The sequence below is a fragment of the Acinonyx jubatus genome, chromosome A2, assembly GCF_027475565.1.
Source record: "Acinonyx jubatus isolate Ajub_Pintada_27869175 chromosome A2, VMU_Ajub_asm_v1.0, whole genome shotgun sequence".
In the NCBI taxonomy this organism is placed as follows: domain Eukaryota; kingdom Metazoa; phylum Chordata; class Mammalia; order Carnivora; family Felidae; genus Acinonyx; species Acinonyx jubatus.
Window position 1 is genome coordinate 154,873,558 of NC_069383.1, and position 144,179 is coordinate 155,017,736.

The 144,179-nt window shown below is 41.3% G+C and overlaps 7 protein-coding genes and 6 pseudogenes across 8 annotated transcripts; 8 read left to right on the plus strand and 5 right to left on the minus strand.

Annotated features, from left to right (window-relative positions):
• Nucleotides 1-2,527: 2,527 nt before the first annotated feature.
• On the minus strand, nt 2,528-8,416 carry LOC106982914 (olfactory receptor 7A17-like). The gene is made up of 2 exons (XM_053220304.1): nt 8,407-8,416; nt 2,528-3,378 (listed from the first exon to the last, which is right to left on the minus strand). The coding sequence occupies exons 1-2, from the start codon at nt 8,414-8,416 to the stop codon at nt 2,585-2,587; spliced, it is 804 nt and encodes a 267-aa protein (XP_053076279.1). The 3' UTR covers nt 2,528-2,584.
• A 2,472-nt stretch (nt 8,417-10,888) lies between these two features.
• On the plus strand, nt 10,889-14,142 carry LOC106982915 (olfactory receptor 7C1-like). Of its 2 annotated transcripts, XM_053217769.1 has the most exons (2): nt 10,889-13,022; nt 13,275-14,142. In XM_053217769.1, exons 1-2 carry the CDS (start codon nt 12,054-12,056, stop codon nt 13,332-13,334), a joined length of 1,029 nt encoding a protein of 342 aa, XP_053073744.1. In that variant the 5' UTR covers nt 10,889-12,053; the 3' UTR covers nt 13,335-14,142. The 2 variants fall into 2 exon arrangements, with proteins under 2 accessions (XP_053073744.1, XP_014936572.3); XM_015081086.3 differs by lacking the exon at nt 13,275-14,142 and having other exon boundaries at nt 10,889-13,253.
• Nucleotides 14,143-23,594: 9,452 nt separating this feature from the next.
• LOC106982916 (olfactory receptor 7A17-like) lies at nt 23,595-24,630 on the plus strand (annotated as a pseudogene).
• A 9,965-nt stretch (nt 24,631-34,595) lies between these two features.
• Nucleotides 34,596-36,817, plus strand: LOC106982917 (olfactory receptor 7A17-like). Its single transcript, XM_027050238.2, has one exon. It carries the CDS (start codon nt 34,611-34,613, stop codon nt 35,541-35,543), a length of 933 nt encoding a protein of 310 aa, XP_026906039.2. The 5' UTR covers nt 34,596-34,610; the 3' UTR covers nt 35,544-36,817.
• An 8,682-nt stretch (nt 36,818-45,499) lies between these two features.
• On the plus strand, nt 45,500-52,615 carry LOC128314930 (olfactory receptor-like protein OLF4; annotated as a pseudogene).
• Nucleotides 52,616-56,601: 3,986 nt separating this feature from the next.
• Nucleotides 56,602-57,382, minus strand: LOC106982919 (olfactory receptor-like protein OLF4; annotated as a pseudogene).
• Nucleotides 57,383-67,830: 10,448 nt separating this feature from the next.
• On the plus strand, nt 67,831-68,303 carry LOC106982927 (NADH dehydrogenase [ubiquinone] 1 subunit C1, mitochondrial-like; annotated as a pseudogene).
• A 1,014-nt stretch (nt 68,304-69,317) lies between these two features.
• LOC106982921 (olfactory receptor-like protein OLF4) lies at nt 69,318-70,193 on the minus strand (annotated as a pseudogene).
• Nucleotides 70,194-85,649: 15,456 nt separating this feature from the next.
• Nucleotides 85,650-88,009, plus strand: LOC128314931 (olfactory receptor 7A17-like; annotated as a pseudogene).
• An 18,252-nt stretch (nt 88,010-106,261) lies between these two features.
• LOC106982923 (olfactory receptor-like protein OLF4) lies at nt 106,262-107,422 on the plus strand. The gene has a single exon (XM_027050328.2). The coding sequence runs from the start codon at nt 106,262-106,264 to the stop codon at nt 107,255-107,257; it is 996 nt and encodes a 331-aa protein (XP_026906129.2). The 3' UTR covers nt 107,258-107,422.
• Nucleotides 107,423-118,062: 10,640 nt separating this feature from the next.
• Nucleotides 118,063-119,094, minus strand: LOC128314651 (putative olfactory receptor 7A2). Its single transcript, XM_053217770.1, has one exon. The coding sequence runs from the start codon at nt 119,092-119,094 to the stop codon at nt 118,063-118,065; it is 1,032 nt and encodes a 343-aa protein (XP_053073745.1).
• An 8,874-nt stretch (nt 119,095-127,968) lies between these two features.
• Nucleotides 127,969-128,966, minus strand: LOC128314932 (olfactory receptor-like protein OLF4). The gene has a single exon (XM_053219725.1). The coding sequence runs from the start codon at nt 128,943-128,945 to the stop codon at nt 127,977-127,979; it is 969 nt and encodes a 322-aa protein (XP_053075700.1). The 5' UTR covers nt 128,946-128,966; the 3' UTR covers nt 127,969-127,976.
• Nucleotides 128,967-140,243: 11,277 nt separating this feature from the next.
• Nucleotides 140,244-141,598, plus strand: LOC113597374 (olfactory receptor 7A17-like). The gene has a single exon (XM_053219726.1). It carries the CDS (start codon nt 140,253-140,255, stop codon nt 141,177-141,179), a length of 927 nt encoding a protein of 308 aa, XP_053075701.1. The 5' UTR covers nt 140,244-140,252; the 3' UTR covers nt 141,180-141,598.
• The last annotated feature ends 2,581 nt before the right edge of the window (nt 141,599-144,179 follow it).

Sequence of the window (144,179 nt, forward strand, 5' to 3'; positions counted from 1 at the left end):
ATGTATGCGTGCGCACACACTCATGTACATACACAACCTCTTCACTCTTAAATGTTTTCTTTGGAGTTGACCTGATGTATCCAACACTTTATTTAGTCCCACAACATTCATTTCGAGTTCCACGTTACCTTCAGAAATTGACCTTCAGATGAATTGCATTTTTATTAATAACATAAAAATGCAGATGAAGCTTACTGTGCATCTTCTCAAGTTCTTACAAATTGACCCATGCAATATGCACTCTTAATTCAAGTATGGCTCCTTTAACTTAGCAAATTGTACATTTAAAATATGTGTAGTTTAGGGCCACCTGGATGGCTCAGTTGGTTGGGCCTCTGACTTGATTTCTGCTTGGGTCATGATCCCAGGATTGTGGGATCAAGCCCCATGCTGGGCTTTATGCTGAATGTGGAGCCTGCTTAAAATTCTCTCTGTCTCTCTCCCTCTCTCTCTCTCTCTGTCCCCTCCGCCCTTTGCTCCCTGCTTGCATTCTCTTTCCTTTTAAAACAATAAACATTAAAAAAATTAAAATATGTGTAGTTTATGGTATGTAATTATATTCCAATAAATTAGTTAGGATTTAAAATTCTAATGGTATGTGACACACATTGGATCAAGAGTACATGTAGCTGAGTCCCACCTGACAGGTGGGACAAATGTCTTATAACTGGGAAGAAGGCAGAGTATCATATATGGATATAGAAGTAGCAAAATTAAATTAAGGCAATTTACATTTGATAAACAATTTTTTCCATAAACGATAAGATTAACCTACATATACAAATGGAGTAAATATCATGTATTAGTTGAAGAAGGAAGTGAACTACAGCTCCACACACCTTTGTGGATGATCTTTAGAAATACAATGTAGAGGGGCTCCTGGGTGGCTCAGTTGGTTGAGCATCTGATCTTGATTTCTGTTCAGGTTGTGATCCCAGGGTCATGGGATCAAGCCCCACATTGGGCTTCATGCTAATCATGGAGTTTGCTTGGAATTCTCTCTCTCTCTCCCTCTGCCCCTCTCCCCTGCTTGCATGGTTTCTCTCTCTCTAAAATAAAAAGAAATTTCTTTTTATAAAAAAAAGAGAAAGAAATGCAATGTAGAAACTGTTAAGCAGTTCAGAATAGATCAGAACAACTCCCCACAAGACAATCCCATATTATTGCCAATTATAAAGGCATTATAGTAAAACACGTGTTTTCAAGAATGGCTTGTTTCACAATGGCTCGATACAATTGCTTGTATCCTAGCAAACAGGTATATAATTATAAAAGCCACCAGAACTGAGAGAAATTATAATAATCTACATCTTCCCATTCTAGGCATTTGTGCTGATATTTGGGGACAGAATTCATTAGCACTCTGCTATTAAAATTTCTTTCAATGACCTGATTAAAAAGAGACTTTATTAGGGTTCCATCCAGGTAACCAAGAGAGGTTGGAAGGCATACCTCTTTGCACCAAAGTTGTGACCTGAATCATATGGCTGGACAGGAATTCAATCTCTTTAATGAGTCATCTTTTGATCATGAGGATATATATGTCTGATGTATAATGGATGATATCGATTATCGGTCAACCAGAAGCCCATTTCATGGTTATGGCAAAATTTAGAAAAGAGGAGATATTTCATTCAGAGCAGTGGAAAGAGTCCTATTTGTATGTAGCAGAAAGAGGAAGGTGATTCAGTAAAAACACCATAAATATGCCAACCAATTATTCACTCCAGTGGAAAAAACCCAAGTCTTGTACAAGGACACCAAACTCCATACTTCAATAGGTAGACGGGCTGTATGAAATGAAATATTTTGCTAGTAATACAAAGTATAATTTCAATTTTTCTTCATTATATGTAAGATCTTCCCTGGATCAAAGACCATATGAAGTTTATTTATTGAAATATATGTTTCTGTGTAGATGCCACAGGGAGACGTGTATTTGGTAATATTTGTCAATCACTGTGGTAGCATACACCTGCATAGGACCACATGATCATAATAAGGAGAATGGAACCCAATGGCTTACTATAAGATGAACTATAAGTTAGTCTACGTTGTCAGAATGACAAGTCAAGACAGTGATGTACAAAATATTGATGTGCACAAGTGAAAAACTGCAGTCTCATACTTTCCTGTATTATAAAATTATACAAATAGCCTTGGTTATCAAAAGTAGTTTTTTTCTCTATGAATAATATAACTCATGACTATCCTTTTCGTAAAACAGGAGAAAAATTACTTGGGATGGTATATGTTGTTTGAGTAGAAATTATTCTTCAGAAATCCATGTTACCCCATGACATAAATGGGAATTTACAAATATTTTTGGTCAAGGCTAGAAAAAACTTTGAAAAAGTAGGGATTGGACAAAGAGGAAACTGCATGTCAGACAGAGCAGAAGCTTAATAAAATGGGTTATTTAAATTGTATGGAGAAGCTGAATTCAAATATATGGAAATGCCAGGAAATAAACAGGAGGAGCACATTCTACTTCCACAATCTTATCAAGGGATAACAATTCCTGGCTCTGAGGCTTTGAGCCCTGCAATCATGGGCACATCTTTAGCCCCAGGAAGATTGGTCCTTACATCACTGGAATCCCAACGATTCTTTTCAGAGCCCTCTTTATGTCTCTGTTCCTCAGGCTGTAGATGAAGGGGTTCAGCATGGGCGTGACCACCGTGTACATCACCGAGGCTGTTGTACTTGAGTGGGAACTCTGGGTAGCAACAGAGCTAAGGTACACTCCGAGGCCTGTACAACAAAATAAGGAGACAACTGAGAGGTGAGATGCACAGCCCTGAGCTGATGAGATCCCACATATGGAGGAGACTATCTTAGAGTAAGAGTAAAGGATCCCAGCCAAGGGAGCACCACCAAGGAGCACAGTTGCAAAATACATCACCGTGTCATTAAGAAAGGTCTCAGAACAGGCAAGCCTGAGGACCTGATTGAGTTCACAAAAAAAATGGGGGATTTCCATTCCTGTGCAGAAGGACAGTGGCAGCACCATTAAGGTTTGTAACAGTGAGTTCAGAACACTGATGATCCAGGATACTAGAACAAGCAATCCACAGAGCTGGGGGCTCATGATGATGGTGTATTGCAGGGGGTGACAGATGGCCACAAATCGGTCATAGGCCATTGCAGACAGGATAAGGTCATCCAACTCTGCACAGAGTATGAAAAAATACATCTGGCTGATGCAGCCTGCATAGGTTATGACCTTGCTCTGAGTCTGGATGTTCAGAAGCATCTTCGGGATGGTGGTGGAGGTGAAACAGAAGTCTACAAAGGACAGGTTGGCCAGGAAGAAGTACATGGGGGTGTGGAGGTGGTACCAACATTTCCAGTCAGCTGGCCTAAGATAAACTTGTTCTGATTATCCAGGTGGGCTCAATAGATCACAAAGGGCCTCCAAATGTGGAAAATGGAGGCAGAAGAGTTGGAATCAGAGAGATTTTGAGATGCTATGTTGCTGGCTTTGAAGATAAAGGGAGGGACTGTGAGCCAGGGAATACAGGTGGCTTTAGGTCTCCCAGACCTCCTTCTCTGCAGACAGAGTGCTTTTTAGCCCAGAAAGATTTATTTCAGACTTCTGACTTCCAGAACTATCAAAACATAAATTTAATTGTTTTAAGCCAGCAGCATGGTAATTTTTCACAACCACAAAAATGTCTATTTATATATAAGTGCATATGTACTATCTACATTTAATAGGCACAGTTTAATGTATATAAGTATATTCCAATGATATAGTTAAAAGGAAAAAAGTCTAGTAGAGCATGGCGGAGGGTAGGATCTAGAGTATTGGTAGCTGATTCACATCAAACGGGGAGGAGGGGAGAGATCTCTCTTCTAACTAAAAAGAAGGCAAAGTGTCTATATGGATACAGGACCAGTGAAATTAAGTTAAGGCAATTCACATTTGATATGCCTGCTCTAAGTCACTATCAGGTACTGATTTTACATTCAATGTACTCATTCCTAAAGAAAAAAAAGCCCAACATGAGTAGAATAAAGGAAATAATAAAGATCACAGCAGAAATAAATGACACAGAGACTAAAAAAAATCAGTGGAACAAAGTCAGTGAAACAAGAGCTGGTTCTTTGAAAAAAATAAACAAAATTGACAAACTCTAGGCAAATTAATCAAGAAAAAAGAGAAAGGACCCAAATAAATAAAATCAGAAATGAGAGAGGAGAAGTAACAACTGACACCAGAGAAATACAGAGAATTGTAAGAAAACTATGAAAAATTATATGCCAACAAAGTGGACAACTTAGCAGAAATGAATGAAGTCCTAAAAAACATACAATTTTCCAAAAGGGAACAGGGAAGACATAGAAAATCTGAACAGACCAATTAACAGTAAGAAAATTGAAATGGTAATCAAAAAGCTACCAAAAACTAAAAGTTTAGGATTAGGTGGATTCACAGGTGAATTCTACCAGACATTTAAAGAATAGTTAATATCTATTCTCCTCAAACTCTTCCAAAGAATAGAAGAGGAAGGAAAGCTTCTAAATACATTCTGTGAGGCCAGCATTATCCAGAACCAGACAAAGACACCACAAACAAAGAAAACTACAGGCCAATATCCTTGATGAATATAGATGCAAAAATCCTCAAGAAAATATCAGCAAACTACCTACAACAATATATTAAAAAGATCATTCACCATGATCACATATGATTTATTTCAGGCATACAAGGATGTTTCAATATTTGCAAATCAATCAATGTCATACACCACATCAACAAAATGAAGGATAAAAATCATATGATCATCTCGATAGATGCAGAAAAAGCATTTGACAAAATTCAATATTTGTTCATGATAAAAACTCTCAATGAAGTGGGGTTAGTGGGAATGTACCTCAACATAATAAAGGACATATATGAAAAATCCACAGCTAACAAACATCATACTTAATGGTGAAAGCTGAGAGGTTTCTCCCTAGTGTCAGGAACAAGACAAAGATGTCCACTCTCACATAGTATGGTATTCAACATAGTACTGGAAGTCCTAGACTTAGCAATCAGACAAGAAAAGAAATAAAAGGCATCCATATTGGTAAAGAAGTTAAACTGTCACTATTTGCAGACAACATAATTCTATACACAGAAAATTCAGGAGCGCCTGGGTGGCTCAGTTGGTTGAGTGTCTGACTTCCACTTAGGTCATGATCTCATGATTCATGAGTTCGAGCCTGGCATGGAGCTCTGTGATGACAGCTCAGAGTCTGAAGCCTGCTTTGGATTCTATGTCTGCCTCTCTCTCTCTGTCCATTCCCTGCTCACACTCTGTCTGTCTCTCTCAAAAATAAATAAACATTAAAGAATAGAAAATTCAAAAAACTCTACCAAATAATTACTAGAAGTAATAAATGAGTTCAGTATAGTGCAAGATACAAAACCAATACCCAGTAATCAGTAACATTTCTATACACTAAGAATGAAAGAAAAAAATATAAAACACAATTGCACCAAAAAGAATAAAATACTTAGGAATAAACTTAACCAAAGAAGTGAAAGACCTATACTCCAAAAACTATAAAACACTGATAAAAGAAATTGAAGATAGCATAAAGAAATGGTAAGGTACTCCATGCTCATGGTTGAAAGAATTAATATTGTGAAAATGTCCATATTACCCAAAGCAACCTACAGACTCAGTGCAATCTCTATCAAAATACAACAGTAGTTTTCACAAAACTAGACCAAATGATCTTAAATTTGTATGGAATTATGGAAGGCCCTGAGTAGCCAAAGTAATCCTGAGAATGAAGAACAGAGCTGGAGGTATCACAATAGCAGATTTCAAGATATACTCCAAAGCTATAGTTATCAATGCAGTATGGTATTGGTACAAAAATAGACACATAGGTCAATGGAACAGAATAGAGACTCCAGAAATAAACCCATGATTATATGGTCAATTAATCTATGACAAAAGAGGTGAGAATATGGGGAAAAGACAAGGTTTTTCAATAAATGGTGCTGGGAAAACTGGACAGCTATGTGTAAAACAATGAAATGGGACCACTTTCTTACACCATACACAAAAAGAAGCTAAAAATGGATTAAAGGCCTAAATGTGAGACCTGAAACTATAAAAATCCTAGAAAAGAACACAGTTATTAATTTCTCTGACATCAGCTATAGCAACATTTTCCAGGTAAGTCTCCTAAGACCAGGGAAACAAAAGTAAAAATAAACTGTTAGGACTAAATCAAAACTAGAAGCTTTTACATAGCAAAGGAAACAATAAAACAAAAAAAGGCAACCTAGTGAATGGGAGAAAATATTTCAAATAATATATCTGATAAGGGGTTAATATCTAAAATACATAAAGAACTCCTACAACTCATCACCAAAAAACCCAAACACTCCAATTAAAAAATGGACAGAGGATATGAATAGACATTTCTCTAAAGAAGACATTCAGATAGCCAACAGACACATGAAAAGATGCTCAGCATCACTCATCATCAGGGAAACACAAATCAAAACCACAATGAGATATCACCTCACACGTGTCAGAATGGCTAAAATAAAAAAACACAAGAAACAACATTTGGTGAGAATGTGGAGAAAAGGCACCCTCAGGCACTATTGGTGGGAATATGAACTTGTGCAGCCATTCTGGAAAACAGAATGGAGTTTCCTCAAAAAATAGAACTACCTTATGACACAGCAATTGCATTACTATGTATTTATCCAAATGATACAAAAATGCTGATTCAAAGGAGCACATGTACTCCAATATTTATAGCAGCACTATCAACAATAGCCAAATTATGGAAAAAGCCCAAATGTTTGTCAACTGATTAATGGTTAAAGACGTGGTATACATACAGAATGGAATACTACTCAGTGATGATAAAGAATGAAATCTTGCCATTTTCAGTGATGTGGATGGAACTAGAGGGTATTATGCTAAGTGAAATAAGTCAGCCAGAGAAAGACAGGTATCATATGATTTCACTGCTATGTGGAATTTGAGAAACACAACAGATGAACATAGGGGAAGGAAAGGAAAAATAAGATAAAAACAGAGAGGGAGGCAAACTAGAAGAGATTCTTAAATGCAGAGAAGAAGCTGAGGGTTGCTTAAGGGGAGGTGGGTGGGAGAATGAGTTAAATGGATGATGAGCATTAAGGAAGGTGCTTTTTGGGATGAGCACTGGGTGTCATATGTAAGCAATGAATCACTGAGTTCTACTCCTGAAGCCAAGACTATACTGTATGTTAACTAGAATTTAACTAATAATAATAAAAAAAATAGAAGTTAGGATGAAGTTTCAGGGAGGATCTTATTTGGGATGGGTGTGGTCAGGCAACATAGCCATATCTCTGAATTGGACAATCCAGTCCAATCTCTGAATTGGAGATTCAGTCACTCACAGCAGCTCAGAGGTTCACGGGGTGGTGTATTTGATGTGCCCGCATAAGAGGTTACATGCACGGGAGAGATGTCCACTCCAGGGGAGATGGATCCATTGGTGGAAAGGGAATATGCACCTGACTCCCAAGGTGGACACATGGGGACTGAAATGGCAGAACAGTTTCCTTTATTTATGGTCCCTTGGCTTCTGATAAGCTAAATTGCTTAGAGAATTGAGCCCCACTAAGGGAATACAGGCAATATGGGGCTCTGAGAATTCAGCCTCTGAATCGCCTCTGCAGAGCTCACCTGCCGCTCATCAGCCATAGGCTGAAAGCATCCTCACCATGACCTTCCTAGATGTCCAACTAATCCAAAGAACCAGCTCCTGACCATCCATTTCTTGCCCTTTCTACATCAATTGTCCCTGGAAGGAAGGACCAGTAGAGCAAATCCATTGAGTGATGCATCTGGGAAAGCCAGAGTAGTCCAGTAAGTACTCTAGAAAAAGTGGTGTGGAAGGCAGGAAGGCTTTTCTTAACCATGCCTTTCTTAACCAATGATTCCAAATCCTTCTCATTTCAGTCTGAAGAAGACTCTTCATACCTTCTCAGATCCATTCTTCTCACTTCTCTTCCCCGAGCATCATTCCAGGGCCTCTCTCTTTCTGAAGCAGGAACTGTCCCTCCCTTATGTCTGTTCACCTGTCTCAGGTTCTGCTTTATTCCCAAGTTAGCCTTTCCTCTTGTTTGTGAAGCACTGAATGCGTGAGGCAGCCCCGCAGAGGGAGAAGGGCCTTGAGTTGGAGTCAGGCAGATGTGAGTTGGAATTTCCCCTTTCCATCCAGTGCCTGATAGACCTTGGAAATGTTTCTTCTATTCTGTGTATCCTTTTTCATCAGCACAAGAGGGAGTAGAAGGAGGTGTCACAGTATGCTTATGGGAGGACCGATATGACGGATCGAGTGTCCAGGACATGGTGCCATCTGAAAAACACCATTTCTTTATTCACTTACTCATTCGCATGACACATTCCAAAAGAATTTTGGGGAAATTACACAATACTTAGGACAAAATGCCTTAAGTGTATATGACAAGAGAAATAACGTGGCCGAAGGAAAGGAGACCCAAACCCAGAGGAATAATTACATGAGTAAGTGAAATATCTACCATGAAATGTTACCATGGGTGCCAAAATTCGGCCCCTGATATGACTCTGAGAATTCCATTGAAGACAAACGACTCTTTTTGTGCTGTTAGGATTAAATTTGGCTGTATAAATGGAAAGACTAAGAAGAAAAAGGGTTCATATTCAATTAGGGGTATTTGCCTCCCCCTCTTCAAGGAAGTGGCACGACGACTTTATGCTAACATGAGGAACAAGGGTTCATTCCATCTCTGCTTCCACATCCGTGGTGTGTGGTTTTCCACGATATGTCAGCTGTGGGGTCATGTGTGAATTCTAGGCAAGGAAGAGATAGAAAAGAGAAAGTCTTCTAAAGAGCACTCCAATATTCCCACTCAATAACTTCTCATACTTTCCACCAACTATCCATGATTGAATGAGAAGGTGGGAAATATATCATCTTAGCTGAGCGTATGACCGCCTCCAAATAGAGTCAGGTTCCAACAACAGGAAAGAAGAGAATAGATGTGTTACATAGGCAATCTCTGGCACAATGATTAATTACAAGATTCATATTATCCATAACATTAAAATAAAATTGTTGCTAGAACCTGACCCTTCTTGATACTAAGGCAAAAAGACAGTGATCTCCCCAATTCTCATGAAAGTCACATTGTGTGATGGAAAGAGCAATGTCTCCAGCCAATTCAGGTTCTTGAATTGTTTCTGAATATAGGCTAGAAGCATCACACGTGGTAATAGCCACACCGTAGGATAGGTGAGGCAGGAACATTGTTATCATGGCTCAAGTATTTCGTCCCTCACACTTGAAATGATTTCCAGTTTTTGGGTCCTCCCTCAGTGGATCAACAGAAGAGACATGGCGATGCTCTTGGGGTTGTCTTAGGTGATGTAGGGCACAGTCAGGGGGATATCCCCATATCTCTGAAGGAAGGTAGCAGAATTTCAATGGGCCTCAAAACAATGGATATCTCATTCCTTCTGAGTGTGGAGAATCTCCAACTCAGGGACTCTGGGATTATTTCTTTGGCCATCTTTCAGAGTGGAGGCCAAAGCTGAAGAAAGAAGTGCTCTTTCTAAGATAAAGAACCCCTGTGCTTATGGATTCACCTAAATAGTGAGGGAATTTAATGAGTAACCAACTAAACCATCAACTACTTTTTAAAATTCCTGGTAAAGTTGATGCTGACAATATTCCTCAGTATTTTCAGTGCTTTTGTGAAGTGTTGGGCCTATGGAGTTCTCTGCTCCATCATTTTCCCTGACATCAATTATTTTGTAAGCTCTTTTTAAAGATTTTATTTATTTATCTATGTATGTATGTATGTATGTATGTATTTATTTAGAGAGACTGTGATTGGGGAAGGGGCAGAGGGAGAGAGACAGAATCCTAAGCAGGCTCAACACCCAGGGTAGAACCCAATATGGGGCTCGAAATCAGGAACTGTGAGATCATACCTAAGCCGGAATCAAGAGTTAGATGGTTGGGGCTCCTGGGTGGCTCAATCAGTTAAGCATCCGACTTCAGCTCAGGTCATTATCTCATGGCTTGTGGGTTCGAGCCCCACGTTGGGCTCTGTGCTGACAGCTTGGAGCCTGGAGCCTGCCTCAGATTCTGTGTCTCCTTTTCTCTCTCTGCCCCTCCCCTGTTCATATTCTGTCTCTCTCTCTCTCTCTCTCTCTCAAGAATAAATAAACATTAAAAAAATTTTAAAAAGAGGGGCACCTGGGTGGCTCAGTCAGTTAAGCGTCTGACTTCAGCTCAGGTCATGATCTGGCGGTTCATGGGTTCGAGCCCCGCGTCGGGCTCTGTGTTGACAGCTCCGAGCCTGGAGCCTGTTTCAGATTCTGCGTCTCCCTCTCTCTCTCTGCCCCTCCCCTGTTCACACTCTCTGTCTCAAAAATAAACATTAAAAAAATTTAAGAAAGAGTAAGATGCTTAACTGACTGAGCCACCCAAACACCCCATTGTTTCAAATATTTTAATTAATTAATTTGTTTGCTTATTTATCTGGAGAGATAATTTTGTAGGTTCTCTTTAAAGTGCGTGTGCATATATGTATGCGGGGAATAAGCTTAGGAATTCCCTGGGCTTGCACGGATGGGTTAACAAGGCATCAAGAATTAGAAAGCCACAGGATGCTCACAACCAAGTTTAGGTAAACAAGATTAGATACATAGGTATAGAGAGGGCTGGGCAGAGACCCCAGTATAGAGAGGGCGGGGACAAAGTCCCCAATACAGAACAAAGGTATGAGGTAAACAAGATTAGGTATTCAGGGAGGAAGCGCACCCCCCCCCCCCCCCCCCCCCCCCCCCCCCGCAACTTAGTACAATAGCAGAAAGCTGCTTTCCCAGGAAGGAAGGACCAAATTAGGTAAACAGGTAAATAGGGCTATAGACCTCTGCAGGGTGAAGTTGCCCAGAGCAGAGCTAATTAACAAAAGAAAGGTGCCTTGTTGACCCTGAGGTAGCCTGTTCTGTCTTTCTTGTCCTCTAGGCCAATTTTGGTAAACAGAAGTGGTGCCTCATGTCTGTTGTAAACAACCTTCCACCCAGCCTCCTGGGGCCAGGGTTTTGTTTTGTATTAACCCAAGCCCCTAACCCCACATATCTTCAAAACCCCCTTTCCCTCCTGTCCATGAGTTAATGTTCACAGTTTCATTGTCTCTTTGTGCACGTCCATCACCATGTCTGTAAGCCTTCTGATCCTAGTAAAAACAGAGCAAGGACCCTTAATCAGGGCTCTTGTCTTCTCCCAGACATTAGCCATCTCTCGCATTTTAATCCTGCATCCCGCTTTCTTGCGAGACAACAAAGAACTTTAGACCCACAGTCTACAACATATGTATGTGTATAAAAGCTCTGAATCTTAATCTTAAAAACACAAAATACCCAAATGTAACATCAGCCTAATATGCGGTGCTTGTATACCTTTTATAGATATTTGCATTGAAAAACTAAATTCAGGCTTCATAAGCAGTATTTGGAATAGTTAAGGCCAATGAATGAAACTATGAACTCCACACGGATGGCAGAAAAAAGCTCTATTAATTGGGCTCCAATTTTTGCCTACATATTAAGTAAGGAGGCTTGACCCAAGATGTAGAAGAAAATAAAAGTGGGGAGATAAAAGTTGAAGGACCTGATGCCACAGAGGTTCTAGACCAACACTACGCAGTCATGAATGAACAGGTGAGACTCTGCGACCTTGTTGCAGTGTAGCTTCTGATTCGGCAAGAGTGAATGTGGCCTGGGACTCGGCATTCACATAAGCTCTTGGGCAATGTTGATCCTGCTGATCCACGGACCACACTCTGAGTAGCCAGGCGATGAAGGGGGACAGCTGCTTTGGAACGAGGATTACATTTCCAGCGAGTAGCGGTACAAAGGAAGGATGAAAGCATTTAAAACTCCCCAACTGAGGCAATGATATAAGGGGCAGTACTTTATTAATCCGTTCACCTGAAATCGAAGGCAACCACATTTCTGTGCCATCAAAGTGATGGTAATTGAATGTTGATTTTATTTTCCCCTCTCTTTCCTGGTAGTGGTTTCATCCACATGGAATCAGGAAATCAAACACGTGCTTCGGAATTTCTCCTCTTGGGATTTTCAGCAAAGTCAGATATTCAATTTGTGCTCTTTGGGCTGTTCCTGTTCATGTACTTGGTCACGGTCACTGGGAATCTGCTCATTATCCTGGTCATCTGCTCTGACTCCCTCCTCCACACCCCCATGTACTTCTTCCTTTCCAACCTGTCCTTGGCTGACATCTGTTTTACCTCCACTACTGTCCCGAAGATGCTCTGGAACATCCAGACTCAGAGCACAATCATAACATATGAAGGCTGCCTCAGCCAGATATTTTTTTTCATTGTGTTTGGATGCCTGGACAACTTACTCCTGACCGCGATGGCCTATGACCGCTTTGTGGCCATCTGTCACCCCCTGCACTACTCAATCATCATGAACGGCCAGTTTTGTGGGCTGTTGGCATTGGGATCCTGGTGCCTCAGTATCATGGGTTCCCTGCTCGAGACCTTGACCCTTTTGAGGTTGTCCTTCTGCACAAACATGGAAATCCCACACTTCTTTTGTGATCTTCCCGAAGTCCTGAAGCTTGCCTGTTCTGACACCTTCATCAATAACATGGTGGTGTATTCTGCAACTGGCCTTCTGGCTGTGATTCCTTTCAACGGAATACTTTTGTCCTACTTTCAAATTGTTTCCTCCATACTCAACATTTCCTCAGCTACTGGCAAGTACAAAGCCTTTTCCACGTGTGGGTCTCACCTCTCGGTGGTCTCCTTGTTCTATGGCACAGGTCTTGGGGTCTACCTCAGTTCCGCAGCGACTTCATCCTCTAGGACAAGTCTGGTGGCCTCAGTGATGTACACGATTGTCACGCCCATGCTGAACCCCTTCATCTACAGTCTAAGGAATAGGGACATGAAGGGGGCTCTAAGGAGACTCCTCAGCAGGGTGGTGCCTCTCAGTAGTGGGGTCTCTGGAGGAGTCTTATGGTAACTGGGTGCACAATATGGAGGCCCAGAAATCTGGCTTGCTTCATCCAATATCTTTATTTTTTCCCCAGTTGTACCCGTTTTAAAGCAGTACTTTCCTGGGGTCTTCCCTGCCCTCTTGATTTTTCTTCAGGCTATATCTTGAGTTCCCTTTTTCACCTTATAACCACTCATTTTAACTTGGTGTGAACTGAACCTGATATTTTCTCAGTTATATTTGGTAATGGTTTGGATTTCTTTAAAAAAAATGAATCAAATCTCATGTATTTAATATCTATCCTCAGAGGGATGGGATGTGTGCCTATTTTGGAAATGTCCTGAAAACTCATTTACAGAGATGTTTTCTCAGGTCACATGAATAAAATGAACCCAAAGATTTGATCCCCTCCACGTTTTTTTCCTGATCTACTTTCCTTCCAGTCCCATCAACGTTATTAAATTTCTCAACTTGTCCACTCTACAGATTTCTTGAGTTTCAGAACTGTCTCTTACCTATCTTTACAGTGCCTGGTATAGCTCTAATGATGGAGTTTTAAATCCAAACCCTACACTGAGGTTTATTAAGTTTTCCTTGATATTATAATTTCACTTCATTTGATTGTTACAAAGTTTAGCACATTTTCAAGTTTGTATATTTACTTGCATGTTTTCTTCCTATATTTTTGGTTTGCATCTTTAGACCATTTCTCAGGTATTTTTATTCTAATTGGGTTAAAATAATTTTTTATATGTCTACACTTTATGCTTTGTAATATCCAACGTGTTCTAAATATTTTCCCTAGTTTTACACTTGTTTGTAAATTTTCTTTATTGTTGGACCTACAGATTTCAAGGCACTGGAATCCATTGATTATGTTCTCAGTTCTTTGCTTTTTCTTCCATCTGGTTTATGCTCAGAGGATTAACCTAATCTTTCTTCTAGATGTCCACTGCTATGTTTTTTCTACAAGTTCACTTTATTCATTTTGCTTTTCTACATGTTCACTCTCTTTATGCCAACAAGCGGTTGTCATTAAGATAGAAATTTAATGTTATTTTGCTTCTAACTAATAACAAATTGTCCAAACACCTCTTATTTCAAAAGCCTTGCTTCCCTCATTGTTTTTTTTTTTTATTCCACTTTTATAATATGCCAGATTTTATGGGTCGCCTGGGTGGCTCAGTAGGCTAAGCATCTGGCTTTGGCTCAGGTCATGATCTCGCGGTTCATGGGTTCGAGCCCCACATCGGGCTCTGTGCTGACAGCTCAGAGCCTGGAGCCTCCTTCAGATTCTGTATCTCCCCCTCTCTCTTCCCCTTCCCCAGCTCACACTCTGTCTCTCTCTCAAAAATAAATAAACATTAAAAAATTATAATATGACATATTTTATTTTATAGGATTTGTGTTTTCTTATTCTCCCGTCAATTTCACAGTTTGGTGAAATGGAAGTTTATTACAGGTTCTAATCAAGAACAGAGGCTATGTTGCCTTTCCAATATTGATTCTCCCCTTCTTCCTAGGAGCAGGATATTGATGGGGGTGGCAATATACTCAAAACATTAATAAAGGGGTCATCATGTGCTTTGGCTTACTGTTGCTGTTGTAACCAGCGATGGCAGACTTGGTGGCTTAAAAAGAACACAAAGGTATTAGCTTACAGTTCTGGAGATCAGAAGTCCAAAATGGGTCTCCCTGGGATAGAAATCAAGATGTCTTCACAGCTGCATTCCTTTCTAGAGATTCCAGGAGGATAACCCCCTTTCTTGCCTTCTCTAGCTTCTAGGGAACATCCTCGTCCCTTGTCCTATGGCTCCATCCTGTGTCTTCAATGCCCGAAGTGGCTGACTGAGTCTTTCTCTTCTCTCATTTCCTGGACCCTTAAGCTGCCTCCTTTTTCTCTTCATGGACCCTTGGGATTACAAGGGCTTCATCCAGTTAGCCCCAGATAACCTCTATCTTAAGATCAAGTGATGAGCAAACTTAATTCCTTCTATAACTTTAATCCCTTTTCCCTTGTAACCTAACATTTTCACAGCTTCTGAGGATTGGGAAGCAGACATTTTTGGAAGGCCATCTATCTGCTGACCACACCATATGACACAAGTGTGCCCAAACATATGTGAGCTGAAATCTGTTAGTGGAGCTTCTAGAAAACATGTATTTTCCCAATTAAAAAAACAGATCATCAAAACGGTGAAATTGGAGTTTTCTCACATCTTTTCCCTAAGAAAAGACAGTAACTCATTGCTGAGAGTATCTTCATGGAAGTCCAGGGGCCTGATGAAGAAACTCAAGCCCAAAGTTGGAGCAAAAAACACTCAATATTGAACGCATTGAGGAGAGTAAGAGGAACAATTATACTTTACCCACATAAGCTCTATCCCAAGGCAGCATGCTTAGTGCCCCAGGAGATCTCAGCCGGGGACTTCACCCAGGGATGAATGTAAGAGTGTGCCAGTGAGTGCCACAGCCCCCAGTTGTGTCGGATGCTGCCATCTACACCCACTGCCTTCCCAACCCACCCAAAAAACTGCCCCTGAATCAGAATAATCCTGGACTCACTTCCTGTCCCAAGAGACTCTTTTGGAGGGGCGTGTCATCATCAACTTAGTCAATGTGGAACTTAGAAGGTCACAGTAGCCCCTGTGGATTGAGCACCTTCTCTGTGCCAGGTAATTCCCTGTGAGATCTAAAAAATTACTAACTTCTCAGGGTGCCTGCATGGCTCAGATGGTTAAGCGTCCGACTTTGGCTCAGGTTATGATCTCACGGTTTGTGGGTTCAAGCCCTGCATCAAGCTCTGTGGTGACAGCTCAGAGCCTAGAGCCTGCTTTGGATTCTGTGTCTCCCTCTGCCCTCCTCTACTCATGCTCTCTCTCTCTCTCTCTCTCAAAAATAAATAACATTAAATTTTTTAAAAAGATATTACTAACCAAAAGGATTCTCACACCAAATGCTTAGATGGAATTTCTCTAGTTTACAGATAAAGGAACAAAGGCATGGAAGGTTCATTTCCTGTCACGAGGAAAAAGAGGCACCTGCAAACTTGTGTATAAAGAAGCTGAACCACTGAGTTCCACATTTGACTGCCTAAGGTCAGACCTGAGGTAGGTAGGGGGATTCTTCTAGAAGAAAACCCCAAAATACTCACACTTGATTCTACCACTGGACCACAGTCTTAATATGCAAAGGTTGTCTACAGACCAAGATTGTCAAAGTGACAACAGGGAGCTAGTTACAAGGCAGAATTTCTGGGCCACCCTGGGCATGTCAAATTAGCAGGAGCACTTCCTAAGCTATGGCAAACAAAACCTTCTCCAGGTATTTTCAAGTGTCCTTTGGAGGCAAAATCATCCCTGGCTGAGATCCACTGGTCTAGAGCAAGAGAACTCAGCATTCCAATAGAAGCACATCAGTTCATAATGGTCCAGTCCATAATTCTGGGGTGACCACTCAACACTTCCAAGTCACATCTCTGCAAATGTGGAATGAGGCTCCTAACATTATGGCCCTCATAGAATGGCTTTTGAAAAAAATAAATGAGACAATACATATACAATTTCAAGCTCAGCCCATGGTGCCTGAAAAGATCTTTTTGTAAATGTTTCAAGCTTTTTTTTAAAAAATGTTTATTTATTTTTGAGAGAGAGAGAGAGAGAGAGAGAGCGAGCACAAGTAGGGAAGGGGAAGAGAGAGAGGAAGACCCAGAATGTGAAGCAGGCTCCAGGCTCTGAGCTGTCAGCACAGAGCCCGACATGGGGCTTGAACTCAGAAACGGTGAGCTCATGACCCGAGCTGACGTCAAATGCTCAACTGACTGAGCCACCCAGGCACCCCTCAAGTTTTTATTTAAATTCTTGTTAGTTAACATGCAGTGTAATATTTGTTTTAGGAGTAGAATTTAATGACTCATCACTTACCTACAACACCCATTGCTCATCACAACAAGTGTGCTCCTTAATCCCCATCTCCCATTTAACCCCTCCCCTGCCCACCTCCTCCCCAGCAACCCCTGGTTTGTACTCTATAGCTAAGAGTCTTTTATGGTTTACCTCCCTCTCTCTCTTTCCTTCCTTCCCCTATGTTCATCTGTTTCATTTCTTAAATTCCACGTGTGAATGAAATCATATGGTATTTGTCTTTCTCTGGCTTATTTTGCTTAGCATCATGCACTCATTGCAAATGGAAAGATTTCAGTCTTTTTTATGCCTGAGTAATAGTCTGTTGTATACGTAAACCACATCTTCTTTATCCATTCATCACTCAATTGGCATTTGGGCTCTGTCCATTATTTGGCTCTTGTAGATAATGCTGCTATAAACATTGGAGTGCATGTGCCCCGTTGAGCCATTACTTTTCTATCCTTTGGGTAAATATCTAGTAGTACATTTGCTGGATTATAGGATAGTCCTATTTTTAATTTTTTGAGGAACCCCCATACTGTTTTCCAGAATGGCTGCACCAGTTTGCATTCCCACTTACAATGTAAGAGGGTTCCCCTTTATCCACATCCTGGCCAACACCTGTTGTTTCCCGCACTGTTAAATTTAGCCATCCTGACAGGCGTGAGGGGATATCTCACTGTGGTTTTGATTTGTATTTCCCTAACGATAAGTGACATTGAGCATCTTTTCGTGTGTCTGTTAGCCTTCTGCATGTCTTTGGAAAAGTGTCTGTTCATGTCTTCTGCCCAAATCTTCACTGGATTATTAATTTTTCAGTGTGGAGTTTGGGAAGTTCTTTATAGATTTTGGACACTAACCTTATATCAGATATGTCATTTGTAAATATCTTCTCCCATTCTGTAGGCAGCCTTTTAGTTTTGTTGATTGTTTCCTTTGCTGTGCAGAAGCTTTTTATCTTGAAGAGGTCACAGTAGTTCATATTTGTTGTTGTTTCCTTTGCCTCCAGGCATCATGTCTAATAAGAAGTTGCTGCAGGGGAGCCTGGGTGGCTCAGTCAGTTAAGTGTCTGACTTCAGTTCAGGTCACGATCTCACAGCTCATGAGTTCAAGCCCCTCATTGGGCTCTGTGCTGACAGCTCGGAGCCTGGAGTCTGCTTCAGATTCTGTGTCTCCCTCTCTCTCTGCCCCTCCTCCTTTGCTCGTGCTCTCTCTCTCTCTCTCTCAAAAATAAATAAACATTAAAAAAAAAAGAAGTTGCTGCAGCTGAGGGCAGAGAGATTGCTGCCTGTGTTCTCCACTAGGATTTTGATGGTTTCGCATTGAGGTCTTTCACACATTTTGAATTTATTTTTGTGTTTGGTGTAAGAAAGTGGCCCAGTTTCATTCTGCATGTTGCTGTCCAATTTTTCAACACCATTGTTGAAGAAACTGTCTTTTTTCTATTGGATATCCTTTCCTACTTTGTCGAAGATTAGTTAATCATATAGTTGTGGGTCCATTTCTGGGATTTCTATTCTGTTCCATTGATCTATGTGTCTGGTTTTGTGCCAGTACATTACTATCCTGATGACTATGCTTTTAAATATAGCTTGAATTACCAAATGTTTCATAAATGTCAACTTTTAACCTGTATTAAAGATACAAACTCTTAACTGATTTGTCAAAATAATTATGAAGCCAAGGATTGTTGTACCCATGACTGTATAGGAAAGGAACACACCTTTGCTTGTTGAAGAAGGAATAGGGATTTTTCTAGAGCTATCAGGAGCTGTGTTCCCACCACAAGTCATTGTTTTGGAGAACCAAGGGACATAGTCAAGACAAGTTCCTGAGTTTTAGATTTGGAAAAAAACCTTTCACTTAGGGCTGTGAAAAGTTTCAATGTTAGAGCTCTGGAAGCCAGGAAAGTTCAAGGAAGGGTAATAAAAATTGGATATGCCTGATTCTAATCTGATCTCTTGGGAACAGAGAATCTACAGGAAAAAATTCCATTCTGTCCATATAAGTTCCCCTAGGGAGTTGTGCTCAGGGGTTGGAGTAATAATGGGAAATGTGTCTAATGAGCAAGTATAGGGAGCAGATACAGCAAACATAAGGAGCTGTAAATATCTCCTCAGTTGCAGCCCCTGACCTCCTGCTCCAATCTTAAGCTGGAGGACACATGGTTTTTGCATTTGGATTCCTAAGTCTGGCTTGGGGACCAATGCTTCACTCCTTCCTGAGGTCTGGGAACAGAGCTTTGGTTTCCATCATCAACCAATGGGGAGGAATTTGGACTTCCACATGGAAACCTTCCTCTCAGAGACCCCATCCAGGTGGGTCTCAGATCTCAGCAGATACTTCAGGAAAGGTTCAGAGAGAATGGAAGCTGAAAGCTTTTACCTGAGGTCACCTGAGAGCCTAACCAGCCTAGTCTGGAGACAAGCTGGTGTGGTGAATTCATTCATTTATAATCAATTTATTTAATATGTTTAAAAAAGAAATGTCTGGTGAACTTGGAGATGCAAGGACTATTGTCCACAATTAGGTGGTGGGAATAAAAGTCCAGTTGGATGAGACTAAAGAAGGAATGGGGATACTGACTCCCAGGAAAATGTGAAAACTTCCAGGAGTTTTGCAGTTAAAGGGAATATGAAAAAACACTATTAGGTATGGAGAGCATTGCAGTGCAGTGAGGGAATTTAAAAAATATTTTTAAGATGGGGTATATTGGAGCATATTCTGTATCCATTAGAAAGATCCAGACCAACGGAGGGAGCCACGATCTTGCAACTGCAGTTCTGAAGACATACATTTCACAGAATCTTCTCTCACATTAGGTATTCATTTAAAATTTTTATTTAAAAGACAAACAGGCATATGCTAGAGGGCTTTATTTTCCACTTATTTCATTACCTGGAGCCGGAAAATATTTTTGGGTTCGTTAGCCATTTACTTTCTCTGTCGTAACTTATTTGGGAAAGTTCTTTGCCTTGTATCCTGGGGTCTGAACATTCTTATTCCTGCTTTTGTTTGTTTGTTTGTTGTTCTTGCTGAATCATTTTCCTTTTGCTCTTTGATTGCATTCTTTCAACAAATAATTCTCCTCCTACAACCGATATTAAACTATACGCTAACCAACTAGAATGTAAATAAAAACATGAAGCGAACAAAAGAAATAATTGCAAAATTTTAAGCCAAGTTTGCTATTTGCTGTTTAATTCTTGTATGTATGTACAGATATATTTTCTGGGTGGTGTGAGAGTTTATAAACTTTGAGTGGTCAAGTCTATCAGTCATATTTTGTCTCCCACCCATTGCTTTTTATGTGCCTTGTAGTAATAAACTGCCTTTTGTATGTATCGCCACCTTCCCTCACATCTGTGATTCCTCACTATCTTTTGCTTCTTGTGATTAGATCCGTTCTCAGAGCTAGCAATCATCCTTCCACCATCCTGTGGAAACATGAATTCCTCTTGCATTCAACTTATATCTTTCTCACAAGAATGTGTGACTCCACTTATGTTTATATAGGATGAAATTATAATTTTAGATAATGCTCCCTGCACTACTTTTAAATGAATGATGGTTATAAATTATATTTTCATATCTGCTTTTGGTTGTTGCCCATTCCATTTTGATATAGAGACCTGTGTTAATGCAATGAAATTATTGTTATTTTTAATCTTTTCTTGCAGAAGACAGTCTTTTAAAATTCAATTTCAATTAACAAGGTTGTTTTGAATCCACTATGTTTATCCTGGTTTTCTTGTTCCTGCTGTTCTTTTTATTTTATAAACTCCACTTTCTTTTTTTTAATTTAATTTAATTGTCAAGTTGGTTAACATACAGTGTGTACAATGTGCTCTTGATTTTGGGGGTAGATTCCCATGATTCATCGCTTATGTACAACACCCAGTGCTCATCCCAACAAGTGCCTTCCTCAATGCCCATCACCCATTTTCCCCTCTATCCTGCCCTCCTACCTCCCCATCAACCTCAGTTTGTTCTCTGTATTTAAGAATCTCTTATGGTTTGGCTTCCCTCCCTCTCAGTTTGTAACTATTTTTCCCCTTCCCTTCCCCCAAGGTGTTCTGTTAAGTTTCTCAAGTTCCACATACGAGTGAAAACATATCATACCTGTCTTTCTCTGAATGACTTATTTCACTTAGCATAATACCCTCCAGTTCCATTCACGTTGCTGCAAATGGCAGGATTTCATTCTTTCTCATTGCCAAGTAGTGTTCCATTGTATGTATATACAGCATCTTCTTTATCCATTCATCAGTTGATGGACATTTGGGCTCTTTCCATAATTTGGCTACTGTCGATAGTGCTGTCGATAGTGTAAACGTTGGGGTACATGTGCCTGTATGAATCAGCACTCCTGTATCCCTTGGATAAATTCCTAGTAGTGCTATTGCTGGTTCGAGGATGTGGCGAAATGGGAACACTTTTGCACTGTTGGTGGGAACGCAAACTGGTGCAGCAACTCTGGAAAACAGTGTGGAGGTTCCTCAAAAAATAAATTCCATTTTCTAGAAGTGTGTTTCTATCTCAATGCACACCTTTATCAAATGGCAAAAATGAACAAAGGAGGTGAGGTCCTGCTCATTTGGATCTTACATTAAATGAAGAAAGTAGAGTGAGTGACATAAATGTGTGTGCGACATAATGTACTCAGGGATATACAGATGAAGAAAGGAAATAGGTTTTTGAGGCACGTACAGGATTTTATAGGGTAGACTGTAGGGATGCCTACACACGTTGGACAAAAATCAGAAACAGGAGGAGAGTTGCCCGATGAGTTTGCCAAAAAAGAGATTAAAACCCAAAGCCCAGGAATTACAAAGGAATGTGAGGGAAGGGCCAGCTTCATCTGTTCCTGGGCCATATGAGAATAGATTTGTTGCTATTCCAAGTTCAAAGAGCAAATATGTGTAGATTCCAAATTTGAAACCCAAGTTTCTGATTATACAAGTTTGGAATTATATATTTTTTAGAAAAAGTTTTTTTACGCAAATAATCTTTGAAAATCTCCCATTTTTTTGTACTCTGTGCATTTCCTTTTGTGAATTGTTGGTGTCTTTCCTTGCTTGTTATTCTGGTGGGATGTCTTGATAACATGAAGACATTCATACTTTTTCTTTTGGATAAATCGTTTTTGCTGCTTTATTATTCTAGGCATCAAGGAGATGTACCTGGGTTGGGGTGTCACCAGAACCAGGGACACCTTTCTCATCACCATCGCTAGGGGCCACCTGAGCTCATCAGATCTTTCTCCCCACTTTTCTTGCTCTCAGTCTTTGAATTTGATTTTTTAGTTTTCTTTAAACACTGGACATGAAATGATCTTATTAAAATGGAGACCCATGTTTACATGCTCATGGAATTTGGACACATTTTTACATCTTTAGAGGAAAGACAATCTGATGTTGACAGCCTGCCTTGTATCATTGTTTGTATAATATTGTGGCCATAGGTGAGAATAGCTATAGGAAGCTATAGCGTGTGTGTATATGTGTGTGAGTGTGTGTGTGTGTGTGTGTGTGTGTCCACGTGCGACATAGTGGTTCTCAAGGAGAAGTCCTGAAACCCATAGCTCTAATACGTGACCCTTAAAATACAGGTGCCAGATTACTACCAACATATGAAGCTAAGAAGGCCCATTTCTATTCAAAGATTCCTTGGAGAGGAAATTAATAAAGTGCAAGGAACACCATGTGAAGGAGGGGTTCCTTGTGCCGGGAAGTTTCATCCGTGTCCGGGAGGCCACCGCATTCCTCCACATTCCCTGCCACCACCTCTCATCAGTCTTCCTCTCGCTCCTTCCCCTGGACACACTGGCTTTCTTTTGAGCCTGGGTCTTTAACACAATATGCAGACAACAAAAGGCAGGATGGTGAAGGGGAGTGGGAGACACTGGCTTCCGGTTAAGGAATTCCTTCCATGTTCAGGAAGGGGAGACTCAGAGGAGGTAAAGGCCCAGCGGAGGGAATACTGTCAGTGATGCTGTCACAGGCTGTGTGGTGACAGATGGCAACTCCATGCCTGGTGAGCAGGGCATGATGTTGACACTTGTTGAATCACTGTGTGGCGCCCCCCAAACTAACGTGACCTGGTGTGTCGACCACCCTCATGCTTTAAAAACTTAATTTAGAAAAACCCACGTCTTTCCTCAGAGCCGTCGCACTCATAGTTCCCTCCGACGGGCATGCTCTTCCCCAGAGGACCTTGTGTCTCCTGTCTCCTCGAGGGCTCTGTTTACATGTGTGCCGGTGTGCCTGAACAACCGGGAAGAGCCATCCCTCCATCCACGCTTCCCTTTACACAGGCTTTGTTTTTCTTCACAGCACCTGTCACCCCTGATATTTTATCTGGTCTTTATTTGCTTATCCCCTTTCTCCATCACTGAACCCTCCAGGCTTTTGTTTCTAGACACTTATACACTTTGCATGAAGGTTAGTCAGTGCTCAAGGTTATTCCTCAAATGCATGACAGAATTTCTCATTAAAAGTAAAGAAAACACGAGCACTTGGGGAAAATGTTAAGTGTGGGAAGTGAATACTTATTCAGAGCTGGCATGGAGATGCTGAGAGGGGACAAGTTCCATACAAAAACGATGGGTATTCACTTTTGAATGCAAAATAAGAATTGTAGTGTTTCAATGATATTTGCAATGTTCATTATTGAGAAAATTAGTTATGGTTTTTTGTTTTTTTTTTTTTTTTTTTTTTTTTTTTTTGTTCCCTGGTAGTCACCTCCAGTACATGAAACCAGGAAATGATACACAAATTTCAGAATTTTTTCTTCTGGGATTTTCAGAGGGTCCAGAACTGCAGCCCCTCATATTTGGGCTTTTCCTCTCCATGTACCTGATCACTGTGTTTGGGAACCTGCTCATCATCCTGGCCGTCAGCTCTGACTCCCATCTCCACACCCCCATGTACTTCTTCCTGGCCAACCTGTCCTTTGTAGACATCTGCTTCACCTCCACTACTGTCCCAAAGATGCTGGTGAACATCCAGACTCAGAGAAAAGTCATAACTTATGCAGGCTGCATCACACAGATGTATTTTTTCCTACTCTTTGCTGGATTAGACAACTTTCTACTGGCTGTGATGGCTTATGACAGATTCATGGCCATCTGTCACCCTTTGCACTATGCGATCATCATGGAACCCACCTACTGTGGACTGCTGGTTCTGGTGTCTTGGATGGTGAGCACCCTGAACTCATTATTACAAACCTCAATGCTGTTGCGGCTGTCCTTCTGTATAGAGGTGGAAATCCCCCACTTTTTTTGTGAACTCAATCAGATGATCCAACTTGCCTGTTCTGACACCTTTCTTAACGACATGGTGATGCATTTTGCAGCTGGATTGTTGGGCGGTGCTTCCCTAGCTGGGATCCTTTATTCTTATTCTAAGATAGTTTCCTCCATACGTGGGATCTCATCAGCTCAGGGCAAGTATAAGGCATTTTATACCTGTGCATCTCACCTCTCAGTTGTCTCCTTATTTTACTGTACAGTCCTAGGAGTATACCTCAGCTCTGCTGCTACCCAGAGCTCGTGGTCAAGTGCAACAGCCTCAGGGATGTACACGGTGGTCACACCCATGCTGAACCCCTTTATCTACAGCCTGAGGAACAAAGACATAAAGAAGGCTTTGAAAAGAATCATTGGGGTTCCAGTGATGTAAGGGCCCATTGTCCTGGGGCTAACGATGTGCCCATGACTGCAAGACTCAGAGCCTCAGAGACTGGATGGAACTGCTGTTCCTTGATCAGACTGGGGAAGTAGAATCTGTTCCTTCTATTTATTTCCTGGAATTTCCATTTGTTTGATTTCAACCTCTCTATGTATTTAAGTAACTCACTGTATGAAGCTTCTGATCTGTCTGATATACAGTTTATCCTTTGTCCCTTTTCATAAGTTCCCAAAGTTTACCCCATCCTTGGGTCACAAAGGCCTAGAAATTTCTGTATCTTACAATGGGAAAGTTGGATTTCTTTTTCTTTTTCTTTCCAAGATTTTATTTAAATTCATGTTAGTTAACATATCGTGTGGTATTGGTTTCAGGAGTAGAACTTAGTGATTCGTCATTTACATGCAACACCTACCACTCATTACAAGTGCCCTCCTTCATGGGCATCACACATTTAACCCATCCCCCCACTCACCTCCCTCCAGCAACCTTCACTTTCTTCTCTATCATTAAGAGTCTCTTATGGTTTGCCTCCCTCTCGTTTCTATCTTTTTTATTTTTCAGAAGTTGGATTTCTTAAAAATATTTTCATTTCAAATGACTTCTATCATGCCAGGTAGATTTCCCAAAAGAATAATCATTCCTCATATGGAAGAAAACTACACTTGGCCACTAAGCCGTTTACATAATTCTATTGTCTGGGAGAATACAACACCACAGTGTTCACCTTGAGTCTGTCAATCTTTTTATATCATTACCTTAACTACTCTTCCTGAGAATGTGGACTCTAACAGTGTTCGTTTTAAGCCTCAGGCTATTGACATCAATGCCTAAGCTAGGAAAGCCCAGGCACTCTCCTATGCCCATGTGCTTATGAACATTCCCACAGACATTTCCCTGACCAGAGCCTATGCTGTGACTGCACTGGCCCTTGGGGTACTTACTGTGATTGCAAGGCACACCTCCACAACACCTGTCAGAGAACTCTAAAAAAACAAGGTTTATTACTTATAGTCTCTGCAAGGAATAGGCAGAAAGGTCTGGAGGGACCGTACAGAAATTCAGAAGGAGAGAGAGAAAGGCCACAATGGCAGGCCCTGCCTTTATTGGGATCTCTGGTCAGAGTGTCTAGGGGTTTGCAGGTTCCCTCTTTGTTGACAAATTTAAAACAGAAATTCTGGCACAGAAAGGGAAAATCAGGGGGACTCATGTGTCAGTATGTAGGTTACCCACGGCTTTCTGAAGAGGTGCTTCAGGCTGGGTGTGTTCTGAGTAGTTCCCTGGTGAGTAGAAGCATTCACCTAGGTGTCTAGAATGCCACCACCACCACTGGCAAAAATTGATGATCAAATATAGATCTCCCAGTGGAGAGTACTTAGAAAGACAAATTTGAATAAATAGATTGACCTAATATATTCGTAGTGTCAGAGATGACCATAAATATGAGGATGCATTTTCTTTGGGTTAATACCCAGTAGTGAGATTACTGGATCGTATGGTAGGTCTATCTTTAGTTTTTTGAGGAATGTCCATACTGTTTTCCACAAGCTGCACCAGTTTGCATTCCTACCAACAGTGTGTGAGGGTTCCTTTTCTCCACATCCTTGCCAACACTTATTGTCTCCTGTGTTTTTGATTTTAGCCATTCTGAAAAGTGTGAGGTGATATCTCATTGTGGTTTTGATTTGCGTTTTTCTGATGATGAGTGATGTTGAGCATTTTTATGTCTCTGTTGGCTGTCTGTATTTCTTCTTTGGAGAAAAGTCTGTTCATGTCATGTGGCCATTTTTTAATTGAAATATTATTAATTTTTTGGTGTTGACTTGTATAAGTTCTTTATATATTTTGGATATTTATCCCTTGTTGGATACATCATTTGCAAGTATCTTCTCCCATTCAATACGTTGTCTTTTTGTTTTGTTGATTGTTTCCTTTCCTGCACAAAAGATTTTAATTTGATGTAGACATTTACAACAACATGGATGGATCTAGAAGGTATAAATTAAGTGGAATAAGTCAGTCAGAGAAAGACAAATACCATATGATTTCACTCATATGTGGAATTTAGGAAACAAAACAAAGAAATAAAGAAAAACAAGATACAAACAAAAAACCAGACTCTTAAATATGGAGAACAAAGTGTGGTTTCCAGAGGGAGATGCGTGGGGGATGGGTGAAATAGGTGATGGGAATTAAGAATACACTTATCATGATGAGCACTGAGTAATGTATAGAACTGCGGAATCAATGTATTGTACACCTGAAACTGTTATAAAACCGTATGCTAATTATACTAGAATTAAAAAAAAACAATTTAAGAAATATGACGGTACAAAATTTCAAACTACCCATTTTGTTACTATCCAAAGTATTTCTTGTTCATGCTGTGCATCTAATTATTGAAGTGTGGAAGATTGGTGTCCACAACTAAGGGGGTTTATTCATTGGGGTGCAGGAATGTTTAGTGTCTTCTATGTTTTATCACCAAATTATGTTCCTGTTTCTGCTTGAAAACTTCCAATACTACCTGCTAATATGACTCTGTTGTTACACAAAAGGATTCCTTTTCCTAGTATTTGTCACCAATGTGAAGGGATGGCAAACGAACAGTATCAGCCTCATCCATTTCGTACCTCCTTCCTGCACGGAAATCTCTTCCACCTGCATGACCAGAGGATGCTTCACACGAGAGCTGGATGTTCTGACAGTCATCTGATTCATGGTCACCAGTTCTTCTGCACAAATATGCATGTCCTTCAAATGCTCCCAGTTACCCAGAAGGGATCCCAGGTTTAGTCACTTGTTCATAAAGTCATTGGAAATAAACTAGAATAACAGAATGATCATGACTGCGCTCCTCAATTGTCAGATCAGGTGCCACAAATAAAAAGCAGCATCTTCTGAGGCCACTGGGTGGCTCAGTTGGTTTAGCACCTGACACTTGGTTTCAGCTCAGGTCATGATCTCACAGTTGATGAGATCGAGTCCCGCATTGGGCTCCGCTGCTGACAGCATGGAGCTTGCTTGGGATTCTCTTTCCCTCTCTCTCTGTGACTCCATCACTCTCCCCCACCCTCCCTCTCTCAAAATAAATAAATAAACTTAAAAAAAATCACATTTTCTCAGGTCAGAACTCAGGTCTGTTCACTTGGGTTATTGTGTCAGTCAGCTATTGCTGTATAACATGCTGTCCTTGTCAAATGAGATATCATTATACCTTTACAGTCAAACGGAATCATATGCTGGGGAGCGTTTCTGATCTCTGCTGGGCTCCTCATGGGTCTGGGGTCAGGTGTGAATCTCTACATTGTGTTTCTAAGGCTCATGTGTGATGTTGTGTTTGGCTGTAGTGCTCTTCTGTCTTCAGTCAATTTACGGGCTCTTGTTACTACATTTGTACATGGAGGTTAATCTACTTACAGAAAAAACTTGTTTATTGTGGGAATTACTTAATGTAATTCCATAGTTCATAGACCCATATTAACACTTGGCTTTCTTCCTCATTAGAAGTGCTATCTCCCACCCCTCTTAAGTGAGAATCAGCTACCTGGTCTCCAGATCCTACCCTTAGCTATGCAACATTAGATTTTTTCCCACTGAATTAAATCTTTGGAGTATAATTGTACACACTAACCTGCATATGTAAAGTGTACACTTTGGTGAATTAAAGGAACTACACAAAAATGAAGAGTACTCAGTGCAAGTTTCTATTTGTGTATAACTTAAGACTGTTACATAGGCTTTAACTGCTTTGTTAGGTAATTACTAAAAATTTAAGCATCCCAGGCATCATATTCCCTATTTTTGATGGTAATGTGGGATTCGAAACATACCTGCATATGGACATTGCTGGGAATGATAAAATATGTGGAACTTCTTTTTTGACCTCAAAGAAAACATTTTAGGGTAATGGTTGTGTCTTGGGTATGTGCGTGTTTGCATACGTTTTTCTTGCAAATAAGTTCAGTCGTTGCATATGCACACACAGATGTATTTATGATTTCATCTTTTATGTTGGAAGGAAACCTGAGAGAGAACTGGGGAAGATGGCACTGAAAAGAATCCACATGAAATGGTTGCATCAACATGAAATGAAAGGATGCAGAAATACAGACAAAGATTGAAATGACAAAGAATGACTTTAAATTTGATCAGACTTCCTTCCTGTCTTACTGGCTCAAAGGCCTCATAGACCATACTCACATTTATGCCCTGAGGAATTAATTCACTCTACCAGCTAATGGGACAGAATATCTCCAACTCGATTTAATTTTTCCTTTCTACCTACTGTGTTTTTGATATCAATTACCCTTATCCAAGGGAAGCTGATGAGAGAATTGAGTCTTAAACTCAGTCCCTGCAAAGAATTTTATTGACTATGTCCCTATGAGGTTTCTACTGCTGCTGTAAACTATCCCCACGCTAGCTGCTTAAAACAAATACATACACACTCTTACAGTTTTGGAGTCAGGGCTTGGAGGGAGTCTCATCGGGGTAAGAGCAAGATGTCTGCAGTGTTGAGATCCTTCTGGAGGCTCAGAGGAGAATCTATTGCAGTCTCCGTTGCTGGCCACCTCTTCCTCCACCTTCAGAGCCAGCAGGGTAGCATTTTCAAAGTCTCTGTGACACCAACTTTTTGTCTCCCTCTGCAACATTTGGAGGACCTTTATGGTTACCTTAGTCCCACCTGGACAATCACAGTTAACCTTTCTATCTTTTTGTCTTTTTAAAAAATCTATTCTCCCTCAAAAATTTTTTAACCAAAGTGTAATTAACATACAGTGTTTTATTAGTTTCAGTGGTACAATATAATGATTCAACCATTCTATACATTTCTTAGTACTCATTAGGATAAGTGTACTTTCTTTTTAAAGTTTTAATTTAAATTCCCTTTCATTAACATACAGTGCAATATTAGTTCCACGTGTACAATTTGGCGATTCAACACTTCCATAAAATACCAGGTGCTCATCCCAACAAGTGCAATCTTCAATCCCCATCTCCTATCTCCCCCTACCTCCTCTCTGTTAACCATCAGATTGTACTCTATTATTAAGAGTCTGTTTCTTGGTTTGCCCCCCCCCCCTTTTCTCTCTCTCTCTTCCTTTGCTCGTTATTTTGTTCCTTAAATTCCACATATGAGGGGCACCTGGGTGACTCAGTCATTTGACCTTCCAACTCTTGTTATAGGCTTAGGTCATGATCCCACGGTTGTGGGATTGAGCCTGCATTGGGTGCTGTGCTGAGTGTGGAGCCTGCTTAAGATCTGCTCTGTTTCCTTGCCCCTCTCCACCTCTCATGCTCTCTCTCTCTCTCCCTCTCTCTCTCTCTCAAATAAAAAAACTCCACATATGAGTGAAATCATATGGTATTTGTCTTTCTCTGACTGACTTATTTCACTTAGTGTTATCCTCTCTAGCTCCATCCACGTCATTGCAAATGGAAAAATTTCATTCTTTTCTATGCCTGAATAATATTACATTACACACACACACACACACACACACCCACACACACACACACCTCTTCTTTATCCATTCATCAGTTGATGGACACTTGTGTTGCTTCCATAATTTGGCTATTGTAGCTAATGCCGCTAAAAACACTGGGGTGCATGTATCCCTTTGAGTTAGTATTTTTGTATATTCTTTGAGTAAATACCTAGTAGTGTAATTGCTGGATCATAGGGTAGTTCTATTTATAACTCTTTTGAGGGCTCTCCATACTGTTTTCCACAGTGACTGCAACAGTTAGCATTCCCACCAACAATGCAAGTGAGTTCCCCTCTCCCCACATCCTCACCAATGCCTGTTGTTTCTTGTGTTGATGAACTACAAAAGACCCCGAATGGCCAAAGTGACCTTGAAAAAGAAAAGCACAGCTGGAGGCACCAAAATTACAGACTTCAAGTTATATTATAAAGCTGTAGTGATCAATACAGTATGGTACTGGCACAAAAGCAGACACATAGACAATGGGACAGAATAGAAAACCCAGAAACAGACCCACAACCTGTGGTCAGTCTTTGACACAGCAGGAAAGAAAATGCAATGGGAATGAGAGAGTCTCTTCAACAAATGTTGCTGTGAAAACTGGACAGCAACATGCTAAAGAATGAAACTGGGCCACTTTCTTACACCACATGCAAAAGTAAATTCAAAATTGATGAGAGACCGATAAGCGAGACAGGAAACCATCAAAATCACAGAGGAGAACCCAGAGAGTAACCCAGAGAGAGACATCAGCCTTGGCAACTTCTTTCTAGATGTGTCTCCTGAGGCAAGGGAGACAAAAGCGGAAATAAACTATTACGACTTCATTAAAAAAAAAAAAGATAAGTGTCCCCTTAATCTCCTTTATCTTTCTCACCCATCCCCCTGCACAACTCTTCTGAGGAAGCCATCATTTATTCTCTATATTTCAAGAGTCTGTTTCTTTTGTCTCTTTTTTTTCTGTTTTGTTTTGTTTTTGAAATTCTACTTATCAGCGAGATCATGTGGTATTTGTCTTTCTGACTGGCTTACGTCAATTAGCCTTATACCTTCTAGGTCCATCTGTGAAAATGACATGATCTCAATCTTTTTTTGTAAATGAATAATACTCCATTGTATGCTATATACCACATCCTCTTTATCCATTCATCTATTGATGGACACTGGGGTTGTTTGCATATCTCAGCTATTATAAATAATGCTGCAAAAAACACAGGGGTGCATATATCATTTCCTATTAATGTTTATGTTTTCTTTGGGTGAATATCCAGTAGTGCAGTTAGAGGATCATATGTTAGTTCTATTTTTAAACAATATTTCATTCCACGAGGCCTCACCCATATACATTTTCACCAACAGTACACAAGGGTTTCAATTTCTCCCACCATCACTAATCTTTCTATCTTACTGTAAGTTGATTAGCAATCCTGTTCAATCTGCCACCTTAATTCTCCCTCACTGTAAAAAATAACATGTTGATAGGTTCCTGGGGATTAGGGTGTGCACATATTTGAGAGGCCCTAATTTTGCTTTCTAAAAAGTGTTTTCAGAAGTGTATTAATTTGTGTCACCCAAGGATCTGTATATGAAAGAAGCAAACACAATTTACACACCTCTAAAATGAGTGGGTACATTATTCCCTCAAAATGAGACGCAATGATGATCTTTGGTGCGGGAGACCTAAAACTTCCTATGCCTATCTCTAACACAGGATCCCAGGCTTGCTCATCAAAGAGTGGTCTATAGACCAGGATTCATTCATCAATATCATCTAGAAGCTTGTTCTAAAGGCAGAATCTCTGGGCCACTGGGACTTGTGATTCAGCCCCTGCATTTGTAGTGGGATTGTGTAGAATCATGGACACCTTGCAGACAAGGTGAAGTTGGAGAAGTGTTGGTCTAGAATAGGTGTTCTCACTTATTAACTTTGACATCTGGGACAGCATAATTCTATTTGTGGAGGGTATTTTCTTATGGACGTAGGTGTTGAGAGCATCAGGCATTACCAGCCATGCCCAGGGGAAAATTCATTTCTGGTTGAGAACCACTGTCCCCAAGCTTGAGAACTAGAAGCATCCTGACAGAATCACACTCATGGCCCATCGTGTACTTGAGCAACGACTTCGGGCAGATCGCTAGATGCCACCAAGCGCTATTCCTGCATGGAGAAGGGAGTTCAGAAATGTTGCTCCTCAGGGACAACATGTTTACAGAAAACTGAATCAAATAATCCCCATAAGGTGCTCAGTACAGGTGATAGCACATACAAAGACCTAAGAATATATCTTATAATTAACAAACACTTTATAAGTGGGACCGAGGGACAGCTTTTAGCTTGAGATAAAGTAAGAAATTCCTAACTGTAATGGCAAATGTATCTTGAACCCAGTGTGTGTAGTGCCCAAGGTTTATTATCAGAAGAACCAAGTTCTCCACCTCATTTAAAAGAAAAATAAACATGTCTGGAGATCGCTGGGTCCCCACCACAAGTCAGTGCCTGAAGATAAAAAGACCTAGCCCCAGTGGGTTCCTCAGTCTTAGACCTGGAGGAAACTATAACTGGGAGCTGAGATAAGGTACTAGGAGATTATGAGGAAGGAGGCAAGTTCAAAGAAAAGGAGTAAAAAAAAATCCACCTGGATTCACTACTTCTAAAGGAGTCTCTTGGGAATAGATTCCTTAGAAAATTTTCTTTGGGCACAAAAGAATTTTCCACTTGGATCCATGCTGGAGTTAGAAGAGGGAAAATGTGTCTAATGAGCAGATACAGGGAGTTATATATAAGGCCGGTCTCCTGTCTGTCAGCCTGTGCGACCTTGGATGGGAAGGGGCATGGTCTTTGTCTGTTTGCTCTGAGTCCTAATTCTGGCTGGGGGCTGATGCTTCCCTCCTTCCTGCTGTCTTGGCTGAAGACAGAGCTTTTGTCCCTATTATCTGCCATCCAGGGAGGAAATCAGATTTCCACAAGGAGACCTTTTCATCACACGCCCCAGCCAGGTGAGTTCAGTACCGCGGTGGGTCGTGGACGAGAGTGTCAGAGGGAATGGAAGCCGTATGTTAACCTGTCATCACCTGAGAGCCAACCTAACTTAGTCCAGAGCAGTGATCACTGTGTGAATTTATTCACTTGATTAAGTAATTAATGTATTTATTCAGTGGCTCTCTTAGTTTCACAGAATGACTGCTGCTCACACTTTGATGGTCTTTCATCTTCTTTATAATTAAATTGCTTTTAAAGCAATGGCTTGTTCTTTCTCTTAGTCTCTCAGGGACCACCTGGTCTTGTGAGATCCTTGCTCCTCTTCGTCCATTTCATTCCCCGCTCTCTCTCACTCTCTGTCTCTGTTTACTGAAGAGGCTTTTTTATGTTTGTGTAAATCACAGCAGAAAATTCCCATCCCAATATGGATCTTCAACTTCATTTGTCCATGGGAGGCTTAAGAATTAGCATTTCTGGGAACCATTTCTACACTTTGCAGGGGAAAGGTGGCTGATCGGGTCTCCTTGGGTTGTATCCATTCCCAGCATAACCAGGAATGTGGGGGCTGTGAGGACAGGGAAATTCACAACCCAGAAGACCACGGTGTCTTGTGCGTGTGTGACTTGTAGAGGGTGAGCAGTCCTCACAACAGGGGCCAGGACTCCTCAATCCCAAGGTGACACCATACACGGGCCAGAACTCAGTCAAGAGCAGGCACCAAGATGGGGATCTGTGTCAATTCATGGGATGGCTTTGCAGCACGATGAATACCGAGGGAGAGGCAGGGTGGCCAAGGATGGCCCTGTGCCTGGAGGTCACAGCTGTTGCAGAGAGGCCACATCCCTCCTCACATGTGTGACAGAGTCTGTCATCACTGCCCCTCAAGATCATTCCCCTTGCAGCGCTGGCTTTGCTTTTTCACTTGAACATTTGAAACAAGTACCTTCCTCAGGGCCTTTGCACTGGCCATTCCCTCTGCTGGCACACACTTCCCCTATAATCCTGCATCTACCTTTCTGTCTTACATGATGTCTGTGTTCCAATGTCACCTTAGAATTTCCCTAAATACTAATGAAAATAAAATCCTTATCACTCTGTCCTTCATACCACCTGACACTATATGAAATGCTGTTTATTTTATTTATTTTTATTATTTGCCCCATCATTGAATTGACTTTTGTTCTTCAGCACACTCTACTCCTTGCCTAGACCATGCTTAAAACATGGTCAGCACTCAATTTATATTCCTGAAATTTGGAGGGATTTCTCACTAAAACTGTAGAATCCATGACCCATTAGAAAAAAGTGTTGGAAGAAAAAAACGAATAACTAAGATGACACGGGGGAATCCTCTAAAGAGGGTTGTATACCTACACAAAATATTAAAATAAATTTCTGGAGTACAAAACATAAAACGCAGCATTTCAGATCTGGGAGTAGTGCAAGTTTGCGTGAAAATTAGTCATGTTATTCCCCTCTTTCCTGGAAGTCCCCTCCAGCACATGGAACCGAGAAACGGTACACAAATTTCAGAGTTTTACCTTCTGGGATTTTCAAAGGGACCAGAGCTGCAGCCCCTCACATTTGGGCTTTTCCTCTCCATGTACCTGATCACTGTCTTTGGAAATCTGCTCATCATCCTGGTTGTTGGCTCTGACTCCCGCCTCCACACCCCCATGTACTTCTTCCTGGCCAACCTGTCCTTTGTAGACATCTGCTTCACCTCCACCACCATCCCGAAGATGCTCTGGAACATCCAGACCCAGAGCAAAGTCATAACCTATGAGGACTACATCACCCAGATTTATTTTTTCATACTCTTTGCTGTGATGGATGTCTTCCTCCTGAGTGTGATGGCCTATGACAGGTTTGTGGCCATCTGTCACCCCCTGCACTACACGATCATCATGAACCCCCGGCTCTGTGGACTGCTGGTTCTGGTGTCCTGGATCATGAGTGTCCTGCATTCCTTGTTACCAACCTTAATGGTGTTGTGGCTGTCCTTCTGTACAGCCTGGGAAATCCCCCACTTTTTCTGTGAACTCAATCAGATGATCCAACTTGCCTGTTCTGATACCTTTCTTAATAATTTGGTGATGTATTTTGCAGCTGTCCTCTTGGCTGGTGGTCCTTTTGCTGGGGTCCTTTACTCTTACTCTAAGATAGTTTCCTGCATACATGGAATCTCATCAGCTCAGGGCAAGTATAAAGTGTTTTCTACCTGTGTGTCTCACCTCTTGGTTGTCTCCTTATTTTTTTGTACGGGCCTCAGAGTGTACCTCAGCTCTGCTGCTACCCAGAGCTCACTCTCAAGTGCCACAGCCTCGGTGATGTACACGGTGGTCACGCCCATGCTGAACCCCTTCATCTACAGCCTGAGGAACAAAGACATAAAGAGGGCTCTGAAGAGAATCGTTGGGGTTCCAGCGATGTAAGGTCTAATCATTGTGGGGCTGAAGAAGTGCCCGTGATTGCAGGGCTCAAAGCTTCAGAGCCAAGAACTGCTGTTCCTGGATCAGACGGTGGAAGCAAATTTCTGCTCCTTCTATTTATTTCCTGGAATTTCCATTTGTTTGTATTCAACTTGTCTGTACATTTACATAACTCACTTTATTAAGCTTTCTGCTGATACGTAGACAGTTTCTCCTTTGTCCATTTTCATTGGTCCCCAGAGTTTTCCCCAACCTTGGACCATAAATACCTAGAAATTTCTGTATCTTACATTGGGCAAGTTGGATTTCCTAAAAATAATTTCTTTCAAATGACTTATACCATGCCAAGTAAACTCCCCTAGATTTTCCATGAGCATCGTCATGAGTTATATTCTTCATATGGAATAAAGCTAAGCCTGGCCAGTAAGCCCTCTCCATAATTTTATTGTAGATGAACACACAAACCACAGTTTCACCTTGAGACTGTCGATCATTTTATATCACAACCTGCATCATTCCTCCTGATGATGTGGACTCTAACAGTGTTCAGTTTCAGCCTCTGGCTATTGATACGGTGCTGTGGCTATTGAAAGCCCAGGCACTCACCTGTGCCCATGTACTTGTGGACATTCCCATGCACATTCCCTGGCAGCCTATGCTGTGACTGCACTGGCCCTTGGGTTCTTATTGTAAGCGCAAGAAACACCTCAGGAACACTCATCAGAGAACTCTAAAAATGCAACGTTCATTACTCAGGGATCCTGGAGAGCACGTGGGACACCCTAAGGCCATTTGGGGAGGTGTCAGTGGGAGAGGGAGACATTGACAGGGAGGGAGAGAGAGAAAAAGAGAGAGAGAGAGAGAGAGAGAGAGAGAGAGAGAGAGAGAGAGAGATAGCACTGCTGAGGCATCTGGTTTATTGAGGTCCATGGCCAGAGTGACTAGGGTTTTGTGTCTCACACCTTAGTGGACAATATATGAGTAGATTTTGACTACTGAAGGGGAAAAGCAGGTTGATTCATGGGAAGTTATTTGAGTTCGCCAGGGCTTTCTAAACAGGTACTTCATGGCTGGGGCAGTCTAAGTAATTGTATCACACATCTGACAGTATATTTATTCAACATGGTGGTCTTTGAAATGGATGCCTCAGAAATCAAAAGCTCAATTTCAGGCACTTACTCTTACCATGCTACTGTATTTCATAACCGGTCTTCTGGTTTATTCTGTTATTCAGCTCGGTGTCCAGAGAGCCTACCATAGCCACTGGCAAACCTGATTAGCATAAGGTAACTCCCAGTCGAGTCTTCGGGGAAAGACACACTTGAATAAACAGATCAACCTGTTATTTTCTTAGTGTCAGGATGACATAAATATGAGGCCAAATTTCAGAACACGCATTTTGTTACTAAACAAAATTTTCTTTTATTTTTTTCCTTTTCTCTTTTCTTTTTTTTCTTCCCTTCCCTTCCCTTCCCTTCCCTTCCCTTCCCTTCCCTTCCCTTCCCTTCCCTTCCCTTCCCTTCCCTTCCCTTCCCTTCCCTTCCCTTCCCTTCCCTTCCCTTCCCTTCCCTTCCCTTCCCTTCCCTTCCCTTCCCTTCCCTTCCCTTCCCTTCCCTTCCCTTCCCTTCCCTTCCCTTCCCTTCCCTTCCCTTCCTTCCCTTCCCTTCCCTTCCCTTCCTTCCCTTCCCTTCCCTTCCCTTCCCTTCCCTTCCCTTCCCTTCCCTTCCCTTCCCTTCCTTCCCTTCCCTTCCCTTCCCTTCCCTTCCCTTCCCTTCCCTTCCCTTCCCTTCCCTTCCCTTCCCTTCCCTTCCCTTCCCTTCCCTTCCCTTCCCTTCCCTTCCCTTCCCTTCCCTTCCCTTCCCTTCCCTTCCCTTCCCTTCCCTTCCCTTCCCTTCCCTTCCCTTCCCATCAGACTTCATGCTGTGCATCTATGTATTGAAGATTTGTGTCCACAACTGAGGGGGCTTATTCATTGAGGTACAGGATTGCTTAATGTCTTCTATGTTTTATCACTGAATTCTCTTCCTGTTCCTACTTGAGAACTTCCAATGTTACCTGCTAATGTGACTCTTTATGGTGTTACATGAAATAACTTTTCTTAATATATGTCATAAATGCTAAGGGATCCAAATGAACACCATCAACATCATCCATTTCGTACCTCCATCTTGCCCTGAAATCTCTCCCACCTGCATGACCAGAGGATGCTTCACATGAGAGCTGGATGTCCTGCTGGCGTGTGGCTCAGGGTCCCCAGTTCTTCTGCACAAACGTGCATGTCCTTCAAACTCTCCCAGTAACCCTGAGGGGAGCCCACATGTAGTCATTTGTTCATAAAGTCATGGGAAGTAAACTTGCATCTCAGGATGATCATGACTGCTCTCCTTGATTGTCAAATCATATGTCACAAATAAAAAGCAGCACATGTTCTGATCACCTCAGTCTGTTCACTTGGATTATTGTGTCAGTCAGCTATTGCTGTATAACAGGATATCGTGATGATGCGTCAAACAGGATAGCATGATGATGCGAGGTCACCAAGCACAATGGTGAAGAAAGAATTCTTGAGACATTTTATGGTGCACAATTATGCTTTTATTATGGCTTGTGGACAGAATCTGTGGGCGGAAAGAGCTACACTTGGAATGTGAAGAGTGACTGATGATATACTTTTAAGTTTGTGGAGAGGAGGAGTAGAGATAAGGAAGTTTCTAAGGAATTTCTGTAAGCTGAAAGTGAGGTTGACAGGACCTTGGTGGTCTGGCTCTTGTCAAGATAAGGTTGCTGTCAATCTCTAATAAAACATAAACATGAAGGCAGCCATGAGTTCCTGTAGAAGTGTCACACTTTACATGTCTTATGGATTTATCAGTGGGCTGCAAGTTGACATTCACTTTTAGCTACATTTCTCTTGCTTTTGTTCTTCTCATCAATAATAGCTTTACAGTCAAACGGCATTATATTCTTGGAAGCATTTCTGAACTCTGCTGGGCTCCTTATAAGTCTAGAGTCGGGTGTGAATCTCTCTGTTGTGTTTCTAAGGCTCATCCATGATGCTGTGTGTGGTTGTAGTGCTCTTCTGTCTTCAACCAATTTATAATCTTATTACTAAATTTTTATTTTTATTTTTTTAAATGTGAAATTTATTGTCAAATTGGTTTCCATACAACACCCAGTGCTCATCCCAAAAGGTGCCCTCCTCAATGCCCACCCCCACCCACCCTCCCTCCTACCCCCCATCAACCCTCAGTTTATTCTCAGTTTTTAAGAGTCTCTTATGGTTTGCCTCCCTCCTGCTCTAACTTTTTTCCCCCTTGCCTTCCCGCATAGTCTTCTGTTAAGTTTCTCAGGATCCATATAAGAGTGAAAACATATGGTGTCTGTCTTTCTCTGTGTGACTTATTTCACTTAGCATAACACTCTCCAGTTCCATCCATGTTGCTACAAAAGACCATATTTCATTCTTTCTCATTGCCATGTAGTATTCCATTGTGTGTATAAATTTACTACATTTTTATATGTAAGTTATTCTTCTATTTATAAATTAAGTGAAATTATCATGTGTATTCTTGTTTTTAATTTAATTTTTTATTTTTTTTAAATTTACATCCAAATTAGTATATAGTGCAACAATGATTTCAGGAGTAGATTCCTTAGTGCCCCTTACCCATTTAGTCCATCCCCCCTCCCGTGACTCCTCCATTAACCCTCAGATTGTTCTCCACATTTATGAGTCTCTTCTGTTTTGTCCCCCTCCCTGTTTTTATATTATTTTTGTTTCCCTTCCCTTATGTTCATCTGTTTGGTCTCTTAAAGTCCTCCTATGAGTGAAGTCATATGATTTTTGTCTTTCTCTGACTAATTTCACTTAGCATAATACCCTCCAGTTCCATCCACATAGTTGCAAATGGCAAGATTTCGTTCTTTTTGATTGCCAAGTAATACTCCATTGCATATATATATACCACATCTTCTTTATCCATTTATCCATCAATGGACATTTGGGCTCTTTCCATACTTTGGCTGTTGTTGATAGTGTTGCTATAAACCTGGGGGTGCATGTGCCCCTTCGAAACAGCACACCTGTATCCCTTGGATAAATGCCTGGTAGTGCAATTGCTGTGTTGTAGGGTAGTTCTATTTGGTTTTTTGAGGAGCCTCCAGACTGTTTTCCAGAGTGGCTGCACCAGCTTGCGTTCCCAATCACGTGTATTCTTTGAATTTAATTCCACTGCCTTAACACTTGTTTTCCTTCCCTGTTAGAAGCTATCTCCCAAACCCGTAATGGAGAGTCAGCTTCTGTGCTCTCAATCCTACCCATAGCCCTGCACCATAGAGATTTTCCCTATTAATTAAATTATTAGCATATAATGACGCTCAATAATCTGTATTAAAGTATACAGCTAAACATAACTTCCTATGAATCTTGTAAGGCAAGAATGAAATGCATGTTAATTTTTTACTCCAAAGAAAACATTCAAGTGTAGTGGTTGTGTCTTATGTGTTTGTGTGCATATACTTTTTTTTTTCAAGTAAGCTCAATCAGATGTGTACACCCACATATGATTTATAATTTTATCTTTTAAGTTGAAAGAAGACTTGAGAGAAAGTTAGAGAGGATAGAGAAAAGAATGGATGCTTGAATAAACATAAGATAGAAGGATGCAGAAATAAAGGCAAAAGTTTCCATTGCAATGGGCGACCTCAATTTTTGTTTTTAAATGTGTTTAATTCAAGCTAGTTAACATGCAGTGTAGTCTTGGTTTCAGGAGTAGAACCCAGTGATTCATCACTTATATATAACACCCAGTGCTCATCCCCAAAAGTGCCCTCCTTGATACATATCACCCATCTAACCCACCCCCCATCCACCTCCCCTCCAGCAACTTTCAGTTTGTTCTCTGTCTTTAGAGTCTCTTATGGTTTGCCTCCTTCCCTATTTTTATGTTATTTTTCCTTCCCTTCCCCTATGATCATATTTTTTTTTATAATTTATTGTCAAATTGGTTTCCATACAACACCCAGTGCTCATCCCAACGGGTGCCCTCCTCAATGCCCATCACCCACTTTCCCCTCTCCCCACCAACCTTTGGTTTGTTCTCAGTATTTAAGAGTCTCTTAGAGTTTTCCTCCCCCCAGATGGCTATCCAGGGGAATTCTACCAAAGATTAAAAAAGGGTTAACACCTATTCTTTTGAAGCTGTTCCAAAAAATAGAAATGGAAGGAAAACTTCCAAACTCATTCTATGAGGCCAGCATTACCTTGGTTCCAAAACCAGACAAAGAACCCACTAAAAAAGAGATTTACATACCAATCTCCCTGATGAACATGGATACAAAAATTCCCGATAAAATACTAACAAATCAAATCCAACAACACATTAAAAGAATTATTCATCAGTATCAAGTGGGATTTATCCCGGGAGGCAGGGCTGGTTCAATATCCACAAATCAATCAGTGTAATGCATCACCTTAATAAAAGAAAGGATAAGAACCACAGGATCCTCTCAATAGATGCCAAAACAGCATTTGACAAAATAACTCATCCTTTTTCCTACGGATGGGTAATTTCCCAACCAAGGCCATTACCCCTTTGGAATGCATTATGGTTCATTTTCTTTTGCACAAAGGCTTGGCCCCAGTACAAATTGGAAGAGGGAACCTGGCCACCAGAGGGAAATATCAATGACAATACTATCCTACAATTGGACATGTTTTGCAAATGTGAAGGGAAATGGGGAGAAGTCCCCTATGTTCATTGTTCCTGGGCCTTAAGGAAAAAATTGAGATATATGTAAGCAACGTAAGGTGGATTGTCATTTAATGGCAACCCTTTCTAGAGCCCAGCAATCAGGAGGGGACACAATTAAGGGCCCCTCACCTGTACCCAAAACAGACCTAGAGAAGGAAGAAGGGAACTCTCCCTCCTCCTCCTCCTCCTCCTCCTCCTCCTTGGGTCCTCAATCTACATATAAAAAAATGCGATTCTGTTCCCTGCTACCCACCTTATCCAGGCCCTCCCCGTAAAGGGCATGTTTCCCTTACAAGAAGCTAGAATGCCAGAAGAAAAAACCTTTACATTACAAGGTTTAAGACAGGTAAAAGGAGATCTAGGTATGTTTTCTGACTGAATAAGTATATAAAGGCTTTTCAGAATATTATGTATGTTTTTGAGTTGACCTGGAAAGACATAATGCTTTTGTTAAACCAGACTCTTAGTGAGACAGATGCTTTATAAAAAAAAAAACAAAAACAAAAACTAAGGAAATCTAGATTTGGCCCTTAAATTATGCTAAATTAGCCACTATTTTACAAACAAAAAATGAGAGCCGGAGGGCCTTCCTGGAAAGGTTGAGGGAGGCTCTCATTAAATACATGGCTATCTCCCCTGACACCCCTAAGGCTGAGATGATTAAAAGGACAAATTTGTCACTCACTGAGCCCTACGTATTCAGAGAAAATGCAAAAGTTGGCTGTTGGCCTTGAAGGGACCCTGGAGGAGCTCTTATGAGCTGCCAATTGGGTATATTACAACCAAGATCAAGAGGAGAATAAAAAAAAAAACACAACAGAAAAGGAGGCTTAAAAAAATCTGAGGCCTTAGTTGTGGCCTTAGGTACTATGTGAGATCGGGCTTCCTGAGGTCCTGGTACCAAGTGCCATTTATCTGGCCGCTGAGAGCACTAAAATGAGAATGTCCTCAGAGGGGACAACCAAAATGAAAATCCCAAAAGCCATGCCCCTTATATGGAGACAATCACTGGAGATCTGAATACCCTGGGGGACCTCTGTCTGTGAGGGCTCAGATAACAATGTCCCTGGAAGCGATTAACCGATTAACAGGGGCCTGGGGCTCTTCACGGTGGCCCCCCCTAACCCAGCTGCCTATCAGAAACCCAGAACCTCGAGTAACAGTAAATATAGAAGGGAAGGAAAACTGGTTGGTTTCCTTCTCGACACCAGAGCGACCTTCTCTGTCTTCCTTTCCACTCCAGGCCAACTATCCAAATGCAGCAGGATGATTAGAGGCATCTTCGAGAAACTTCTAACTAAAATTTTCTCTTAGCCCTTGGGATATATATGAAAAAATGTAATTTTTTCTCATTCTTTCCTGATAATGCCAGAGAGCCTTACTCCCTTGCTAGAAGGGGACATTAAAAGTAAATTAGAGACTATGGTGCTACCAACTCCAGGACAGGTAAACAATTATGTGAGTTTTTGAAAATTACTGGATATTGTAGGCTGTAGATACCAGGGTTCAGGAAAATAGTTTGCTGCTATATCAATTATTAAAGGAGACTCAAGCCGACCTACTGTCCCTCCAAAAATAATAAACTGGGGTCTAACTCCTAGACATTGTCTCCAGCTGTTGGAATGGTTACAAACAGAGCAGGAAAATTACGAAGCTCTCAGAGCTAAGAGAGCATTAAAACACAGCATCAGGCCTTTCACTTAGGGAGGGACAAAACATCTCAAATGGCCCAAAGGATGTTTACCCAAATGATGTCTCCTCCCCAAAATTTGTCAAGGACGGTTCTGCAAGCAGGATCAGTCTGTGAAGTATGTCTTAGAAACACTCCTGTCAACCACAAACTTGCTCTCCCAGGCAATCAAGAAACTGGAGGCTGTCCAGGAAAGACTGACAATTGAGTTTCACTCATATGCCAAGGTCAAAAAAAAAATTCCAACATCTGTTGATATGAGTTAATACTTTTACTAATTGGGCAAAGGCTTTCCACCATGAGACAGAAAAGGCACAAAAAGTAATAAAACTTCTGCTTTATCAAATAATGCCCAGGTTTGGCTTACCTAAATATTTACAAATTAATAATGGTCAATGGCTGCCTTGACTCTTTCTCTGGTAGCACTCCTGGCTCTTGGAAAAGTTTTACATCTCAAAATAAAGCAGACTGTCTGTTTACACTCAGAAAAACTCTAAATAACACCTCACAAGCATTAGATGCTTTAAAAATTGTTTTTAAATTAAGTTAAGGCCAAACTCTTGGAAATAGAGCCACCGTTGATTACTTACTGCTCCTGCTTCTCCATCACCTGGGTCATGAGAGATTCCCTGACATGCGTTGTTTACAAAGGTTGTTTGACAGGTTTGGAAACAATAGACATGATCTTAAGATGCCATCTTGTTGGTCAGTGTAATTTTTACTTTGTGTTTTTCTCTGTGTCTGCTAATGCCTACCAGCCTTCCTGAAGAACCATACTATGGGCCACTCGACCGACCCCTTGGGTAGACTCCAACTGCTGTACCCCCACACCGTCCCTTATCAGCCTGAAGAAGCCAGAACAGTCGTTGTCCCTGTTCCCTAACAGTGGTTCCAGGCCCTGTTCCAGCGGAGAAATAAATAGGGAAAGGGTTAACATTAGGCAGGGAGAGAGAAGGGACCTTCAGGGAGGCAGACGGCAGATGCAGGTGGGAGGCTGAAGAAGCGGATGGGGCTCTCCCCTCATGAAATCCTTTATGGGCGCCTCTCCCCCATTATCAAGGGCATAGGGGGAGGGATCTAAATGAGATAGACCAACTAGCCCTGAGACAACAGATGCGAGCCCTTGGCTCTACCCTTACCACCTTACACCCCTGGGTCAGGGAGCGATTATCTGAATCTGACCACAGACGTTCATCCCTTTAAACCAGGAGAGGCAATATGGATAAAGGAGTGAAATGTTCAACCGCTAAAACCCCTCAGGAGGGGCCCGTTCACTGTCATTTTGTCCACCCCTACCGCAGTAAAGGTGGCCAACGTGGGTCCCTGGATTCACTACAGCAGAGTGAAGCCGGCATCTCAAAACTGGGAGTGCATTCGTGACCCATCAACGCTGTGCAAACTGACCATACAGAAGATTCTGGACTCCGGAGTCTCCAGAAGACTGCAGCCCTGCTTTAGTCACTCCAGAAGCTGACTGATCTACACACGGCAGAAGCTTGAGGAATCGGCAGTCTGGAGAAACAAAAGACTGTCGTTATTTTCTGTATGTTTTCTTGCTGTGATGCACTGTCATGGCTCGTTTCTCACTATTATCATGATTCTTGCTCTACTCTTTGCCATAGGATTGGCCGAGGCCACCCCGGCCAGCTGGAAATGTGGTGAGAGGTTTCTGTGAACACTCACCCTCCCTTTGTGGATCGGATACTTCGTTGGTACCAACACGGGGGAACAATGGCCATGAGAGACTAGAAAATTAGATCCCCACAAACCTTATAGTAAAACAAAATACCCCAGTCCTACTACCAGGGTTTGGCTTCTCAGAAGCTCAATTATTGGGAAAAACTTTCTTGCCTGTTGGGGAAAAAGTTCATTTTTGTCTCTGTTAAAAACTTAACATGCGTAAGCAAAGAGTTTATAACTCAACTGCCCGGAAAACCCAATGGTGGGGGACCCCAGATCACCTTGAGCCAGATCCCCACCCCTTGTCTAACTTCTCTCATCTCCAAGAGGCCTGGGACAAGGTCAACATAGCCGTCAAATGGCGGGTCCCAGGCGGACTAGCCTGGATATGTGGAAGGACAGCCTATATAGTACTTCCCTCAGTCTGGTCAGGGTCATACACGCTGGGAACTCTTCGTCCATCTTTCTTCCTGCTCCCACTTGCCAGAAGGAAACATTTGGGAGTTCAAGTGTATGGGGACAGGGACACTCAAAGTAAGCGGTGTGCCTTACAAATTGGCAACTAAAAAGATGAGGAATGGCCCCCCGAGCATAAATCCAATATGATGGCCCTGCCACCTGGACAGAGGACGGGTCCTGGGGCCACCGTGCTCCCATTTACATGCTAAACCACATAATCAGACTACAAGCAGTTATCAAAGTTATAACCAATGAATCTGCCAAAGCTCTTAACTTGCTAGCTAAGCAACAAACTAAAATGCACAATGCCCTTATCAAAATCACATGGCCTTAGATTACCTGCTTGCTTCTGAGAGAGATGCTTGTGGAAGATTTAACCTTAGCAACTGCTGCCTACAGATAGATGAGGGAAAAGTCATAGAGGAGATCACAGATCAGATTAAAACGTTGCTAATGTCCCTGTCCAGACCCCGGAAAAGTTGGGACCCCGGGGAGTTATTTGGAGGATGTTTTTCAACTCTCAGTGTATTCAAAACCCTCATGGGAATTATCCTCCTAATTTTGGGAGAATGCTTAATCTTACCCCTGGTTGTACGATGCTTATCCCTGGATGCTTAGCTCCCCTGGTTGTACGGTCTGCCTCCAGTCTCATTGAGGCCATGATTTAGAAAGGACGGCCACTCATGTAATACTGTTATAAAAATATTAACCTCTAAACCAAGATGATGCTCTTTGTCCCAAAATAGGGGGGAGGTCTGAGCATCAAAGAGGGGGATGTGGTAGGGTCCCCTCCCTAAGGAGAGAAGAAAAAGAGAGAAAAGGAAAAAAACAAGATAGCCTGGCCATGTGCCTATGTGACAATATCCCTCATGACCTTGTGAACTGAGACTACTTGATCAGACTACATGTTTTTGTATGTTACCATATACAGAAGACAAAGAAATAAAAATATATTAAAAAAAAACTATGCCACGGGACGTTGGGGGCTCAGTTCTTTGGGTACAAACCCAATTGAGCAGTGCCGGCCGGAATCCAGTTGCCTCCTGGAAAGAAAAGCCTCAGAGTCACGACTCTCTGTGCGAGAATCCTGCTACGTTATTTCACTCAGTATAGCACCCTATACTCTCCATCCATGTTGTTGCAAATGGCAAAGTCTCATTCCTTTTTACGGATGAGTAATATTCAATTTTTTGTATATAAATATATAAATATATTTGCCAATCTACTTTACACATTCATCTGTCACTGGACGCTTCCAAAGAGTGGCTACTGTAAACAATGGTGTAATAAACATGGGGTGCGTATATATTTTCGAATTAGTGTTTTTGTTGTCTTTGGGTAAATATCCAGTAACAGAATTACCTGATCATGTAATTGCTTTGAGGAGCCTTCATACTGTTTTCCACAGTGGCCACACCAGTTAGCATTCCCACCAACGTGGATGAGTGTTCCCTCTTCTCCACATCCTCACCAACATTTGTGTCTTGTCTCGTTATACTAGCCATTCTGACTGGTGTGAGGCGATAGTCTTCTTCTTTGGGGTGTCACATAAAGGGAATTGTTTTATTTCCTTTTCAGATCATTCCTTCTTTGTATGTAAATATGCAATTGATTTTTTGAGGGTTGGCTGTGTACCCAGTTTCTTGGCTGAATTAATTTATTGGAGGTACTAGTTTTTTGGTGTTATCTTCAGGATTTTCTACATACAAGATCACATCATCTACACGCATAACTTTATTTCTTTCTAACCATTTTGGATACCTTTTCTTTCCTTTTCTTTCTTTAATTGCTCTGGCTAGAACTTCCAGTGTTGAGTAGAAGTTGTGAAAGCGGGCATCCTTTCCTTGCTTCTGATCATATGGGAAAATGCTCACTGTATCACCCTTGAGCACGTGTTTGCTGTGGGGTTTTCATACAGGGCTTTATGTTGAGATAGTTTCCTTCTATTCCTAGATTTTAGTGTTTTTAACGTGTTCCATTTACAAATGTAAAAATTAATTTCCTGACTGCAAAATATAAACAATGATGTATCTGCCAGATTAGCAATGCATGATCGTGTCATGCTTTTTTCCTCTTATTTGGATAGTCACATCGACTACATGGAACTAGGCAATGATACACGAAGCTCAAAATTTCTTTTCTGGGATCTTTTGGAGGAACCAGAATTGCAACCCTTCCTCTTCGGGCTGTTCCTGTCCATGTACCTGGTCACCATACTTGGGAATCTGCTCATAATCCTGGCTGTAAAGTCTGACTCCCTCCTCCACACGCCCACGTACTTCTTCCTCGCCCACCTGTCCTTCCTAAACATCTATGTCGCCTTCACCACGGTCCCCCAGATGGGAATGTACAAACACAGAAAAGTCGTAAAAGTCATAACTTATGAAAGCTGTGTCATGCAGATGTACTTTTTCATACTCTTTGTAGGTTTAGACAACTTTCTCCTGACTGATGACTTATGACAGCTTTGTGGTCATCTGTCACCCGCTACACTACCCAGTCACCATGAACCCCTGGCTCTGTGGACTGCTGGTTCTGGTGTCCTGGATCACGAACATCCTGCATTCCTTGATACAAACCTTAATGGTGTTGCAGCTGTCCTTCTGGACAGGCATGCAAATCCCCCGCTTTTTCGGTGAGCTCAATCAGATGATCCAACTTGCCTGCTCTGACACCTTTCTTAATGACACGGTGATATATCTTGCAGCTGTGCTGTTGGGTGGTGCTCCCCTGGCTGGGGTCCTGTACTCTTATTCTAAGATGGTTTCCTCCATACGTGGGATCTCATCAGCTCTGGGCAAGTATAAGGCATTTTCCACCTGTACATCTCACCTCTTGGTTGTCTCCTTATTTTATCGTATGGGCCTGGGAGTGTACCTCAGCTCTGCTGCTACCCAGAGCTCCCACTCAAGTGCAATATCCTAAGTGATGTACACAGTGGTCACGCCCATGCTGAACCCCTTCATCTACAGCCTGAGGAACAGAGACAGAAAGGAGGCTCTAAATGTATTTTTCAGAGGGAAGCCATAAAAGGGCCATTTTCCCAGAAGTACCTGTGATTGCTGGCTCAAAGCTTAACAGCCAGAGATTGCGATCCTTTAATCGGATCATGGAAGAACTTAATCTCTCTATTCATATCCTGGAATTTCAATTTTTCCAAAGTTCGACTGCTTTATTAAATTTAAATAAGTCCCTTTGTGTAACTTTATGCTCCTTCTGGTACCCAACAGTTTCTCCTTTTTTTTGTTTTCTTACTTTCCAAATTTAGTCCAACCTTGAATCAGAAACAGTTTGGAGATTCCTGTTTGCCTCACATAGTGATGAACTGTACCAGTTTTATGGAATAAACTATATTTGGCAACTGAGGCCATTTATATAATTTTACTGTAAAGGAAATTCTGTGACTGCCCATTCCTTTCTACATGACTACCTTGAATGCTTTTCCTGATAATGTAGACTTTAACACATTAGTTTGTTTTGTAGTTAGTCATGGGGTTTTAGGATCCTCATTAGGATCCTGTTCTCTCTCTTATCAGCTCAGCATCCACAGTATCCCTGGCACAGAATAGTAAGGCAAAAATTCCTTATGAAAAACATGCTCTGCTCCAAGTGTAAAGTACAGAAAGACAAATTTGCATAAACCAAGTGACTAATATGGGGTTAGTATCCAAGAAGACCTGAAAAAATGATGACATAAAATTTTCAATCACACTGTATTTTATTGCAGAAAATATGTTTTTGATGATGTATATCTACTTATTGAGGTGTGAGATATTTGGTGTCCATGTTTAAAGGGTTTTATTAATTGGAGTGAAGAATTTAGTGGCAGATTTTATATTATTTAATTGGATGATTTTGTTGTTTCTACTTGAAAATTTCCAGTGTTGCCTACAAGTATTGTTTCCTCCATTGTCCTAAACTTAATATCTCATCTTTAAAAATGCTGTCATAAAAATTATAGTGTGAGTGAGTGAACCATATGTGTATTCTCTCTGGGATTAATTTCTTTACCTTTTTTATGCTCTAAACTCTCTTCAATCCTCATAATCAGAGGATGACGTGGGCAGGAGCTTGAATTCCTGCCCAGTAATGCTCTGGGTATGGAGTCTTGTGACCAAGAGTCCCACAAATTATCCACACAAAAAACATATAGGTCTTTCCAATCTCTACCAGTTACCTAGAAGAAAACCTGAATGGTAGTCACTTTTTAGTACATTGATCTGAAATAAATGTGAATAACCAGGTCATTATAATGCCGTCTTCAAATATCAGAACAAATGCCAAAAATAAAAAGCAGTAGATTATTCTTAACTGTCTCAGATTTTTTCATATTGGTTATTGTATCAGTAAGCTATTGGTGCGTAACAAGCCTTGCCAAAGGTAAATGATTTAAGATAATGCTTTCTAAATTCTTAAAAATTTATATTTTAATTAGTTAATATGTAGTGTGCTATTGGTTTTAGAAGAAGAATTTAGTGATTCATCACTTACACACAACACCCAGTGCTCATCACAACAAGTGTACTCCTTAGTGCCCATCACCCATCTAGCCCATCACCCACCTACCTCCCTCCATCAACCTACACTTTCTTCTCTATCATTAAAAGCATCTTGTGGCTTTTTTCCCACTCTTTTCTCTCCCCATATGTTCATCTATTTGGATTGTTACATTCCACATATCAGTGAACTCATATGATATTTCTCTCTCTCTGATCGACTCATTTCGGTTAGCATAACACATTCTATCTCCAATGATCACATGGGAATCTATGTTTGGGAAGTCTTCCCCTCTCTGTTGGTCTCCTCATGAGGTTGTGGTCAGCTGTGGGTCTGCTGGAAGTGCTCTGTTAATCCTGGATGCATTCTCACATCTGGGAACTTGCTGGTTCCTAGATAGGCTAGGCTAGGTTGACCATCTTTAGAGCAACTGGGCTCTGCTCCACATGATTTCTCCTCCTACAGTAGGCTTGCTTGGACTTGTTTCAATGGCAGAAGCAGGGTTCCAAGAGAGCAGCAGAAACACGCCAAAGACCCTTGAGGCACGTTGTCATTTTTACCAGATAGTATTAGCCAAGGCAAATAAAATACTAAATTTAACCCAGATTCAAAGGTGGAGAAATGGGAGGAGCTTCCCAGTCACATTGCAAAGTACATGGATACAGGGATAAGTGGTATTTGGGGCCATGTCTGCAAAAGGTGTACCACATGTGTAATTTTCAATTCAATAAAGTTGTATTGGTGCAGGGCAGAAAATCAACACACAGAACAATGTAGTTCAGTACAACATAGTGATTCAACAATTCTACATGTTACTTGGTGCTCATCATGGTGAGTGTGTTCTTAAGGGTTGAATCTAAAGGGTTTTCTATATTCAGTTCATATCATCTATAAATCAAGAGAATTTTACTTCTTTCTTTCCGATTTAGAATCCAATGAAGAAATGAGCAGAAGACATGAATAGACACTTTTCTAAGGAAAACATCAGGATGCATTTTTTTTTTATCTTGCCTGAATGCTTTAGCTAGGTGGACACCGTTGTGTTGCTGATGATCTCGGAAGAGAAGTTTTCTAACCTTTCCATGATTGAGTACAGTGTTATTGTGGGTTTGTCATATACAGCCTTTTTCTTTCATGTTGAGGTATGTTCCCCCTATACCCAGTTTGTTGCAGATTTTTTTTTAATCGTGAAAGGATGTTGTATTTTGTCAAAAGCTTTTTGCATGTATTGAGATGATATGATCGTAATATTTCATTCTATCAATGCGGCATATCACCTTTATTGATTTGCTTGTGCTGAACCATCCTCGTATGCCAGGGATAAATCCCACTTGATCATGGTGTGTAATTCCTTTAATGTGTTGTTTGATTCAGTTTCCTGATATTTTTGAAAAATTTTGTGTGTGTGTTCAGCAGGGATACTGGTCTATATTTTTCTTTTTTTGTACTGACCTTTCTACCTTTGGTATAGGGTAATGCCAGCCTTGGGAAATGAATTTGAAAATGTGTCTTCCTCTCTAAGTTTCTGGAAGAGTTTGAGAAGACTTATCATTAATTCTTCTTTATATGATTAGTAGAACTCACCTGTGACGCTCTCTGATTCTAGGATTTTTTTTTGCTGGAAGATTTTTGATTACCAATTTAATATCCCTACTTATTATTGGTCTCTTCACATTTACTATTTATTCCTGATTCTGTTGTTACATTGTACATTTCTAGGGATTTATCTATTTCTTGTAGGTTGCCCAATTTGTTGCTGTGAGATAGTTCATAGTGGTCTCCCATGATTCTTTCTATTTCTGTGGTTTTGGTTGTAAAGCATCACCATTTGCTATTGATTTTATTTATTTGGGTCTTCTCCCTGCCCCCCCCCCCTTTTTGGTCAAACTAAAGGCTTGTCAATTTTGCCTAGCTTTTCAAAAAATTGGCTCCTCATTTTATTAATCTTTTCTGCTGGTTTTCTGGTCTATATATCATCTATGTCTGCTCTGATATCTGTTATTTCTTTTCCTCTGCTGCTTTGGACTTAGTTGGTGCTTCTTTTCCTGGGTCTTTCAAAGATAAAGTTAGGTTATTTTCTCAAGGTCGTTTTTTTCTTAACGTAGGCACTTATTACTATAAACTTCCCTCTGAGAACTGCTTTTGTAACATCCCTTAAGTTGTGATATGCTATGTTAACATTTTCATTTGATTTAAGATTTTAAATTTGCTTTTTGATTTTTTTTCTTTCACACATCAGTCATTCACGATGCATGGTTTAATTCCCACATATTTGTCAGCATCTCAGATATCTGTACTCTCACATCCACTGCAGCATGATTCACAATAGCCAAGACATGGAAACAGCCCAGCATCCATTGACAGATGAATTAATAATGATGACATCTATACAGTGGAATTCACCAATTTAAAAGGAAGACATGCTTTCCTTTGCCCAAAGATGGATGGACCCTGGGGTCATTATGCTAAGTAAAAGAATCAGACAAAGACAAATACTTTATGATCTCATTTATATGTGAGATATAAAAATCTGAACCATAGAAACAGAGAGTAGGTTGATGTTTGCCAGTGGCTAGGGTTTGGGGAAATGAGAAGGTACTAGTGGAAACCTAAAAACTGTCTGTTATAAGATGAATAAGTTCTGGGAACTTAATGTACGACGTGGTCATTATACTTAACTATATTGTGTTGTATATTTGAATGTTGCTGACAAAGTACATAGTAAATGTTGTTCCAACAAAAAGAAATGGTAACTATGTGAAGTGATGGATGTATTCACTAACCTATTGTGATGATTATTTCACAGCATATAAATATATGAAATCACCAAGTTGTGTGCTTAAACTTCCATAATTTTATTTGTCAATGAAATTTCAATAGAGCTGGATAAATGAAGAAAATATGTTCCAATGTCTCTGTCTTTTGTTTGCATTTCCAATGTAACCTCCTCCCAATGGAACCCTCCCAATAAACAAACAAACAAACAAACAAACAAACAGTACCAGGATGAAAACCTTTATGAGTATGTCAATGGGAAGGTCAATCAATAGAAAAACAGTATCTACAGAAGGATGCCATGAAAATAGCATCAGTGATGCAATAGTTGCTAACTTCATTAATCAACAAGTTCGATACAGGGTCCCCAGTCTCTCTGAGCCAACTGGAAAGAAAACCTTGGTTTCTTTGTCCTTTTCTTTTACTAAGAATGTTGATCTATAGGCAAGTGGTGAGGAGGAAACTTACATTTGGAGGAAAGCTTGACCATCTGGAGTAGAACTTCCATAACTGATCATTAGACACCTAATTAATTCTCACTCTCTTGTCAGATCATTGCACTGCTGAAGGTGGAAGTGGAAATGAAACCTACTGAATTGAAATTAACAGCCATGGTAGAATGTTTGCAGAGATGGCCCCAAGTGCCGGTCTTTCTCGGTAGCCATATCTTTGGCAATGTGCACAGTACCTTACATCAGGAGGTGGAGATTATTCTTCCGCCTTTGATTCTGGATGGATTAGGATTTTTCATTTACTGCAGCCAGCATAATATGATAGAAGTGACAGCGAAACTTAAAGGCCTTGTGTATTTCTGCTTCCCTCTCTTGGAACTATGGCTCTGCAAAGTGAATACAGTGAGATGGCCTGCAGAGGAAGTGGGGACATATGGAGCACAGCCCAGGTGTCCAAGTCAAGGCCATCCTGGATCAGCCACAGATAGCTAGCCTATCCCCAATTATATTAGAATGCCCTGGAAAGATCAGCAGAGCCTCCCCAGCTGACACACAGCTGACTCAAGACCCTTGAGGAGATCAACAGAGATTAGAACAACTCAGCACCATACAATTCCACTGAATTCTAAAGACATTCTACCAAGCCGTTTGCTTTCAGGATGGTTTACTATGCAGCAACATTCATGATCATTCTGTTATTCAAGTTTATTTTGGATAATTATTAAAAAGTGATTCCTTTTCAGTTATCAGTAGAGGTTGGAAGGATTTGCATTTGTGTGGAAAAAATATGGTGTCCCAGAATCACATAACTGAGCAGGAATTCAAGCTCTCTTGTGCCCTGCAAAGACATCTTGATTTTAGCCCAATGAGACTCATTTTTGGCATTGACTTCCAGACCTGAAAGAGTGGAAATTTGTTTCTTTTAAACTTTTAATGTGATAATTGTATAAAGCAGCAGTTGGAAATGACAAAGACATTCATCCAATAAAATTTTCTTTGAAGAAATAGAACCCAAGACTCTCAACTCATTTACGTAGCTTCCTTGAGTAAGGGTATTTTGTGTTGAAACCCTACATGAGTAGAAGAAACAAAACCTAAAGTCAGTTTGGAGACACTCAGCCTTACGAGCTGGTACACAGGATTTCTCCTTGCATAAATGCAAATATGATACTGTTTCTGAGACCTCTGGGCATTAAGATAAGAAACATGATTCATTGTTAAAAATAAGGCCACCTGTTCTACTCTAATTTTTTTGTCTAATTTTCTACATTCCTAGAATTCCAAGTTAAGGCAAACCTTCATTCTCTTCCTTTCTTTACCCTCAAGTTTCTCTCAAGCTTTCTTTCAACACAACATGTAAGTTATAATGTGTTACAATAAGGGTCATGAATTTCATGCATGTACATCTATGTATGTGAGTGAATTTGTTTGAAAAAAAAATATACAAGTTAGAGATGGAGGGAGGCAAACCATAAGAGACTCTTAAAAACTGAGAATAAACTGAGGGTTGATGGGGGGTGGGAGGGAGGGGAAAGTGGGTGATGGGCATTGAGGAGGGCACCTGTTGGGATGAGCACTGGGTGTTGTATGGAAAACAATTTGACAATAAAGTTCAGATTTTAAAAAAGAAAAATATACATAAATACACATACATTTGCATGTACATTTGCATACACAACACTTATTCTTGAACAGTCTTTGGACTGAATAGTATTTCTACACGTCATCTTTCCTCACCACATCTCTTGAAGTTATGTTTATCTTCCACATTGCCTTCAGAAGAAAGCAATGGGTAGAGGGATCATAGCCTAAAAATTGCATAACAAAGCAGTTAAAACTTACTGTGAGCCTTCTTGAGTTCTAGATAAATGGAATCATGCAGTATGTACCCATGATTTTTCAATGACTCTTTCAATTTAAAGTTGTATACTTTAAATATGTGCAGTTTGTCGCATGTAATAACGCTCCAATAAGTTAATTAGAAATTAAAAATTCTAATGGTGCATGACTCAGGGTCAGATCTGGAGCACAGTGAGCTGAGTCACACCTAATGGGGTGGGAGATCTCTCTACCAGCTGTGAAAAAGCAAAGGTTCACATGTAAATATTAAAATAGTGGAACTAAATTAAGACAAATCACATTCAATAAACTCACGTTTTGTAGACTAGAAGATTAGCCCACATATAGAAAAGGAGTAAACTGACATAAGTCAGTTCAAGACAGAAGGACACTAGAAGCACACACCTCATGGACGAGCCTTCGAAACACAATGTAGAGATTCACACCTGACTATGGACTTATGAGGAGCCCAGCAGAGATCCGAACAACTTCCTACCCTACAATCCCATTCAATAATAAATATATGTAGTAAGCTATTTTATTTGAGGATGCTTTGGACACAGCAATAGCTAACTGATATAATAATCAAATTGGGCAGAAATGAGGCCATCTGTCATAATCTGATTCTTTTTATTCTAGGAGTTTGTAGGTAGCATAATTGAAGCATCAGGATTACTCTATTCTTCAAGTTTATTTCAGACAAATGTATTAAAAAATGACTCCACTGAGCCCCTTTCAGGTAACACGGAAATTTTGGAAGGTCATGTATGTTTGCACAAAGCTTGTGACTCCAATTCACATACCTGGACAGGAATCCACACTTGCTGGGGAGTCACCCAGTGATTAAGAAGGAGGAAGATGTAAAACAGACAATACGGATATTATTCATTTGCTGCCTCCTCAGTGGTTTTGGCAAAATTTTGAATAGTGGGAGATATTTCATTTAGAGAAATGGAAGGGCTCACATTTATAAGTAGCACTGGACATTTTCAGAAACCAGAAAGTAATTTAATAAAACCCAAAACATGCCACCAGCCTTCCATCTTAACGAATACCCTGATATTCCATAATTCAATGAGCAGATAAAGTGCCTGAGAAGGAAATGTTTTGCATAGTGATAAATGCATGACTTAATATTTTGTGCCATCATACTTAAAGTCAAGTTTGACTTAAAAGGCCATATTATATCAATCTATTTTTTCCATGTTTCTCTTTCTTTGTAGATTCCACTTGGAGACATGCATTTTATTATCATTTTTTTTTTGCCAGTGACTATGGTAAGCATGATGGACACAAGCTGTGTGACAGAGCAGGTACCTAATGTGTAGGAAAAACACCCCATGATCAGTGATAACAACCAGTACATAAAAGTCTACCTTATCAGGAAGAGCAGTCAATGTAGTGATATAGAAAAGAATGATGTTCACAAGAGTGAAGTCTGGTGGTCTCAGATCTTTCTCTGTTTTAAACTTATATCAATAGCTGTGGTAGCCAAGACTAGACTTTCCATAGGACTAATATAAGTCATGAGTGGTTGTTTTCTTGTTGTTATTGTTGTTGTTGTTTTTGGTCAAACAAAAGAAAAAATACTCCCTATGATACATTTCACATGAGAAGAAATTATTCTTAATATATCCATGTTGTCCTTTGAAAAATATGTAAGAATTTCCAAATATTTTAATCCAAAGTAAGGAATAACCTTGGGAGAGGAAGAAAATGACAATGGGAAAATCTCTTGGATGTAAGAGATATCAGAAAGCTTAATAAAGTGAGTTAAATAAATTGTGCAGAGAGGGTGAAATAAAAAAATAGAAATTCCAGGAAAAAATAGAAGAGGCATCATTCACCTCCACAATCTGATGAAACAATCTCAACCTTTGGCTCAGACTCTGGGCCCTGCAATCATGGGAACTTCTTCAGCCCAGGACAATTGTCCCTTTTGTAGCTACCATCCCAGAGAATCTCATCAGAGCCTCCTTTATGTCTCTGTTCCTCAAGCTGTAGATGAAGGGGTTCAGCATGGGTGTGACCGCCACATACATCACTGAGGATATTGCACTTGAGTGGGAGCTCTGGGTGACAGCAGAGCTGAGGTACACTCCTAGGCTTGTACAATAAAATAAGGAGACAACCGAGAGGTGAGACACATAGGTGGAAAATGCTTTGTATTTGCCTTGAGCTGATGAGATTCCACAGATGGAGGAAACTATTTTAGAGTAAGAGTAAAGTATTCCAATGAAGGGACCACCAGCCAGCAACATAGCTCCAAAATACAACACCATGTTATTGAGAAAGGTGTCCCTTTCTCAATAACCTGTCATAGGCCACAAACCTGTCATAGGCCATCACACTCAGGAGAAAGTCATCCATCCCCACAAAGGTTATGAAAAAGTATATCTGTGTGATGCAGCCTGCATAGGTTATGACTTTGCTCTGGGTCTGGATGTTCCAGAGCATCTTCGGGACAGTGGTGGAGGTGAAGCAGATGTCTACAAAGGACAGGTTGGCCAGGAAGAAGTACATGGGGGTGTGGAGGTGGGAGTCAGAGCTGACGGCCAGGATGATGAGCAGGTTGCCAAACACAGTGATCAGGTACATGGAGAGGAAAAGCCCAAATATGAGGGGCTGCAGTTCTGGTTCTTCTGAAAATCCCATAAGAAGAAATTGTGAAATTCCTGTATCATTTCCTGGGTCCATGTGGTGGAGCAAAGGGGAAAATAACATGACTAATTTTCACATAAATCGCTTGGCTCACATGGTTCAAATGCTACAATTTATATTCCCCAGTCAAGAAAGTAATTTCGATATTTTGTGAATGGATCTGAGTCCTTTGAGGGGATCCCTATTTCCTCTCTTACTAGGAATTTTCATCCCAACGTCAGATGTTTTCCAATAGGCTAAATTTTGTACATTTAAGTTTTTTTTTTTCAGTTTATTTATTTATTTTTAAGAGAGAGAGACAATGTGCACATGTCAAGAAGGGGCAGAGAGAAGGAGAGACGGAACTCCAAGCAGCCTCCACGCTGTCAGCGCAGAGCCAGACATGAGGCCCCAACCCACAAACCGCGAGCTCATGATCTGAGCCGAGATCAAGAGTCAGAGGCCTAACTGACTGAGCCACCCAGGCGCCCTTGTACATTTTTAATAAGAAATTATTTAATGCATTTGAGGAGTATATAGAGCATCAATCATGTTTTCAGCATTTCCAAGTCATAAAGTAGAGGGTGCTGAACAGAAAAATTACCTACTATTCAGTGATGTGCATAGGATATATGCATACATAAAAATTAAATAATCTTGGGATGGAAATAGAGGTCATGAGGAAAATGAAGCAGGTACAGGAAGAGAGTGGTTGAGGTGTGATGTTGGGTGTTTAGTCAAGGTTGGCTAAGAAGGTGACATTTGAACAGAAACCTGAAAGACTAGAGAAAACTGCCTGGAAACTGCCAGAGCGTTGGCTAAGGCAAAGGCCTTGAGGAAGTGCTTTTTTTCCCCCCAGAAAATCAAGGCTCAGAAGGAAGCCAGTGTGTTAAGGATTAAAGGCAATGGCTGTGAATTTTGTAGAACCGTGTTGCCTCACAGCTGCCTAAGTTCAAGACACAGGGAGCTCCTCGTCCATACTATGTACCTCTTGCACTTGATTCATCTGGTTACTATAGTGTCCTGTCCGTGGAACATCTCTTCTCAGTATCATCTATTGATTGAGTCTGGTCTGTGTATTATAGGGTCACCTTGGAATAGAGGAGCCCATGTACCCCTGCTTGGAGACCTGCTTTCACTGCACACACACACACACACACACACACTTTCACATACACGCAACACAATGCATCATATCCTCCTGGTGTGTGTTACTTCTCTGTCCTTCTCATGTTCCCCTGCCTGCCTCAACACACTGTTTAGGATATGAATGCAAACACATCACAATACCTTTCCCAGACAGAAGGTAGAAATCATACCCCGAAAGTCCTATTCATAGCTTCCCAAGGACAAATAATCCCAGGGCTCCATTTTGGAATGGTCACTTTCTGACCTGTATGTAATGAAACATAAAAAATTATGTGCGATGAGTAGACAGAGAGAGAAAATGATGCTGGTGGCACCCAATCCTGGTCGTATCCCATTTGTCTCCAGCAAAAATGATGAAAGGACAAAAATAAGTTTGTCCAAAGGACAGAAGTAATGCTATCTTTATGGTGTGAAACATCTTACATATTGAACATCACAAGAGAATAGAACACTTCTCACAGTTTGGGCATTTTTATGCCCAGAGAGCAGAGAGAAGAAGACTTGATTTTCCTGTGTCTATTCTATCTTCATTTGACTGATCAGTTTTTATATGGCCCAATAGAGGATGAGGCAAGCCTGATTAGCATTTTTCTTATGTGACATCTTTTTTCGTGTATTTGTTATTCTTACACTTTGGGTTTAATCACTTTCTTCACAAGTCTGATGACCACAACTAGGGATGGTTTTGTTCATTGTCCAACATGCAAAGACATCCCCAGACTCTATAAAATCCTACACACCCCATGACAATCTCTTCTCTTACTCTGAATAATCTGCATGTGACTTATCCAAGGACATTATTTCTCACTCACATTTATTGCGTTGCACTCCTGTCTGTCATCGTGATGTGATTACCAAAGGAGCAGGAACTTCTCTTCATCTTCTTCTTTACAAAAGTATGTGGATGTATATGCACTTACATGGAAACGAGGTCAAGAACATGAGACATTATGAAATACAAAGAGTGATAGAGGGAATAAAACCAGGTTAAAGAGAGCGGTTTCAGTACAACTGTATTAAACAAAATTCAATGGAGTTTTGAGAACTAACTGAAACATGATCTACAGGACCAGTAAGTCAACAAAATCAACCCAGATGAATCATAAAATTCCCCAAGACCTGGAAATAAAAGAGCATAACATATAAAGTTCTGAGAAATTTCTGGTACTAGCAGATGCACTTTTCGTATTGGTTGAATGAATCAGGAATTAGGTCTTATTATATATGCACTTTTAACGTGACAAAGCTGAATTTAAATGTGGTTAAAAGACCAGATTGTTGAGTGAAAGCTGGCACAAATGGCTTTCTACATGGAAGGAAGTGTGGTGCTTCCTTATTTCACACATCTCACAAAAAAATCCAAAAGAGTAAACCCTCAGTGTAAGAGTAACCACTGCATTTTAGATGCACATCTAGGAAACTACATGTAAAAAAAATCTACAGGTGGACAAACCATCATAATTAAGGCAAAAAAAAAAAAAAAACAAACTCAGAAACAAGAAGATAAATACATTTCAATGAATAAAATTTAAAACTATTTTATGGCCCAAAATACCTAACTAAAAATCAATAGAGAAGTGTGATTTACAACAGGTATTTGAAATGCTGATAATTATAGATAAATAGGCATATAATATGTGGACATATAATAATGACAGACAAATGAACATAGTGATCAAATATATGAATCTTTACTGGAGCTCACTAATAGTTTAAAAAATCAACAAGAAATCTCTTTCACACCCATTTCCCTGAGAAATCACTCAAAGGGCTGTCACACTGAGTGGGGTCGGAAATTTTAACCAATTAACAAAGGGGCACTTTCTAATTTTGCTGTCATAATTGTGAAGCGTTATAACATCTTTGGAGGCTGTGAAGACAATTACAAATATTAAAAATACAGATCCTCTTGGGGCACACAGCTGGCTCAGTTGGTAGAGCACACAACTCTTGAGCTTGGGGTTTGAAGTTCAAGTCCCATGTTGGGTGTAGAGATTTTTGAAAAAAAAATGTTTAAACAAAAATACAGATATTTTTTAACTCAGGATTTCTCAGTCTCTACTGTATGGACATTCCCAGCCAGATCCTTCCCTGTGGGGTGTGTCCTATATATTGTAGGGTTAGAACATCCCTGGCCTCCACGCACCCCTCTCCAGTGTGACAGCCAAAAATGTCTTTGAACATTGCTCAATATCCTCTGGGGGACAAAATCACTTTTGGGTGAGAAACATAGTATTAAGTATTTAAAAATATTTTGAAGCATTGATATAATAGTAATTTAATGAGAAAAATATGAAAGACTATGAAAGGTGTAAATGGCACAGCCACACCATGATGAGTCATGCCGGCCTTGAAATAATAAATCAGGGGTGCCTGGCTGGCTCAGTAGGTAGAGAGTGAGACTCTTGATCTTGAAGTTGTGAGTTCAAGCCCCATATTGGTTGTAGATATTGCTTAAAAATAAAATCTTTAAAAGAAAAAGAACTAATGGATCAACATTATACTACTTGACTAGAGGGACATAGGTAAGGTACGACTGAGTTAGCAGGACGGGCAGAGAAAAGCTAGAAAGAACGATGGTGTCAGAACATAAAGAGTGCTTCCAATATGCATTGCTGTCTTTCTATACATTTGAATTGAAAGTGTGTGAATATGTATGTGTGTGTAACAGAAAAATTTTAAAAGCAATGAAGACTTTTAAGAAAGAGAAACAGCGAAAATGCACTTGGGTTAGGCAGAGTGGATCAAAAACCACCGCATGAAACAAAATTGAAGGAAGAACCAAAGCAACTTCTGAATAAAAAGATTTAAAAGAATAATAATTTAATGATAGTTTCGTGGGTCCAAATCTAATTTAGATTGCTAGGGATTCAGGAATAAAAGAAGTCTTTTCATGTGGAGAGAAAGTGATATCTAAGTTTTTAATTTCACGTCACATAAAGATAGATGGACCAGCTATGCTCATGGAAGATAACGGTTGATTCTTTTTTATTTTTTTTTATTTTTTTTTAACATGTATTTATTTATTTTTGAGAGACAGAGAGACAGAGCACAAGCCAGGGATGGGCAGAGAGGAAAGGAGACACACAATCTGAAGCAGGCTCCAGGCTCTGAGCCATCAGCACAGAGCCCAACATGGGGCTCGAACTCACAAACAGTGAGATCATAACCTGAGCCGAAGTTGGAAGCTTAACCGACTGAGCCCCCCAGGCACCCCAAAGATAAAGGTGATTCTTAGTGAAACATAAAAAAGAATGCCTTACAAGTGTTGGAATTCTGATTGTAGAAATAGATCCAATAATAAAAGGCCAAAAGGAACAAATGAGGAATACAGAGAAGTGAAAATTAGTTGGAAATATGTAGAAGGGGTGATTTATGAGCACTAAGTAGCAGAAGGACATTGAATTTAATTTTGTGGACAGTAGGGTCTTCACGAGGGAAGAATATTAAGGTGACAGATCAATTCTTTCAGATCAATTCTTTCAGGAAAATATAAATAAATAAAAATAGAAAAAGCTGTGGAGGGAGTATGACTACGTCATAGACTACCACACAAAATTTACACACTCTCATACATTCTGCACAAATACATCTATACATGCATTAAAAAATAAACAAAATGGCAAGTATTTCATGAAATAAGTGCCAATTCTTTTTCTGAAAAAAAAGGAGTAAAAAAAACAGAGATAAAACCATTCCAACCCCACTATGCAAACACAGACAACTTTCAATAGAGAAAGTGGGTGGCTAGCTAACCCAGAATACATTCAGACTCACAGGTTGTGAGCTGATTGTGAAGGGAGCTCATTAGCATACCCCGTTTCACATAGTACACTTAAAATTTTTATTTTTTTAATGTTTATTTATTTATTTTTGACACAGAGAGAGCATGAGTGGGAGAGGGGCAGAGAGAGAATGAGAGAATCCGCAGCAGGCCCTGTGCTGTCAGAGCAGAGCCCAAAGTCGGGCTCAATCTCATGACCCCTGATATGAATTGAGCTGAAATCAAGATTCGGACCCTCAACTGGCTGATTCAGCCGGGTGCCCCTAAAAAATTTCATTTGAATACTCAAGGAGAGAAGATGCTGTGAAATGTATGTTTCAAGTACTGCTCTTGCAAGGATGCACTTGCAAGCATTCCTTCATCCGGGTTTTTCTCATCAGTATGGAATTGTAGTGTAATATGTCCCATCTTAAAAATGAAAATACATGTCCTCACTTCAATGTACATCCCTCAACAGCCAGTACTAGACTTTTCTACTCTGGTTAATTGCAAAGATCCTCGGTCTCAGGTTCTACTTTTGTGCTTCCCATTCCCCCTCTAAACTAGTTTCCATTATTATCACTTAGTTGTTAACGTTGAACCTTGCATTTCTGACTTCAATATTTACTTCTATTTAGAGAATCATAAATACATTAATCAATCAGTCAATCAATCAACTTACTAATCAAGCCAGCAAACAACTACAGCAAACTCTCAGCTCTGGCTAGGCTAGATTGGCTCTCAGGTGACCTCAGGTAAATGTTCTTGACTTTCATTCTCTTGACCTTCTCCGGTAGTACTTACTGCGATGTAAAACTCATCTAGATGGGGTCTCTGGGAGGAAGGTCTCTACATGCAAATCAAAATACCCATCTCATTGGTAGATGGTGGAGGATGAAGATCTGTCCCCAGATGCAACAGCAGGGATGGGTGAAACTTCAGTGTCCCATCCAGACTTAGGACTGCAAAAGAAACGACCATGTCTTGTCCAGCCCGAGGTTGTACACACTGTGGGGCTGGAACAGAGGAGGTATTTGCAGCCTCTTAATTCTGCTCATTAGGCACATTTCCCTCTTGTCTCTCCCACCTTTAGGCACGTGATTGCCCTACGGGACACCAGGGTGGACAGAAAGGAAATTTTCCCTGTTGAATTTCTGTTGCTAGGAGACCAGGTGATAAGGCAGCTGAAGTCCGTTTTTCTTACTCTTTTTCTATTACTTCTTCTGTCTTTCAGAGATCTAAACTCCCAGCACGTTATCCCAATCCTGAATGAATGTTTTCTCCTGTTTAAGACTGAGAAATCAGTTTTGACTAGGTCCCTTGGACTCTTCAAAGCATTGACTTGGGTTAAAGACATAGCCCCTAATATCTTTCGAAAGTAACTTTTCTCTTTTTCAACAAAGATGTGAGGTTTGCTCCTTTGAGATAAAACGTGGGGCACTACACTCGTGGGCTTCATGATAGTTTTGCCAAAACAATTAGGGATTTCATATTTACATCACAAGTTTAGAGGCATTACTTAAAATGCCATTATAGGGGTGCCTGGGTGGTTCAGTCGGTTAAGCGGCCGACTTTGGCTCAGGTCATGATCTCCCAGTCCGTGAGTTCGAGCCCCACATCAGGCTCTGTGCTGACAGCTCGGAGCCTGGAGCCTGTTTCAGATTCTGTGTCTCCTTCTCTCTGACCCTCCCCACTTCGTGCTTTGTCTCTCTCTGTCTCAAAAATAAATAAATGTTAAATAAAATAAAATAAAATGCCATTATAAAATGTTTGTTAATTGTCAGAGATATATTTACATCTTTTTATGCACTATAACCTGAGTTCAGCAGCTCTAGGAATAGCCTGATTTTTATAAAAGTATATTCTGTAAGAAAGTACCAGTGTGAGCTCCGTTCCCCATGGAGAAATGGGGCTTGAAGAAGTTAGTGATCTTCTCAAAGTTATCATTGCGGAAATGGATGGGTGTTCATTGGATCCTGTCAAGATGTTCCCAGTTTTTGAACTCTGGGCCCGTGGTACCCTCCCAGAGATGAGTCTTTCCCCCTGGGGGTATTTGACAATGTCTGAGGGATGCTGCTAAACACCTGTGGTGAGCAGGACAGCTCCCAACACAAATAATCATCTTGCCTCAAAGGCCAAGTTGAAAATGTGAGAAAACCTACTCTAGCCCAGCATTTCTCCAACTTCAAGATGCATACGAATCACCTAGGATTCTAGTTTAAATGCAAATTATGACATTGCAGGTGCTGGTGGGCCAGGAGTTTGGTGTGTCTAACGAGCCCCTGAATGATGTTGATACTGTAGGTCCTGGTCCGTGGACCACTCTTTGAGTAGCAAGGTTGTGGTCCTGGGATAGAGCAAGGTACAGGTGGTCGTAGGTCTTCTTCACAAAATAAATTGTGTTTGCGTAAATTTTGGAATGCCAAGCGTATCCAGTCATTCTAGGGGCTGTGATAATTCTGTGTTTGTTTCTTTTACATAAGGGCCTTTGAGTGACATGAAATAAAATACTGTTGGTAAAGGTCTTTCCAGTAGGCAGAATAAGAGCCTTCTGATGTCGTCCACATTCTAAACCATAGAAACTTTCAATGTGTTTATTTTTATAGTAAGGGGGGGAGATTAAAGTAGCAAGTGGAACAAGGCTGGTAATGAGCTGACCTTAAACTAAGGTTGGCCAAGATTGTGCAGGTGGCACTAATGTAATCACCATGCCCCTCCAAATGTAGGAGAGGAAGGCAGAGTAGTTGGATCAGAGAGAGATGTGAGGACACCGCATTGCTGGCTTTCAAGATGCAGAAAGGGCAATGAGCCAAAGAATGCTTGTTGTCCCTAGAAACCACAATAGGAAAGAAGACGGTCTCTCCTGGAACATCCGTGAAAGAACCAGGCCCTGCAGACATCTTGATAGCCTATGGAGACTTACTTCAGGCTTCTGACCTCTAAATAGTAATAGCATAAATGTGTTTCTTTTGAGCTTCTAGTGTGGTAATCTGTTAATCAGAAATAGCAATGTAATATAGAAATTCATCCAATAAAATGGTTTTGCAGGAAAAGACATTTTAGTCTCTCAGTTAATTCATTTCTCTTCTCTTGGTAAGGGCAGTCCGTGTTGAAATCCAACCTCAACTGGAAGAAAAAAATAAAGTCATTTTGGAGCTTCTGCTCCATTTCTTAAAAGGAATGGAAAAAGTGAACTCCCCATTGATAAAATATAAATGTGACTCTATCTATCTATCTATCTATCTATCTATCTATCTATCTATTATCTATCTATCTATCTATCTATCTATCTATCTATCTATTTTATATAAATACGCCTAACATAGGGATTGAACTCATGACCCTGAGATCAAGGGTCACATGCATGCAGCTCTTGGTTGGCTAGGTCCATGGAGGGTGGGAATCTTGATCTTAGGTTTGTGGGCTTAAGCCCAATGTTGGGTGCAGAGATTACTTAAAAATAATATCTTTCCCCCCCAAAATTTGCATGCTGTACCAACTGAGCCAACCAGGCACTCTGTGACTTTAGATTTAAACATAAGTTCTGGTTTTGAGGCCTTTATGCATTGATATAGAAAAAAGTAATCTGGGGTGCTTCAATACCTCAGTCGGTTAAGCAACTGGTTCTTGATTTTGGCTAATATCATGATCTCATGGTTGTGGGATCAGCCCCACATCGGGCTCTGGTCTGACAGTGTGAAGCCTGCTTGGGATTCTCTCTCCCTCTCTCTCTCCCCATTCCCCATCCACCTTCTCTTTCTCTCCCTCTCTCTGTGTCTCAAAGTAAATAAATAAACATTGAAAAGAAGAGCAAAAACGTCATTTATTACGAAAATTAAGTTCACCCATTATACTTTAAGTATTTGAGTCTAAATTCCTACACTTTTAGAACTCCATATTAATTCAAACATTCATTGGTTTGATTTCTATCCTCTCCAAATATCCTTTCAACATCAAAGATGGGATTCTTGTGTCTGTGTCATACATACATCGATAAGAGCGTATTTGTATGAAATGATATACAAATGTGTAGATATGTGCATGTACATACACTCCCTACTTATGAAAGACTTCTTGGACTCACCCAGTATTTCCAAACACTGTACTTATTCCTAAACACATCTGCCTAAATTAGACGTATTAACCCACATCACCATCAGAACTAAGGAAACCGAGGTTTCGGGTGGATCACAATGTTTACGATGATGTAACAAAGCTTTAAAGCTTTTGTGCACTTTCTTGAATTACGTTTAAATGGATTTAGGCAGTATGAACTCGGTTTTTGTATGATTCCTTTAATTCAGAATATTTTGCATTTTACTATTTTTTTAAAATTTATTTATTTATTTATTTATTTATTGAGTGCAAGAGCAGGGGAAGGGTAGAGAGAGAGAAATGGAGAGGATCCCAAGCATGTTCCATGCTGTTAGTGTAGAGCTCAGTGTGGGGCTTGACCCCACAACTGTGAGATCGTGATGCAAGCCGAAATCAAGAGTCAGTTGCGTAACCGACTATGTGGCATTTTAAATATGTTTAGCTTATTGTGTGCCATGTATGTCAATGGATTATTTAAAAGAAAAAAATCCCTTATAACTGAAAAATGAATTCAGCAGGCTATAAAGTCAATATACAAAAATTGGCTGCATTTCTGCACACTAATCACAAACTATCAGAAAGAAAAATGAAGAAAACTATCTCATTTACAACTGCATAAACAAGAATAAAATACCTGAGAACAAGGTTAATCAAGGCAGTGAAACACTTGTATACTGAAAACTATAAGACAATTGCTGGAAGAAATGAAGAAGTCACAAACAAATGAAAAAATAGGCCATGCTCATTGACTGGAAGAGTGAATACTGTTGAAAAGTCCATATACCCAAAGCAATCAGTGGATTCAGAGCACTCCCTGTCAAAATTCCAATGGCACTTTTTTTTTAATAGAAATAGAACAAGCACTTCTACGATATGTCTGGAACCACAAAAGAACCGAATAGCCAAGCAATCTTGAGAAAGAAGAGAAAAGCTGGAGGCATCAAACTATGTTACAAAGCTATGGTAACCAACACGGCATGTTATTGGCATAAAAAACACACAGATCAATGCAACAGAATCGACAGCCCAGGAACAAATCCACTGTATATATGGTTAATTAGTTTATGACAAAGGAGGCAAACATATACTGTAAGGTAAGAACAGTCTCTTCAGCAAATGGTGTTGGGTAAACTGGAGAGCCACATGCAAAAGAATAAAACTGGACCACTGTCTTACACCACAGGCAAAAATAACTCAAAGTGGATTAAAGACTTGAACATAATACCTGAAGCCATAAAACTCCTGGGGAAAAAAGCATTTTGATTTTGGCAATGATTTTGGGATCTGACATCAAAAACAAGGGGACAAAAGCAAGAATAAGCAGGGTCTACATCAAAGTAAATCTTCTGCATGGCAAGAAAACCATCAACAAAATGAAAAGGCAACCTCTCGAGTGGCAGAGAATATTTGCAAATCATACATCTCATAAAGAGGTAAATATCCCAAAGTATATAAAAAACTCAATAGCAAAGACAAAAAGGGACCCCAGCCCAGGAAGATGGCTCTGACTTCATTGTTGCACCCCTTCTCCAAGCTTCTGGGTCTGGCCAGACTCCCAACTGGTCTTCAGCGCCATCAAGGTCCTACATTCAGGAGCTGCCACGTGACAGACCAGACTGCATGAAAGTTGGACTGACCTTGGGCACCTCCAGCTTCTTGTGGATCTATCTGATCAAACAGCGTAATGAAGATGTTTTAGAGTATAAAAGAAGAAATGGGTCGGAATAAACGATTGAAACACTAATACAATATACTCCATATAGTAATGGCAACAGCTCCTTTGGATTCAGCAGTGTGTTGAGCTGTAGACATGAGAGAAAATGTTCTATGTGAACGTATGTCAAATCAGCTTTCATGAATGAAAAATAATGAAATGAAAAAATAAAAAGAAAAGGAAACAATATGATTCATACATGGGCAGAGGATCTGAATAAGCATTTTTCCACCAAAGACATACAGATGGCTAACAGATACATGAAAAAATGTTTGCCATCACTAACCCCCAGGGAAATACAAATTAACACTGCAATGAGATATCTCTTCATGCCTATTAAAATGGTTACTTTCAAAAAGACAAAAACAACATGTGTTGGTGAGGATGTGGTGAAAAGGGAACCCTCGCGTACTGTTGGTGGGAATGTAAACTGGTTCAATCACTGTGGGAACCTGCGTGGAGGTTCCTTGAAAAATTAAAAATTGAACTACCATATGATTGAGCAATGAAACTTCTGAGAATTTATCTGAAGAAAACAGAAACACAGATTCGAAAAGATATACACACCTCCATTTCATTGCAACATGATTTACAATAGCCAAGACATGGAAACAACCTAGATGTTCAAGTGGATGAATGAATAAATAAAGTGTTACTAATGTAACACTGTAGGTTAATGATACTGGAATTAAAACAAATTAAAATTAAATTAAAAAAGAAATTGTTATATATGTGTGATATGTCATATATACATGTGATATATATCATTTGAGAAGAAACATTTCTAAGACATCATTAAAGCTGTCCTATAAAAGATATGGAAATTTTCTTTTTTTAAGGTTTAGTTATATTTTTTTGAGAGAGAGAGAGAGCAGGTGAGGGGGAGATACAGAGAGAGAGTGGAACAGAGGATCCGAAGTGCTCTTTGTGCTGACAGCAGAGAGCCTGCTGTAGGGCTCAAACTCATGAACCACGAGACCATGACTTGAGCTGAAATTGGACACTCAACTGACTGAGCCACCCAGGTGCCACAAAACATGTGGAAATTTTCAAATATGTCTGACCCAAGGCCAGAAAGAATTGTGGGAACACATGAAAACGGACAAAGGGAAAAACTTGTGTATATATCGGACAGAGCAGAAAGCTTAGTAAACTGAGTTTTCTGAAATTGTATAGAGAAGCTGATGTCTAAGAAATGGAAATTTCAGGAAATACATAACAGCAAATTCTATTTCACGATGTTCAAAGAATCGTGGCTTTGAGCCCTGCAATCAAGGGCACTTCTTCACTAGCAGGACAATGGTCCCTTTTATACTTGCCATCCCAAAGGATCTCATCAAAGCCTCCTTTATGTCTTTGTTCCTCATGCTGTAGATGACGGGGTTCAGCATAGGCATGATCATTGAGGCTGTTGCACTTGAGCGTGAACTCTGGGTAGCAGCAGAGCTAAAGTATACTCCGAGGACCGCACAATAAAGTAAGGAGACAACCAAGAGGTGAGACGCACAGGTGGAAAATGCTTTATACTTACCCTGAGCTGATGGGATTCTATGTATGGAGGAAATAATCTTAGAATAAGAGTAAAGGATCCCAGCAAGGGGGCCACCAGCCACCAACACGGTTAAAAAATACATCACTGTGTCATTAAGAAAGGTGTCAGAGCAGGCAAGTTGGATCATCTGATTAAATTACAGAAAAAAGTGAGTGTGTGGAGAAGTACAGCTGCAACACCATTAAACTTTGTGAAAAGGAATGCAGGACACTCATGATCCAGGACACCAGAGCCAGCAGCCCACAGAGCCGGGGGTTCATGATGCCCGTGTAGTGCAGAGGGGGTGACAGATGGCCAAAAATCGGTCATAGGCCATCACAGTCAGGATGTAGTTGTCCAGTCCCGTGAAGAGTAGGAAAAAATACATCTGGGTGATGAAGTCCTCATAGGTTATGACCTTGCTCTGGGTCTGGATGTTCCAGAGCATCTTCGGGATGGTGGTGCAGGTGAAGCAGATGTCTACAAAGGACAGGTTGGCCAGGAAGAAGTACATGGGGGTGTGGAGGCGGGAGTCAGAGCTGACGGCCAGGATGATGAGCAGGTTGCCAAACACAGTGATCAGGTACATGGAGAGGAAAAGCCCAAATATGAGGGGCTGCAGTTCTGGTTCCTCTGAAATTCCCCAAAGAAAAAAATGAAATGTGTGTATCATTGCTGAGTCCCATGTGGTGGAGTTGAATACTAGGAGAGAAAATAATAACATGAGTATTTTTCAAGCAAATGAGCTTTACTTGTGTATTCCATTTATTTATTTTTCATTTTTTAAAGTTTTGATTTAAATTCCAGTTAGTTAACATGCAGTGTAATATCAGTTTCAGGTGCACAGTATAGTGATTCAACATTTCCATAAAACAGCCGGTGCTCATCACAACAGGTGCACTCCTTAATCCCCATCACCTATTTTACCCATCCCCCCATAACCATCAGTGTGTTCTCTATAGTTAAGAGTGTGCTTCTTGATTTGTCTTATTTTTCTCCCTTTTCTTGTTTGTGTTGTTTCTTAAATTCCACATATGAGTGAAATTTTATGGTTTTTGTCTTTCTCTGACTTATTTTGCTGAGCATACTACTCTCTAGCTCCATCCACATCATTGCAAATGGCAAGATTTCATTCTTTTTGATGACTCTGTGTGTGTGTGTGTGTGTGTGTGTGTGTGTGTGTGTGTGTAAACTCTTCTTCATCCGTTCACCAATCGATTGACACTTGGGCTATTTCCCTAGGTTGGCTATTTGAGATAATACTGCTATAACATCCTTGTGCCTGTACCCCTCTGAATTAGTATTTTTTTATCCTTTGGGCAAATATCTAGTAGTGCAACCTATGGAATGGGAGAAGATATTAGCAGAAGACCTATCTGATAAAGAGTTAGTATCCAAAATCTGTAAAGAACTTATCAAACTCAACACCCCCCAAAATAATCCAGTTAATAAATGGACAGAAACTTCAAGACACAGGGAGTCCTTCCTCCCCATGGTTCTTTGCATTTTATTAATTTTTTCCCAAGATATTCTGTGACTAGAGATATATCCCTTTCTTATTTCCATCTGTTGGTTGACATCCTGGCATTTAAGGTCACATATTGGAGTATATGAACTCAGGTACAATTCATTGCCCTGAGGACAGCTCATACCCTACAACACACACATGCACACACACGCACACACATACACACACACACACACACACAGTGCATTATGGCATCCTGGCACTGATTGCTATCAGGCTTTTCCCACCCTCAAGCACCATACTTTTGAAAGAAATGGTACAAGGCAAGCTGTCAACATCATATTACCTTTATCCTAGAGAATGTGTAAATAGTACTTACATTTTGTTTAGTATGCCTCCCATGGACATGTAAACATGGGAGCCCTTTTAATATGATCATCTTGTGTCCTGTATTTTCTTTAAAGCATACTTATTTAAGGGACAGAGAGAGAGAGAGAGGGAGGGAGAGAGAGAATCCTCTGTGCTGGCAGCACAGAACCCGACACGGGGCTTGAACCCCCAAACAGGGAAATCATGACCTGAGTTGAAACCAAGCACTGAGTGCTTAACAGACTGAGCAACTCAGGTGCCCCTTGTGTCCTGTATTTAAAGAAACATAAAAAAGCAGTTCCAAAAACACAGACAGGAAAGAAATGGAACAGGGGAAAAAAAGATCTAATAAGCTCCAATTGTCCCTGAGAGACTGTGATGAAAGGAAAGCTTCCCTGGTTCTGGCAGCATTCCAGCCCCAGTTACATCCATTTGATGCCCAGAATAATTAAGATAGCTGGGGAAAAATGTACCTAAACAAGAAAGGAGGGGTATTTTTTATGATGTCAGGATCTTTTACTGATCTCATGTCTCTCTAGAAAATGTGCTAAGGGAATAAACCTGCAATGCACAACAGAAAATATACACAGAAGGGGATTTTTCAAGATGCAATAATAAAAGGTTTTTCTGAATGATTTTAAATGCAAAGCATTTGGAATCAGAAAACCAGGCTTCGAAGGTCAGATCTATCCTATTAAGCTATTTGAACTTGGGAAAGACAATGAATCCATTCCAAATGTGAATATCCTTACTCAAAGAGGGGGGAGAGCAGTGTCCATCCTCCTAGGGTGGTAGACAGCGTTAGTTAGTGTATGTAAAAGGCTTACAATGGTTCCTTCTCGTTAGTAAGTGGATGATTATCACTGGTGAAGAGATTGGCTGAGTTTTTTTTCTATGTTGAACAAATATCTTCCTAGTTTCTATACAACTTGGTAATGAAGTATTACGCAGTAAAGCTAGTTACCATACACTCTTTTGCAAATTAACACACATTTTTTATGTGAATACTCACCGTGAAAGATGATGCCAAGAAGTGTGTGTCTCAAGAAGTGCTGTTGCAAGGAAACAGCTACCTCTATGGCTCTGGGTCTTTCTATAAATACAGAGCGTGCTTAAAACCACCATTCCTTAAAAAGCTCAGGGCACATGCCTCTAAGCCTAACACTCTGTTTTCCTACTCTCCTTGGCTGCAAAACTCCTTAGACATGTTCTAATTTCACTGGAAGCACTTTATGCCCCTCTATTCCTTCCTCAGTCTCATCCAACTGGACTTCCGTTCCCACCGCTCATTGTCAACATTGATCCCTGTATTCTGAGTCCAATGGACGCTTCTCTTTTGAACATACTATGTAAATTAATTATAAATGCATCTACCTAGTCTCAGGTAACCTCAGGTGAAAGCTCTCAGGTTCCAATCTCTCAGAGCCTTGCTTGAAATACCTGCTGAGCTCTCAGACTCATCTGGATGGGGTCTAGAAGATGAAAGTCTCCATGTGGAGGTCTGACTTCCTCCCTGCATGATTGATCACGGAGACCGAAACTCTTTTCCCAGACAGGACAGCAGGAAGGAGTGGAACATTCGTCCCTCCTCCCCCAGACTGGGAGCCCCAAAGCAACAACCATGTCCTGGCCATTCCAAGGTTTCATATGCTATGGTTTTGCAGTGAAGGAGACATTTCCAGCTCCTTACGTCTGCTCATTAGACACTGTTGCCATTGTTACTCCCACCTTGGAGCACATCATTTCTCCATGGGCCACTGGAGTGCACAGAAAGGAAAAGTTTCCTGCTGACACTCTGTTCCTGGGAGTTTAGATTAGAAGTCAGGTGAGTCCAGTTTTGTATTACTCACGCTCATGAACTTGCCTGCCTTCCAGAGGTCTAACCAGCTTGCACTTCACCTTCGCCTTGAGTTGATAGTGAATTCATTGAATTGAGGGTTTACTTTACCATTTATAGTTTTGAAGTAATTTTAATAAATGAGGCACGTGATTCTCTTCATGTATGGTTTTGAAAGAAAAGTCTAAGGACTCACCCTAGAGTCTGAAATAAAGTCTGTGTTTGATTCTTTAATCTGAGGGACCCTGAGCTGACCCCAAATATATCCCTGAAAAAGACTTTTAGTAGGCAGAATAATGTCCCCCAAATATGTCCACATCTTAATCTCCAGACTTTTCGAATATATCTTGTGTCATGGCAAGGGAGAATTAGAGTGACAAATGGTATTAACATTGTTAGTCAGCTGACTTGAAGATGAACTTGTTCTGATGATCCAGGTGGGCTCAATAGATCACAAGGTACCTCCAGATATGGAAGACAGAGGCAGAAGAGTAGGAATCACAGAGAAATTTTGAGATGCTATGTTGCTGGCTTTGCAGATAAAGGGAGGGACCATGAACCGGGGAATAAAGGTGGCTTTCATTCCCCAGACCTCCAGAATGAACTCTTCTCTGCAGAGTGATTTTAGCCCAGGGAGACCTACTTCAGACTTCTGACTTCCAGAACTATCAGAACATAAATGTATTTGTTCTAAGCCTGCAGCATGGAATTTGTCACAACCACAATAAATATCTATTCCAGATAGTTATCCAATAACACTCCCTTCAAGGGAAATGAAATTCATCCTTGGATATTATTCATTCATATTCTCTCAGATAAGGACATTTGGTGTCGAAATATCAGTTTATGTAGATTGAGAAATCTAAAGTCACTTTGGAGTTGCTCAACCCCAACAGCTGGTGGAGAAAATCTCCCAAGCTATGAGCCATACTGAAGTGCAGGCACTGAGGGACAAAACCTGAAATATTAAGGTCACTTGTTCTATCTTAAATTTTTATGTCCAAATCTTTACATACTTTTACTTTCATGTTAATCCAAGTTTTCATTCTTATCATTTTTATCCTCTCCCACTTTTTCTCCAGTTTATTTTTGACATGAAATCTTGCCTAATAATGAGTCTGTGTGTATGCACATATGTTTACTTGAAAGAAAAATGTGTATAAACACACATGCACACACACACACACACACACACACACACACCATACCCCTTGAACATTTTCTTAGGAATTGAAATAATACTACCACACATTTGTTTATTCCCCACAATGTTTACTTGAAAGAAAAATGTGTATAAACACACACACACACACCATACTCCTTGAACATTTTCTTAGGAATCAAAATATTACCACACATTTGTTCATTCCCCACAATATCCCTCTGAAATTAGTTTTGTTATCCTGCATTACCTTCAGAAATAAGAAAACTGAGACTCAAGAAAATTAAATTTTAATAAGTTACATAACAGGGGCACCTGGGTGGCTCAGTCTGTTAAGCGTCCGACTTCTGCTCAGGTCATGATTTCACATTTCATGGGTTTGAGCACCTCATTGGGCTCTGTGCTGACAGCTCAGAGCCTGGAGCCTGTTTCCGATTCTGTGTCTCCCTCTCTCTCTGCCCCTCCCCCCACTTGCACTCTGTCTCCCTCTGTCTCAAAAATAAATAAACATTAAAAATTTTAATAAGTTACAGAACAAAGTAGTTAAAGCTTATTGTGCACTTTCTGGAATTACATATAAATGGAATCATTCACAATATGCTTCTAAATATTTATGACTCCTTTAATGGAGCAAACTGTACAATTTATTTTAAAAAAATTTATTGAAGTGTCATTGATAGTTTCAAGTGTACAACATAGTGATTTGACAGACGACTCTTTATGTTGGGCTCACCACAAGGGTCCAACTGTAAACTTTAAATGGGTGCAGTTTATTGTATATAATTGTACCTCAGTGATAGGGTTAAAAGGAAAAAAGTCTAGTGGAGCATGGCTGATGGGAGGATATAGAACATTAATAGCTGATTCACGTCGAACCAGGATGGAAGGTCTGTCCTCTAACTAGAAAGAACTAGAAAGAAAACAAAGTGTCTGTATGGATACGGGACCAATGAAATGAAGTTAAGGCCATTCATGTTTGAAATGCCTGCTCTAAATTACTATCAGGTACTATTTTGTATTCAAAATATTCTTTCCTGAAGACTAAACAAAGTCAAATGTGAGCAAAAGAAAGGAAATAATAAAGATCAGGGCAGAAATAAATGACACAGAGACTAAAAAATGCAATGGAAAAATACCAGTGAAACCAAGAGCTGTTCCTTTGAAACGATAAACAAAATTGACAAACCCTGAGCCACATTCATCAAGAAAAAAGAGAAAGGACCCAATTAGTAAAATCAGAAACAAAAGAACAGAAGTAACAATTGACACTACAGAAATGCAGAGAATGGTAAGAGAATATTATGAAAAATTATATGCCAACAAAGTGGACAACCTAGAAGAAATGGATAAAGTCCTAGAAACATACAATCTTCCAAAATGGAACTGGGAAGAAATAGAAAATCTGAACAGACCAATTGTCAATAAAAAATGGAATTGGAAATAAAACATTAAAAAAAAATTTTAAAAAGGGGCGCCTGGGTGGTCAGTCGGTTAAGCATCCGACTTCGGCTCAGGTCATGATCTCATGGTCCGTGATTTTCAAGCCCCGCGTCAGGCTCTGTGCTCACAGCTCAGAGCCTGGAGCCTGTTTCAGATTCTGACTCCCTCTCTCTCTGACCCTCCCCCGTTCATGCTCTGTCTCTCTCTGTCTCATAAATAAATAAAACATTAAAAAAATTTTTTTAATGGAATTGGTAATCAGAAAACTACTCAAAACTAAAAGTTCAGGACCAGATGGATGATTTACAGGTGTATTCTACATTTAAAGAGTTAATATCTATTCTCCTCCAACTCTTCCAAAGTATAGAAGAAGAGGGAAGGCTTCCAAATTCATTCTATAAGGCCAGCATTACCCTGCTACCAGAACCAGAGACCCCACAAAAAAAGAAAACTATAGGCCACTATCCCTGATGAAGATTGATGCAAAAATCCTCACGAAAATACTAGCAAACCACATACAACAATATATTATAATAATCATTCACCTTGATCAGGTGGCATTTATTTCAGGAGTGCAAGGATGTTTCAATATTTGAAAATCAATGTCATATACTACATAAACAAAATGAAGGATAAAAAACATATGATCATATCAATAGATGCAGAAAAAGCATTTGACAAAATTCAGCATTCATTCATGACAAAAACTCTCAATAAAGAGGGAACATACCTGAACATAATAAATGCCATAAGTGAAAAACTCACAGCCAGCATCATATTCAATGGGGAAAAACTGAGATCTTTCCCCTAATGTCAGGAACAAGACAAAGATGTGCACTCTCACAGTCTTATTCAACATAGTATTGGAAGTCCTAGCCTCAGCAATCAGACAAGAAAGAGAAATAAGGGGTATCCATATTGGTAAGAAGTAAGTTAAGCAGCCACTATTTTCAGATGACAGGACACTATACATAGAAATTCTAGAAAATTCTACCAACAAATTACTAGAAGTATGGATAAAGAAGATGTGGTATATAACATATGGTAGAATATTACACAGCAATAAAAAAGAGTGAAATCTTGCCTTTTGAAACAAAGTGGATGAAACTATAGTGTATTATGCTAAGAGAAATAAGTCAGAGAAAGATAAATGTGATGATTTCACTCATATGTGGAATTTAAGAAACAAAACTGATGAATATAGGGAAAGGGAAGGAAAAGTTCAATAAAAACAGAGAGGGAGAAAACCATAAGAGACTCTTGAATACAGAGAACAGGCTGGGGGTTGCTGGAGGGAAGGTGGGTGGGGGGATGGGATAAATGGGTGATGGGTATTAAGGAGGGCACTTGTTGGGATGAACACTGGGTGTTATATGTAAGTGATGAATCCCTGGGTTCTACTCCTGCAACCAATACTATGCTGTATGTTAATTAACTTGAATTTCAATAAATCAGTCAATCAGTCAATAAAATTACTAGAAGTAATAAATTAATTCAGTAAAGTACAAGATACAAAATCAATACCCAGTAATAAGCAACATTCCTATACACTAACAGTGAAGTAGCTGAAAGAACAAAAAATGTTTTTAAACACCATTTACAATTGCACCAAGAAGAATAAAATCTTTAGGAATAACCTTAACCAAAGAAGTGAAAGACCTATACTCCAAAAACTATAAAACACTGATGAAGGAAATAGAAGATAAATAATTGGAAAGATATTCCATGCTCATGGACTGGAAGAATCAATATTGTGAAAACATCCGTACTACCCAAAGCCATCTACAGATTCAATGCAATTGCTATTGAAATACCACCAGTAGTTTTCACAAAACTAGAACAAATAATGCTAAAATTTGTATGGAACTATAGAAGACCCTGCATAGCCAAAGCAATCCTGAGAAAGAAGACCAGACCTACCAAATTTCAAGATATACTACAAAGCTGTTGTAATTAAGACAGTATGGTATTGGTACAAAAGTAGACACATAGGTCAGTGAAACAGAATAGAGACTCCATGACCATGATTATACGGTCAATTAATCTATGACAAAAGAGGTGACAATATTGGGCAAAGACAGTCTTCTCAATAAATGGTGCTGGGAAAACTGGACAGCTACATGTAGAGCAATGAAACAGAACCACTTTCTTATGCCACACACAAAGACAAACTAAAAACGGATTAAAGACCTAAATGTGAGACCTGAAACCATAAAAATCCTAGAAAAGAACACAGGCAGTAATTTCTCCGACATCAGCTATAGCAACATTTTTCTTCATAGGTCTCCCAGGCTAGGGAAACAGAAGTAAACATAAACTATTGGGACTGCATCAAAATTAAAGGCTTTTACACAGCAAAGGAAACAATAAAACAAAAAAAAAACCCTAGTAAATGGAAGAAGATAATTGCAAGTGACATATCTGATAAAGGGTTAATATCTAAAATACATAAAGAACTCATACAACTCAACACCAAAAAAACCCGCACAATCAAATTAAAAAATGGGCACAGGATCTGAATAGACATTTCTCTAGAGAAGACATCTAGATGACTACAGACACATAAAAGATGCTCTGCATCACTCATCATCAGGGAAATGCAAATCAAAACCACAATCGGATACCACCTCACACCTGGCAGAATAGCTAAAATCAAAATACACAAGAAAAAACAAATGTTGGTGAGGGTGTAGAGAAAAAGGAACCCTCATGCACTGTTGGTGGGAATGCAGCCACTGTGGATAACAGTATGGAGGTTCCTCAAAACTTAAAAATAGAACTATTCTATGATCCAATAATTCCACTACTGTTTCCAAAGAAAACAAAAACGCTACGTTGAAAAGATATATGCACCCTTATGTTTATTGCAGCATTACTTATTATAAACAAAATGTGGAAGCAACATAAGGGTCTATCAATGCACAGATGGATAAGGAAAATGGGGTACACACACACGCACATGCACACACACGTACACACACACATACACACAATGGAATATTTATCCAATATGTTAGTTGAAACTATCTTCTCCATTCCTGAGGCAGCCTTTTAGTTTTCCTGGTTGTTTATTTCACTGTGCAGGAGTTTCTCACATTGATAAAATCCCAACAGTTCATGTTTTTTTGGTTGTCATTGTTATTTCCCTTGCCTCCAGGCAACATGTCTAATAAGAGGTTGCTATGGCCAAGGTCAAAGAGATATTTCGCTGTGTTCTCCTCTCAGTATTTTGGTTACTTCCTGTCTCACATTTAGGCCTTTCATCCATTTGGAATTTATTTTTGTGTATGGTGTAAGAGAGTGGTCCATTTTCATTCTGCATGTTGCTGACCAATTTCCAACGCTTTGTTGAACAGACTGCGTTTTTTCCATTGAATATTCTTACCTCCTTTGTCAAAGATTTGACCATATCATTGTGGGTCCATTTCTGGGTTCTCTATTGTGTTTCACTGATCTGTGTGTCTGTTTTTGTGCCAGTACCATACTGTCTTGATGACTACAGCTTTGTAATATAGCTTGAATAACCAAACATCTAATAAATGTCAACTTAAAAATACATAACTCCTACTTGACTTGTCAAAAGAATTATGAATCCAAGGATTGTTGTACCCATGATTTCATAGCAAAGGAACCTACCTTTGCTTGTTGAAGAAGGAATAGAAATTTTCTGGAGCTAGTAGGAGTTGTGTTGTCACCACAACTCAATGTTTTGGAGACCCAGGTTCCCGAGTCTTATATTTGGAAAAAACTTTCACTCCGGGCTGTGAAAAGTTTCAATGTTAGAGCTCTGGAAGCCAGGAAAGTTCAAGGAGGAGTGATAAAAATTGGATACACCTGAATTGTTTTTTTTTAATTTTTAACATTTTACTTATTTTTGAGAGACAGAGACAGAGCATGAGTCGGGGGAGGGACAGAGAGAGAGGGAGACTTAAAATTTGAAGCAGGCTCCAGGCTCTGAGCTGTCAGCACAGAGCCCAATGCGGGGTTTGAACCCACCAACCATGAGATCATGACCTGAGCCAAAGCCGGACACTTAACTCCCTGAGCCACTCAGGCACCCTGGATATACCTGGATTCTCACCTGATCTCCTGGGAACAGAGAACCTATAGGAAAAAATTCCATTCTGTCCAGATAAGTTCCCATGGGGAGATGTGCTCAGAGGTTGGAGTAATAATGGGAAATGTGTCTAATGAGCAGTTATAGAGAACACATACAGCAAACATAAGAGACTATAAATATCTCCTCTGCCGCAGACCCTGAACATGTTCTACCTGAAGCTGGAGGAGACATGGTTTTTGCATTTGGGGTCCTAGCACTCCTTCCTGCTGTCTGGAAATAGAGCTTGCTCTCTGTCATCAACCAACAGGGAGGAATTCTGACCTCCACTTGGAGACCTTCCTCTCAGAGACCCCAAGCGGGTGAGTCTCAGAGCTCAGCAAGTATTTCAGGAAAGGTTCAGGGAGAATGGATGAGGTCACCTGAGAGCCTAACCATCCTGCCCCAGATCTGAGAGATTGTTGTGTTTGTTGGTGTGGTGAACTCATTCATTCATAATCAATATATTTAAAATGTTTTTTTAAAAAAGGACTGTCTGTTGAAATTGCTAATGCAAGGATTATTGTTGACAACTAAGTGGTGGGAATCAAAGTCCAGTTGGGTGAGACTAACGAAGGAGTGGGAGGTACTGTCTTCCTGGAAACTTTGAACACTTCCAAGGAGTGTTGCAGTAAGAGGGAATAGGAAAATACACTCTTAGGTATGGAGGGGGGTGCAGTGCAGTGAGGGAATTTAAAAAATATTTTTAAGATGGGGTATTTTGGAGCATATTCTGTATCCGTTAGAAAGATCCAGACCAATGGAGGGAGCCACGATCTTGCAACCACAGTTCTGGAGACATACATTTCACAGAATCTTCTCTCCATTAGATATTCACTTAAACAGTATAGTTAAAACACAACAGGAATATGCTACAGGGCTTTACTTGACAATTTTTGCATTACCTAGAGACGGAATACAGTTTTGGGGTGTTAGCCATTTACTTTCTTTGCAGCAAATTGTCTGCAAAAATACTTTGCCTGGTTTCCTAGGTTCGGAGCATTCTTATTCTTGTTTTTGTTTGTCATTCTTGCTGAAGCATTTTCTTTCTTCTTTTTGATTGCATTCTTTCAAACGCGTGATTTGACTCCTGAAACCAGTATCACACTAAGTTAACCAACTAGAATTTAAACAAAAATGTGAAACAAACAAAAAACACAATTGCAAAATTTTAAGCCACGTTTGCTATTTGCTGTTTAGTTCTTGTATGTATGTACAGATGTACTTGTTGAGAGTTTATACATTGTGAGTGGCCAAACCTGTCAACTAGTCATATTTTGTCCCTCACCCATTGTTTTCTATGTGTCTTGTAGTAATAAACTGCCTTTTGTATGTATTGCCACCTACCTCCCATCTGTGCTTCCTCACTGCTACCTTTTGTTTTGTGATTGGATCTATTTTCTAAACTAGCAATCGTCCTTTTGCAGTCCTGCGGAAACATGAATTCCTCTCGCATTCAACTTATATCTTTCTCACAAGGATGCGTGATTCCACCTATGTTTATTATATAGGATGAAATTATATTTTTAGATACTGCTCTCCGCGCTATTTTAAAAATCTGTGATAATTATAAATGATATTTTCCTATTCTTTTCTATTAGCTTTTTTCCTCATTCCATTTTGATTTAGACACCTGTGGTAATGTCATGTTCTTATTGTCATTTTCTATCTTTTGTGGCAGAAGACAGTCTTTTTAAAATTGGATTTGATTAACAAGGTTGTTTGGAATCCACTGTGTTTATTCTGCTTGTCCTCTCCCTGCTATTCTTTTTATTTTATAAATTCCATTTTCTAAAGATGTGTTTCTGCCTGAACGCACACCTTTATGAAACGGCAAAAATGAACAATCAGGTGAGGTCCTGCTCATTTGGATCTGACATTAAATGAAGAAAGCAGAGGGGGTGATGTAAATGTGTGTGTGACATGCCGTCCTCAGGGATATACAGACGAAGAAAGGAAATAGGTTTTGGGGGCACGTATAGGATTTTATAGAGCATATTGTAGGGACGCCTACACACGTTGGATTAAACTCAGGAAGAGTGGAGCCGCCCAATGAGTTTGTCAAAAAAGAGATTAAAACCCAGAGCTCAGGAATTACAAAGGAATGTGAGAGAAGGGCCAGCTGCGTCTGTTCCTGGGCCATATGAGAACAAGTGTGGTCCAATACATAGGAATAAATAGGGAATAAAAGCCAAACAAGGGCCCGATGTGGACACTGTATGAAGCGAACGGATGTTCGCTGAAGTGACGCCAGCACCCGCCCTGGCTGCCCACTGTCTCTGCAACCTGGCTTCTAGAATAGGCTCCTTATTCCTATTGCTTTCCCCTCCTTAGCAGGAACTACCCTTCTTTTGAAACTATTCTTGCATGTACTGCCACGGATAAGAGAACTTTGACTTTACCCCGGAGCAAAACATGCCATTGACATGTGACCCAGCACGTTGCAGGGGCAAACACGGAAACACGTTTGTGCACACGCACGCGCCCACGCCTACGGCTCTACAGGGAGAACCACGAAATGGCTGGGTTTGCAGCCTGACCACGTCTGATGCGCTCTGATATTTTCTACTGTGCCTTATTTTTCCTACTCTAGTTTATTCTTGCAGACCAAGCTTGCCCCCACAAATGCTCCCATTCTAAGAACATGGACGACATTCTTCTCTCGCGTCCTCTGTTCCTGTGCTAGTAGCTCCCTGATTCTGTTCTCTCTCTCATCACTGGCAACTTCTGTGAGCGCAGAGCCTCTCATTCCTTCATGCAATATGTATTTATTCCTGGTGATCCCAACTAAACTATGTCTGGGGGTAAAGGGTGGGGGTATGCATAATAGCCCCAGGGCGCCCACAGTCCAGCAGGGAAACGAATGGCATTAAATAAAAGTTACACATTGATAACCCGGACATCTAAATTATCACAAGAGAAAGTCTTTTTTTTCTGTGAGACTATTAAATAGGCCATTTAATGTTCTGTGAGACTATTAAAAGGAACTACACCCACGAAGTTTCATGAGGGAGAGGACTCCTTGCTTCTGAAAGAGGAGATGGGATTTTCAGGATAGAGAAGAGGTGAAAAACTCCAAACGGACCAGGGGGGTGACTCCAAGCAGAGGGAAGCAGGGGTGTAGAGGCTCCGAGACCTGAGCCGGGCCTTCCGGAGAAGCTACAACTCAGGCTCGGTGTGTGTGAGATCGAAGGGGTGAGGCGGTGTGAGTGTAAAGCTGGTGGGTTGGTCAAGGGAGGGAAGCCAAGTGTTGGAAGGTATGGAATTGGGGGTTGATTCTCCAGGGGGGAGTCACTGGGAAGGGGTTAAGGTGGACAGTCGTGTAATTGCAATATTAGAAAGACCTCTTGGGTAATTGTGACTACTGGCTAGAGAAGTGACAGCCCATGATAGGTGGAGACAGGACAAGGAACTGAAATAAGGCGGTGGATTTGGGACCCCAGAGGTGGGGAAGCGATGGGGACTTTGAGAGAAGAAAAAAAATCAGCCAAATCTCCTCACCAGCGAGAAGCACTCATTGTCAACACAGGGAGCTGTGCTAAGCTCTATATGGCGTATTCACTAAATCTGCCAACTACCTGAGCGGGATAGATACCTCTAGCCCTACCATTTGGGGAAGGATATTAGCATTCACAATAGTTTGGTTGGGAAGGTGGGGGAAGAGAAGAGAGGGAAACAAACCACAGGAGATTCATAGGGGTAGAGAGCAAACTCAAGGTTGATGGAGGCAGGTGGGTGGGGATGGGCTAGATGGGAGGTGGGGATTAAGGAGGGTAATTGCTGCCATGAGCACTGGGTGTGGTAAGTGATGAATCACTGAATTCTGCTCCTGAGACCAATATTACACTGTATGTTACCTGACAAGGGTTTACAGGGGGAAGAAAAAGAATAGTTTGGCTGGTTCTCCAAGTCCAAAGCAAACGTGTGGAGATCCCCAATTCAAAACTGGTTTCTGATTGTAAAAGTTTAGCATTTTAAATCATTTAGAAAAGTCGTTCTTTAGCAAATAATTTTGTAAAACCCCCCACTTTTCTTGTACCCTGTGTATTTCCTTTTGTGAATTGTGGGTGTCTTCCCTTGTTATTCTGGTGGGATGTCTTGGAAACATGAAGACATTCCTACTTTTTCTTTTGGATAAATTGCTTTTTGCCGCTTTATTATTCTGGGCCTCAAGGAGATGTACCTGGGGTTGGGGTGTCGCCAGAACCAGGGACAATTTCTCGTCATCATCACCAGGGGCCACCTGAGCTCATTAGATCGTTCTCCCCACTTGTCTTGTTCTCAGTTTTTGAATTTGATTTTTATGTTTCTGTAACTACTGGACACAAAATGATCACCTTAAATTCGAGACCCATATCTACATGCTCACTGGAGACTTATCTACTAGAATTTGGATGTTTTTGCAACTTATAGGAAAGACAATCTGATATTGCACAGCTTGCCTTGTATCATTGTTTGCCTGATTATTGCGACTGGAGGTGAGAATAGTCTGGTTGTGACATGGTCCAAGGAGGCTATAGAGCGTGTGTGTGTGTGTGTGTGTGTGTGTGTGTGTGTGTGTGTGTGATGAGCAGTTCTCAAGACAAGAGGTCCTGGAACCCATACCTCCAATACACGACCTTTAAAATACAGGTGCCAGGTGAGTACCGACAATGAATAAAAGAAGGGTGCCTGTTTCTATTCAAAGATTCCTTGGAAACGAAATTAATAAAGTGCAAGGAACACCATGTGAAGGAGGGGTTCCTTGTGCCGGGAAGTTTCATCCATGTCCGGGAGGCCACCGCATTCCTCCACATTCCCTGCCACCACCTCTCATCAGTCTTCCTCTCGCTCCTTCCCCTGGACACACTGGCTTTCTTTTGAGCCTGGGTCTTTAACACAATATGCAGACAACAAAAGGCAGGATGGTGAAGGGGAGTGGGAGACACTGGCTTCCGGTTAAGGAATTCCTTCCATGTTCAGGAAGGGGAGACTCAGAGGAGGTAAAGGCCCAGCGGAGGGAATACTGTCAGTGATGCTGTCACAGGCTGTGTGGTGACAGATGGCAGCTCCATGCCTGGTGAGCAGGGCATGATGTTGACACTTGTTGAATCACTGTGTGGCGCCCCCCACACTAACGTGACCTGGTGTGTCGACCACCCTCATGCTTTAAAAAACTTAATTTAGAAAAACCCACGTCTTTCCTCAGAGCCGTCGCACTCATAGTTCCCTCCGATGGACACGCTCTTCCCCGGAGGACCTTGTGTCTCCTGTCTCCTCGAGGGCTCTGTTTACATGTGTGCCGGTGTGCCTGAACAACCAGGAAGAGCCATCCCTCCATCCACCCTTCCCTTTACACAGGCTTTGTTTTTCTTCACGGCACCTGTCACCTCCTGATATTTTATCTGGTCTTTATTTGCTTATCCCCTTTCTCCATCACTGAACCCTCCAGGCTTTTGTTTCTAGACACTTATACACTTTGCGTGAAGGTGCACTGGCTAGTGCTCAAGGTTATTCCTCAAACGCGTGACAGATTTCAGAATTTCTCATTAAAAATATATAATAGATGAGTATATGGGGAAAAAGCTAACTGGGGGATGTGAAATCTTAGTTAGAGCTGGCAGGGGGAGGGGAGGAGATTTTTCCCTGAGAGGGGAAAAATTCTGTAAAAAACCTATGGAAATTGATCTTCTGAATACAATATAAAATTGTAGAATTTCAATGATATTTGTAATGTTCATTTTGAGAAAATTAGTCATGTTATTTCTTTGTTCTCCGGTAGTCATCTCCAGCATATGGAAACAGGAAATGATACACAGATTTCAGAATTTTTTCTTCTGGGATTTTCAGAGGAACCGGCATTACAGCCCCTCATATTTGGACTTTTCCTCTCCATGTACCTAATTGCTGTGTTTGGGAACCTGCTCATCCTCCTGGCTGTCAGCTCTGACTCCCACCTCCACACGCCCATGTACTTCTTCCTGGCCAACCTGTCCTTTTCAGACATCTGCTTCATCTCCACCACCATCCCGAAGATGCTGTGGAACATCCAGACTCAGAGCAAAGTCATAACCTATGCAGGCTGCATCACACAGATGTATTTTTTCATACACTTTGCAGGATTAGAAGTCTTTCTCCTGACCTTGATGGCCTATGACCGCTTCGTGGCCATCTGTCACCCCCTACACTACACGGTCATCATGAACCCCCGGCTCTGTGGGCTGCTGGTTCTGGTATCCTGGATCATGTGTGTCCTGAATTCCTTGTTACAAAGTTTAATGATGTTGTGGCTGTCCTTCTGTACACATTTGCATGTCCCCCACTTTTTTTGTGAACTCAATGAGATGCTCCAGCTTGCCTGTTCTGACACCTTTCTTAATGACATGGTGATATATCTTACAGCTGTGCTGCTGGGTGGTGCTTCCCTGGCTGGGATCCTTTACTCTTATTCTAAGATAGTTTCCTCCATACGTAGGATCTCATCAGCTCAGGGCAAGTATAAAGCATTTTCCACCTGTGCGTCTCACCTCTCGGTTGTCTCCTTATTTTTTTGTACGAGTCTAGGAGTGTACCTCAGCTCTGCTGCTACCCAGAGTTCCCACTCAAGTACAACAGCCTCGGTGATGTACACGGTGGTCACGCCCATGCTGAACCCCTTCATCTACAGCCTGAGGAACAGAGACATAAAGAGGGCTCTGAAGAGAATCATTGGGGTTCCAGCAATGTAAGGGCCAATAGTCCTGGGGCTGGAGACATACCCATGATTGCAAAGCTCAGAGCCTCAGAGCTATTCCTTGATCAGACTGTGGAAGTAGAATCTGTTCCTTCTATTTATTTCCTGGAATTTCCATTTGTTTGAATCCAACTTCTCCATATATTTAAGAAACTCCCTTTATGAAGCTTCTGCTCTGTCTGATACACTATTTCACCTTTGTTCATTTTCATGTGTTCCCAATGTTTTCCCCAACCTTAGATCACAAATGCTTGGAAATTTCTGTATCTTACGATGGGTAAGTTGGTCTCCTTGAAAATAATTTCATTTCAAACGATTTATACCATGCCATATAAATTTTCCCTAATTTTCCCCAAAGAATAATCACAAGGTGGGTTATTCATATGGAAAAACACTACACTTGACCCCTAGGCCCTCTACACAATTTTATTGTAGATGGAAATACAAAACCACTGCTTTCACCTGGAGTCTGTCAATCTCTTTTAAGTCCCTTCCTTAAGAACTCTTTGAGGATGTGGACTCTAGCAGGGGTCCATTTAAGCCTCAGGCTATTGACACCAATGCTTAGGTAGGAAACCCCAGGCATTTGCATATGCCCTTGTGCTTGTGGACATTCCCACAAGTGTTTCCCTGACCAGAGCCTATGCTGTGACTGCCCTGGCCTTTGGGTTCTTATTTTGGTCACAAGACACACCTCAGCAACACCCACCGGAGGACTCTAAAAACACAAGGTTTATTTCTCATGTGTGTTGGAGGGCACACGGGATGCCCAGAGGCCATTTGGGGAGGTTTCAGAGAGGGAGAGGGACTTTGACAGGGACGGAGAGAGAACACTGTTGAAGGATCTGACTTTTATGGGGGGGTCCATGGGTGCAGTGGCTATGGGTTTCTGGGCTTAGTTTTTGTGGTTAATTTAAAACATGAGTGGAGTTTGAGGACGGGGCACATGGCGGAAAGAGAAGCGGAACGGAGTTATGGAATGATCAATAATGAGAATGGAAGACACAGTGTATGGAATATAGTCATCGATGATGTACTAGCGGTAATGGGACAGGTGTCAGTACACCTGTGTGAGCCCCGCATAAATTACAGAGAAGTTGAATCACTGTATTGCAGACCTGAAACTAAGGTAACATCGTGTGTCAACTACGCTCATGTAAACAGTTAAAGAAAAAGAATAATAAAATATTATCCCCCAGTACTCAAAAATAACAACAGCAAAAACCAGACAAAAAGCCCAGTAACGGAATGTGGGCACCGAACGGGAAAAGCGGGGTCACTCACAGTTGTTACCTAGATTACCAGGGCTTTCTAATGGGGGGATTTGTGGGAGGGGGGGCCTGCATGTTTGTATAGTAACGGAATCATACGCCTGGCAATGTGTTAATATGAATGGTGATCTTTGGAATGGGTGCCTCAGAAGTGAAAAGCCTAATGTCAGGCAATTACTGTACAAACACGCTTCTGTGTCTCATAACTGGACTCGTTGTTGTTGTTGTTGTTGTTGTTTTTCTGTTATTCAACCCAGTGTCCAGAAGCCTATCATAGCCACTGGCAAAAACTGATGAGCAAATATGTACCTCCCCGTGGAGTCAGCATGGAAAGACAAATTGGAATAAACAGATTGATGTAATATGTTCTTGGTGTCAGAGGAGACCATAAACCCGAGGAAGCAAAACACCCATTGTGTTCCTATGCAAAATATTTCTTTTTCATGCACTGCCTCTATTTATTGAAGCATGGAGGCTTTTGTCCGCAGCTGAGGTGGTTTGTTCACTGAGGTAAGGGGTTGCTTAGTGTCTTCTGTTTTATCTCTGAATTCGCTTCCTGTTTCTTCTGAAAGCTTTGCAACGCTACCTACTATCATGAGTCTTCCTACCGTCACATGAAATAGGTTCCTTTTCCCAGTATTTGTCACAAATGATGGCAAATGAACAGTATCAGCCCCACCCATTTCGTGCCTCCGTCCCTCTCTGAAATCTCTCCCACCTGCACGACCAGAGGATGATTCACACGAGAGCTGGATGTCCTGCTGGCATGTGGCTCAGGGTCCCCAGTTGTTCTGCACAAACGTGCATGTCCTTCAAACTCTCGCAGTTACCCAGAATGGAGCCCACTTGTTCGTAACGTCATGGGAAATAAACTTGAATCACAGAACGATCATGAGTGCTCTCCTCAACGTCAGATCATTTGCCACAAATAAAAATCAGCACATCTTCTAAGTGTCTAAGGTCCATTCGCTTGGTTTATTGTTTCAGTCAGCTACTGCTGTATAACAGGCGGTCCTTGTCAAATAACATATCATAATACTTTTACAATCAAATGGAATCGTGTGGGGGAGCGTTTCTGATCTCTGCTGGGCTCCTCGTGGGTCTGGGGTCAGGTGTGAATCTCTACATTGTGTTTCTAAGGCTCATGCGTGGTGTTGGACTTGGCTGTAGTGCTCTTCTGTCTTCAACCAATTTATGGTCAGATACGGTTCCCATATGGAGGTTAATCTTCTTCTATTACAGAAACAAGTTTCTTTCTCATGTGGTTTAGTTAAATTTAATTCCATTGTTTGTACATCCATACTAATGATTTCCTCCCCGTTAGAAGTGGTATCTCCTAATCCTCGTAAGTGAGAATCTGCTACCTGTGCTCTGGATCCTACCCTTACCCATTCACCATCAGATTTTTTTTCCACCGAATTAAATCATCGGAGTGTAATTACACACTATAACCTGCATATGTAAAGTGTATATTTTGGTGAATTAAAGGAGCCACATGCAAACGAACAGTAGATATTTCAAGTTTCTTGTTGTGTATAATTTAAGACTGTCACATAACCTTGAAGTGCTTTACCGGGTAATTTCTTTTTCTAAAATTTATTTATTTTGAGAGAGAGAGAAAGAGAGAAGGAGAGGGAGAGAGAAAGTGCAGGGGTGGGGCAGAGAGGAGAGACAGAGAATCTCAAGCAGGTTCCATGCTGTCAGCCCCGACGTGGGACTTGATCCCAAGATGTTAGGTACTTTCTAAAACTGAAGCATCCTGAGCCTCAGTCTCCTTATTTCTGAAGGCAGAATGGCATACTGAACGGTGTGGAGGTCGTGAGGATGAATAACATGTGTGGAACTTCCTTTGTAACTCAGAGAAATCATTTGAGGGTGAAAGGTTTGTCGTGTGTGTGTGTGTTTATATCCAATTTTCTTTCAAATAAGCACACTCACCACACATGTACACACACAGATGACTTGTGATTTCATCTTTTATGTTGAAAGGAGATGTGAGAGACCGTTGGAGAGGATAGTATGGAACAGATGAATGGTTGAATTAACATGAACTAAAAGGATGTAAAAATACAGACACAAAATCTTAAATTACAAAGGGTGACCTTAATTTTGATCATGGGTTCATTTCTTTTCTGGACTTGCAGCCTTAAAGGCCTTGTAGTCAGACGACACTCACATTTCTACCCCAAGGAAATCACTGTACCAGCTGATGGGGCAGAATACATCCAAATCAATTTCATTTTTTTCCTACTTACTGTGGGTTCCTCACATGTCAAATAACCTTTTCCCGGGGAAGATGATGAGTGAATTCAGAGTCTTAAACTCAGTTTCCTCAAATAATTGTATTGACTATGTCAGTATGAGAGTTCTACCGCTGCTGTAAAATATCTCCACACTAGCTGCTTAAAACATACACACCCTTACAGTTCTGGAGTCAGAGCTCGGAAGGAGTCTCATCAGGCTAATAGCAAGAAGTCTGCAGAGTTGAGTTCCTTCTGGAGGCTCAGAGGAGAATCTGTTTCCTTTCCATTTCCAGTCTCTGTCGCCGGTCACCTGCATTCTTTGGTCATGGCTCTCCCTCCACCTTCAGAGCCAACAGGGTAGCAGTTTCAAAGTAGTCTCTCTGACACCAACTCTTTTGACTCCCTCCCCAACATTTGGAGGACTGTCGTGACTACCTTAGTGCCACCTGGGCAATCACAGCTAATCGTTGTATCTGAATGGCAGCTGATTGGCAGCCCTGTTCAATCTCCTACCTTGATTCCCTGAGATCTAGAAAATACCATGTTCGTAAGCACTGATTAGGATGTGGACCTGCTTGGGAGGCTCCTCCTCTGTCTTCTAAAAAGTCTTTTTCAAAAGTGTATTGTTTTCAGGTGATTTGACTAGTTTATACATTATGCTCTGCTCACCATGAGAGCAGCTACTGTCTGTCCCCGGGCTGCACCGTTACAATAAATTGACCGCATTCCTTATGCTGGGCCTTTTATTCCCATGGCTTATTCGTCCCATAACTGGAAGCCCACACCACCCACTGTTGTAACCTTGTGTGTCAACTGTACTAAAACTATTACAAAATAATAGATACATGAAAAAAACAAAACCTGGGTGTGTTATTTTGTGCCACACTAGTGCCTGCCTATAAAAGAAACAAACACAGAATTGACACAGCCTCCAGAAGGAGGGATACACTATTCCCTCCAAATTACATGCAACGATGATTTTTTGTATAGGAGATCTCTAAAACTACCTACATCTGTCTCTAACACAGGATCACACCCTTGCTAACCAAAGAGTGGTACACGGACTGGAACTTGCACGTAAATAACAAGTGAGAGCTTGTCAAAAATGCAGAAGCTCTGGGCCACCCGGGGACTATCACTCAGATGCTGCATTTGCAGCAGGATCCGTGTGGATTCATAAACATTTGTAGACCGTGTGAGGTTGGAGAAGGGCTGGTCTGGAATAGGTTTTCTCACTTGTTGCACCAGACCTTTGGGACAGCTTAAGTCTATTTTTGGAGGCTGCTTTCTTGTGGACGAGGTGTTTAGCAGCATCCCTTCAGACGTCACCAGACATCCCCGGGGGATAATTCATTTCTGGTCCAGAACCACTGCCCCCAAGCTTGAGAACCAGAAGCATCCCGACAGAATCCCACTCAAGGCCCACATCCTCGAGCACTGACTTCGGGCAGATCACTAGATGCCGCCAAGCACATTCCCGCCTGGAGAATGGAGTTTAGAAATGGAGTTTCTCAGGGACGACACGTTCACAGAACACTGAATTAAACATTCCCTGTAAATGCTCGATACAGGTGATAGCATGTGCAAAGACCTAAGTATACCTCTTATAATTAACAAGGCCTTTATAAGTGGGACTAAGTGACAGCTTTTAGCTTGAGATAAAGTAAGAAATTCCTAATTGCAATGGCAAACGTACCTTGAACCCAATGTGCGTAGTGCCCAAGGTTTATTATCAGAAGAACCGAGTTCTCCACCTCCTTTAAGAGAAGAGTAAACACGTCTGGAGATAGCTGGGTCCCCACCGCAAGTCAATGCTTTGAAGATAAAGAGACCTAGTCCAGGCAGGATCCCTCAGTCTCAGACCTGGAGGAAACCGTAACTGGGAGCTGAGATAAGGTGCTGGGCGATTTACTCACCAGGAGGGAGGCAAGTTCAAGGAAAAGAGTAAAGAAAACCCAACTGGATTCACTACTTCTAAACTGGTCTCTTCTAAACTGGTCTCTTGGGAACACGATTCATTAGAGAAATTTCCTTTGTGTGCAAAAGTGTTCCGCTTGGGAACTGTGCTGGAGTAAGAAGAAGGAATATACCTAATGAGCACACACAGGGACCTTTAAATACCTCCTGGTCCCCTGTCTGTCAGCCTGTGCAACCTTGCACAGGAAGGGGCATGCTTTTCTGTTTGTTCTGAATCCTATTTCTGGCTGAGGACTGATGCTTCACTGCCTCCTGCTGTCTCAGGTGAGGGCAGAGCTTTAGTCCCTATCATCTGCTATCCTGGGAGGCATTCAGGCTTCCACAAGGAGACCTTCCCGTCAGACACCCCAGCCAGGTGAGTCCAACAGCGCAGTGGACCGTGGGTGAGAGGGTCAGAGAGAATGGAAGCCAAGATCATTAACTGTCACCACTTGAGAGCCAATTCAACTTAGCCCAGAGCAAATGGTCACTGTGTTTGTTTGCTTAATTAAGTAATTCATGTATTTATTCAGTGGCTGTGTCAGTTTCAGAGTGCCATTCACACTCTTGAAGAGCTTTCTTATTCTTTTTCATTCAATTGCTATTATGGGCATGCTAGAAAAACTATGTTGAGATTGTTAAATTCAATGTGTGGTTCTAATCAGGTGTAATTTTGTCCCCCGGGGGACATTGATCAATGTCTGGAGACACTTTGTCTGTCACGCTGGAGAGGGGTGCACAGAGGTCAGGGATGCTCTGAACATCTTACAGGGCACAGGACGCTCCCCACCACAGGGCAGGCTCTGGGCAGGATGGGTGCAGAGACTGGGAAACTCCTGGTTAAAGAATGTCTGTATCTGTAATACAGCTGCTTTCAGGTTCTGCCTTCAACCTTGTAACACTTACTCTTACGCCAACAAATTCAGAATAACCCTTTGGCTCCTATTGGTAAGTTTCAACCACAAACAATGTAACAGCCCTGTAAGGTTTTTTCCAGGCTGCTGGGTGAAGGAGACAGTTCTTGTTATTTTCCTAAATCTTGTTATTTTCCTAAACTATCCCTCAGTTTCAGCCAAGGTCATATGTTTGATGACCGTCTGGTTGGTTTTATTATTATTATATGCCCATAGGTTTCTCTGTCTCTCTCTTTTTTTAAAACACTATCAGCATTTCAAATGATTTCCTGAGATCATTGTTTCTCAATTGATTTTTGCAACATATTTTGATCATAAAATTTTTAAATTTTATTTAAATAAATCTATCTTCTTACTTCTGAGATTATGGCTTTATTTAGTGGGTTTGCTCACCTTGAATGTTATATGTAGTTTCCTTGATGTTCTGCTATATTGTATGGCTACGCTTACACTGGGGTCATAATCCCTCTGAATTTTTGTGAAGTGTCTGAGGAGGGGACCAGTTGCATATTCTTCCAGAGAGATATCCATTGCTGCCAGCACTGGTTTAGATATTCATTTATTCTAGCTGTTATATACCAATTCAACCTTTTCCAACTAAACGGAAATTAAACCTTGTGAACAAAGAAGGTGAAATCCCTTCACTAGTGTATGTTTCTGTGTAGCACCAAGGACAGAGAACAATAACATAAATATATGGATGGAATCATGCGGTCAAGCATAATCATATGAAAGAAGTTTTTTGGTACAAAACTGGACTGTCGTGATGTCGGGAGCATTTACAGAGCATGGTCTGGGGAAGCCTCTGTCCACTGGCTGACATACAGAATGAGGATTCGAGGTGCCCCTTGGGTTTGTGAAAAAGAGACCAATACCCAGAGTCCAAGAGTATCAATGAGAGGACATCACAGAGGGATGGGAGATGAGCGCCTGGGTGGCTCAGTGGGTTAAGAGACCTCTTCTTGGTTTCGGCTCAGCTCAGATCTCACCGTTCGTGAGATCCAGCCCCTTGTTGGGCTCTGTGCTGACAGCATGGAGCCTGCTTGGGACTCTCTCTGTCCCTCCCCTGCTTGTGTGCTTGCTCTCTCTCTCTCTCCCTCCTCCCCTGCTTGTGCTTTCTCCCTCTCTCCCTCCCCTGCTTGTGCTCTCTCTCTCTCAAAGAAATAAACATTAAAAAGAGAAAGGGATAACAGGGCTGCCCTCACCTGCTGTCAGCCCCCATGAAGAAGAATTGCCCAAGTGAAAGCAAAGTCTTCTGTGGTTGACCTTGTAACTGGGCACCTTGCAGCCAATCGTGTGTGCTTCCTTTTGTGAAGTGTTGGCTTACCCCTTCGCTCATTTTTTCCCTTGGGCCCGCCATATGTAAGGTGTTTGACATTAGGAAGATTTCAGCACTTTCATCTTTGGGGGGACGTAAATGTGTTCTCACATGGTTTTTGCTGGGCATCGGGGGAGGTGGTCAGGTGCAAAGCTGCCAGAAGCAAGGAGGTTACTGGTCGTCACAGTCCCTCGGGGACCCCCTGAGCTTACTGGATCCTTGCTCTGCTGTCCTAGACTCTGGGTCTTGTCTAGCAAGGGAAGATTATAATGCGAGTGAGGCTAATGTCAGGGAGGAGACCAGAGCCCCAAGTAAGGGTCCTTGTTCTGCTTTCATTAGGATCAGGAGGCTTACAGACTTGATGGGTGTGCACAGGGACAATGGAACCGTCCATATTAACTCATGGGCGTGGGGGAAGCGGGGCTTTGAAGACTGTGGTGTTAGGGGTTTGGGTCAATGCAAAACAAATCCTGGGGCCAGGCAGAAGGTTGTTTAAAGCAGACATGAGGCGCCACCTCTGTTTACCTACACTGGCCTAGGGGCAAGCCAGACAAAGCAGGCTACCTAGGGGTCATCAAGCCACCTTTTTTTGCTAATTAGCTCCCCTTGGGCAACTTCCCCTTGCTGAGGTCTACAGACCTGTTTATCCATTTACCTAATTTTAGTCCTTCCTTCCTGGGAAAGCAGCTTTCTGCTATTGTATTCAGTTGGGAGGTGTTTCTGCCCTGAATACCTAAACTTTTTACCTCATTTTGGATGCTTCTGTGCAGAGATTTCCCATTCCTATACTTTTGTCCTATGGTGGGGACCTGTGCCCTGTTTGCCTAATGTTGGATGCCTTCATCCTGCGTCTCTTTATGCCTTGTTAAGGCATCTGTGCAAGCTCAGGAAATTCCTAAGCTTATTCCCCACAGATCCCCCCTTTTGTTTTTCTTGGTTCTTCTAGTTTCGTGTTCCAGGACTGTCATGATGAGCTCCTGGTCCTTCGTTTGCTGTCGGAAGGCTTGGAGGGTGATTCCGCAAAGACACAAAAAGAGCCTCAGTGGAAGCATTCTGCTTCCCAGAGTTATCCAGAATTTGAGATGAGTGTTGTCTGTAAGTGAGAAAGGATTTAGGTCGCGTCACATTGCCCAGGAATCAGCCCGTTCATTTTTAAGCTGATCTTCTGCATATTGTAGCTGTCGGCACAATGTCACATCTAGATTTTCTATATTGTTAGAGTTGTAGGAAGAGAAGACACTGCAAAAGTGTGTCTGTGAAAGGGCGGGCCTACGCCAGCCGACTCCATCTTGTTCTGTGTCCTTCACCTTGACCACACCTCCTCCCCTTGAGTAACCTCCCCCTCACCTGCCTAACAGGACTCGACCCTTCCCCAGGACCCTTCCCCAGCCAATCGGCTGAGGCCATAGCCATTACCTCACCAACTGCCCCCAGGCCCCAATAAAACCTTTGTCCTTTTGAAACTCGCTCTCTTTCCCTGGTATCTCACCGCTGCGTCGGTGCAGGTAGGGGATTGAGCTCGAGCTAGCTCGAATAAAGGCTCTTTGCTTTTGCATGGGACTCGGCTCCCTAGTGGTCTTTGGGGATCACGAATTCTGGGCATAACATCTGGACAGCATCCCAAGCTTGGGAGTGATTATTAAGGAATGCCAGCCATGCAAATATGCTGGTAGTTAGGGTCGCAGGACAGTTTAGAGCGGAGGGACAAGGCCTCCTGTCTTTTTCCAATAAATTCCACTGACGCCTGAAGGGCTTCGAGGCGGGCCAGAACTTGTTTATCAATGGAAGTCTGGCTTATAAATTCTTTCGTAGTGTTGACCATAAATTTATTAAGGACACGGGCTGTCTGGATAGTATGATGCAGGCTGAGTCCAGCTACAGTGGCAGAAGCGATAATGCCTGCTGCTGCTAGGATGCCCGTGATTAACAGGCCAACACATCATTTCTGCCTTGCAGCTGAGTGCCAGTGTTGAACAAGCTTGGAAAGAGCTCCTAGTCCCAATGGATGCTTATAGGGCTCAGAGCTATTAACAGGAAGCCAGGCCGAGATGCGCTTAAGTGCTAATAAAGAGAAGATGTTTAATTGGGTGATATTATCATTATTTACGCAGGACATAAGCCAGCCCTGGGAGGTAGAGATATTATAATTATTTTCTAGTTGTTTGATCTGTAAAGTGGAGGTAGCAAAGAGAAGGTAGGAAGAAGGGATACAAATAGTGGTCCCTGCAAATTGATGGTTGTGCGGGGAGGCCCAAGTTATGTTGATATGTCAATTTACATAAATTTCACCTTGGCTAACAGTATGAATGAAGAAGGGAAGGCCTAGCTTCCAAAGATTAACAAGCCCAGGTCCTTTTAACTTCCTTTTATGTGCAGAAATTATAGGGCCAGACAAGCCTCTGTCTTTCAAAACAATATTCTCCCTACTAGGCTGGCCAAAAGGTACGGTCTTATTACAGTATTTTGTTTCACGATGTCCTCTAGGACCCCTGTCAATAATAGTTCAATTGCCCCAGCGAAGATTATGCTGTTTCTCCATAACAGGTTGTCCAGGGAGAATGTTCCAGGGATGGTCTGAATATTTGAGAGTAGAGCAAGCTAGAACATTAGGAGTGGGAGATATGTTTGTTTGTTTGTTTTTTGAGGTATATGAAGCTTGTGGCTGAGAAGGAGGTAAAATTGTCTGGCCTTGTAGATGTTTTGGGCTGTACATATAAAAGCCAGCTGATTTTTAGTTGGAGACAAGCAGATAAATTGCTAAGTTTAGTAACACACACAGGAGGTGCTGGAGGAAGCCACCATCGAGGTCTTGGCATAGAAAGCCAATGGTCTTGTTCCGTTTGGAAGGGCGGGTTAAGATTGGCTCCTCCCAGGAACTCAGTGTCATAATGGCCAATAGGAATATCCCAGTCCAGGAGTGTTAGGCTGTCAAATATAGGTGGGTTAAGGAGATGAGCCCAATAGGAATACTGAGGTTGGCTTGGACAAATGAGAGCAAGGAGGGGAATCAGGGTTACACATATCAAATTCCTGTTAGTGATGGAAATCGTGGCCATCAGATGTGAATCAGGGTATATGCAATGTAATTTTCTTGTAAGAGGATGCCGGTAGACAGACGTTTAAGGCTTCCCCATGTTCTATCAGGGGCAGGGATTTGTGTTTGTGGAGTGGCTTCAGGATGGGGAGTCCACCAAGAGGCTTCTTCCATCTTGAAGAAGGGGCTCACTGGCTGCTCATTCAGAATCATTCTCTGGGTGCCCTGGCTCATGGGAAGATATCCTGGGTGTCTCCATCATGCCACGGTAAGCCTTCAGCAACCGAGAGGGAATCCACAGAAGTCCAGAATCTGAAAGTATGCAGGCATATCCTCTACCGCAGGTGAGAAGTCGAGTGGGCCCAGTCCTTGTGGGCCCCTGTTCGGGGGGTTTGTGTAGCGCCATAGGGTGAGAGGGTTTATCTGGTTTTGAAGAATGTCATTCAGCTGTAGTTAGTCCTTGAGGATCCAGATTTAAAAAGTGAAGATCCTCGAGGATTAAGATTTAAAAAGTGAAGAGTAATCATAGCATGATCAAGAAGGAGCTGAGGTTGTCATGCAGACTGATGAGGTTTTTTGGGGTGCTAGTGGGGTTCGTGGGGTCTGGAGCTGACGACCAAGAAGGAAGTCTCGAAGACGTCTTTTGTGCCAAGAGGTGATTTATTGAGGCATGGGGACAGGACCCGTGGGCAGGAAGAGCTGCCCAGGGACCGTGAGGAGAGACTGGTTTTGCACTATGGAGCTGAGGGAGGTAAGGTCCAGGGGGAGTTCCCAGTGAGATTTTCATATGCTAAAGACAACTCCCAGGTTACTGGAGGCCTAGCTAGTGTCAAGTGAAGATAGTTCCTCCCTCTAGCAAAGCAGTAAGACAGCAAGGAGTTCCTAGAGAAACGTTTTACTCTGCCAGCCTCACGTATTTGTCAGTGGGCTGCAGGGTGTAAGGAAATGGAGTTCTGTTAGCCATTTCCTTCTGCCTTTGTTTCCCCCGTCACTGTGGAGAGGTGATGGAGACTCAGGTCCTGCTGGACTGTGATCTCCATCAGGTAACCCTCTATTTACCCCTTTCCTTTGTTCTTGGGCAGCGGGAGTGCCCAAGGAATATCACACACATCCCACCTGGTTGGGAGGGGATGTTTTCGGCCGGTCAGCTTGCCTTAGGCTCCCTCATCACAGACGGCCAGGGGCCTCTCCCCCTTTTGGTTTGTGCAACATGCTTTTCGAGTGTATGATGTGCTCATTTTACAATTGCTTGGCCTTGTGGATTATAAGGAATGGCTAATTCCAACCAAGGCTTCAGTAAAACAACTTAAAAGGGCATGTTGTCCTTTTTTTCCCCCCTTTTAGTTAAGATTTTATTTATTTATTTATTTATCTATCTATTTATTTATTTATTTATGTGGATCCTGAGAAACTTAACAGAAGACCATGGGGGAGGGGAAGGGGGAAAAAAAACTTACAGAGAGGGAGGAAGGCAAACCATAAGAGACTCTTAAATACTGAGAACAAACTGAGGGTTGATGGGGGGTGGGGGAGAGGGGAAAGTGGGTGACGGGCACTGAGGAGGGTACCTTTTGGGATGAGCACTGAGTGTTGTATGGAAAACAATTATAATCATAATAAAATAAATTTATTTATTTAATCTGCAATAAATATGCAAATTATTTCTTTAATTTATAAGACAATAAGTTATATTTAATACAAATTATTTATTTATAAAATATAAATATATATTTATTTATAAATAAACATGTTTATGTATTTGTTTATTACCTTTAACAAACACGTATTTTCATTTTTTAATCTTTCTTACATATCTCTTACTTTTTAATATACGAAGTTACTTATTTCCATCAGCCTTAATAACATTTAGCAGAATTTTAACTCTTAGAAACCTTTTGTCTCCATTGAAAATTAAATAGTAACCAACTGTGAATTGTCTGTTACATCAGAAATTTTTTAGGTGGCCGACTTATGAATCCGTTAAGCATAATGCGTGTTTTTTAATGGATTTACCTGTTCTTCATTTTTTTTTTCTTTGCCATAAGAAGTCGGAAGCATAAACCGTGTTTAGTAAGCAATGTTTCAGCGTTCTGTTTGATGTGGAAGAGGCCTAAATGTCCGATGAACTTAATTCAATTTATCCTTTGAGCAAAACGCTAAAGTTTTAGGTTGCCAACAACCCTGAAAGCTATTTTAACAATTACCCATGAAAATTATGAGACAAAGTTAACTATTACTGTAAGTCGTCCTTTTGCTAACAAATTGGAACAGAGATCACAGGAGTTCATTTGGCCTTCAGTAAGCCTCAGTAGAATAAAGTTTTAATATTTAATTTTAATAATTTAAAAGACATGTCTATCTTAATTACATTTTATCTGTGTGTCCCCCCAGTCCCCCCCCCCCCCCCCCAAGGACACCGGAATAGCAGTGTCAAAGTTCTGCATAGCGGGAGCCACACAAGCAGCATGAAACTCTTGGGCACAGACAGCATACTGGGCTGGGGTCAAAATGATGCTCATAAGAGAGCCCCAGTCCCAGGCACCCATGGAATAAGTACCCCAAGTATTTTCTGAAATGTCGATTGTAATAGGGCTGTGATGGACATACAGCTGAACTGATTTTTGCAATTCTTTTGCTACTGGAAAGAGCAGGCCTCCATGGATCTATTGCCTACTTTGCCTGACAGCGGGAAACCGCTGGAACTTACCCGCCTTACGGGCTTCCTTAAAGTACTTTCGCATTGGGGTGAGGACTTTATCAGAACCTGTCAGTGAGGTTCTTAGAGGCTCCGTATCTTCCCACCCTTTTGGGAGAGGAGTATCTTTTGGCTGCAAAGGCACTGAAGGCACAGGTTGACTATGAAAAGTTCAGGTTTTTCCTCTATTTTGGGTAATTTTACATCTTTAATCTTTCTTTTAAATTATTTTTTTAATGTTTATTTGTTTTGAAGGAGAGCGAGAGAGACAGAGCATGAGCGGGGGAGGGACAGAGAGAGAGGGAGACACAGAATCCGAAGCAGGCCCCAGGCTCTGAGCTGTCAGCACAGAGTCTGACATGGGGCTTGAACTCATGAGCCGTGAGATCATGAACTGAGCTGAAGTCAGACCCTTCACTGACTGAGCCACCCAGGAGCCCCTGGGTAAGTTTACATCTTTATCTACATCCTCTGAACTCAAGGGCAGTATGGACAATGGGCTAAGTGAGGATTACCTTTGGGGGACATTAACCCCCTCAGAATGCCCAGCTTTAAATGTTTTCCCTACTTGTTCCCAAATATCAAGTCCTTGGGACTTAACAAGTACCTTGTTTTGGGAACCAAGGGCAGTGTTGCTGGGTAATCATTAGTTATTTAAGGAGTGCTTTCTGATTGAGGATAGTGTCGGCCACCTTTCCCAATGATTATAAAATACGAATGTATTGTTCCTGTTTTGGGGAGAGGGAGTTTCCTATAATAAATCTCCCAAAAGTTCCGCAGCAGCAAATCATAATATAGTTTCGCTTTATCTCTTACCTTGTCAGGAAGAGACTGTAACCCCGTGCATTTTTCTTGGAGCTCTTTAGTCGTTCCACGGGTCCTGCAGTCCTTGAGTTGCACCGCCTCCTGGCCACCCCGGGTTCTAGCCACATCAGCCTATAGTCCTCTTGACTCTGATCATGTCGGGGTCACCATCTGTCTGAGACTCTGGGTCTGGAGTTCTCTCTTGTCCAGCAAGAGAGTGGATGCAGGGTTAAAATCTAAGAGATGCTAATGTCTGGGAGGAGACAAGAGCCCCGAGTAAGGTCCTTGCTCCATTTTTATTAGGATCAGAAGGTTTACAAGCATGACAGATGTGCAATAAACCATCAACATTAACTCAGGTGTGTGAGGGAAAGGGGGCTTTGAAGGTATCCTGGCACTGGGCAAGTGGTTGTTTACAGCAGACATGAGGCACCACCTCTGTTTACCTAAACTTGGCACAAGACAGAGCATGCTACCTTGGGGTCAATAAGGTACCTTTCTTTTGCTAATTAGCTTCCCTTGGGGCAACTTCCCCTTGCTGAGGTCCATAGCCCTGCTTACCTGTTGACCTATTTGGGTCCTTCCTTCCTGGGAAAGCAGCTTTCTGCTATTGTACTAAATGGGGGGGCATTACCGCCCTGAATATCTAATCTTTTCCCCTCATTTTGGATGCTTCCATGCTGAGATTTCCTATTCTTATACTTTTGTCCTATACTGGGAACCTTTGCCCTGTTTACCTAATGTTGGATGCCTTCATCCTGTGGCTTTCTCTTTCTTTATGCCTTGTTAACTCATCGGTGCAAGCTCAGGGAATTCCTAAGCTTATTCTCCACACTCTGCCTCATCCATTTCATTCACCATCCCTATGTCTTTCCACGTATTAAACAAATGTATGTATGCATATATGTGTATATATATGTGTATATATACATACATTTGTTTAATATGTTTAATACATATGTTTAATATGTGTATATATATATTTGTCTTCAATCTAGTTTATTTTTTTAAGTTTTTTTCAATTTAATTTTTTATTTTTTTAAATTTACATCCAAATTAGTTAGCATATAGTGCAACAACGATTTCAGGAGTAGATTCCTTAGTGCCCTTACCCATTTAGCCCATCCCCCTCCCACAACCCCTGCAATAACCCTCAGTTTGTTCTCCATATTTATGAGTCCCTTCTGTTTTGCCCCCTCCCTGTTTTTATATTATTTTTGTTTCTATTCCCTATATTCATCTGTTTTGTCTCTTAAAGTCCTCATATGAGTGAAGTCATATGATTTTTGTCTTTGTCTGACTGACTAATTTCATTTAGCATAATACCCTCCAGTTCCATCCACGTAGTTGCAAATGGCAAGATTTCATTCTTTTTGATTGCCGAGTAATACTCCATTGTATATCTACATACCACATCTTCTTTATCCATTCATCCATCGATGGCCATTTGGGCTCTTTCCATACTTTGGCTATTGTTGATAGTGCTGCTATAAACATGGGGGTGCATGTGTCCCTTCAAAACAGCACACCTATATCCCTAGTAGATAAATGCCTAGTGGTGCAATTGCTGGGTCGTAGGGTAGTTCTAGTTTTAGTTTTTTGAGTAACCTACATACTGTTTTCCAGAGTGGCTGCACCAGCTTGAGTTGCCACCAACAATGCAAAAGAAATCCTCTCTCTCTGCATCCTCGCCAACATCTGTTATTGCCTGAGTTGTTAATGTTAGCCACCCTGACAGGTGTGAGGTGGTATCTCATTGTGGTTTTGATTTGTATTTCCCTGATGATGAGTGATGTGGAGCATTTTTTCATGTGTCGGTTGGCCATCTGGATGTCTTCCTGGGAGAAGTGTCTATTCGTGTCTTTTGCCCATTTCTTCACTGGATTATTTGTTTCTTGGGTGTTGAGTTTGATAAGTTCTTTATAGAATTTGGATACTAACCCTTTATCTGATATGTCATTTGCAAATATCTTGTCCCATTCTGTTGGTTGCCTTTTAGTTTTGCTGATCGTTTCCTTTGCTGTGCAGAAGCTTTTTGTTTTGATGAGGTAGGTCCCAGTTCATTTTTGCTTTTGTTTCCCTTGCCTCCAGAGTGTGTTCAGTAAGAAGTTGCTGTGGCCAAGATCAAAGAGGTTTTTGCCTGCTTTCTCCTCGAGGATTTTGATGGCTTCCTGTCTTCTATTTAGGTCTTTCATCCATGTTAACTTTATTTTTGTGTCTGGTGTAAGAAAGTGGTCCAGGTTCATTCTTCTGCAAGTTGCTGTCCAGTTTTCCCAGCACCACTTGCTGAAGACACTGTCTTTATTCCTTTGTATATTCTTTCCTGCTTTGTCAAAGATTAGTTGCCCATAGGTTTGTGGGTCCATTTCTGGGTTCTCTATTCTGTTCCATTGATCTGAGTGTCTGTTCTTGTGCCAGTACCATACTGTCTTGATGATTACAGCTTTGTAGTATAGCTTGAAGTCTGGGATTGTGATGCCTCCTGCTTTGGTTTTCTTTTTCAAGATAGCCTTGGTAATTCAGGGTCTTTTCTGGTTCCATATAAATTTCAGGATTATTTGTTCTAGCTCTGTGAAGAATGCTGGTGTTACATTGATAGTGATTGCATTGAATATGTAGATTGCTTTGGGTAGTATCGATATTTTAACAACATTTGTTCTTCCTAACCAGGAGCATGGAGTCTTTTTCCATTTTTTTGTGTCTTCTTCAATTTCTTTCATAAGCTTTCTATAGTTTTCAGTGTATAGATTTTTCACCTCTTTGTTTAGATTTATTCCTAGGTAGTTTATGGTTTTTTGTGCAACTGTAAATGGGATCAATTCCTTGATTTCTCTTTCTGTCGCTTCATTGTTGGTGTATAGGAATGCAATTGATTTCTGTGCATTGATTTTATCCTGCAGCTTTGCCAAATTCATGAATCAGTTCTACCAGTTTTGGTGGAATCTTTTGGGTTTTCCTTATAGAGTATCACGTCATATGCGAAGAGTGAAAGTTTGATCTCCTCCTGGCCGATTTGGATGCCTTTTATTTCTTTGTGTTGTCTGATCGCAGAGGCTAAGACTTCTGATACTAAGTTGAATAACAGTGGTGAGAGTGGACATCCCTGTCTTGTTCCTGACCTTAGGGGGAAAGCTCTTAGTTTTTCCCCACTGAGGATGATATTAGCGTTGGGTGGTTCATATATGGCTTTTATGATCTTGAGGTATGCTCCTTCTATCCCTACTTTCTTGAGGGTTTTTATCAAGAAAGGATGCTGTATTTTGTCAAATGCTTTCTCTGCATCTAATGAGAGAATCATATGGTTCTTGTCCTTTCTTTTATTGATGTGATGAATCACGTTAATTGTTTTGTAGATATTGAACCAGCCCTGCACCCCAGGTATAAATCCTGCTTGGTCGTGGTGAATAATTTTTTTAATGTATTGTTGGATCCAGTTGGCTAATATCTTGTTGAGGATTTTTGCATCCGTGTTCATCAGGGAAATTCGTCTCTAGTTCTCCTTTTCAGTGGGGTCTCTGTCTGGTTTTGGAATCAAGGTAATGTTGGCTTCATAGAAAGAGTTTGGAAGTTTTCCTTCCATTTCTATTTTTTTTTTTTTTTGGAACAGTTTCAAGAGAATAGGTGTTAACTCTTCCTTAAATATTTGGTAGAATTTGCCTGGAAAGCCATCTGGCCCTGGACTCTTGTTTTTTGGCAGATTTTTTATTATTAATTCGATTTCCTTACTGGTTATGGGGTCTGTTCAAATTTTCTATTTCTTCCTGTTTAAGTTTTGGTAGTGTATATGTTTCTAGGAATTTGTCCATTTCTTCCACATTACCTATTTTATTGGCATATAATTGCTTATAATATTCTCTTATTATTGTTTTTATTTCTGTTGTGTTGGTTGTGATGTCTCCTCTTTCATTCTTGATTTTATTTATTTGGGTCCTTTCCTTTTTCTTCTTGATCAAACTGGCTAGAGGTTTATCAGTTTTGTTAATTATTTCACAGAACCAGCTTCTGGTTTCATTGATCTGTTCTACTGTTTTTTTGGTTTCGATAGCATTAATTTCTGCTCTAATCTTTATTATTTCCTGTCTCCTGCTGGTTTTGGGTTTTATTTGCTGTTCTTTTTCCAGCTCCTTAAGGCATAAGGTTAGGTTGTGTATCTGAGATCTTTCTTCCTTCTTTAGGAAGGCCTGGATTGCTATATATTTTCCTCTTATGACGGCCTTTGCTGCATCCCAGACATAGCATATGCATATATTTAAGTTTGTGAAATACACAACAGGAGATGGCCATCCCAACATGGAGCTTCAACTTCATTTGTTCATGGGAGGCTTAGGAATTAACATTTCCAGGAGCCTTTTCTACATTTTTCAGGGGAAATTTCGCAGATCTGGTCTATTTGGGTTGTATCCATTCCCAGCATAACCTGGATGGCATGGGCAGTAAAGACGGAGATTACACAACCCAGAAGACCACGGTGTCCTGTGTGTTTGTGTGTTTGTGTGACTTGTAGAGGGTGAGCAGTTCTCACAACAGGGGCCAGGACTCCTAATCTCAAGGTGACACAATACAGGGGCCAGAACTCAGTCAAGAGCAGGCACCAAGATGGAGATCTGTGTCAGTTCATGGGATGTCTTTGCAGCACGATGAATACAGAAGGAGAGGTAGTGTGGACAAGAACGGCCCTGTGCCCTGAGGTCACAGTTGTAGCAGAGAGATTACTTCCGTCATCACATGTGTGACAGCATCTGTCCTCAGTGTCCCCCAGGCTCATTCCCCTTACAGTGCTGGCTTTGCTTTTTGACTTGAACATTTGAAACAAGTACCTTCCTCAGGGCCTCTGCACCGACCTGCATTCTGTCTGCTGGGCACGCATTTCCCCCATAATCCCACATCTACCTCTCTTTCCTATCAAGGTCTGTGTTCCAATATTACCTTGTTGCAGAATATGCCCAAATACCCACAAAAATAGAATGCCCTATTTGCTCTGCTTTATGCCTGTTTTTCTTTTCTTCATGTGCTATGCACATATGCACCCCTCACCATCTAAAAAGTTATACAATTCTCTTATATGCTTATATTTTTTCTCTATCATTGTAGGACTTTTTTTCTTTAACACGTTATGCTCATTCCTTAGATAGTGCCTGACACATGGTCAGCACTCAGTGTATATTCCTGAAATTCTTGAAGAACTTCTTAGTAAAACTATAAAATATGATTCCTTAGGAAAGAAGCTGATTGAAAAAAAAAACACACACAGAACATATCAGATATGTCCGAGTGCATTCCTGAAGGGGACCATATCCACATACAACATATTAAAATAAATTTCTGCACTCCAAACTATAAAAGTAGTATTTCAATTCTGTGAGTAATGAAAGTTTGTGTGAAATGTACTCACATTATTTCCTTCTTTCCAAGAAGCCACCTCCACCACATGGAACTGAGCAACAAAACACAAATTTCAGAATTTCTTCTCCTGGGATTTTCAGAGAGACCAGAACTGCAGCCCCTCATATTTGGGCTTTTCCTCTCCATGTACCTGATCACTGTGTTTGGAAACCTGCTCATAATTTTGGCCATCAGCACAGACCCCAACCTCCACACACCCATGTACTTCTTCCTCGCCAATCTGTCCTTCGTAGATATTTGCTTCACCTCCACCACGATTCCAAAGATGCTGGTGAACATCCAGACTCAGAGCAAAGTCATAACTTATGAGGACTGCATCACACAGATTTATTTTCTCATTCTCTTTGCTGTACTGGACGTCTTCCTCCTGAGTGTGATGGCCTATGACCGGTTTGTGGCCATCTGTCACCCCCTGCACTACATGGTCATCATGAACCCCCGGCTCTGTGGGCTGCTGGTTCTGGTGTCCTGGATCATGTGTGTCCTGAATTCCCTGTTACAAAGTTTAATGATGTTGCGGCTATCCTTCTGTACACACTTGCATATCCCCCACTTTTTTTGTGAACTCAATGAGATGCTCCAGCTTGCCTGTTCTGACACCTTTCTTAACAACGTGGTGATGTATCTTGCAGCTGTCCTGCTGGGTGGTGGTCCTTTTGCTGGGATCCTTTACTCTTATTCCAAGATAGTGTCCTCTATACGTGGGATTGCATCAGCTAAGGGCAAGTATAAAACGTTTTCCACCTGTGCGTCTCACCTGTCGGTCGTGTGTTTATTTTACTGTACGATGCTTGGTGTGTACCTCAGCTCTGCTGCTACCCAGAGCTCCCACTCAAGTGCCACAGCCTCGGTGATGTACACGGTGGTCACGCCCATGCTGAACCCCTTCATCTACAGCCTGAGGAACAAAGACATAAAGAGTGCTCTGAAAAGAATTTTTTGGGTTCAAGTGATGTAATGGCCAACTGTCTTGGGGTTGGAGACATGTGCATGATTGCAGGGCAGAGCCTCAGAACCAAGAACTGCTCTTCCTTGAATAGACTTTGGCAGGAGAATCTGCTCCTTCTGTTTTTCTCCTGGAATTTCCACTTGTTTGCTTTCAACTTCTCTATACATTTAAGGAACTCACTTTATCAAACTTCTTCTCTGTCTGACATACAGTTTCCCCTTTGTCCATTTTTAAACATCCCCAGTGTTTTCCCCAGCCTTAGAACACAAATGCCTGGAAATTTCTGTATCTAATGGGACAAGTTGGATATCTTAAAAATAAATTTTTTTTCAAATGACTTATCCCACGAGAAGTAAATCTCCCCTAGATTTTGCAAGAATGTTATCATGAGTTATAGTCTTCATATGGAAAAAAGCTACACTTGGCCCCTAAGCCTATTGCATCCACACGACTCCTGAAACAGAATGCTACAGGCACCAGTGACAGTCACAACAAAGTTTATTACAATGAGAGGCGAGGCCGACCGATCGGGACCAACACTGTTGATAAGAGTGCGGCCTCGAACAGCCTGGGTACAGAGTTTTTAAAGCCGATCACATCGTTTTATCATTACCTGGGAACAGAACAGAAAAACAGTTCCCAGATGAGTTAGAAACAGTTGCCAGATGAGTTAGAAACAGTTGCCTAATGAGGTGTTTATTTTAGATTTTCTGCCTCAAAGTTGCAACCAGTGGATCTCCTTGACCTTGCCTTTGATGCTCTTTTCTTTGAACTTTTGTTTCCTTCATTGGTAAAGCCTAATTTACAAGAGTAAAAGCAAGGCTGTTATCTTTTGACCTTCAGTGTCAGAACAAAGCTGTTATTTTTCAAGCTAAGCATTAGCCCTACACTACAATTTAACCCTTACAAGCCCTCTCCATAATTTTATTGCAGATGAACATACAAACCAAAGTTTTCACCTTGTGTCTGTCAATCTTTTTGCATCACAACCTAAGCATTCCTACTGATGACATGGACTATAACAGTGTTCCCTTTAAGCCTCTGGCTATTGACACCACAATGCTCTGGCTAGGAAAGCCCCAGCACTCACCCATGCCCATGTGCTTGTGGACATTCCCAGACCTTATGCTGTGACTCACTGGCCCTCAGGTTCTTATTGTGATCAGAAGACACACCTCGGCACCACCATCAGAGAACTCTAAAAAAGCAATGCCTATTACTCACAGATCCCGGAGGGCACATGGGATGACCAAAGGCCATTTGGAGAGGTCTGAGAAAGGGAGACAGAGATTGACAGACACTGGGAGCACCGCTGAGGGATCTGGCTTTATTGAGGACCATGGCCAGAGTGGCTAGGGGGTTGTGTGTTCACACCTTATTGGACAGTTTTATAGGAGCAGATTTCAGCAGCTGAAGGGGAAAAGCAAGGTCACTCAAGGGCAGTTATATCAGTTACCCAGGGCTTTGTCAACAGGAACTTCCTGGCTGGGGCGGTCCGAGTGCTAATTTGGTAATTGTGTCATGCACCTGACAATATGTTTGTTCAACATGGCTGTTTTCAAATGGATGTCCCAGAAATCCAAGGCTTAATTTCAGGCATTTACATTATAATCAAAAGCTTAATGTCAGGCACTTACTCTAAAAAACATGCTACTGTATTTCCTAATCGGTCTCCTGTTTTATCTCTGTTATTCAGCACGGTGTCCAGGAAGCGTACCATAGCCCAAGACAAAACTTGTTCAGCATAATGTATCTCCCAGTGGAGTCTATATGGAAAGACAAACTTAAATAAGTTCATCAACTGGATATATTCTTAGTGTTGGGACGACCATAAATATGAGGAGGCAAAATTTCAAAACACTATCTCTTATTACACAAGTTTCTTTCTTCTTTCTTTCTTTTCTTTTTTTCTTTTTCTTTCTCTTTCTTTCCTTCTTTCTTTCTTTCTTCCTCTTTCTTTCTTTCTTTCTTTCTTTCTTTCTTTCTTTCTTTCCTTCTTTCTTTCTTTCTTTTTCTTTCAACAGTTGATCTTGTGCATCTACTTATTGAAGCATAGAACATTTGTGTCCACAGCTGAAGGGACTTAGTTTTTGAGGTGAAGGATTGCTCAGTGTCTTATATGCTTTATCATGGAATTTTCTTCCTGTTTCTACTTGAGAACTTCCAGTGTTACCTGTTAATATGACACTTCCTGGTATTATACATAAAATAACTCGCTTTTCTTAATTTTTATCACAAATGCTAAGGGTTGGCAAAGGAACAGTATCAGCCCCATCCATTTCGTGCCTCCGCCCTGCTCTAAAATCTCTCCCACCTGCATGACCAGAGGATGCTTCATATGAGAGCTGGATGTCCTGCTGGCATGTGGTTCAGGGTCCCCAGGTCTTCTGCACAAACATGCATGTCCTACAAACTCTCCCCCTTACCCTGAGGGGAGCCTATATATAGTCACTTGTTCATCAAGTCATGGGAAATAGACTTGAACCACAGAGGGATGACAACCACTCTCCTCAACTGTTGGACCATATGCCACCAATAAAAGCAGCACATGTCTGATCACCTCAAGTCTGTTTGCTGGGGTGATTATGTCAGCCGGGTGTTGCTGTATAACAAACAGGCTGTTCTTATCAAACGGGATATCATAATGATGTGGGGATGCCGAGCACAATGGTGAAGAAAGAATTCTTGAGACATTTTATGATCCAAAAAGGTGTGTTTATTAGAGCTTGGAGATATGACCCATGGGCAGAAAGAGCTACACTGGGATTGTAAAGAATGACTGATCATATACTTTTAAGTTTATGGAGGAGGGGAGTAGAGATAGCACATTTCTAAGGAATTCCTTTATGCTGAAAGTGAGGTTTACGGGGCCATGGAGGTCTGGTTCTTGTCAAGATAAGGTTGCTTTTCTTGTCTAGTAAAACATCAACATTAAGGCAGCCTCGAGTTCCTGGAGGTGACTCAGGGATTTGTCAGTGGGCTGCAAGTTGTAAGGACACTGATGTTTAGCTACATTTCTCTTGCTTTTGTTCTCCTCATCTATGGTAGCTTTAGCATCAAATGGCATCATATCGGGAAACATTTCTTTCTGAGACAGAGAGACAGAGCGCAAGTGGGGGAGGGGCAGAGACACAGAATCTGAAGCAGGCTCCAGGCTCTGAGCTGTCAGCACAGAGCCTGATACAGGGCTTGAACCCTCAAGCCGTGAGATGATGACCTGAGCCGAAGTCAGACGTTTAAGGGACTGAGCCACCCAGGAGCTCTGGGAAGCATTTCTAATCTCTGCTGGGCTCCTCATGCATCTGTGGTCTGGTACGAATCTCTCTGTTGTGTTTCTAGGGCTCATCCCTGATGCTGTGTGTGGTTGTAGTGCTCTACTGTCTCAGCCAATTTGTGGTCTTATTACTACATTTCTATGTGCAGGTTATTCTTCTATTTCTAAATAAAATGAATTATCATGTGAATTCTTTGCATTGAATCCCAGTGTTCCTACACCGTATGTAACATTGGTTTTCCTTCCCTGGTGGAAGGGCTATCTCCCAAACCTATAAGGAGAGTCATCTCTCTGTGCTCTCTATCCAACCCTTAGCCTGCACCATAGATATGTTCCCAGTTAATTAATCAGAGTATAATTACACACAATACACCACATATTTAAAGGGTACAGTTTGATGAATTAAACGAGCTACACGAAAATTCATAGCACATAGTGCAAGTTTCCATTTGTGTATAATTTAAGTTTTAACTGCTTTGTGGGGTAGTTCTTAAAATTTTAAACTCCCTAAGCCTCTCTTTCCTTATTTCTGAAGGCAGAGTGGATGCTAAACATAACTTCCAATGAGATGTAAGGAAAGAATGAAATGCATGGAAATACATTTTTTACTCCAAGGAAACCATTCAAGTGTAGTGGTTGTGTCTTATGTGTGTGTGTGTGTTTGCACACATTTTTCTTTCTTATAATGTGTACACACACACAGATGATTTATGATTTCATCTTTATGTTGAAAGACTTGAGAGAAAGTTGGAGAGGATAGTACTGAAAAGAACGAATGGTTGAATCAGCCTAAAATAAAAAGAAGCAGAGATAAAGACACAAAACTTTAAATTACAATAGGTGAACTTAATTTTTGTTTTTAAATTTATGTATTTAAATTAAAGTTAGTTCACATACACTTTATTATGGGTTTTAGGCGTAGAGCCAAGTGATTCATCGCTTGCCTTGACACCCAGTGTTCTTCCCAAGTGCCCTCCTTAATGCCCTTCACCCATTTAGCCCATTCCCCCCCACACACCTCCTCTCCAGCATCCCTGAATTTGTTCTCTTTATTTAAGAGTCTCTTAAAGTTTGCCTCTCTCTGTTTTTATTTTTCCTTCCATTCCCCTGTGTTCATCTGTTTTGTTTCTTAAATTCCACATATGAGCAAAACCATGGCATTTGTCTTTCTCTGACTGACTTATTTCACTGAGTATACTACCATCGAGTTCCATCCACGTCGTTGCAAAAGGATCTCATTCTTTTTGATGGCTGACTAATATTCTATTGTAGGGATATATCACATCTTCTTTATCCGTTAAAGGGCACCTGAACCACAATGTTCATAGCAGCACTATCAACAATAGCCAAACTATGGAAGGAACCCAAATGTCCACTGGCTGATGAATGGATAAAAAAGATGTCGGTGACCCTAATTTTGATCATGAGTTCCTTTCCTATCTTGTTGCCTCAAAGACATTATAGTCAGACCACACTCACATTTATGCCCACAGGAATTCACTCTACCACCTGCTGGGCAGAATATCTCCAAATTGTTTTAATTTTTTTCTACATATTGTGGGGTTTTTAAAATATAATTTATTGTCAAATTGGCTCTCATACAGTGTGTAAAGTGTGCTCTTCGTTTTGGGGGTAGATCCCCATGGTTCATCGCTTACTCGTATTGTGGATTGTTAAACTGTAAATTGCCCTTAACCAAGGGAAGCTAATGAGTGAATTGAGAGGCTTAAAGTTGGTTGTCTCAAATAATTTTATTGACTATGTTTATATGAGATTCCTACTGCTGCTGTAAAATATCCCCACACCAGCTGCTTGAAACAAACACATACAGGCTCTTACACTTCTGGAGTCAGAGGCTTGGAAGGAGTCTCAGGGCTAATAGCAAGAAGTCTGCAGGGTTGAGTTCCTTCTGGAGGCTCAGGGGAGAATCTATTGCAGTCTCTGTGGCTGGCCACTTCTTCCTCCACCTTCAGGGCCAGCAGGGTAGCATTTTCAAAGTCTTTCTGACACCAACTCTTTTGTCTCCTTCCTTAACAATTGGGGGACCATCATGATTACCTTAGGCTCACGTGGATAATCACAACTAATGTTTTTATCTCAATGGCAGCTGACTAGCAGTCCTGTTCAATTTGCCACCTAAATCCTTCTTTGCTATAAAAATATTTTAAAGGTACTGGGGATTTGGAGGTGGGCATATTTGGAGTGTTGTATTCTGCCCACTACAAAATATTTTTCTCTAAGTATATTATTTTGATCACTTACAAAAGCAATAAACACAGAATTTATGCAGCTTAATGAATGAGCAAATACTGTATTCCTTCAAAATCACATCATGCAATGACAATATTCAGTGCAGAAGACTTAAAATTACCTACACCTATCTCTAACACAGGACCGCCTCCTTGCTAATCACAGTGTTCCACATACGATAGTGTCCCACCTATATCACCTAGGAACTTGTAGAAATGCAGATTCTCTGGGCCACTCAGGATGTGTTATCAGATTCTGCATTTGTAGTGGGATCTGTGTGGATTCACAGGCACATTGAAGTTGGAGAAATGCTGGTCTATTTGGGTTTCTACCTTTTGTGGTTGACATTTGTGGCAGGATAGTAATATTTTGGGGTGCTTCCCTTTTCCTTGTAGGTGTTTGGCAGCTTCCCTTCAGACTTTGACAGGTATCCTCAGGGGAAAATGCATTTCTGGCTGAGAAGCACTGCCCCAGTGTTTGAGAACTAGAAGCATCCTGACAGAATCAAACTCAAGGGACACCTCATGCTCAGATATTAAATTCGGACAGATGACTAGATACCACCAAGTGCCATTTCTACAATGTAAAGTGGACTTTTAGGCTTCTGGGTGAAAAAGACATTTCCAGGACCAGATGGCTTCCCAGGAGAATTCTACCAACATTTAAAGAAGAGGTAATCCTTATTCTTTTGAAGCTGTGTCAAAAAAATAGAAATGGAAGGAAGACTTCCAACTTCATTCTCTGAAGTCAGCATTACCTTGATTCTAAAACTAGAGAAAGACCCCACTAAAATGGAGAATTACAGACTAATCTTTCTGATGAACATGGGTACAAAATTATCAACAAGATAGTAGCAAACCAAATCCAACAATACGTTAAAAGAAGTATTCACCACAATCAAGCGGGATATTCCTGGGCTCTTTGGGTGGTTCGGTATCCTCAAATCAATCAATGTGATACACCACATTAATAAAAGGATAAGAGCCACATGATCCTCTCAATAGATGCTGGTAAAAACCCTCAAGAAAGTAAGGATAGAAGGAACATACCTCAAGATCATAAAGGCCATATACAAAAGACCCAGAACTAATATCACCCTCAATGGGGAAAAAGTTAGAGTTCTCTACCTAAGGTCAGGAACAGGACAAGGGATGTGTGCTGTCATCACGTTTGTTCAACATAGTGTTGGAAGTCCTAGCCTCGGCAATCAGACAACAAAAATAAATAAGAGGCATCCAGATTGGCAAGGAAGAAGTCAAACTTTCACTCTTCGTTGATGGCATGATACTCTACGTGGAAAACCTGAAAGGTTCCACCAAAAATTGCTAGAACTGATGCATGAAGTCAGCAAAGATGCAGGATATAAAAATTAACATATAGAAATCGGTTGCAATTCTATGCACCAATAATGAAGCAACAGAAAAAGAAATTAAGAAATGAACCCCATTTACAATTGCACCAAAACCCATAAAATACCTAGGAATAAACTTAATAAAGAGATAGAAAAAAACTGTACACTGAAAACTATAGTAAGCTTATGAAAGAAATTGAAGAAGACACAAAAGTATAAAACATTCCATGTTCATGGATTGGAAAACAAATATTGTTAAAATGTTGATAGTACCGAAAACAATGTATATATTCAATGCAAGTGCTATCAAAATAACACCAGCATTCTTCATGGAGCTAGAACAAACAATTCTAAAATTTGCATGCAACCAGAAACGACCACAAATAGCCAAAGCAATTGTGCAAAAGAAAATCAGAGCTGGAGACTTCACAATTCCGGACTTCAAGCTGTATAACAAAGCTGAAATCATCAAGACAGTATGGTACTGGCACAAACACAGACACATAGATCAATGGAACAGAATAGAGAACTCAGAAATGGACCCACAAATGCATGGCCAACTAATTTTGGACAAAGCAGGAAACAATATCCAATGGAATAAAGACAGTCTCTTCAGCAAATGGTGCTGGGAAAACTGGACAACAACATGAAGAAGAATGAACCTGGACCACTTTCTTACACAATACACAGAAATAAACTCAAAATGGATGAAAGACCTAAATGTGAGATAGGAAACTATTAAAATCCTACAGGACCAAACAGTCAACAACCTCTTTGACCATGGCTACAGCAACTTCATACTAGACACGTTTCTGAAAGCAAGGGATAGAAGGGCAAAAATGAACTATTGGGACTTTATCAAGATAAAAATCTTCTGCACAGCAAAGGAAACAATCAACAAAACTAAAAGTCAACTGATGGAATGGGAGAAGATATTTGCAAATGGCATATTGGATAAAGGGTTAGCATCCAAAATCTATGAAGAAATTCTCAACCTCAACACACAAAAAACAAAGAATCCAGTGAAGAAATGGGCAAAAGACATGAACAGACACTTTTCCTAAGAAGACATCCCAATGGCTAACAGACACATGAAAAGATTCTCATCACTCATCATCAGGGAAATACAAATGAAAACCACAATAAGACACCACATCACACCTGTCAGAATGGGTAAAATGAACAACTCAAACAGCAACAGATGTTGGCTAGGATGCAGAGAAAGAGGAACCCTTTTTCACAGCTGGTGGGAATGCAAACTGATGCAAGCACTCTGGAGAAGAGTATGCGGGTTCCTCAAAAATAAAAAATGGAGTTACCCTACAACTCAGCAATTGCACTACTAGGTATTTATCCAAAAGATACAAAAATGTTGATTCCAAGGGACACATGCATCCCAATGTTTATAGCAGCACTATCAACAACAGCCAAATTATGGAAAGAGCCCAAATATCAATCAACTGATGAATGGATAAAGAAGATGTGGTATATATATTATATTATATTATATTATATTATATTATATTATATACAATGTAATATTGCTCAACAATAAAAAAAATGAAATCTTACCATTTGCAACAATGTGGATATAACTAGAATGTATTACGCTATGCGAAATAAGTCAGTCAGAGAAAGATAAATACATCATTTCACTCATATGTAAAGTTAAACAAAACAGATGAATATAAAGAGGGGAGAAAAAAAAGAATAAAATAGAGAGGGAGGCAAACCATAAGAGAGTCTTAAAGTGAACAAACAGGGTTGCTGCAGAGGAGGGCAGAGGAATGGGCTAAATGGGTGATGGGCAATAAGGAGGATACCTGTTGGGATGAGCACTGGGTGTTCAAGGCAAATGATGAATCACTGGGTTCTACTGTTGAAACCAATACTACACTGTATGTTAACTAACTGAATTTACATAAATAAAAAAAAGGTGCAACAAAAACCTTGGGTACTACATTCTTTGGCTTCGTGATAGTTTCGCCAAAACCATTAGGAATTTCATAGTTAGATCACAAATTAAGAGTCATCATTTACTCCCTCATGATGAAGTATTTATTAACTGTAAGAGATACATTTCGATTTTCTGCAGCATAGACTAGCTTAGCACACTAAAGGGATTCTATGGTTTAATTTTGACAAAAGTACAATCTATGATGTAGTACTTTCATGAGCTCTTTCTCTATTGTAGAAATGGGCTCAGAGGAATTCAATATGCTGCTCAAAGGCACAAACCAATTAGCAAGTAGTCTTAATTGGAATGATGTCAGGATGTTTCCGGTTCTGAAACTCTGGGAAGTGGTTCCCACCAGAGCTGCTCTTGGGATTTTTGTCCATGTCTGAAGAGGTGCTTCTGAATACCTTCAGCCACAGGACAGCACCCAACAAAAATAGTTATCCAGCTCCAAGGGTCAATGGCGAGAAGGTGATGAAACCTGTTCCACACTAAGGTTTCTCCACTCCTTGTGCACACAATTCATTAGAGACTGTAGTTGAAATGCAAATTCTGATTCCTCAGGTCTCCAGGGGCCCCCAGGACCCTGCTTCTCTAACAAGCTCCCTGGTGGTGGTGATGCTGCGGGTCCTGGATGTGGAGCCCAGACTGAGAGCAAAGCTGTGGTCCCTCATTAGGAGAAATTTAAGTTAGAATTAAAGTTGTTAAGATGGAAGGCAATACTACCCAAAGAACTACAGATTCAATGATAATTTGAAAATAACAAAAATGAGGTATTCTTGGAAAACATTTTTAAAACCATCCTAAAATTAAATAAAAAATCTTCGAAGCATGAGCACAGGATGTCATCCCATTTATTTACGTATTCTTTAATTTCTTTCAGGACCATTTTATTGTTTTTATTTATAAGTCTTTTGATGGCAATAAGTAACCAATCATTCATCCCAGCGAATAAATCCCCTTAAACACTGCCACTGCTATTCCATACTTGATTGAGAGATGTACAGCTTGAGAAGAAATGTAGAGCATAGTAATACAAAGGAGAGTTTAAAATTTGCTTTATCATAGTCGAGGTCATCTTTGACTCCAGAGCCGTATTAAGTCATTCTACTTATTTGAATTTCTGTTTCCGTGTAGACTCCACTGGTAGACAAGTTTTTGATAATCAGTGTTGCCAGTGACTAATGTAAGCACTGGGGACATAGAGCCTGAGAAGAGAACAGGATCCTAATTCGGAGAAAAAAGCTAATGGCCCATTATGAAACACACTGGTTTGTTCATCAGGAAAAACAGTTAAGGCAGTGATAAAGGAATGACAGACTCAAAATGAAAAACTGTGGTCCCAGAGTTAATAGAATAGAATAGAATAGAAATGGCCTATTTGCCAAATTGAATTTATTCCAACAGAGAGGTAACAAATCACTATTCTTTTAGTAAAACTAAAAACATTATGTGGAGTGAGTTTGTCATTGGTGAAGAAATTATTCTTTTTTCTTTAAAAATTTTTTAATGTTTTTTTTTATTTTTTGAGGGAGAGAGACAGAGACAAAACATGATTGGGGGGGGGGGGGGAAGAGACAAAGGGAGAGACACAAATCTGAAACGGCTCCAGGCTCTGAGCTATCAGCACAGAGCCCAATGCGAGGCTCGAACTTGGGAACCAGGAACATGACCCAAAGTCAGATGCTTAACCAACTGAGCCACCCAGGTGCCCCTGTGAAGAAATTATTCTTAAGAAATCCAGGCAGTTCCATGAGACAAATGAGAACTCCTAATTTTCTCATATCACAGCTTGTGAATCAATTTAGAAATAAAAGAAAAAGAGAAGGGAAAAAGGTTGGAACACAGACAGGGAAAACTTAATACAATGAGGAACTAAATTGTACTGAGTGGTTGAAAAAATAAGAATTCCGGGAAATAAATGAGAGACACAAACTCTATGTCTACAATCTGCTTAAAAAAAAACAAAACAATTTCTGACGCTAAGACTTTGAGGCTTGCAATCCTGGGAAATTCTTCAACCGCAGGACAATTGGACCTTTTCTAACTGCCATCACAGAGAATCTCTTCAGAGCCCCCTTTATATCTTTGTTCCTCAGGCTGTAGATGAAGGGGTTCAACATGGGCGTGACCACCGTGTACATCACCGAGGCTGTGGCACTTGAGTGGGAGCCCTGGGTAGCAGCAGAGCTGAGGTACACTCCGAGGCCCGTACAATAAAATAAGGAGACAACCGAGAGGTGAGATGCACAGGTGGAAAATGCTTTACACTTGCCCTGAGCTGATGAGATCCCACGTATGGAGGAAAGTATCTTGCAGTAAGAGTAAAGGATCCCAATGAAAGGACCACCACCCACTAGGATAGCTGCAAAATACATCACCACGTTATTAAGAAAGGTGTCAGAACAGGCAAGTTGGATCATCTGATTGAGTTCACAGAAAAAATGGGGGATTTCCACAACTGTACAGAAAGACAGCCACAACACCGTTGAAGTTTGCAACAAGGAATGCAGGACACTCGTGATCCAGGACACCAGGACCAGCAGTGCACAGAGCCGGGGGCTCATGATGACCGTGTACTGCAGGGGGTGACAGATGGCCACAAACCTGTCATAGGCCATAATGGCCAGGAGGCAGATGTCCAATCCTGAAAAGATTATGAAAAAGTTCACCTGTGTGATGCAGTCCTCATAGGTTATGACTTTGCTCTGGGTCTGGATGTTCCAGAGCATCTTCAGGACAGTGGTGGAGGTGAAGCAGATGTCTACAAAGGACAGGTTGGCCAGGAAGAAGTACATGGGCGTGTGGAGGCGGGAGTCAGAGCTGACGGCCAGGAGGATGAGCAGGTTGCCAAACACAGTGATCAGGTACATGGAGAGGAAAAGCCCAAATATGAGGGGCTGCAGTTCTGGACCCTCTGAAAATCCCAGAAGCAGAAATTCTGATGTCTGTGTATCATTTCCTGGTTCCATGAGGTTGCACTGACCACGAGGAAAGATGATGGGAGACATCATTAATTTTCACATGAACAGTATCACTCACATTGTTGCAATGGTATGATTTATATTTTGCTGTCAAGAAGTTGTAGTGAGGGTCAAACATATTCCAGGCATTGTCTAGGCAATAAGTCCGGGAAATCAAAAGCCAGTATAATCCAGTGATGGAGAATGAATAGAAGGAAATCAAAATATCAATAAGACATCAGAGGGTGTCAAGTGCTGTGAAGAGAACAAGAGTAGGCGTAAAGGAGAGTGTGGATACAAGTGTTATTTTGTAATTTGTGTTCAGTCAACAACAGTTAACAAGGCGACATTTGAACGGAGACCTCAGGGAAAGGAAGGCAGGAGCCACGAGCATCTCTGGGGAAGTGTGTGCTGGCTGAGGGAATGGCCTCTGCTAAGGCCCCGAGGATGATCCTACTTTGAGCTATGTGGGTCCCAAACAGGAAGCATGTGTAGGAAGGGGAGTGAACAGGAGGGAAATCAGAGACGGTGTCAGGCAGTTTGAAGGAAATGGGCTCTGCTGGTTAACCCTCAAGAAAACAGAGTCACTCACCCACACTATGTACTGCTTGTATTTTAGACTCTACTTGCAAAGTCTCCTGTAAATTGACATCGATCCCTCCTGAGTACTGTGTGTTGATTGAGTTCTGGCTTCTGTATTCATCTTAGAACATATTAGACCATGTACCCCTGTTCTGAGGATGAATCCCACTCCCAAAAGCATGCACACACACACACACACACACACCCCAAATCATTGTTTCTCTGGCTGTTTTCTTACCATGACTTCTCACCCCCAGCCCCCGTGATTAAGTTTGGAGGGAGTATAACTCAAGCTGGCCAGATCCATAATCATTCCCCTAAACAATGTAAAATGTTACCTGAATTCCAATGAACAAGCTTCCCGTGAAGAAATAACATTGACAAGTCAGACTGGCATGTTCATTTTCTTTCCTGTATTTAAAGTTTTTAACGTTTATTGATTATTGAGACAGAGAGAGACAGAGCCTGAGTGGGGGAGGGGAGGAGAGAGAGGGAGACACAGAATCCTCATCAGGCTCCAGGCTCCGAGATGTCAGCACAGAGCCCGACGCGGGGCTCGAACTCACAGACCGCGAGATCATGACCTGAGCCAAGTCAGACGCACACCCATCAGCCTTTTAATACAGAAAATCCCATGCAGGCTCCACGCTCGGCATGGAGACTGATGCATGGTTTGATCTCACGAACCATGAGATCATGACCTGAGTCGAAAGCAAGAGTCAGATGCTCAACGGACTGAGCCCCCCAGGCACCTCTGTATTCCAATTTAGTTGGTGAAGGTTGTTTCCTAAAGGCTGGCACAGGTGGCTATCCATCTGAAAGAAAAGAAAGTTTCCCTAGTACGCACATTTTAACAATTCAGAGGGATTAGAGATCTTGAAGTAAATGGAAACAGTACATTTTTAGTGAACGTGCATAAAAACGCAGATACAAGCCACAGGTGAGCAAAATCATTGTAATTAAGGCAGGAAAGTCAGAAGTAAGAAGATAGATACATTTAGCTATATAAAATTTAAATCATTTTGTGGACGTAATATCCAACCCAAGGCAATAAACTGTAATCCGTGAACTTCATGTGAAATGCTGCTAGCTGCGGAATAGGCATAGACTTTATGGACATATAATAACAACAGACATGTAACAATGAACCTGGTGATCAAACATGTACATACTGGCTCAAATTCAGTAACGGTTGAAGAAAACAAGATCTCTGGAGCTGACTGGGTTGAAATTTTTAAACAGGTAGAAAAAAGAGATTCTCTAATTTTTCTGGGAGGAATGTGAACCACTGCGATGTTGAGAAAACAACTGAAGACAGCTACAAATGTGAAAACACAGATATGCTTTAACTCAGAGATTCTCAGTCTCAGCACCCTTGACGTTCTGATCCAGGTTGGTCTCTGTGCTGTGTGTCCTGGGCTTTGAACGTGTTTAGAGCATCCCTGGCCCTTCCTGAGCCCCCCCCCCCCACCATGTGACACCCAAATAAGTCGTGTCCCCCTGAGGGACAGTGTTTCCTCCAGTGGAGAACCAGATTTTTCACATAACAATCTCAAAATATTTTTGCAGAATTGTTATAATAGCAATGCATCGAGAAAAGCTAGGAAAAGCTTTGGAAGTGTGAGTAGCACAGCCGTATCATGAAATATTATGCAGACATTGAAACAAAGAATCAGCATTTCCCTAGTAGGTTGGAGACAAGTCAATGAGGTAGTTTTGAGGAAGAAGGAAGAGTGGATGCACGTAGAAGAAAAGACTATCCTAAAACCTAAAGAGCATTTATGTTGTCCACAGGCCGCTATTCTTTCATCCGTCTGGTTATGAATGTGTATGTGTGCCTAAGATAGGAAGAGAAGCTTTATGAGAACTGAAAGAATAAAGACTTCCAGGAGGAGTGAAATTAGGGCAAGTTTCAAAACGACTGTGGGAAACAAAATTATGTGAGACGCTAAAACCGATTTACAAAAGGCATAAAATGATTTAGTGGTATCGAGGTGGGCCACTGATTTCAGATCACACTTCCAAACACGTGGAAAGAAAAGAATGCGATAGAATCACCTTTACACTGGGGAAGGAGCCGTATCTAAATGATAAATATTTTCTTATAACGATACATGGATTCAAATATGCTCATGGAGGGTAAAGGTGATCTTCAGTCAAATGTAAAGAAGCCATGGTAGTCAGAGATAACGCAACTTCCAGAAATAGACCTTTTCACAAAGGGCCAAAAGGAACTGTAGGGAATAACAGAGATGGGAAGGCACGTGGAAATGTGTACAGACAGTGATTTGTGAGCAATGTACAAAATACCACGTATGCTCCTTTTTGTTTATAGCAAGAATTTGCAAGTGAAGAGTGTTAGTGACAGCTCAGTATAGGATAATGAAGTAAGGCAAATAAATAAATAAATAAGTCAATATAAAAAACAAGAGAGACACAGTATAACCGAGTGACAGATTTGACCCCATATTACTAATGAACACAGTCCTATATGTCTATGTCACAGTGCGTATATGTCTATATGTACACAATAGAACTCAATGATAAAGGGCAAAGTGGAGAAAATAACACCGAACACCCCATCCACTTCCTTTTTAGAAAGAATGCAATCAGAAATGGAAGTAGCACCTCCCCGACTCCACTGTACAAATGCAAAGACCTGTTAGAGACAATGCGTAAATGAGGCAACCAAGGAATAACTAACCCACAAATATAGTCAACTTCGTAGATAATGAAATCACCGCAAAGCAAAGCTAGGTAACCATAGTTTTTACTTATCACATCATGGCGGTCATACGAATACCCAGAGCAAGAGCACGCTGTGAAAATATATGTCTCATGAATTAATGTTGCAAGGTCGTATATGCAAGCAGTAAATTGGTCTAGATATGTCTCATCAATATGGAAACGTAGCCCAGTATGCCCCATTTGTTTCATGTTTTGTTATTTATTTTGAGACAGGGTGTGTGACCAGGGGAGAGGCAGAGAGGGAGAGAGACACAGGATCCAAAGCAGGTTCCAGTCTCTGAGCTGTCAGCCAGAGCCCGATGCAGGGCTTGACCTCACAAACCATAAGATCATGACCTGACCCGAAATCAAGAGTTTGCAGCTTAACCCACTGAGCCCCCCAGGCACACCCCAGGATGCCTCATTTACACACAAAAAAGGAATGTCCTGACTTCACTGCGCATCCCTCCATCCCTAATTTTCCTACTCCGTTCAACTGCAACACTCATTGGACGTGTTCTACTTTTACTGGAAGTATTTCCTGCCTCCCCTCCCATCACTTCACTGGCAACAATCACCCATGTGTGGCTGAGTTCAATGTGCAATCCTTTCTGTAACATCATCCGTGAGGTCATTAAGTAATCAGGCAAGCAAATGACCATAGAGATCTCCAGGTTCTGGGCTAGGCTGGTGGCTGTGTGGTGACCTTAGGTAAATGCACCTGGCTTTGATTCTCCCTACTCTTTTCCTGAAGATCCTGCCGGGTCTCAGACTCACCTGGGTGGGAGCTCTGAGGGAGAGGTCTCCTTGTGGCTGTCTGAATTCCCTCCAGATGGTTATTGGTGGCGACTAAACTCTGTCCCCACACAAGATGACAGGAAGGAGGCTAGCATGAGTCTCCCAGCCAAGCTTCAGACTCCAGAAGCAACAACCGGGTCCCATCAGCCCAAGGTTGCACAGGCAGAGGGATGGCACACAGGAGATATTAATAGTTGCCTCTGTCTGTTCATGAGGCACGTTCCCCTCCTGCCTCTCCAACCTATAGCACGTGATTCCCTGGAGGACACTGGTCTGGAGACAAAGGAAAGATTTTTGGAGATTCCATATTCCCAATAGACTGTGACCCCAGTGTTAATCACTCCTTGCTCTTGAACTCTGCTCCTCCCAGAGGGCAGACATCCCCGCATCTCATCCCAACCCTGATTGCAGCTTTTCCCCCAAGTCTAGAACTGAACACTCTTTGTGGATTAGATGCCTTGGATGTCCAAACACTTGGCTTGTGGTGGAGACACAGCTTCATTATCTATGGAACATTCCTATTTCCTTTTCAACGAGTTCCTTTGATATGAACCCCAAGCACTACATAGCTCAGCTTCATGACACATTTTCCAAACATTTAGGAATTCCATAATATGTCACAAGTTAACAGCTGCCATGTAGCCCCTCTGTGTGAAGCATTTGTCAGTTATATAAAATATATTTAGATCATATTTTGCACTAGGATATGAGCTTGGGATAGAAAAGTAAACAGATTCTTCCCTGTAGCTTCCAGAAGGAACCAAGCCTTGCAAACATCTTCATTTCAGACCCATGAGACGACTTCAGGCTTTTGAGCCCCAGAATTGTAAGAGCATACATGTGTTTTAAAACACTAATGTAGTCATTGTACATTAGCATTAGGACTTGAACACAAACATTTGTCCAATAAAATTTTGTTAAGAACCTGAGACTAAGCTTCTCCTTTCGTTCACTATAGCTCCCCCCGGGTAAAGGCATTTTGTGTTGTAATCCCATCTTTAAGTAGAAGAATTTTGAAATCAATTTGGAGATATTCGTCCTCTTTAGCTGGTAGAGAATTTCTCAGGGCATAAATACAAACGTGCTCCAGATTTTATTGTCTTTGACGCATTAGCAGAAGAAAAGTAATTCATCATTTGAATGTATGTCTATTGTTTATACTAAATTGTTGTGTCTACATGTCTACATTCTATCAATTGCATATTAACTCAAACATTTATTCTTTTTATATCAACACTCTTCAAATTTCACTCATTTCCTTTCAACATAAAATAAGAGGTCATAAATGAGTCTGTGTTCATTTTTTAAATTTTTGTTTGACAGTAAGAGCATGTGTGAGTGGAGGAGGGGCAGAGGGAGAGATTGAGAGAGAGAGAGAGAGAGATAGAGAGAATCCTAAGCAAGTTCCATGCTTAGTGTGGCGGGGAACCCAATTCCACGACTCCAGGGGAATCAAGAGTCAGACATTCAGCCAACTGAGCCACTCGGGTGCCCCATTGAGTCTGCTTAAAATGAATAAACAAGCACACAAAACAGCAGAATCCGATCCATAAATATAGAGAATAAACTCGTGGTTGTCAGAGGGGGGTGGGGAGGATGGGTGAAGGGCAGTGGGAGGTACAGGCTTCCAGTTGTGGAATAAATGAGTCACGGAAATCAAAGGCACAGCGGACAGAATATAGTCAATGATATTGCAATGGCCTGGTAGGCTAACAGCCAGCAGCTGCCTTTGTGCTGAGCACCGCATAATGTACAGGGAAGTTGAATCTCTACGTCGTACACATGAAGCTCGTGTCAGATTGTGTGCCAAGTACTCTCAGATAATAATATTTTTAAAAATGATTCTGTGCTGGGGTACCATGTGTAGGTGTGTTTATTTGAAATAAAAATGTATACAGAGAAAGACACATATATGCATACATACAACTTTACAGCTGAGCATTTTCTTCAGACTCAACGAAATATGTCCGCACACGTCATTTATTTCTTGCAATATCCATTTGAAATTATGTTTACGGTCCCAAGTTACTTTTGGAAATAAAGAACCTGAGGCCAAGGGAGATTACATTTTAACAATTGGATTAAGAAGTCATCAAGGTTGTGCATTTTCTTGAAGAACATCAAATAGGAATGTGCAGTAGGTACTTTAGTTTTTGTATGGCTCCCATAATTCATCAAATCATACATTCCGAATAGATGCAGTTTATAGCATATGATTATACCCGGACTAAATTGGTTAGAAGGGAAAAAAATCTAGCAGCGTACGGATCAGTGTGAAATATAGAGCAGAGGTAGCTGATTCATACTGAGTCATGACAGGAGCTTTTTCTTCTCAGTAGGAAGAAAGCAAAGTGTCATGTATGAATACAGGAACAGTAGATGTAAATTAAAATCATTCACTTTTGATATTCTTTTTTTCCCTGTAAAACAGAAGATAAAAATGCACTCGGAAATCGAGTTAACTGATCATATACTTGTTCAGAAGAGAAGTGCCCCGTGGTCACACATGACATCATGGATGAGCCTTAGGAACAATGTAGAGTCGGGGCGCCTGAGTGGCTCAGTCGATTGAGTGTCCAACTTCGGCTCAGGTCATGATCTCACAGCTGGTGGGTTCAAGCCCTGCGTCAGGCTCGGTGCTGCCAGCTCGAGCCTGGAGCCTGCTTCGGATTCTGTGTCTCCCTCTCTCTCTCTGCCCCTAACCCACTCGCATCCTGTCTCTGCCTCTCTCAAAACAAATAAACTTTAAGAAAAAATTAAAAAAAAAGAAACAGTGTAGAGTCTCACAGCTCACTATAGACTCACGAGGAGACAGGCAGAGCTCAGAACAATCCCCAACATACAATATCATTTGGTAATAAAAGCATTACATTAAATCATTTTCTTTTAAATGGCTTGTTATGCAGCAATGGCTAACTGATTCAATGATCACGGTGAACAGAAGTAAGGACAATTATAATCTGCTGCTGACTGTTCTTGGTATTTATTCTTGTATTTGAAGCCTGCATTCATGGTACCTCTGTTATTTCAGTTTAGTTCAGACAACTGCATATAAAACCTGTCACTGAGAAGCACCTTAGTGGCTCAGTCGGTCGAGTCTCCAACTCTTGATTTTGGCTCAGGTTGTGATCTCACAGTGATGAGATCAAGCCCCGTTCAACTTGGAGCCTGCTTAAGATTCTATCTCTGTCTCCCTCTCTGCCTCTTCCCCTCTCTCCTGCTCACTCCCCCTCTCCCTCTCTCTCTCTCTCTCTAAAAAACAAACAAACAAACAAACAATAACAACAAAAACAACAAAACAACTACCTCTCATTGAGGTTCTTTTCCCCATAGCCAGAAAAGATTGCAAATGTATGCATTATTGTGTTGGAAAACTGGTGTCCCTGACTCACATGACCAGACAGGAATGCAAGCTCCCTCTTATGTCATCCCTTGAACATAGAAGATGAATAGAATCCTGAGCCTGAGAAACATGTATAATGGAGGATAATGACCATTCGACACCCCTTTCATGGTTATGACAAAATTTAGAAGGAAGGGGGATATATTTCTTTTATAACAATGAAAGGAGTCATACCAAAGGCAACGTAAAGATTTCAGGAAGAAACAAGGAGATAATTCAATAAAAGTAGAAAAATGTCAATCAGTCCTTCCCCCATTTGGATAAGCCCCCTTACACATGGCCACCAATCCTCCATACTCCAATGAATAGCCGTACAGCATGAAGAATAAATATTTTAAAGAGCACAATGTGCGATTTAAAACTTCGCTTCCTTGGGATGGGCGCTAGATGTTGTACGTAAGTGATGAATCACGGAATTCACTCCTGAAACCAATATTGCATGGTATATTAACTAACTAAAATTTAAATTGAACAAAACATAAAATAAAATTTTGCTTCATCATATTAAAGGGCATCTAGAGTCGAAGATCATATTCTAAAGTCAATCTATCTAAGTTTGTTGTTCCATGAAGACTTCTTTTGGAGACGCGTATTTGGTGAACGCTTGAGTAAGGTAGTGACTATCGTACACATTGTGGACAACAAGGTACTAAGAGACCAGGATCCTAATGAGGAAAATAAAACCGATCTAGAAGACACATTAATATATTAAGTGTCCACTATTAAGAAGAGCAGTTAAGATACTGATATACAAAGGACCTTCAGACATATAAGTGAAAAAACATAGTCTCAGATATTGTTCTACTTTAAAATCATACATATTTGTCATAAAGTGTGGTTGTTTCCATAGGTGGCGTATCAATCATGATAGTTCTTTTTGTTTGTTTGTTTCAAGTTTTTATCTAAATTCTAGTTAGTGAACATGTAGTGTAGTTTTGGTGTCAGGAGTAGAATTTAGTGATTCATCACTTACATACAACACCCAGTGCTCACCCCAACAAGTGCCCTCCCTAATGCCCATTGCCCATTTAGCCCATCACCCACCCAATTCTGCCCACTAATCCTAAGACATACAGAGAGCTAACCAGTGGTAAACGTGGCATTAAAAAAACACGTATGAAAGAAAAATGACTTGGTGTGACACAATTGTTTGAGAAAGATTATTTTTTAAAAACATCTATGTTGCCTCAAGGTAAATGAACATTTCCAAATATTTCAGATCCACGGTTGGAAATAAAATTCAGAAAGTGGGAAATACAAGGGAAAAATCTGTAGGATATCAGAGAGAGAAGAGCTTCATAGAGTGACTTACATACATGGCATATGGAAGTTGAGGACAAGGAAATAAACGGAAAGAGGAATACTACATCTACAGTCTGAATAAAGACCACAATCTCTGACCCAGAGGCTTTGACCCCTGCAATCAGAGGCACTTCTTCAATCTTATGACGATTGGCCATGTAAGGGTCTCCTTCCCAAAGAATGCTTTCAGAGCCCTTTTCATGTCTTTGTTCCTCAAGCTGTAGATGAAGGGGTTCAGCATGGGCGTGACCACCGTGTACATCACGGAGGCTGTGGCACTTGACCGTGAGCTCTGGGTAGCAGCAGAGCTAAGGTACACGCCGAGCATCGTACAATAAAATAAGGAGACAACCGATAGATGAGATGCACAGGTGGAAAATGCTTTACACTTTCCCTGAGCTGATGAGATCCCACATATGGAGGAAACTATCTTAGAGTAAGAGTAAAGGATCCCAATGAAGGGACCACCAGCCAACAAGACAGCTGCAAGATACATCACCACGTTATTAAGAAAGGTATCAGAACAGGCCAGTTGGAGCATCTGATTAAGTTCACAAAAAAAGTGGGGGATATGCAAGTGTGTACAGAAGGACAGCCGCAACATCATTAAACTTTGTAACAGGGAATGCAGGACACACATGATCCAGGACACGAGAACCAGCAGCCCACAGAGCCGGGGGTTCACGATGATCGTGTAGTGCAGGGGGTGACAGATGGCCACAAACCGGTCATAGGCCATCACACTCAGGAGGAAGACGTCCATCACAGCAAAGAGTATGAGAAAATAAATCTGTGTGATACAGCCTGCATAGGTTATGACTTTGCTCTGAGTCCGGATGTTCACCAGCATCTTCGGGACGGTGGTGGAGGTGAAGCAGATGTCTACAAAGGACAGGTTGGCCAGGAAGAAGTACATGGGCGTGTGGAGGTTGGGGTCTGTGCTGATGGCCAAGATGATGAGTAGGTTCCCAAACACAGTGATCAGGTACATGGAGAGGAAAAGCCCAAATATGAGGGACTGCATTCCTGGTTCCTCTGAAAATCCCAGAAGAAGAAACTTTGAAAATTTTGTTTCATTGCTTGGTTCCATGTGGTGGAGGTAACCTCTGAGAAAGAGGGAAATAAAAAAACACAAATTTGTATTACTCACAGAATTGAAATGCGACTGTTTTTTTTTTTATTTTGCAGTCCAGAAATTCCTTTTAATATGTTGTGCACGGATATGGTCCCCTTTAGGGAATCATCGCTGCCACATCTGATATATTTTTATTGTCAATCAGCTTCTTTCCTAAGAAATCATGTATTTTATACTTTTCCTGAGAAATGCTTCAAGTATTCAGGAATCTAAATTGAGTGCTGACCAGCTTTCAGGCACTATCTAGGCAATGAGTATAGAGTGCTGAAGAACAAAAATCCCCACAGCGATAGAGAAAAAATATGTAAGCAAAGAAGATAATTATACAACTATCTTTGTGATACAATTATCTTTTGATTATCTCACCTTTTTGATGGTGAGGTGTGCTGTGAAGAAATGGAAAACAGGGATAAAGCAGAGAGCAAATAGGGCATTCTATTTTAATGGCATTTAGGCAAATTCTGTACACAGGTGGCATTGGAACCCAGACGTCATGTAAGACAGAGACATAGACACAGGATTCTGGGGGAAGTGTGTGCCTGGCAGAGGGAATGGCCAGTGCAAAGGCCCTGAGGAAGGTACTTGTTTCAAATGTTCAAGCGAAAAAGCAAAGCCAGCGCTGCAAGGGGAATGATCTTGAGGGACACAGATGACAGACTCTGTCACACATGTGAGGAGGGATGTGGCCTTTCTGCGACAACTGTGACCTCCAGGCACAGGGCCATCCTTGTCCACACTGCCTTGGTATTCATCGTGCTGCAAAGCCATCCCATGAATTGACACAGATCCCCGTCTTGGTGCCTGCTCTTGACTGAGCTCTGGCCCATGTATGGTGTCACCTTGGGATTGAGGAGTCCTGGCCCCTGTTGTGAGGACTGCTCATCCTCTACAAGTCACACACACACAAGACACCATGGTCTTCTGGGTTGTGAATTTCCCTGTCCTCACAGCCCCCACATTCCTGGTTATGCTGGGAATGGATACAACCCAAGGAGACCCGATCAGCCATCTTTCCCCTGTAAAGTGTAGAAATGGTTCCCAGAAATGCTAATTCTTAAGCCTCCCATGGACCAATCACCATGGAGCTCCATGCTGGAATGTTAATTTTCCTCTGTGATTTACACCAGTGTAACAAAGTCTGCTCAATAGATGAAAGAGACAGAGTGTGAGATACAGAGGGAATGAAATCGATGAGGGAGAGCAATGATCTCATAAGCTGGGGTGGTCCCTGAGAGACTGTGAGGAAGAAATATCTCCCTTGCTTCTCCCCTGGTTATATCCCCTGATGCCCAGCAAAAATAATAAGAGAATGAAACAAACTTGTTTAAAAGACAGATAGTGATATATTCATGGTGTGCTTTTACAAAACTATACAGATAAAATATAAATAGATACAAAGATTAACATATCTGTTTATATTATACATCAAGAAAAACGAACAAAGGGATAAACCAATACAAAGTCGGGCATTTTTATATCAAGCCTAGAAGACATTTTCCTGTACCTCCTGCATCATTATATGACTGATTTATTTCTACGTGATTGATAGGGGATGGGGTTAGCTCCTTTCTCCCTCTCTTATGTGGCACCTTTTCATTGATATTCCTGGGCTTTGAGTAAAGATTTCTCTTTCTCAAACCCAATGGACACCCTCTAATCCTCATTCGGGATCTCATCCAACATGCAAAGGACTCCCCAGACCATGCTCTGTAAATCCTGCCCACATCATGACAGTCTCAATGCTCCACTGTAACATCCAGAAGAGCAGGGACTTTATCCTCTCTGTTCATTTGTTTTTCACCAACTTAGTTGAATATATGTTTTCTATAAAAAGATATAAGACTATGAGAAGTTATAGAATGGAAAGAATGAAAGGTTCTGGAAACCAGGTTAAAATAGTAGCTTGAAAACAACTGTCATAAGCAAAGTTGTATGAAAAATAAACGCAAACTGGAACAGGTAAAAATAGCAGTCATTAGTAATACCGACATGGATTAATAACTAAATTGTGAAAGACCATGAAAGAATATGACATATAGTGTCCCTAGAATGTTCTGGCCCATGGCAGATGCTCAGTTATTATTTGTTGAATGAATCAGCAATTCGGTCTCAGTGTATAAGGACATTTCCTATATGGCAAGGTCGTATTTCAGTTTCGTTGGAAAAAGATGAATTGCTAAATAACAGCTAGAATAAATGGATGTCTATCTGGAAAAACATTAAACTGGTCCCCTCCCTCAGACACATTATCGACACCAGAGGGATAATGACTCCAGTGTAAATGTAACCATACGATATATGGAACATCAAGAAAACTGCATATAACATTTACAGGTGGGAAAAACCACTAAAATAAAGCAAGAAACTCAACAGTAAGAAGATAGAAATATTTAAATCAAGTTAAACATTTTTATGGTCAAAGAATGTTTCCAAAGTCGACGGAGAAGCAATGATCAGAGGAAATCTTTTGATATACTAAAAAAAAGCAGGGGAGGGGGAATAGCATATGGCCATATAATAATCCGAAAGGTCATCAAATATTTGCTGAAACTGAGGGATAGATTAAGAAACAACAGGAAATGTCTTCTTCACCCAGGAACCTGGGGAAAAAACTTAGCAGTGTTACATTGTGTGTGGTTGGAACTTGTCTTTTAATGTTTATTTATTTTTGAGAGAGAGAGAGAGAGAGAGAGACAGAGTGCAAGTGGGGAGGGGCAGAGAGAGAGGGAGACACAGAATCCGAAGCAGGTTCCAGGCTCTGAGCTGTCAGCATAGAGCCTGGCGCAGGGCTCGAACTCATGGACTGTGAAATCATGACCTGAGCCCAAGTCAGACGCTTAACTGACTGAGCCACCCAGGCACCACTGTGGTTGGACTCTAAAGCGGGTAGTCTTGGGGTGACACTCAATTTGCTGGTGGAAAAGTGGGTGTTACAGGTTGAAGGCAGGACCTGAAAGCAGCTATATTACAAATATTCATATTTTTAATGCAGGGTTTCTACGTCTCTGCCTGTGGACATCCTGACCAGAGCCTGCCCAGTGCTGAGGTCTGTGTATCTTAGGATGTTTAGAGCATCCCTTTCATGATAAAGAATATGAAGGACTCTCAAAAGTGTTCGTAGCAGCCATTCCGCGAAACTGGCACAGTCACTGAATAAATACATTCATTACTTACGCAAGCAAATAAACACAGTGATCACTTGCTATGGACCTTGTTGAATTGGCCCCCAGGTGATGACGGATTAATGTTCTCGGACAACCCTGTCATCCACGGTGCCCGGGGCTGTTGGACTCACCTGGCTGGGTGTCTGACAGGAAGGTCTCCGCGTGAAACGGAATTCCTCCCAGCACAGCAGGTAACAGGGACGAAGGCTCTGTCCTCAGCGGAGACAGCAGGGGGGACTGAAGCATCAGTCCCCAGCCAGAATTAGGACTCAGAACAGACAAAAACCACTCGCCTTCGTGTCCAAGGTCGCACAGGCTGACAGGAGACCAGAGGGTATTTATACCTCCCTGTCTCTGCTCATTAGGCACATTTCCCTCTTGTTACTCCAACCTCTAAGCGTATGATTCCCAATGGAAAGCTGCTCTGGACATAAAGGATTTCTTCCTGATGAATCTCAGTTCCCAAAAGACTAGGTTAGAGATCAAGTGAATCCAGTTCTTTTCTTTTTTCTCCTTTTCCCTGAACTTGCCCTCTTCCTGTTACGTAAATCTCCTAGCACGTTATCTCAGCTCGGAGTTACACTTTTCTCCAGCTCTAAGAAGGAAGAACACACCGGGATTAGGTCTCTCTAACTTCAAAACCTTCACTTGTCTCGGAGACCCAGCCCCGCCATCTCCAGTGTCTCCTCTTCTCCTTCCCCTCCCCCTCTTCTTCTTCCTCCTCTTCCTCCTCCTTCTTCCTCTCCTTCTCCTCCTCCTCCTCTTTCTTCTTCTTCTTCTTCTTCTTCTTCTTCTTCTTCTTCTTCTTCTTCGTCTTCTTCTATGGGAGAAAAAGAACCAGGGAGGGGCAGAGAGAGACAGGGAGAGAGATAATCATAAGCAGGCTCCTCACTCTCAATGCATAATCTGATGGGGGCTCAATCTCCAGGTTCCTGAAATTGGGACCTGAGCCAAAATCAAGAGCCAGATGCTCAGCCAACTGAGTCACCCAGCATCCCTAGTGTCTATTCTTTAAAAAAATATGTTTTAATGTTTATTTATTTTTGAGAGACAGAGAGAGACAGAGCAGGATCAGGGGAGGGACAGAGAGAGAGGGATACAGAATCCGAAGCAGGCTCTGGGCTCTGAGCTATCAGCACAGAGAAGCACAGAGAACTGGGTTCTTCTGATAATAAACCTTGGGTTCTACACACACTGGCCTCAAGACACTTTTGCCATCACAATTAGGAATTTCTTACATTATCACAAGGTAAAAGCTATCGGTTGGTCCCTTGTTATTAAATGTTTAATTATAATAGATGTATTTAAATATTTTACATACTACAATGTGAGCTTGACATCTCATAGGGATAGTTGGATTCAATTTTTATAAACATCTTAGCCCTGAGGAAGTACGTTTATGAGCTCCATTCTACATTGTAGAAATGGCGCTTGGTCATGTCTAGTCCTCTGTCTAAATTATATACCTGAGTATGTGGTGACCCTTGAGTTTGATTCTGTCAGGATGCTTCTAGTTCTCAAACTCTGGGGCAGTGGTTCACAGCCAGAAATGATTTTCCCCTGAGGATGTCTGTCAAAGTCTGAAGGGAAGCTGCCAAACACCTACAATTCAAAGGAAAGCACCCCCAAAAATATTATCCTGCCACAAATGTCGATCATAAAATGTGAGAAACCCAGCTACACCAGCCATTCTCCAACTTCAATGTGCGTGTGCATTCACACAGATCCCACTACAAATGCAGAATCTGATCTCCCATCCTGGGTGGCCCAGAGATTCTGCGTTTCTACCAGCTCCTGGGTGATGCTAAACTGTGGGTCTGGGTCTGTGGGCCACTCTTTGATTAGCAAGGCTGGGATCTTGTGTTAAAGACAGATGTAGGTATTTTTAAGTGTTCTGCACCAAATGGTGTCCTTGCATGCATGTAATTTTGAAGGAATAATGTATTCACTCTTTCTTCAGTCTGTGTCAATTCCTTGCTTATTGCTTTTCTAAGTGACAAAAATAATACATTTATGAAAAAGACTTTGTAGTGGGCAGAATAAGGCCCTTCCAAATATGTCCACATCCTAATTCCCAGGACCTTTCACATGTTATTTTTGATAGCAACGTAGGATTAAGGTAGCAGACTAAACAGGGCTGTAAATTAGCTGCCATGGAGATAAAAGGATCAGCTGGGATTCTCTAGGTGGGACTAGGGTAGTCAGGATGGTCCTCCAAATGTTGAGGATGGAGACAAAAGAGTTGATGTGAGAGATTTTGAGAATGCTCTCCTGCTGGCTATGAAGGTGGCGGAAGAGCCATGAGCCAAGAAATGCAGGTGGCCAGCAACAGAGACTGCAACTGGAAAGGAAACACATTCTCCCCTGAGCCTCCAGAAGGACCACAACCCTGCAGACACCTTGCTATTAGCCCGACGAGACTCCTTCGAAGCTTCTGACCCCAGAACTGTAAGAACCTGTATGTGTTTGTCTTCAGCAGCTAGTGTGGGAATGATTTATAACAGCAGTAGGAATCTCACAGGGACATAGTCAATAAAATTATTTGAGGGAACCGAGTTTAAGCTTCTCCATTCATCAGCTTCCCTTGGTTAAGGTCAATTGACATTTAAAGAACCACATTATGGAGAAGAAATTATATCAATTTGGAGATATTCTGCCTAGCACCTGGTAGAGTGAATTCCTGGGGCATAAATGTGAGTGTGGTCTGACTATGATGCTCTTGAGGTAGCGAGATAGGCAAGCAACTCATGATCAAAATTTAGGTCACTCACATCTTCTTTATCCATTTATCAATCCACGGACATTTGGGCTCTTTCCATAACTGGCTATGTTAATAACACTGCTATAAACATTGGGGTACATATGCCCCTTTAAGGGATCAAGAGGATGTGGCATATATATATATATATATATATATATATATATATATAATGGAATATTACTCAGTGATCAAAAAGAATGAAATCTTCCATTTGCAACAACGTGATTGGAACTAGAGTGTATTATGTGAAGCAAAATATGTCCATCAGAGAAAGATAAATATAATATGATTTCACTCATATGTGAAACTTAAGAGACAAAACCGATGAACATAAGGGAAGGGAAGGAAAACTAAGATGAAAACAGAGAGGGAAGCAATTTATAAGAGACTCAAAAATACAGAGAAGAAATTCAGGGTTGCTGGAGAGGAAGTGGGTGGGGGGAGGGGCTAAACGGGTGATGGGCATTAGGGAGGGCACTTGTTAAGACGAGCACTGGGAGTTATATGTGAGTGATGTATCACTGGGTTCTACTCGTGAAACCAACACTGCACTGTATGTTAACTAACTTGAATTGAAATAATAAATGTAAGGTGTGCTTGGGTGGCTCAGTCAGTTAAGCATCCGACTTCGGCTCACGTCATGATCTCACAGCTCTTGAGCTCAAGCCCCATGTCGGGCTCTGTGCTGACAGCTTAAATTCTATGTCTCTGCCCCTCTCTGCCCCTCCCCAGCTCAGACCATCTCTCTCTCTCTCTTAAAAATAAAAAAAATATTTAAAAATACAAATTATTTGGTTTTTTATCTGTAATATTTTATTATGTGCTTCTAAAAGAACTCTATTTTTGGCATGCCTGGGTGGCTCAGTGGGTTGAGCGTCCAACTTTGGCTCAGGTCATGATCTTGCGGTTGACAATTTCAAGCACCGCATCAGGCTCTGTGAGATTATGTTTTTTTCACTTATATGTCCAAGTTCCTTTGTGTATCAGTATCTTAACTGCTCTTCTTAATAGTGGACACTTAATATATTAATGTGTCTTATAGATGGGTTTTATTCTCCTCATTAGGATCCTGCTCTCTTAGTACCTTGTTGTCCACAATGTGTACAACAGTCACTTCCTTACTCAAGTGTTCACCAAATATGCATCTCCAAGAAAAGTTTTCATGGAACAACAAACTTTAATAAATAGATTGACTTTAGAATATGATCTCAGACTCTAGATGTCCTTTAATATCCTGAAGCAAAATTTTATTTTATTTTATTACTTTTTTAAATTTAAATTATAGTTAGCTTTGTTGAGTCCAAACAAAATGTTCAGAGGCAAAGTTGTACGTATATATTACATGTGTTTTTTCAGATAAACACATATACACATATGTACATAAACACAAACTCACTTAAAAGAAATCTTATCTGAGTACAGTTGGCAAGAATGTTGCATTAGTTTCAGGTGTACAACGTAGTGATTCAACTTCTCTGCCCATTACGTGGTGCTAGCCACAGAGGTAGCTGCTGTCTGTTATCATACAAACCCATCCAGTATCATTGACTGTATTCCATACCCCGTGCCTTTTTTACCCCAAGACTCATTAATTCCATAACTGGAAGCCTGTATCTCCCACTATCCTTCACCCATTCTGCCCATCCCCCCACGTCCCCTCAGGCAAACCATGAGGTTTTTTTCTCTGTATTTGTAGGTCTCATTCTGCTTTTTTGTGTGTTTGTTTATTCACTTAAAATTTTTTTAATGTTTATGCATTTAATTTTGAGAGAGAGGTGTGGGGAGAGGCTGAGAGAGGGAAAGACAGAGAATACCAAGCAGCCTCATGTCAACAGACCCTGACATGGGGGTTGAACTCACAAAATGTGAGATTGTGACCTGAGCCAAAATCAAGAGGCAGGTGCTTAACCAACTGAGCCATCCAAGAGCCCCATCTTTATTCATTTTAATAGCAAACTCATACATAATCTCTTATTTTATGTTGAAAGGAAACAAGAGAAAGTTGAAGGTGTAGGTATTAAAAGAGTAAATGTTTGAATTAATATGCATTTAAAAGAATGAAGATGTACAGACACAAAGATTTCAAGATAGACATAAATAGTAGACATACATTTAAAGGATGAATTACTTTTGCTGTCATAATGCCTCCAAGATGTCAAATCTGAAGCATGCATGCAGTTACGTACTGAGAAATTCTCTACCAGCTAAAGAGGATGAATATCCGTAAATTGATTTAAATCTCCTTTTCTACTTAGAGATGAGATTACGATGCAAAATGCCTTTACCCAGGGGAAACTCCGTGAATGAAGGGAGAACCCTAATCTCAGATTCTTAACAAAATTTCATTGGAACAACATTTGTCGTTAAGTCCTAACGCTGATGTAAAATAACTACATTGGTGTTTTAAAACGCATTTATGTTCTTACATTCGATGGATCAGAACCCAGAAGTGGTTCACCTTGGTCTAAAATGAAAATGATTGCAAGGCCTGATTTCTTCTCAAAGCTACTGGGAAGAACCTGTTTACTTTTCTATTCCAAGCTCATATTATACTGCAAGAAAAAAAATCTCACCATATTTCATATAATTAAAAAATTCTTTACAAAGAGGGGCTGAACAGCAGCTCCTAATTGTGATGTGGAATGAAAGTCCTAAAAGTGTGCAAATGTGTCATGAAGCTGCGGTATGTAGGGCTCAGGGTCCGTATCAAGGAGCTTTTTTCTCCTCCTTGTTGAAAAGGAAAACCGGAATGTTGTGTAGATGGCAGGACTGTATCTCCAACAAAGCCAACAGCTTGGAGATCCAAGGGAACTAATCTACACAGATTGCTCAGTCCTAGACTTGGGCGAAACATTGACCTAAGCGTTGGGAGTCGCTGCTGGGAGGTCTGAACTCTGAGAGCAGCGGAGTTCATGAGGAAGGAATACTCAACACCGGGGTCACGCAGTTATAACCTGGTCTATTGGGAACACAGAACCTCCAGAACAATTTCCTTTGTGTCCAGACCAGTGTCCCCCAGGGAAATCATGTGCTGCTCCAAAGAGGAGGAGGAGGGGAACGTGCCTCATGAACAGACAGAAGAAACTATAAATCCCTCCTGTGCGCACCCACTGCCTGTGCCACTGTGGGCTGACGGGATCAGGTTGTTGCTGTGGAGTCGAAAGCTTGACTGGGAGACTCATGCTAGCCTCCGTTCTGCCGTCTTGTGTGGGGACAGAGTTTAGTCACCACCAATAGCCATCCAGGAGGAATCCAGACGGCCCCATGGACACCTCTCCCTCACAGCTCCCAGCCAGGTGAGTCTGAGAGCTTGGCAAGACCCAGAGGAAAGGGCCAGAGAGAATCAAAGCCAGGCGCATCTACCTGAGGTCACCTGACAGCCACCAGCCTAGCCCAGAACGTGGAGATCTCTATGGCCATGTACTTGCCTGATCATGCCCTTCTGAAAAAGTACAGTGAACAAGGTCAGAGAGGGCCCCGTTCCTTTGGTACTTGCCTTATAATGGTGGAGTCACAGGACTATGAAAAAAGTTTGTGTGGTGTAAGAGCCTCAGGCAGAAATCTTACGGAGATGGTGACTTAGAGCCAGAATGGTTGGCATGGTATGTGCAGAATTTTGTAGCGCAAGGTCTGGACAGAACTTTGCATGTTGCGCAAACCAGAAACAGGACCAGAGTGTGCCCAACACTCGGCCAAAAAGATCACAACACAAAGCCCAGGAAAAACAGACAAAAGATGCCACATCTAAAAAGTGAAAGGGACTTGTCCCACCTTCTCTAAGATCACAGGACATCCAATTGGTCAAAGAAATAGCAAAGTCTCAAGGTGCTTTTTCAAAAAAAAAGTGAGTCTCTTACCTTCCATTATAACCTGCCCAACTTTTGCTGTGCTTTGCATATTTCCTGTGCTGAAGTGTTGATTTATTCCTTGGCACCAGTTACTCTTGAAAATTCACTCTGTAAGGTGAGCAACGCCCTGAAGTTCCCACTAATTTTGTCTTCAGACTGAATTTAAGTTTCCTCCTTACTATTTTTGCTGGGCATCAGGGTGGTAACAAGGGTTGGAATATTGTCAGAACCAGGGATGTTCTTTCTTCATGGCCCCTCATTTCAGCGACCACCTGAGCCATTAGATCTTTTCTGCCACTTCCATTTTATTTCACTTTCTTGTTTCTCTCTCTCTCTGATTTTGAGCAGATTGTTTGTGTTTCTTTAAATACAGGAAAGAAAATGAGCATGCCAGTCTGACTTGTCAATTTTATTTGTTCATGGAAAACTTACGTCATTTGCAGGAATGATAATGGATCTGTGCATCTTGAGTTATACCCACTCCGAACTTAATTGTTGGGGTTCGAGTGAGAAGTCATGGTAAAAACACAGCCCAGGGAGCACTCATTTGGGGGGTGTGTGTGTGTGCCTTGCGAAATGACATCCGTCATCAGAGCAGGGGACATGGTCCTATGTATTCCAAGGTGATTCTTATAATACAGGAGCCAGAACTCAATCAACACACTGTATTCTAGAGAGCTCTATGTCAACTTACAGCAGACTTTGCAGGTAGATGCTAAAATACAAGCAGTACATAGTGTGGGTGAGTGACTCCTTTCTCTTGAAGGGGAACCAGCAACGAGGCCACCTATTTCTTTGAAATTGCCGGACGCGATCTCTGATCATTTTCCTGCTCATTCCCCTTCCCATACATGCTTCCTGTTTTGGACTCAAATAGCTCCAAATAGTATCATCCTCGGGGCCTTAGCTGAGGCCATTCCCTCTACCATCACACACTTCCCCACACAGGCTCTGGGCTCCTGCCTTCCTTCCCTGCAGGTCTCTGATCAAATGTCACCTTGTTTACTGGTCTTGACCAAACACTGATTACAAAATAGCACTCATATCCACGCTCTCCTTTATATCTGCTTTTGTCTCTTCATAGCACTTGACACCCTGTGATGTCTTATTAATATTTGTATTTGATTCTATTCATTCTCCATCACTAGATTATAGTGGCTTTTGGTTTTCAGTATCCCATGCTCATGGCCTAGACAATGCCTGGGACATGCTTGACCCTCAGTACATATTCCTCCAATGCAGGAAAGATATTCTTAGTAAAACAGTAAAATACATGACCTATTCTGGGGAGTGTGGAGAGAAATGAAATGAAATGAAACAGGAGGGAATCTCTTCAAAAGGACAATCCTTTGGGGACAAAAGGGACAAGATACCGAAATGAACTTCTTGACTGCACAATATAAATGGTAGCATTTCAACTATGTGGGTAAACTGTTCATGTGAAAATTAATGATGTCCTTTGCCTCTTTCTGGCGGTCAGTGCAACCTCATGGAACCAGGAAATATTACACGGATATCAAAATTTCTTCTCCTGGGATTTTCAGAGAGACCAGAAGTGCAGCCCCTCATATTTGGGCTTTTCCTCTCCATGTACCTGATCACTGTGTTTGGCAACCTGCTCATCCTCCTGGCCGTCAGCTCTGACTCATGCCTCCACACCCCCATGTACTTCTTCCTGGCCAACGTGTCCTTTGTAGACATCTGCTTCATCTCCACTACCGTCCCGAAGATGCTCTGGAACATCCAGACCCAGAGCAAAGTCATAACCTATGAGGACTGTATCACACAAATGAACTTTTTCATAACCTTTGCAGGGATGGATGACTTTCTTCTGGCTGTGATGGCCTATGACAGGTTTGTGGCCATCTGTCACCCCCTGCACTACACGGTCATCATGAACCCCCGGCTCTGTGGGCTGCTGGTCCTGGTGTCCTGGATGACGAGTGTCCTGTATTCCTTGGTACACACCTTAATGGTGTTGCAGCTGTCCTTCTGTACAGAAGTAGTGATCCCCCACTTTTTCTGTGAACTCAATCAGATGATCCAACTTGCCTCTTCTGACACCTTTCTTAATAACGTGGTGATGTACCTTGCAGCTATGCTGCTGGGTGGTGGTCTGCTTGTCTGGATCCTTTACTCTTATTCTAAGATAGTTTCTTCCATACGTGGGATCTCATCAGCTCCGGGCAAGTATAAAGCATTTTCCACCTGTGCGTCTCACCTATCGGTTGTCTCCTTATTTTATTGTACGAGCCTAGGAGTGTACCTCAGCTCTGCTGCTACCCAGAGCTCACTCTCAAGTGCCACAGCCTCGGTGATGTACACGGTGGTCACGCCCATGCTGAACCCCTTCATCTACAGCCTGAGGAACAGAGACATAAAGAGGGCTCTGAAAAGAATCCTTGGGATCCAGTGATATAAGAACTAATCATCCAAAGGCTGAAGACATGCCCATGATTGAAGGGCTCAAATCCTCAGAGCCAGGAACTGCCAATCTTTGATCAGACTGTGGAAGTAGAATCTACTCCTTCTATTTCTTTCTTGGCATTTCCATTTGTTTGATCAACTTCTGTCTACATTTAAGGAACTCACTTCATTAAGCTTCTGCTGTGGCTGAAATACAGACGGTTTCTCCTTTGTCTATTTTCAGATGTCCCCAAAGTTTACCCCAACCTTGGGTCACGAATGCCTGAAATTTCTGTATCTCACATGGGACTAGTTGGATTTCTTAAAATTAATTACATCTCAAATGACTTATACCATGCCAGGTAAATTTCCCCTAGATTTCCTGAGATCATTATCATGAATTATACGCTTCATACGGAATAAAGCTACACTTGATCAGTAAGCCATTTCCATCATTTTACTGTCAAGGCGAATACAAAAGCACAGTTTCCACCTTGAGTCTGTCAGTCTTTTCCTTCACTTCCTTTAGGACTCCACCTGATGATGTGGACTCTAACATTGTTCCATTCAAGCCTCAGGCTATTGACACCCCGCTCTGGCTAGGAATGCCCAAGCACTCACCTGCACCCATGTGCTTTCCACACTCCCACAGACCTTTCCCTGACCACAGCCTATGCTGTGGCTGTACCAGCCCTTGGGTTCTTATTGTGATTGCAGGACACACGTCAGCAACATCTATCAGAACTCTAATAACCCCAGGTTTTTTACTCATGTATGCCAGAGGGCACATGGGATGGTCAAAAGCCATTCTGGGAGGTGTCAGAAGGGGAGAGAGAGTCAAGAGGAAGAGAGAGAGAGAGGAAGCTGTTGAGGGATCTGGGTTTCTCAAAGACCACGGCCAGGGTGGGTAGCTGGTGTTGGGTTCACACGTTCTTGGAGAATTGTACTGAGTAGAATGTGTGGGCTGAAGGGGAAAAGCTGATTCACTCATGTGTCAGTCTCTAGTTTATAAAGGGCTTTCTGAAGAGGTACTTCGTGACTGGGGGTAGCCGAGGGCTTATCTGGTGATTGTGGAACACATCTGATGATATGTTTATTCAACATGGTTGTGCTCGAAACGGACCCCGAGGAAAATACATCATTTCAGTCCCTTGCGCTAAACATGCCCTTATGCTTTGTCAGCGGTCTCTTGGTTTTATTCTGTTATTCAGCTCAGGGTCCAGAAACCCTACCATAGTCACTGGGAAAACCTGATTAGCTAATATAGATCTCCCAGTGGAGTGTACTTAGAAAAGCAAATTTGAATAAACAGTTCGACCTGATATGTTCTTCCTATCGGCCTGACCATAAATAGGAGGAAGCAAACTTTCGAAACACTCATTTCGTTACACACAAAATATATCTCTCATTTTTTAAAAAAAAATCACAGTTCATGCTTTGCACCTATTTATTAAAGCATGGAAGATGGTGTTCACCACTGAGGGAGTTTGTTCATCGAGGCGCAGGATTGCGTAGTGTCTTCAACTTTTATCACTGAATTATCTTCCTGTTTCTGCTTGAAAACTTCTAATGCGATCCGCTCATATGATTCTTTCCGATGTTACACGAAATAGCTTCCTTTTCCTGATATATGTCACAAGTCCCATGGGATGGCGAATGCACAGTATCAGCACCATCTATATACTACGTCCTTTCTGCTCTGAAATCTCTTCCACCTGCTTCACCAGAGGACGCTTCACCCAAGAACTGCATGTCTTGCCAGTCATGTGGGTCAGGGTCCCCAGTTCTTCTGTACAAATGGGCATGTCCTTCAGAGTCTCCAGGCTGAGGAGTAGCCCTGTTCAATATGCTGCATAAATCCTTCTTTGCTCTAAAAAAAAATAATAACATGTGAAAGGGCCTGGAGATTAGGATGTGGGCATATATGATGGTGCCTTATTCTCCTTACTGTAAAGGCCTTTTCATCAGGGTACTATTTTGGTCACTTATAAAAGCAATAAACACAGATTTCTCACAGCCTGAAGAATGAGCGAATACACGATCCTTTCACAATTACAGGCACGCAAGGACAAGATTTGGTGCAGAAGCCTTCACGCTACCTACACTTATCTCTAACACAGGATCATCTTCTTGCTAATCAAACAGTGGTCCGTAGACTCAGACCTGCACTTCAGCATCACCCAGGAGCTTGGAGAAACGCAGAATCGCTAAAATTTTGCACTTGTAGTGGGATCCGTGTGGATTCACAGGCACAGTGAAGTTGGAGACATGCTGGTCTAGCTGGGATTCTCACCGTTTATGGTGGACATTGGTGGCAGGATAACAGTATTTTGGGGGTGCTTTCCTGGGGACTGTAGGTGTTTGGCATGTTCCCTTCAGATTTTGACAGACGTCCCAGGGGAAAATTCATTTCTGGCTGAGAACCACGGCCCCAAGTTTGAGAACCGGAAGCATCCTGACAGAATCAAACTCAAGGGACACCACATACTCAGATATTAAATTTGGACAGATGACTAGACATCACCAAGCACCATTTATACATCGTAAAATGTAGTTCATAATCTCAGGGATAAGATTTTATAAAGATTAAATCCAAACTCCTTGTGAGATGTTAAGCTCACATTGTAGTACATAACTAGATCTCAATACATCTGTTATATTTAAGGAGCATTTTATAAAAAGGGACCAAATGACAGCTTTTAATGTCTTATAAAACAACTGACAGAAAAAGTGTCTTGAAGCCAATCTCTGTGGCACCCAAGTTTTATTATCAGAAGTCATTTCTCTGCTGTATTATTTTTTCTTTTTTTTTTAATATACGAAATTTATTGTCAAAATGGTTTCCATGCAACACCCAATGCTCATCCCAACAAGTGCCCTCCTCCCTGCCCATCACTCCCTTTCCCCTCTCCCCCACCCCCCACCTACCCTCGGTTTGTTCTCAGTCCTCAAGAGTCTCTTATGTTTGCCTCCCTCCCTCTAACTCTCTTTTCCCCTTCCCCTTCCCATG

Bases quoted from the DNA above. Each gene is read 5' to 3' on its own strand.
- LOC106982923 (XM_027050328.2), top strand. From the start codon at position 106,262: ATGAAAGTTTGTGTGAAATGTACTCACATTATTTCCTTCTTTCCAAGA.
- LOC113597374 (XM_053219726.1), top strand. From the start codon at position 140,253: ATGGAACCAGGAAATATTACACGGATATCAAAATTTCTTCTCCTGGGA.
- LOC128314932 (XM_053219725.1), bottom strand. From the start codon at position 128,945: ATGGAACCAAGCAATGAAACAAAATTTTCAAAGTTTCTTCTTCTGGGA.
- LOC106982915 (XM_053217769.1), top strand. From the start codon at position 12,054: ATGTTGATTTTATTTTCCCCTCTCTTTCCTGGTAGTGGTTTCATCCAC. The intron at 13,023-13,274 runs GTGGTGCCTCTC...ATATTTTCTCAG, and splicing joins TAAGGAGACTCCTCAGCAGG to TTATATTTGGTAATGGTTTG.
- LOC128314651 (XM_053217770.1), bottom strand. From the start codon at position 119,094: ATGATGTCTCCCATCATCTTTCCTCGTGGTCAGTGCAACCTCATGGAA.
- LOC106982917 (XM_027050238.2), top strand. From the start codon at position 34,611: ATGGAACCGAGAAACGGTACACAAATTTCAGAGTTTTACCTTCTGGGA.